The sequence below is a fragment of the Heloderma suspectum genome, chromosome 5, assembly GCF_057233095.1.
Source record: "Heloderma suspectum isolate Gila_16-S chromosome 5, 16-S_ref, whole genome shotgun sequence".
In the NCBI taxonomy this organism is placed as follows: domain Eukaryota; kingdom Metazoa; phylum Chordata; class Lepidosauria; order Squamata; family Helodermatidae; genus Heloderma; species Heloderma suspectum.
Window position 1 is genome coordinate 6,148,982 of NC_139462.1, and position 144,179 is coordinate 6,293,160.

The following is a 144,179-nucleotide window of genomic DNA, read 5'->3' on the forward strand; positions in this document are numbered from 1 at the left end:
TTAGGAATTTGGTGCAAATTTCACATTCAGCCACTGCTCGATTTGTGCAATTTTCCCATTCATGGAGATCAAGAAGCAATCGCGAACCCGAACAGGAATCACGCATAGGATGACTGAAGACGATGTTCCGAGAATCCTAGTGAGCTCAAACGTTGCTTGTTAGCCCATCCCTAGTTTCACTCTTGTTTGGATACTTTGGTGCCTCCATTATGTTTTCTCTGCCTCCGTTTTTTCCTGAGGTGGATCCTTTGGCCAACAGCTGCTACCTCCTTCCCCTGTGAGGTAGAACATTCCAGAACTCCTTCCTTTCAGCTCGTGCTGGCCCTCAATTGGCTGGCTGCCATTGCCAGTCAGCATTCCACACTTGTCATAAACCCAGGAAAGTATGCATTACATATTTGTTATTTCTTACAACTATTTATATGCTGCCTTTCAGGATACAAATCCTACCAAGGTGGCTTACAAGTAACATGAACATAATAAAATCACAATAAACAATATTAACAGTTTTTTAAAATATATATATATAATAAATCAAGACACTTCCCTCAGTGCAGTTGGTGGAAATTGTCCCAGGGGCGGCTCGAGTCCAGCTGGAACAGGAGCAGGTGTCTGGTGTCCTCTTCATCCACCCCCCACCCCGCAGTCCTTCCCAAGTGACCCCGTTGGGGGCAGGCACTGCAGCTGGAGCAGGCCCTGAGGTCTGCTTCTGTTTATGGCCAATCCGTGTTATCACTTGTTTGTTTGTTTGTTTTAAAATAGTTATTACAGTTTTGTTTCTGATGCAGAGACTCAGAATAGCAGCAGCGTGATGCAGCCAGGGCAGCAGGAGGTCTGGGGAGGAGGACTGAATCACGACGTTGCCCATCAGCCTCAATCTCTCTCCCCCCCCCCCCACATTTGGAGTACAGGAGAAAAGACAAGCCACCCAGGTAGTTTCTCTCCCTCCCCACATCTGCAAGGACCTGAATTGCTGTGCCGGTGCTCCACCCAGCATGTTGGTCACGCTACCCAATGTCAGGTTGCTCCAGAACAAACCATCAATGCAGAGGGAGTTTCCCACTTCAGAGAGGAGGGATGGATCCCCTGCTCCCACTGGTTTGCCCTTGGCCCAGGCAGCCACCATCACACTCCCTGACCGACCCACCAGCAACCCTCTCCTTTGCACACGGCTGCGCTGCAGACACTCCTTCCTCTCGGGCTGTGACTCCCCTGACTTGGAGTCTGGAGTACTTTATTGATTTATTGATGTATTACATTTCTTAATCGTCCATCTGGCCGGTCACCCAGCCACTCTGGGTGATGTACAGCAGTACAAACAATCTAAAACTGTAAAATTAAACATTAGAACTTCATATTCTAAAAATACCCTAGCCCACCCTAAACGCCTGCCGGAACAACCATGTTTTCAATGCGTGGCGGAAGCTCATTAAAGAGGGGGCATGGCGGAGTTCCCTAGGGAGGGAGTTCCACAGAGTGGGGCCCACCACAGAGAAGGCCCTCTCCCTCATCCTCACCAGCCCAGCTGTCCTGGCTGATGGGACAGAGAGAAGGCCGTGCAAGGCTGTTCTTGTTGAGAAGCCTGTCTGCTGTTGCTGGAGGCACTTCGCACATGCCCAGCTCTGTCTGCGATGGGTGCATGCCCAGTCCTCCCTCACCGCCAGAGGCAGACGGGGCCCATGCACTCCCCGTCGTCTCCTTCTCAGCAGCAGCCTACAGGCAGGAAATCCAGGAAGTGCCCTCTGCCCAAGCGCCAGACACGGTTCTGCTTGCTCCTCTGGGCCAATCCGGGGCCCTGGCACCTAATGGCGAATGGCGTCTCTGCGGACAATGCCCAGAGCCAATCGCTGTCTTTAGGGTTTGTCAACAACAGTCATGCCTGCGCAGGAGAAGGCAATGGATGAGGCTGGAATGCGGACAGCAGGTCTGAAGGATGATTATTACAGTGGATTCACACAGACGCCATCCCCGACCCTTACTTTATTGCGCTGTCGGCAAGAGAGGATGTGTCTGAGTGTGCTGTCTGAGTGTGTGTGTGTTGGAATCCATTTTTCCCCTATTTATTTATTTATTTATTTATTTATTTCTATACTGCCCAATAGCCGAAGCTCTCTGGGCGGTTCCCATCCCTCCCACTCTTAGTTTATGCATTCTATTCAATGAGGTTGCTGCTGGAGCACACAAGTGTGGGTCCAATAGAGTGATCATGTATTGCTGTCATGGCAGCCTGGCCACTATTTATATCCTAGCATCATTCCAGGGCATTGTGGGAGGAAATGGTGGCCACCACCAAAACCTGGAGGAAAACATTCAGAGGAAATTCTGCAAAGTGACCTTCTTTTTCTAAGGTGATTTGGGGATGTGGGGAGGACTCAGAAATTTTTCTCAGGGAAAAAAAGTACTCTAATAAACTTGGACTCAATGCTAGCAAAAAGAAGAAGGACCTGGAAAGAAATACCTAACAGTGAAGTCTTGCTTCAGCTCAGAATACTAAGAGGTGATGGCCAGATTACCACAATACTGCACTGTTACTCTTGCTCATAGACTAAGCTATTGATGCTACGTTCCTTGTGCTTCCTGCTTCCACCATCCATTACAGCAGGCATTTTACAAATGAAGCAAATGGTCAGTCTCCTAAAGTAATACAGGAGAGGTCTCAGGCCTTGCCCACAGGAAACACACCTGAGAGGGTCTGGAAGCCCATCCCCCAAATCTAGATTGTATTTAGTAGTGAGGGAAAGGCAATCTACACTTTCTCAGAGGCACTGTTCTATTATTAATTCCCTCATCTTGTCACTGCTGATCTGAGCAGGGGCAGTACCAATCGAGGGGCTGGGATTGCAGAACCCTGCCCCCACTTCCACCACCAAGACCCCATGCCTGTAGTTAACGCCACCGCCACCGCCACCACCACCAAGAATGGTTGCAGCACTATTCCCAGTGGCCCATTGCTGGGACCAGGAATACCTGGTCCGGCACAACAGTGTAAGTCTTAGGACTACACATGCACAGAGCTTTTACCCATAGGAGAAAGCCTTTTCAATTCTTCCTGGCAGGGCTCTCCTGAATCAGGGAATGAATATCTGTCTGTCTGTCTGTCTGTCATCTATTTGTGTAGCCCCTTGAGCTTCAAGTGGTCCAGACCCGAGACCCACCTCAGGCTCCCAACCGGCAACATGGGACTCACTTTCAACAATTTTACTTTTGAATTATACTTAATCGTCCTATTAATGCACATTTTAAATCCTAGAATTACTAATCATAAAATGGAGGAAAATACATCGTGTTATCTTGGCGTTACTAACATGTCATATTTGAAAAAGACTTGCTTACAATATCAGCGAGACACCTTGGTACGCTTGCTCTTCTTGGGTGCATTTCCACTGTTTATGCCTTGGTTCAACCCCCTACCCCACCCCATATGGTGGTGCCTTTATGACTGCATTTGGGAGTTCACCTGATGTACTGTAGTAATTAAGAATCACCCATTTCTTGTTGGGAGCTGCACTGTATCTCTGTCTCCAGTTTACCGTGTGCCCTGCTCCTTGCCCTTGCTCTGATCCTGCAACATCAAAAGGGATTGTGAGTATTGGGCCAGAAGTAGCAATAGGTGGAGCAGAGTACCAGTGTTCACCTATAAAGGTGGCTATTGCGCTCCAGACTGCTGACACCAGTGCATGATGGGAGCTTATCTATCAGTACAGGCCCCCATTTGGCACAGCAGATTCTTAATCCTGTGATTCTTCTTTGGACGACACTGTTGAGAAATGGAGGGTGTTTCGCAAGTACAGTTTCCCTGTATTATGGTATGTGGGAGGAACATACATGAAGGGGTGGGATGTGGAGGAGTCATAAGACATGAGCTCCCCATGTCTGGTGCACCCTTCCTCCCTTCCGTACCTGTAGGGCTCCCCTAAAATTGAATCCCCAGTTGCAGCAATGGGGTTGGAATGTGTCTGGATCCCTGAGGTAGAGTACCTGTAAGAATTCTGAGGAAACAGAAGTTAGCAAAATGCTTATCCCATATGTGTTGCTTTCCTTGCCTTTTTATGTCAAGGATATTTTCACCAGATACCCCATCTGTGTGCTTGAAGTTATCTGGACATGAGCACAGACTGATGTAGCCTCATGTAGCATACCTTGATCTGTGATGCATCCCATCTGGGGCTTACATTTCAATTGGTTGTGATAATGGTGGTGCAATTGCAGTGTAGATCAAGGGATGTGTGGATCAGCAAACCCTGAGCTCACTGAAGTACTTCGAGTTCCATCTTGAAGCTCATTCTGCCTCAGGTCCACATTAGATTGCAAATTTTGTTTTCCTTTTTGTATGAAAATCCATCTGTATTTTCATGCCTATTTTTCCAAATGTACGGATCAATTGTTCACATTTTTCCAATCCCTGAGTTCTTCTCCCATTGGTTAAAGCATATTTGTGTGCATTTTTCAAAATTACGATTTTTTTATGCACATTTTTCAAATGTACACATGCTGTCGAATGCAATTTTTTTTTCCGGGGAGGGGGGGTCTGCAAATCACATTGCAAGCTTGGATATGTCCATGTTCAGTCCAGAAGATGTGAATTGGGTAAAATCCTGATGAAAGATGGACTGAAATTAATTTCTCAGACATCCCTATGTAGATCTACAGAGTCGGCTTCCTTCAGGCTCCACTGCAAGAGGATTTGCAGCAATCCTATCCTTGTCCAACATCATGTAATATATAAAAGAACCTTGTTAGATCAGGCTGAAGGTCCATCTGGCCCAGAACAATAGCCAGCCAGATGCTGCCAGGAAGTCTGCAAGCAGGACTTGATGGCACCAGCCTTCCCCAGGAACTAGAACTCAGAGGTGTACTGCAGTGGTCTACAAAGGTTTCATGTAGTCATTACAATTGATACCTTTTGATAGGCCCAGTCTCCACGAATTTATTTGATTCCCTTTTAAAGCTGTCTAAATGTGTGGCTATCACCACGCCTTGGGAAGAAAATTCTATAAATTATTTATGTATCATGTAAAGAAGTACCTTTTTTATCTAGTGTGAAATTAGTGCAAATTAATTGCATTGGATGACCAGTGGACATCAGCCAATGGTTGGTCTAGCATGTTGGTATGGCTGTTTTGCCCTTCCTAAGTAACTATGAAGTTTCCCTTCCTTTTCCCTTCTCTGGAATTTGAAAAATCAGTTAGGTGTCTTTGTGACGGTGATACACAGGAAAGCTGAAGTGAATCCAGTCCTTCTTGGAGGGAAGGTTTCACAATGTGGTGCCAGGAGACCCTTGCTCAACCATGTGGCCTTTAGTGTACAGATAAGCAACCTGTGGCCCATATCTATGTGCAGTCCTTGACCACTCTCCCTGGAGCTCACAGTGCCACACAGAAAGTACCCCCCGCAGCCGATCAGCTATCAGGTGGAGGGCAGGGAACAGATTGTTGGGGGAACAGCAGTCAGAATAACTTGGGCAGGTAGGGAGAGGCTTTAACCTCACCCCCACTCCCAATGATTCCAATGCAGAGATTGTTATTCCTTTACTGCTAAAAGAAGTGAAGTAATCTGGCACAGGATTGTGGGGGGGGCTTTAACCTGCCCCCTCCCCTCCCAGCACTCTTGGTCTGGCCTTCTGAGGGCGGGGGGGGGGGGGGCTTGCCCTTGTTCCCTTCCAGAAATCTGGATCAGGATCACTTTGGTCAGGGTGGGGGAGAGGAAGGCTTTAAACTCCAGCACCCCAGAAATCACTTCCTGTCAGGAATGCCAAGCTGCCTGCTGAGTAGTGAAGCAACAGAGACTCGCCGTGCAATCCACACACTCTTTTATTTGGTTCATAGCACCTCTTCACGCCTGCAGCATCCACAAGGGCTGGGAGCTGTCCTCTGGGCCTGATTAGCTAAACAGGGCTTTGTTAGGGGAGCTACCGAAGCAGGGCAGTCGCCTACAACTAATGGACAGGTTTGCTGCTGTGTTTGACAGGCCTTTTCTGGGCTCCTCCCTTCAGGAAGGATCCTCCTGACCCAGTTCTGATGGGCAGCCAATCTGGCAGAATGCCCCCACCTCTCTCTCTCTCTCTCTCTCTTTATTTATTTATTTATTTATTTTTACTAAATTTATTAATTGCCCATCTGGCCGGTCACCCAGCCACTCTGGGCGATGTACAACAATAAAAACAGTTTATACAACAAAATTCAACATTAAAAACATCACATTTCTAAAATTACCCTAGCCCACCCCAAATGCCTGCCGGAACAACCACGTTTTTAATGCATGACGGAAGCTCATTAAAGAGGGGGCATGGCAGAGTTCCCTATGAAGGGAGTTCCACAGAGTGGGGGCCACCACAGAGAAGGCCCTCTCCCTCGTCCTCGCCAGCCTAGCTGTCCTGGCTGATGGGACAGAGAGAAGGCCATCTGAGTAGGGATGTCAGAGAATTCCGCCACGAATCTCAGGGAGGCCGAATGCCAGCACATTCGGCCCCCTGAAATCGGTGGCGGAACGGTCTGCCACCCCCCTGCCACCCCCCTAGGATGGGACTTACGTTGGGTGGATCTTCCTGGCGGCGGCGGCTCCGGTGGCGGTGCGGCGGTGGTGCGGCGGTGGCGGTGCAGCGGCAGCGGTGCAGCGGCGGCGGCAGCCGGTCTTCCAACCAGCTGCTGCCGCCGCCATTTCCAGTTAAAAAAAAAAACGTGATAGGCTACGTAAAGATTTACGTAGCCTATCACGGCTAGATTTTTAAAAAACACCATGATAGGCTACGTAAATGTTTACATAGCCTATCACGGCTGATTTAAAAGAGAAAAAAAGCGCGTACGCAAATGGCGGTTCCCATGGGCGCCGCCATTTGCGTTCCTTATTTTGGCACATCTTAGTCTACGTAAACATTTACGTAGACTAAGACGGCGAAAATAAGGGGAACGCAAATAGCGTAGACATAGACTAAGACGGCGAAAACAAGGGGAACGCAAATAGCGTAGCGTCTACACTATTTGCGTTCCCCTTATTTTCGCCGTCTTAGTCTACGTAAATGTTTACATAGACTAAGATGTGCCAAAATAAGGAACGCAAATGGTGGCACCCATGGGCGCCGCCATTTGCGTACGCGCATGTTTTTTTTCTTTTAAATCAGCCGTGATAGGCTACGTAAACATTTACGTAGCCTATCACGATTGACTGCAAGGATGCAAATGGCGGCGGCTATGGCTGCCACCATTTGCATCCCTGCTAGCCAGCAACCAGATGTCCAGCCGCTGGCGGAGCCGGCCGGTGGCTCCGCAGAATCCCTGCGGAGCGGAGCCAGCTGGCCAGAATTTTGGGGGAGAGGGACGGAGCGCCTCCCCCCCTGGCCAGAATTTCGGGGGAGGGACGGAGTGCCTCCCCCCCACCTCGAATCAATTTCGCTAAAAGGTAAGTGACTTTCGTACATCCCTACATCCGAGGCTGATCTTGTTGAGCGGCCTGTCTGGTGTTGCTGGAGGCGCTCCTTGAGATAGGCTAGGCCGGAACCGTATAGGGTTTTAATGGTCAAAACCAACACCTTTAATTTGTCCTGGAAAACAACTGGTAGCCAGTGCAGCTCCTTCAGCACTGGAGTGATGTGATCTCACGGGAGGCTGCCTTTAATCAGGTGAGACGCCGTGTTCTGTACCAGCTGCAGCTTCCGAACTGTCTTCAAGGGTAACCCCACATAGAACACATTACAGTAGTCTAAATGAGAGGAGACCAGGGCATGTACTACCGATGGGAGCAGATGGTCGGGAACGTAGGGGCGCAGCCGCCATATCAGATGGAGTTGGTACAGCGCTGTCCGGCTTACAGCTGACACCTGAGCCTCCATGGACAGCTGGAAGTCTAAGATGACCCCCAAGCTACGGACCTGGTCTCTCAAGGGTAGCCGTACCCCATTCAACACCAGGTCAACATCCCCCAACCTCCTCTTGTCTCCCACCAAAAGTACCTCGGTCTTGTCAGGGTTCAGCTTCAGCTTGTTCCTCCCCATCCAGCCACTCACCGTCTCCAGACATTTGGACAGGGATTCTACGGCCAACCTTGGTGAAGATGTGAACAAGAGGTAGAGCTGTGTGTCATCCGCATATTGATGACACCGCACCCCAAACCTCCTGATGATAGCCCCCAGCGGCTTCACATAGATGTTAAATAGCATCGGGGAGAGGAGGGAACCCTGTGGCGCCCCACAAGTGAGCGGCCACGGGTCCAAAACCTCCTCTTCCCATGCTACCCTGTGGTACCTGCCAGAGAGGAAGGACTGGAACCACCGTAATATGGTGTCTCCAATGCCCAACCCCTCCAGGCGGTCCAGGCGGATACCGTGGTCAATGGTATCAAAAGCCGCTGAGAGGTCGAGGAGAACAAGGAAGGAGCATTCACCCCTATCCAGAGCCCTCCTCATATCATCCACCAAGGCAACCAAGGCCATTTCTGTCCCATGCCCAGGCCTGAAGCCCGACTGAAATGGGTCTAGATAATTGGCTTCTTCCAAGTGTGCCTTCAACTGTATCGCCACCACCCGCTCAATCACCTTGCCCAAAAAAGGCAGATTCGAGACTGGGTGAAAGTTGTTCAGAACTTGGGGATCCAAGGAGGGCTTCTTTAAGAGTGATCTTATCACTGCCTCCTTGAGGGCTGATGGCATCACTCCCTTCTCAAGGGAGGCGTTCACCACCGCCTTGATCCCCTCACCCAGCCTCTCTCTGCAGCTCATAATAAGCCAAGATGGGCAAGGATCAAGTAAGCAAGTGGTCGACCTTACAGATGAAAGCACCTTCTCCCCTTCTTCAGAAGGAAGAAGCTGGAACTGATCCCACAAACCAATGTGCCACAGACCACCTCCTGCTCACTAACTGTATCCACAGCGCATGGAGTAACACTCCTAAACTGATCAATTTTATCTGCAAAGTGCCTTGCCAAGGCCCCACAGGAGCCCTTAGAATGCTCCAGCGGTTCTGGAGCAACTGGACCAACCACGCTGCACCTGCTTAATTCAGTGGTGGGCTCCGGCATCTGTCCGGATACATCTCCCCTCCCACCGAAGGCACATCCTCAGTGCAAGGGGATCTTTGCTTGTCTCCTGGGGAATGAGTCCCTTCTAAGGGATCATTTCCCTCTTCTTCAGAATGACACTCTCCTTCCCCGAGACCAGCATTCTCTGGGACAGAGAGGAGCTGTCGCCCTGGAAGTGGAACACCACTAATAGGCCCCTGAAGTTTTAATTCACCAACTTCTCTGCCTCTCTTAGCTTCTCCAGGTCAGCAACCTTGGCTTCAAGGTAATGAACTGGTTCCCAGAGAGCCAGAAGCTGATAACACCAAGCACACACCCATGCCTTCTGTCCTGCTGCAGATAGTTGTAGATGTGACACTCAGTGCAACACACTGAATATCCCCCACACCCCTGCTGGCTTTCTACCTTCGTCACTTTGTTTTGGTTTGTTGGTTTGTTTTTTGTTTTGTTGTGGGGCGGGTGTTTTACCTGGAAAATGTCATTGTTACTAGGGGAAGGTGGAGACTTTGTTTATATTTATTTATTTACAGATACTTACTATGAGTAGAGAGGGAAGAGTTGACCATCCTGATTTCCTCACCCTGTTGCTAAACTCACACAGGTGCTTAACTCGCTTGTTTGCATACGTTTTGTCACTGGGGCTGAGATGCTTAATCAGTGGGGCTCCTTGTGCTGAGAGAGCTGGCTCCCTCACAAGCATGTCTCCTTATATCAATAGGCCCACCTGCTGCTGCAGTGAATCTGATTGGAGGGCCTTATTTGGAAAACCAGGAGGACCTTATTTGGAAGCTGTGTGTGAACTCCTGATGAGCACTAGATTCCAGTGTCTGGGAATGTGGGTCAATTGCCCCCCCCCCCCAAGGCATGGTGATTCCTATTTAGGAAGGAGAACTATAGAGAACAGTGAATGCGAGACCTATTTAGGGGAGATCCTCTATTCAATGGGTTGTTGGAGGAGATGGCAGACAAAAGTTAGGTGATTTGGGAAGTATGTTGCTTGCAAGGACTGAATCTTTTTCCTCTGTGTGTGTGGGGGGGTTGTTTGTTTTTTCTTTTAAAATAAATTATACGTTGAACTCTTAAACTTGCTTTATGTAATGAACTGCTTTTTAAGGCCTAAAACCTGAGCCTAAACTGTGCCCAAACTGAAGCTAGTCTGCATGTTTTTTTCTGTTTATAAGCAGACTTTTCTATTTCTTTTTATGTAGTCCTCTTCTGCTTCCCATTTTTGATCTGGAGCCTGCCTTTGATCTGGATCTGGAACTAACATTGGATCTGGAGCCCACTTTGGATCTGGAGCTCAATTTGATCTCAAACCCACATTGGATCTGGAGCTGATTCCCTTTGCCGCATAGTGGAGCATGTATTTATAATAAATATTACAATAAATATAAAACAATAATCAATTATATTATATATAATAATAAAGTTATAGTAATTATTATAATATAATAATTATAATATTATAATAATCATTATTCAATAGTTATTATATAATAATTATTATATTTTATATATATAATTAAATGGGGGGGCGAGAATGACAGATGTCTAAAAGATGGTGCACATGTTTGTCCCTCTGTTTAACACTAGAACTTGGGCCATTTAATGAAACTGATTGACAGGAGATTCAAGACAGACCAAAGGAAGCTTGTCACACGGTACATATTCATTGCATGGAATTTGCACAGCCACCAGATGAAGCGATGGCCACTAGTTTAGATGGCTTTAAAAGAGGATTAGACAAATTCATGGAAGGGAAGTCTTTTAATGGCTACTCATCGTGATGGTTGTATGCTAAGGGTGTTTTGTTTGTTTGCTTGCTTGCTCCAGAACCTGCTTTTGCATGTTGGATACTGGGTTGTGCTGGTTCAGTGCTTCAGGCTGCTTTCAGCTGCATTTAGATCTGAAGCAGAGCCTCACTTTGGTTCACAAGAAGCCTGCCAAATGTCACACATATCAGTGCAAGAATTTGTTTTGTTGTGCAAAGAGCCTTTAAAGTTTGTGGGCATTTTGTTTAGTTTTGTTGTAAAGGTAAGTTTAAAAGTTAAATAACTTTTTAAGTTTATTTTTGGCAGAATTGGATCACATTTGCAAGCATAGTAGCTCTTTTTGAGAAAACAAGCAAGCTAGAGGTGCAAAGCATTGTGTGCAAGGATCCTTTAAAGGTTCCTTTAAAAAGAAAAGAAAAAAAAGTATGGCATGTCCTATCTTCTCTGTGGTTTTGTGGTCAATCTGCATGAACATGACAAGCATTGTAGAAATGCCTCTAGGCCAGCACCCTGCAAAACGTTGTAAGGGAAGGTGCAGGAGTGAGGGAGCAATGGTGAATGAGAAACACTTTGTTGCTTTTGTTTGCATCCTGGATGAAGTGGATGAATGACACTTTATTGACAAAATAAGACATGCAAATGTACACTACTGCTTTTGCATGCAATATAATACAGCGGAAGGTAGCCTTGAAAGGCTGGGCAGTTTTACATGTGCGCGCATGCGTGCACGCACACACACAGTGCTAGTGTAGTGCTAACTATAAAACCCTGGTCTCATAGCACCAGCTCCCTATCCTTTCAAAGGTCGGGTGAGGGTGGGGCATCTTCTTGCTCTTTGTTTCAGCAGCAGGGAAGTCAGAAGCCCTTCTAGTGGCCTGGATAGGGGGCAATGGGAGCTGGTCCCCTCCATCCTCTGAGGGAGAGATTGTCTTCTCAGTGGCTTACCCCAAGGTTGATGGCACTGCAAGTCCTTCTCTGCTAAATATGTCAGCGTGTGCGATGGAATTGAATACAGTATATTGTTTGCACTACTGAGTTTGAAGGGTATTCTGATTCCTGGGTTCTCAACTACCGAAGTAAGAAATCCATGAACAGACTTGTCTACAGTCAGTGCACCGAGCCATCCTTAGCAGCCCCACCACCACCACAGCGAGCGCTTCACGGGGGACACCATCTTCATTAGACCCAGCTTGCTCCCCCACACACACTGTTGTTGCTCTTCCCCCTTATTCTGGCTTCCCAACAACCCTGCACGGTAGGCTAGAGATAGTGGCTGGCTAGGTGGGAGGGACTACTATGGAAAACCACCTCAGCATTACTGCGTTATCTAAAACAACTCCACACCCCAAAAGGAAACTATTAAAAATGACCATTCCAATACCCATTGAATACCCATCTTTTAATACCCATTGAAATCCTAACTGTCAAGCCTTTCTCCTGCATGGCTGAGAAGGGCGACTCCCCCATCCATCCTGGGAGGCAAAAAGCCCATCAATCAGGTGAGCAAAAGGGAAAAGAATCAGTCAGTGGAGTCAATGGGAGGGGGAGGTTCAAAGTAAATGCATTGAAATTACTGATACTCTAAGTAGATGTATAACGCACTCTTATTCATGCCTACTCAGAAGCGAGCCACAGAGATTTCAATGGCACTTGCTCCCAGGAAAGGAAAGCCTCACAGCCAATGCGTTTACTCAGAAGTAAGCATTGCTGTGTTCAAGGGGATCTCAGAGCCTGTAGTGGAATGGGTGGAATGGGTGGAATGGGAGAGAGGCAGAAACGGCCACTGAAAGCGTGGTCAGTTGCCTCCCCCTCCCCGCAATTTGTTGTCATGACAATGTTAATTCAACACCTCCCAGCAACACCCCCTAGAACATTCCTACACAAAGCAGGACAAAGTGCTAAAGGGGAAATACGCAGGGGGGAAGTGGCAATTTCAATCACAAGCACAGAAAATGCTGGGTTTTCCCTGTTCTCAGACAACATGGGAAGAGGGAAGGAAAGTTGTGAGATAGCAGCAGGAGAATGGTGGCGTCATCTAAAGCTCCCGTGAAAACCAGTGATTAAAGAAGAATGATCCTGCTAAAAAACTCAAGTGTAAAGAGAGCTATAGTGTTCCCGTTCTACCATGAACAGAAAATACCAGCAGAAGCAGCTTGCCTCCCCGAGCTGACAGGTTATCTGGCATTTTAACTGCTCAGTTGGATTGGCGTCTCGTGTCATCTTGTAATCAGAACCATAGAATGGAGTAGATCGTTAAGACACCCTTTTAAGGCAAGCATAGTGTCAGTCAATCCGAATGGGTTGTTCATACGCAGGGAAGCTGGCATCCTGCTCCCACTTAATGCTTAAACATGGACTCTCCTACAAGCACTGCTCTGCCAGTACCATAGGCCACCTGGAGCCTTGGGAGTCCCAGCTCAGTGGCAGTGCAGAAGGGTCCAGGTTCAACCCCTGGCATCCCTGCTCCAAAGGATCTCCATCAGTAAGACTGGGAAAGGCTTTTCTCTGCCTGAGGACCTGGCCAAGCTGTTGCTGGTCAGATTAGTTGGCCAGATAACCAAAGATATATAGGTATAAGGCAGCTTCATGTGGACAACATTCCCTACCCAGCAGTGCCCTCCTTGGATTCCATGGCACCTCAGTCGAATCAGTCTCCCCTCTGCCGTGGCTCCTTCCTCATGGTGTCCCTTCCTTCAACAGCTTCAACCATCTATCCCTTTGCTGGAGAGCATTCCAGAACCTCTGCCATTCTGCTTACGCTGCTCCCAATTGGCTGCTTGCCATGCCCAATCAACATTGCACACATAGCATGAGCCCAGGAGAGTATTCGTTTTGGAAGTATTTTGGGGGTAATTATTCATCATCAATTGATCTGTCCGTAGTGGAAATTACCGGAAGGCTTTTGGGATCGCGAGGAGGCCTTCCTGCTGGACAGGAAACTTTTGAGCAGCCAGCTATGCTCCACTATGTGCTGGGAAAAGAGTCTCAAGGTCAACCACCTGTTTAGGGAGTAGTGAGATGATCACGCTGCTACCCGTATTGGCCACTGGCCACATCTACACTTATCCCTGCAAGGGCAGATAAACATGATCAAGACGGACGTGGAACCAGCACAACAGGCCTGATTAATCCGTGTTGCGAGGAGGACTCAGCAAAATGTGTTCTGGTCTATGGGGCTGAAACAGTGCGCAAGTCCCAAGGGAACTTCTTCAGATGGAACCTCCACGCAGACCGGGGCTCCAGAAAGAGCCATGTGTGGCCGTTGGCAGGTCTCTCCGCTGTCTTTCTCCAGGGGTTTTCAACAACAGAAAGGAGAAGCAGGCCTTACGTTCTTGCTTTGGAAAAGTCTTTGTCTGGCTTTTGATTGGTATTCAATAAAATCTGAAATGCTGACCCACTGGTGGGTTCGTTGCCTGAGTCCAAAAAGACATGCTTAATGATGTGCCTAAGACTGATTGCACAGTTAGTTTGGGGCAACACGGTAGTGCCATTCATTTCAGTGGGAGGGAATTAACCGCACTGCTGAAACAAAGTCAATGGAGAGTGAAGGCGGTTAATGGGTACTGGATCATGCCCTCTCTTCTTGGAAGGTTCCCCACACTGACAAGATAGTTCCGCAACCTTCGTTTTCTTCCAGAATTGAACTTACACAGAAGAGCCAGTGCAGTGATGCTGGAAGAATGAGTGTGAACATCAGCATGATAACCACTCGTTGAATGAGCTTCCTGAGCATCAAGCAGCCTTCGCAGAAGGACACGCATAAATAAAATTATGCTTTAATAGTTTATTCTAATAATAATAATTCAACATCCCACCACCATCTTAATAAATAAGTTTTCATACTCTGTGGGTTCCTGGCACACAGATGCAAGAAATCTTGTGCAGTTCTCAGATGTATCTGTATCAAGAAGGTTTTCATGCTCACAGCAATATGCTGTGTAAAATATTGTGATGACCAAGCTGATGGAGACCATTTTGAATCTGTCTTTGAAGGAGATGATGATGACAATGACTTTTCTGATTAATTAAAACTATTGAGAACATAAGAACATAGGAAGAGCTCTGCTGGATCAGACCAAAGCTCCATCTAGTCCAGCATTCTGTTCACACAGTGGCTAACCAGTTTTATGCTTCAACTTTGCTGTTTTGTAGATTTGTGAATATAGGTATGATATTGACATATTAGCATAGTAACACAAAATATTGTCATGGAATCAAGTTCCCTTTAATTTTCATGATGGATGGATGCGAGTGAAAAAGCTGAAACTTAATCCAGACAAGATGGAGGTACTGTGGGTTGGGAAACCAACAACTTAGGATGGAGGTTTACAAGTGGTCTTAGGTGGGGCTGCACTCCCCCTGAAAGACCAAGTGCGCAGTCTGGGAGGCCTCCTGGACTCTGAGCTAACTGGGGAAGCCCAGGTGGCTGCAGCGTCCAGGAGTGTTTTTTACCTGCTTAGGCTGGTACGCCAGCTGCAGTCCTATCTGGAGAGGATGGACCTTGCCTCAGTTATCCATGCACTAGTCATGTCCAGGCTGGACTACTGTAATGCACTGTAAGTGGGGTTGCCATTGAAGACAGTTCAGAAACTTCAGCTGGTGCAGAATGCAGCTGCCTGAGCATTGGTGGGAGAGAGGCGATTCGATCACTTAATGCCTATACTGCACCAGCTGCACTGGTTACCAGTGTGTTTCCGAGCCCACTTTAAAGTGCTGGCTTGGACCTTTAAAGCCTGAAACAGTTTGGGACCAAGTTACTTGAAGGACCGCCTTTGCCCATATCAGTCTGCCTGCACTTTGAGATCAGCAAGAGGGGTGTTCTCGTTTGCCCACACGTGAGAGCAGTCAGGTGGGTGATCACATGTGAGAGGGCCTTCTCTGCAGTGGCCCCACACCTTTGGAACAAGCTGCTATCTGAGTTCTGCCATGCTCCATCGTTGCAGGCTTTTAAGAAGGCCTTGAAAACATATTTAAAATAATATGTTTTCAAGGCCTTCTTGAAAGCCTGCAATGATGGAGCATGGCGATTCAATCACAGAATTATTTTACCTTGGCCTTCTCTTGATATGACTGCTGTTGTTGCTTTTACTGCTGCTAACACTGTTGCTGGTTTTTTATTGTCAGCTTTTATCGCTATTTTATTGTGTTTATGTTTTTATCATTTTTAATATTTCAATTGTTTCTATGTATTTTATTGCTGTGAGCTGGCTTGGGAGGGCTTCTGACCTGAAAGGCAGCTAAGATTTAAAAAAATAAATGAAAATCTCTCTGACTTCTATTTCACATAGAATGTATTGCACTTGTCAACTTGTTTTGTCACGCTGTGCTCACATTTGAGTATGATGTATTCCTGCCTTTTTACACAATGTTACGTGACATGCTCCAGTGAAACCCATGCACAAACTTGCACATGTTCTGAGACCCACACACCTGCTTATAAGGAATTTTTAGACATTGGCAAGCAGAGCTAAGATGGTGATTCCCTCAGAGACACTGTTGAGGAGAGGGCAATGCCACAATGGCACATTTATTGAGGCTAACAGAGATTCAAATTCACAAGCTGAGTTTGGGGGAATTAGCTGAGCAAATGGATATATTAACCCTTACACCAATTGGGAACATTCCAGCTTCCTTGGGGAAGCTTCCTCAACAGCCGACCGGGTAGGACAGGTCCTCAGCCAGCACCCTGGCCACTAGCATCTCCCGCTCATGGGGTGTATGCACTGACCCCGGCATTCAAGCCCTTGTGCCCACAAGGGCTTAACAGCCAAAGTCCTCAGCAGGGCGGCTGGGGGCCGTGTAGCCCATATACGCAAGATTACGCATAAATGCCTGTAATCTTGCTATATGGGCTATTCCCAGCCCCCTTTTGTATATATACAAATATGTGCATTTTCACAATCACAACAATGCACACATTTGTATATAAATGAAAGGGGGGCATAAATAGCCCATATAGCAAGGCGATCGCAAAAATGTGCATGTTTCACAAGAACCATTTTTTCTTAAAATGGTGCTCGCAGCACTCACTGACCACTCTTGGGTGAGTGTGGGCAGCTCGGCGAGCACAGGTGGGCGATCATGGGTCCAGGGCCTGAGCAAGCGGGGGCAAGGGCTGGGCACGCACCCAGCAAAAACGGGCAGGGGGCGCCCATGCAACCCTAGCAACAAGTGCCTCCCCTGGGTGCCAGCCCTAGCCATACCACTGGTAGTCTGTGCTGCCAGTGCAGCATCTCCCCTGTCCCTCCCCCTTTTCCTAAGTGTTGACCCATGCTAGTAAACATGGAGCATGTGGCAGCAACCAATGAGGGTATGAGGCATGAGCTGGATGCAGACGTTGTGGTGAAGGAGAGGCAGTGTCCTATGCCTGTCCAAGCAATGCCCTCCTTCCCCTGAACCACAATTCTCTCTAGTGGCAATGCAAGATTGCAGATGTGTCCCTCCCAGAAATGATGGAGATGGGTGGGGCTCCCCCATCAGTATTTTAAACTTGCTTTACCTGCTCCCTCACTGCTACCTGTAGCGTGTGTGTGTTTTAATTTCTTTAATTTCTCAAAGGGGAGGTGCCTGGAGGACTTTTCATTGCCTGAACCCATCAGGAGAGCAACTATTATGCTCGCATTTTGGAAACCTTGATCTGTGACATCACAACAGTCCTTCTCATCCCTTGCAACATATACTGTATGTCATCAAGATCAGAAAGACCAGGTAGATATCAGAAATAAGCAAGGAGACAAGTGTTGGTAGATATATGAGATGAATTTATTGCAACATGGGCTATGATGCACCCTTCCTCATCTTATTTCTGTGGCCATCTGTGGTCCTGGAGGTTGTAAAATAAGGTGTCTTTTTCCAGCTTCAAGGAAGGAAGATGGATAAGAAGTTTTTGCATGCTGATTAGAGAGTTGAGCCTTTCTGTGCCCCAGTTCCATAACCCAGATGTCTGGCTGTGGCTTCTGCATTAAAAAGTGGGGGGTTGATCCATTGTTCTTGTTTTTACATGAAGACTGGGAAATCCAGTTCCAACAGTGTTAACGGCTTTAACCTGTCCACCTTTTATCAGGCATCCTCTTACAAATGGTCCTAAATTGTCTGCTGCAACTAATGCCCTCCCAACACTTTCGTGCTGTGTGGCACTGTCTCATTAACTGAACACAGTTTCCACTTGGGTTTCTGGGTGGGTTACTGTCAGCCCAGAATCTGAAACAAAAGCACAGCACTAAATCAATCAATCATAAGTAATCATTTCAGACTGAGCATGTCTATTTTCTTCAGTACCACTAGCATTAAAAAAATGTTCAGTTCATTTTTTTTTCCTCTTGGGCTTACCACCCACACATATTTGCAATAGATTTAATATTTTGACACCTCTTCCCATAAAACTTTGTATGGGTGCAGTTCCTCCGCTCTCCACTTTTTTTGGGGGGGGGGGGTACTGTGACATATTTCTCATTAAAAAACCTAGAAAGGATGAATGTGTCAGTCTGAAAAGAACAACCTTTCAGTCTTAATGTCTGAATCATGCCCAGCATTTGAAGAAGTTGGTTTCTGAGAGGAATCAGGCAGGCAGAGGTATATGCTTCATCTGAATACGGCGGCCCTATTTGCCTTTCATGGATAGGAGTCACCTGTTTTAAAATGATTTATCCAAACCCCTCCCCCTTTTCAAAAGGCATCTAAGCAAGAATGATAGTTGTAGTGCTATGCCAAAGATTTCTTCCTCCTTTTTTGACCATTTCCATTCAATTTGATGGAAAATAAATTGCTTCCAAAAGATCTTTCAAAGGAGAAGAACATTTAGTGAAATGTTCGCGTGTGGTGTGCAGGCTTTTTGCACTTCCCTAGTGGGGAGGTCGTTGAGGAGTTTGTGTGAGTGCCCTGTGGCTGTCTCTCATTATGCAGTCATCTCTCCAGCACTCTTGCTTGGCTTCACGTGCTTCACTGAAAGCCCAGGGGAAGACATCACGAGCAGCTAAGTCATCCCACAGAGCATTTTCAGATCACAAAGCATGGGCAGCCAGGGAGGCTGCAGCGTGATGGAGAGATGTGTGGAATAGGAGAAAAAAGCAGCACAGCACCCTTAGCAACCTCGCAACGATAAGCTCAAAAGCACCACCACAAGAAAGTGTCAAGGGAACAGGACTCCAAAACAGAAGCTTCTTTCCTGGGGGAAGAAAACTTCTGGGAAAGTGGAAGAAAATTTCAGCAGAGCACTAGTACTTGCATCTCCCCTAAACATGGGTTATTGATCCAATGAGTAGGAGAGCCCTCAACGTTGCTTGCATTTTCTTGCTCAACTCTGACTCCAAATCATGTATGAACAAGTTAAATAGCATTGGTCTGAACTTTCAATATAGATTCCAGTGTAGATCCTTGAGAGATCCCCCACCCTCACCTCTGCTCTTTCTTCTAGGGTTGTGCACCCCCCTCTTCTCTTCAGATGCTGATTCAGACCTTCTGAATTGGCCCCGCTTCTGTTCGGACTGATTTGAACCTGATCTGATTCACTTCAGAATTGGAGCCAAAGCAAGAGTGATGTTTTCCCACTGACTTGCATTGGAAAACAGAAATGACCATAACTCTGTCAGTTCTAATACGAAAAATTGGGGGAGCTGGCAGCCCCAGTACAGGTGACTGAACCTGCCAAATGGCCAGCAGTTTCACCCAGTAGTTTTTTGTGTTAGGCACAGATAAAAGGTGCTGTTCTCAGAAACTCTAACCAAAGGTAATAAACTAAAGGGATAATCAGAAAAATTAGGTGTTTAAGTGGTAATTAGGAGGAGGCCACTATCCCTAATGTCTGGTGTAGGTTTTTCTGAAGTAACCCCTCTCCCCTAATACTTTCCTTTTCAGCTTCACAATGGATGACCACAGGCTCTCTTTGGCTGAATGGAGTACAGTGCACATTACTTGTGAAAACAGCAATGGCGGAGGAGGAGGAGGAGAGGCAGCTATGGGAAGGGGCACTGCATGGGCGCTGGCACAAGGCTGGCAGGCAGGGGCTGGTGGAGGAGAGGCAGCAGCAGCAAGGAGGACCCTGGGCAGGCCCTGGGCATGGGGCAAGCAGGTGCACTAGTGGACAGAGGCTGACAAAGAGGCAGGCTGGAGAGGCAGAGAGGCGGAGATAGTCACCCGTGGGTGCAGCAGGGTGCAAATTTGCAATAGTTGTCTGGACTGAAGAGAGGATGGAAACAAACAAAACCAGGCCTGCCAAGCAGGCACACTGATTAAAAATAAGGAGGACAATGAGTTCTGAGTTGCCTGGACTGAAGTAAGGCAACACGCAAGAGCAAAACAAAAGTGGGTACAGAAAGAAAACTCCCTACAAGCAAAAGATTAGGGAGGAGGGAGTAACAGTACATGCCCTGCCTGACTGACTCATCAGGACTTGAAACTGGAAAATGTGCTTTTAGAGAGCAAGGCCAATTGGTGCTGCCTCCTTAAGTGCAGGAGCCAGCTGCTGGTGGAGTAGTGCCCTGGCTCCCCCCCCCCCCGCTCAGAGGCGCCTTGCAGTGGCGGCACACGGCAGTGCTGGGATCCGCTCCCAACTCAAAGTGGCCCCCACAATGCTTCTCTGCCCTTTCTGTGGAGACAGACTGCCTGCCTGGAATCCAGGGGTCACCGTAGGAGTGGGGGGGATGGAAGAGAGGAGCCCGCTGATGGATGACATGTCAGAGGTGTCAGATGTCCTCCTCCATCCCCCCCCGCTTCTATGGTGACCCCTCTGATGCGACCCTCTGGCAAGGGTGCTGCTGCCCGCACCCGCCTCCTCGAACAGGGACCTCCGGGCTCTGCGACTGGCCTCTGCACTCTGCTGCCCTGCCACACCGGGACGCAGCATCCGGCCTGGGGGAGAGCCCGCCTGGCTACCGGGGCTGCTGGTCCCAGCAGCATCTCACCCAGCCCTGCCCCTGCCAAGACCCTGAAGATGCCTCGCATTGGGCTTGCTTTGCCACACAGCGTAGTATTACATCATACATGTTAATGTGCGTAGTGCTTCGCCACACACTGTTTGTTGGACTACAACACAAATGCGCGCACGCAGACACACAAGAGAAAAAGAAAGGCAAATACAGAACTACCTACAAACAAAAGGGGGGGAGTAACAGTACACTATCTATAATCCTAACAGAAGAGAAAAGGGTTTGTTTGTTTTTAATTGGGGATTGAGGGGAAAGATATAGAGTTCAAAAATGGGAAGGGAAGGAATACAAGAATTGAGAAGGGTGGGGGCGGGGGAGCCAAACAACAAGGAAAGGGAAGTACTTGGGGGGGGAGACAAAGAGAGAGAGAGAGAGAGAAAGTGTGTGTGTGTGTGTGTGTGTGTGTGTGTGTGTAAATATATATGTATGTATGTATGTATGTATGTATGTATATGAATGATTCTAGAAAGGAAGGAAAAACTAATAAGACTGGTGGAATTGAGAAGGGCAGGGTGGGGTGGGAGCCAAAGAACAAGGCAAGGAAACTGAAGTATGTATGTATGTATGTATGTATGTGGTTTTTAAAATAAAGCATCTAGAAAAGAAAGGGAAGACTAACAGGAATAGTTGAATTGAGAAGGGCTGAGTGGGAAGGAAGAAGAACAACAAATGTTCTGCCCTCATGTTATTTCCCCCTCCATTCCAAGCCTACTGACCCATATTCATACTTGGAGTGCACAGATACAGTCACATTTGCCAAATCACACCATGTTACAGGCCCAGTACGGCCTGCAGGTCAACAGCTGAGCATTCAGGAATTTGGTAATGGCAGAAATACAAGTCCTGTTTTTCAGTCATTTAGAACTGTATGCACTCCAGATTCAATTCTATATCCAGTGCAGAATTAATGCAAGCACGTCACTTGAGGTGGCCACATTTTAGCCTCTCCCTCCTCCTCCTGGCCCCCTCCCTGATCTTTCGCAAGTTGATACATTTTAGAGACAGGCTGTCTGGGCTTCAGATGGCTTCAGAATAGCTCTGAATCTCTGAGATGGACCGAGGCACTTCGTTGGTGACCCGCTTCACTTCAGACTGACTCGGGGCTGTTCTGATCTGCTTTGGAGCTCAACAAGGGCACTCCCCCCAAAGCAGCCCCCGAAGCAGCCTGATTTGCTTCGGTATTTGGATTCAGCTCCAAAGCAATGCACAGCCCTACTTTCCTCCCTCCATTATGAAATGTCTCTTTTCTTCTATCCTAACTTTGACAAAAGTGGGTGTTTTTGTTTTACTTTTGGAAATCCAAATATATGATGGCTAGCCAATCACCACCTATATACTAGGGATGTTAGAGAAATCTGCTGCGGATTCAAATGAGGCCAGATTCTTTGGAATCTAGCCTCAGGAATCTGCAGTGGATCAGCACCACTTACGTCCGCTCCAGGAGGATTGGAGGTGGAACGGCATTCGGCTGCTTCTTCCACCAGAGCCGTTCGCCTCCTACACGCCATCGCCATTTCTTAAAAAAAAAAAATGGCGATCAGCAGGATATGCCCATAGACTTAAACGCAAAATAGAGCCGTGAATCTTGTGTATAAGCCTATGGACACAAAGACTTATACGCAAGATTCACGGCTCAATTTGCGTATGAGTCTACGGGCACATCCTGCCGATCGCCATTTTTTAAAAAAAGGGGGAAAAAAGAAATGGCAATCGGCACAGAGCAGGCAAACGGCTCTGGCCAGCAAGGTAAGCGGCCCTATAGCTGGTGCGGCTCTGCGGAATCCTCGCAGAGTGGAGCAGCTCCAGAGGATTCTGGGGGAGAGGAACGGATTGCCTCCCCCGCCCCACAGATTCCCCACTGGAATGGACGGTGGGGAAACCGTACACCCCGACTATATACATACTCACTGACATGTTCCAGGTAGGGATCAATGAACTCATTAGAGTCCAGTAGGGATGGCAGAGAATTCCGCCACGGATCTCGGTGAGGCCGAATGCCAGTGCATTTGGCCCCCCGAAATCTGTGGCGGAACGGACTGCCACCCCCCCCCCGCCATCCCTGTGGATCCCCCCCGGGATGAGACTTACCTGGGGTGGATCTTCCAGGCAGCAGCGGCTCTGGCGGCGGCTCTGGCGGCGGCTGGTCTTCCAACCAGCTGCCGCCGCCGCCATTTGCAGTCTTGTTGGGTTTTTTTTTTTTTACAAGACGTGATAGACTACGTAAAGATTTACGTAGCCTATCATGGCTGGGTTAAAAAAAAACGCATACGCAAATGGCGATGGCTATGGCCGCCGCCATTTGCGTTCCTTATTTTTGGCCGTCTTAGTCTACGTAAATATTTACATAGATTATGATGGCAAAAATAAAGGGGAACGCAAATAGTGTAGCGGGCGCTATTTGTGTCCCTTTTTGATTCACTGTTTTAGCCTACGTAAATATTTATGTAAGCTAAAACGGCGAATCAAAAAGGGACGCAAATAGCGCCCGCTACGCTATTTGCGTTCCCCTTTATTTTCGCTGTCATAGTCTATGTAAATACTTATGTAGACTAAGACGGCCAAAAATAAGGAACGCAAATGGCGGCGGCCTTAGCTGCCTCCATTTGCGTACGCGGTTTATTTATTTATTTATTTATTACCCAGAGCCCTCCCCGGCCGGAAATCCGGCTGCAGTTGGCTCTGGCCTGGGCCTGGCCAGCTGCTCCACGGAGCTGCCGCAGAGCACAGCCGGCCGTGGAGGATTCCAGGGGGGAGGAACGGATCGCCTCCCCCCCCGTCGAGGATTCCAGGGGGAGGGACGGAATGCCTCCCCCCCCACACCATCAACATAATCCACAGAAAGGGAAGTGACTTTTGTACATCCCTAGAGTCCGGGCTTGCTCCCCTTTACAAGCCAGGCTGCGTGAGCCCCTGGAGGACTCAGCAGGCTGCTTGGGAGCGCACCACGGCTGCCTGCTCCTGTGTGCAAGCCACCATCTTTTATGCAAGATGGGGCTCTATTTTCATAGATTTATTGTTGCACACAACAGTGGCTGGAAAGGGCCATTTCCACAACATTAGGAGGCCTCTGCTGCTGTAGAACTGGCCCTTTCTGGCCACCCTTGTGCACATCGCCCAGAGTGCCTGGGTGACCAGCCAGATGGGTGATTAATAAATTTAATAATAAATAAATAATAAATAAATAAATAACAATAGATCTACAAAAATACAGAGACCTGTCTTGCGTGAAAAGGGCTCTCTTTTTGTACTGGGAGGGGAGGAATGTTCCTGTCTCCCCATCCCATCCTGGGCCAGCTATGTGGGGTGGCGTGATGGGAGGAGGGTGGCGAGAGGGGCTTCCTTCTTGCCTTCCTCCTCCCGTCAAGCCACTGCCTTTGGGTAGCTGGGATGAGGGGAGGAGAAAGGATCATTCCTGTCTCCCCCTCCCATCCCAGGCCAGCTACACGGGAGCAGCAGCTTGACTAGAGGAGGGTGGCAAGAGGGGTTCCCTCTCTTCTCCCTCCTCTTGTTAAGCCACTGCCTGCATGGCAGCTTGGAGAAAGGACCGCTTCCCCACTCCCCAAGCTGTGTGCCCACAGCAACTCTTAAAAAAATAAAAATAAATCAATCTTGTGCGCAATGGCTGGCTGGAAAGTGCCAGCCATTGTGCATGAGATTTAATTTATGAAAAATAGCAAGTTGCCATTCACGACTTGCCTGCAGGCACTTGCAGGTGGGACTGGTCAGTCCCGGCAGCTCGCGCAGCTTGGTGGGCGGGGGTGAGGGCTCGGCAAGCCGAGTCCAGGCTGCTGAGCAGGGGGGAGTCTGTCGGACTCCACCCCCTGCATGGACACTCACAACATCCCTAGTTCCAATAACTTCAAAAGAGACTTGAGGAAGGACCTCACAGAAGCTGTGTTCATCCTCCCTCAATACACCTCCCTCAATACACCTTGTATACACATTGAATAATGCTTTACAGCAGTAGTCTGGAATAATATTTGGCCCAATGGCCCGATTGTCCCCAGGCTGGGATGTTGGGGGCTGTGTGCCAGTGTCCAGATCCACTGCCCAATGTGGACAGGACCATTGCTGGCATAGACCCACACACACATTTACACACACAGGCACCATTCATACACTGCCCTGCTGGCAGTGGTGCAGGGACAGAGCTCCAGGGATTGTGTCAGTGCCAAAGGCAAGGTCAGTAGGCAGGCCAAAGTCCTGACACAGGGAGCTCCAGAGAAGAGCTAGCATGTCGGGGAAATACAAGTCTTGGAGATGATGCACAGGCATTGTTCCAGAACTCTGTGCCTAGAAGTGAAGGCTTTTAAGCTGGAGCCTTCAGAGACCCACCCAGACCACAGGCAAAGTTCATCAGCATCACCAGAGGAATGGTCTACTTGTGAGCACAGACTTCCTCATGGATATACCTTTACACCTAAGGATGTCTTATTCCTCAGGTGGGCACTTCTATGTCTGGGACTTGATTGAATCTGAACCTTTAAGGTCCTCCATTTCCTGGGATAGGTAGACACTCGGAGTCTCCCTCCAGGTTCGCGATGGGGCTAATTTGGCCTTGAGCAAAAAGCTCGATGGCCATCTCCTCTGAATGCAAATATCCCTTGATCCATGTTAATATGGCACTACAAGAGTAAAATTATTTTGTTGACAATGACATAGAAGTTCTGAAAAGACATGCATAGGAGTGCAGTGTTATTCTATGATATCCCCTCCCTAAATTACAGCATGAGACTTTTAAACCTCTGTGAATGATATTCACTAACACCTCTTTGTGAAACTAAAAGAAAACTCATTTAAAGAAAATTTAGGGAAAAGGGGAGAGTGAAACAAAACTCAGATCAGAAGAAAGAATACTTGTAATATACTGAACTATACAAGCAGGAAGAAGCAGACACACACACAACAGACGATCTATGCTGGTATTTCTTTAAAGCATTTAGGGCGCAATCCTATGGGATGCCCCCCGGTAATCGTGAGCCTCCGAACGCAGAGGCCTACGAGTCTCCCATGCCGGCCAGGAGCTGCCTTGCCCCTCCTGCTCTGCATCTCAGGCAGTTAGATGTGCGGTTTCACCTGTCTAGCAAAGGCTTCAGAGAGGGGGAGGGAAGGAGGCTGGGGTGGCCATAGGATGTCTCGAATGGCTGCCGCCCCAGTCTCCTCCCCTCCCTGCTCCCAGGAATGCCTCCTTTTCCCCATCTCCGCACTCCGTTTTCTGAGCGCAGAGAGATAGTTGGTGTGGTTCTTTCCGCACCAGGTACAAGGGGGAAGGGAGTGGGGGTTCCTGGCTCCCATCTTGGAGTGTGGAGCCTGGAAACTGAACAATCCTATATCCTGCTGAGACGGAAGACTTCTTTGAATGGAGCTTTTATCCTGCTGTTGAGATTACTCACTCCTGTTTGCAGCAGGGCTGTGCATGGACCCCCCGAACTTGACTCAGAAGCCGCTTCGGGGCTTCTGAGGTGGGCCTGATTTGCTTTCGGCTGATTCAGGGCACCCCCGATCCACCTTGGCCCCGAATCTGAAGCAGGATTCGGATGGCCGAATCCTGCTTTGCCCCCCCCCGACCCCCCCGCCGTGCTGCGCAAACCCCCAACTCCTTACCTGGGCCCTCAGGATGTGCACCAGCAGCCATCACGAGGAGGAGTCACCATCGTTGCTGCCGCCGCTGCCGCCACTGCCGCCCCCTCCGCCGCTGCTGCCGCCCTTGTCGCCGCCGCTGCTATTGCTGCCGCCATCGCCCCTGTCGCCCACCACCTCCAGCTCCTGAGCCCTGGACGCGCACTGGCTGCCGTTGCGGGGAGTCACCATTTTTAAAATGGCAGCTTCTTGGAAGTTGGGCGGCAGAGGCAACGATGGCAGCAGCAACAGTGGTGACAGCGGAGGCAGTGGCGGCGGCAATGGCGGTAGCAGTGGCGATGACAGTGACACCTCCTCTGATGGCTCATGTAAGGAGATGGAGGTGCTGGCACAGCTGGGCTGGGGTGCCAAAGCTCCAAAGTGTGCAAAGAGCTCTGGGGAGCCCCCAGCCCACTTCAGGTCATTTCATGCCCCCTCTGCTTCGCCTTGGAAGTGGCCCACCTCGACTTGGGCTTTGGGCCTCTGGCCAGAGTGGAGCACAGCCCTTGTTTGTGGGCCCTTTAGATGACGTTGTGAGCCTCCAGGGGGGTCTCCTGCACTAAATGCCCTTTGTTCCGTTTTTAAATAGATTGCCGATAATGAGCTATCAAATTACCCCAGTTGTGTTCCGCCTGAGTTCCCTCCATGAAAAGAGGAAAAGCCACAGGAAGAGGAGTGAGATCAGATCAATGAAACATGGAAGACTCAGATGAGGGGGAGAAGGGGGGAAAGGGGAGGGGGAAAGGAAGCATGTGTAAAGGGAGTCCATTGTGATCCTGCATTTAAAATGGAAGCAGAAAGCCCCATTTTAAATGTGGGATTTTAGCCTCGTGTAGAGATGTTCACTGTCTAGAAAGTATAGGATTGCTCCCTTACTCACTTTAAAATACCCCAGTCTACTTCTTCTGTCCTTTGCTTGTTCAGTACATAGACATTAACCTTCCCAGCTGGCAATGTTCCAAGCAGATATCGACAGCAGATAAGGCAGCCTTTTTTTTTTAGAAACATTGCATGATGGAAAACAAAATGACTGTTGCAATGAAAACAAGGTCTAGCAGGTTTTTCCCCCTTCCCCCTCAACATTCTAAACAAATAGTGGATAGGTGTTGGGCTGCCTTCTGTGTCTGTGCTGACTTATGGTCAGTTCCACTGGCTCTCTTTACTTGTTAAAAATGTCATTTTAAATTAATTAAAAAACTTATTAAAAAAATACTTTCCCACCAACCCCAGTACAAGAGAAATAGAAACCCATCGATGTTTTATGTGAGAGCAAGTTTTTCAAAAACTCAGACTAAAGCTGGTTGCCAACCTCCTTCTGACTGAAAGTCACTTTTGGCAGAGGGAGGTTTTGTTTTTGTTTTTCATTTTGCTGTCTGTAAACTGTTCTCCCTTGCACTTTAACCAATATTTCTGAAATTTTACTATGTAAAACCAACATGTATTTCTGGCACCCATAAATTATAGAAAGATTGGTGAAACTGTTCTACTGTTACGGAGTTTAGGACACCCCCCTCCCCATTACCATTTTACATGGGGAAATGCTTTTTTTTTTTACTCACTGACCTTAACAAAGGACACACTACTGTGCATCTTTTAATATACAGAGATGTTTTGTTCACAGACTCACCGTTTTGAAGTTGGAATTTGTGTACCATCAGAACATAACCATTCTGAGACACCATACGTGATTCCAGTCCAGTAGGGTACATGAGCAATCCTGAGCTCTTTTTCTAGGAAGTTCTGCAAAAAAACACAAGCAAAAAGTCTTTCCTGGGAATGAGAGGCCAATGTCTTCTCTTGAAGCGTTTCTAGACTATGTACCTTGCCTGGGGAGGCAGGTTCCTTACAGATGCTCATCAAGAGTAAAATTCCAATGAGCTGGGGGAGTCACGAGTTATAATGGCTATATATTACCTCCAGAATGCCAGTTGCTGGGAAACATGAGTGGAAGAGGAGAATTCCACTCAAGTCCTGCTTGTGGACTTCCCATAGGGCATCTGGTTGGGCACTGTGAGAACAAAATGCTGGATTAAATAGGCCTTTGGTCCTTTGATTCGGCTTCAGGGTTCTTCTTATGCCACATCACTGTGACAGGTTCCACCCCAACCTATATGGATTTGTTTTAATGTCTAAAGAGCTTATGCATTCATTATTTAACAATGTTTTAAACCCCTCAGATGCAATTTTTAAATTCATTTGTTAGTTAACAAATCCACCAGAACCCAGAAGGTTCAGAATTGGCATCTATGCATGCATTGTCATTCCTCTCTCTCTCTCTCTCTCTCTCTCTCAGTCTCTGATTTCATTTCTCCTAGCAGCAGCATCCGAGACAGCTGGAGTTTACAGGGAAGTGGGACAGAGAGTGCGGAGGGTAAACTGACAGCATCATTTGTCCAGTCTTCAGCTCAAAACAGATTGAATAAAAGGCATTTCCAACTTCCCAGTCACCTTAGAGCAGCCTTCCCCTACTTGGCACCCTCTGAGAAGTGTTGGACTACACCTCCCATCATCCGCAGCCAGTATGGTCTAGCTTAGGTGGTCAATCAGTTTTGGATTGTGAGCCCACACCATAAAGCCCCATGCACCACAAAACCCCAAATGCAAGCTGAACTGGGGAAATCCAACAAGCCCAGAAAGGGCCTGTGACTGACATCCCTAGTTGGCAGTTCCCAGGGAATTGGGCTGTTTGCCTGTTCTAGATGGGTTGCACTCCCTCTGAAGGAGCAGGTATGTAGTCTGGGTGTAGTTAGTATGCCAGCTATGCCTATTCCTGGATAGTCATAGCCTACCCATGGTGATCCACGCACTGGTAACCTCACAATTAGACTACTGTAATGCACTCTATGTGGGGCTGCCCTCGTGCCTGGTTCAGAAGCTGCAGCTAGTGCAGAATGCAGCAGCCAGGGTGCTCATTGGGACACGCAGGTTTGCTCACATAAGATCTGTGTTAAAAGAATTGCACTGGCTTCCTATTAGCTATCAAGTTGGGATGTCGGAAGAATCCATTTGGGGGATGGAGCTTGGCAAGTTTTCGCCGACTCAGCTGCCCAGGCTCCGGCCTGCTTATCTGTGTGCTGGCCCGATTTGACAGAGGTTGAGTTGAGCCAGCTCATGCACATCCACCATTGCCACATGGTGTGCAAGTCTCCCCTGGGTCCCAGAAGGGAGAAGGAGAGACTTGTGCACAGTGGCCCCACTGCAGCTGGGAGTCTGGGAGTTCCAGCAGGGAGTCCGCAGCTCGGGAAAAATCCATTCAGAGGATCCAAGAGGGACGGATTTCCCTGTGCAGACATCCCTACTATCCAAGCATATTCATGGTTATGTTATTGTCATACAAAGCCCTAAACAACATGGCACCAGAATATCTAGGAGACTGCCTTCCCTTATATACACTCAGGGTAACTGGATTTATCCAGAACCTTTACCATGTCCTCCAAATTTTGCACAGCTTTCTGTCTGTTTAAACAGGGCAAGATATGCCAGTTGTGGCTGCAATTAGCATACCTTGGGCAGACTATGGCCATAATTAGCATATTTTACATCGTATGTAGTCATAAAGTGCTTAGTTATACATAAATTGTGGTCACAATTCATATATAACTAAGCAGCGTACTGCCACAAATAGCATAAAATACACTAATTATGGCCATAATCTGTCCAAGATACACTAACTGCAGCCACAATTGGCATATCTTGCCCTGTTTAAAAGGGAAAAAAGCTGTACGAAATCCAGAGAACATGCTGGCAGGGAGAGCTAGTTTGCAGTGTGCTCCATAGGTTCGAGTCCCAGGAATCTGACCTCATTGGGTCTGTGGCAGATTTCTCCAGCATCCTTAGTGGCCCTGCAATACCTCAACATCAGGCCTTCTTGGTGGTGGCACCCACCCTTTGGAAAACCCTCCCTTATGCAGTTGAGAGGCAGAAAATGTGGCATCCTTCAAGCACCTTCTGAAAATCCCCTTGTTCACCCAGGCTTTCCCTGGCTTGTAAGTAAATTAATCATGCTGATTAATCTTTCTGTTCCTTGTATTGCTCTTATTGTAATTGGAATTGTTTTTAATATTGTATTTTAAATGTGATCTTAATATTGATATGTAAACTGCTTAGGAATTTTATTATATTTAGCAGTATCTAAATATCACAAATTAATGAAAAATAAATAAATAATCTTCCCCTTCATGGATCACTGCCTTGTTGTGGCGAAGGGGCTTGCATGACTCAGTGAAGCCATAAGCTATGCCGTGCAGGGCCACCCAAGATGGACAGGTCATGGTGGAGAGTTCTGACAAAATGTGGTCCACTGGAGAAGGAAATGGCAACCCACTCCAGTATTCTTGCCAAGAAAACCCCATGGAACGTATCACAAGGCTAAAAGAGATGACACCGGAAGATGAGCCCCTCAGGTCGGAAGGTGTCCAATATACTACTGGGGAAGAGCAGAGGGTAGCGCCAGAAAGAGTGAAGCGGCTGGGCCAAAGCCGAAAGGACACTCACCTGTGGATGTGTCTGGTGGTGAAAAGAAAATCCGATGCTGTAAAGAACAATATTGTTTAGGAACCTGGAATGTCAGATCAATGAATCAAGGTAAGTTGGAGGTGGTCAAACATGAGATGGCAAGACTGAACATCGACATCTTGGGAATCAGCGAACTAAAATGGACAGGCATGGGCAAATTTAATTCAGGTGACCATCATATCTACTATTGTGGGCAAGAATCCCACAGAAGAAATGGAGTAGCACTCATAGTCAACAAAAGGGTGGGAAAAGCAGTACTGGGGTACATCCTTAAAAATGATAGAATGATCTCAGTACGAATCCAAGGCAAACCATTCAACATCACAGTAATTCAAGTCTATGCCCCAACCACTGATGCCGAAGAAGCTGAGGTTGATTGGTTCTATGAAGACCTACAACACCTTCTAGAACTAACACCAAAAAAAAGATGTCCTCTTCATCATAGGGGATTGGAATGCTAAAGTAGGAAGTCAAGAAATCACTGGGATAACAGGCAAGCATGGCCTTGGTGTACAAAATGAAGCAGGACAAAGGCTAATTGAGTTTTGCCAAGAGAACACGCTGATCATAGCAAACACGCTTTTCCAACAGCACAAGAGATGACTGTACACATGGACATCACCAGATGGTCGATATCGAAATCAGATTGATTATGTCCTTTGCAGCCAAAGATGGAGAAGCTCCATACAGTCAGTCAAAACAAGACCTGGAGCTGACTGTGGCTCAGATCATGAGCTGCTTCTTGCAAAATTTCGGCTTAAATTGAAGAACGCAGGGAAAACCACTAAACCATTCAGGTACGACCTACATCATATCCCTTATGAATATACAGTGGAGGTGAGGAATAGATTTCAGGGATTAGACCTGATAGACAGAGTGCCTGAGGAACTATGGACGGAGGTCCATAACATTATTCAGGAGGCAGCAACGAAATCCATACCAAAGAAAAAGAAATGCAAGAAAGCCAAGTGGCTGTCTGAGGAGGCTTTACGAGTAGCTGGGGAAAGAAGGGAAGCGAAAAGCAAGGGAAAAAGGGAAGATATATCCAACTGAATGCAGAGTTCCAGAGAATAGCAAGGAGAGACAAGAAGGCCTTCTTAAATGAACAATGCAAAGAAATTGAGGAAAACAACAGAATGGGAAAGACTAGAGATCTCTTCAAGAAAATCGGAGATCTCAAGGGAACGTTTTGTGCAAAGACGGGCATGATAAAGGACAAAGAAGGCAGGGACCTAACAGAAGCAGATGAGAATAAGAAGAGGTGGAAAGAATACACAGAAGAACTATATAGGAAAGATCTGAATGTCCCTGATAGCCATGATAGTGCGGTCACTGAACTTGAGCCGGACATCCTCGAGAGTGAAGTCAAGTGGGCCTTAGGAAGCATTACTAACAACAAAGCTAGCGGAGATGACAATATGCCAGCTGAGCTATTTAAAATCCTAAAAGATGATGCTGTTAAAGTACTGCATTCAATATGCCAACAAATTTGGAACACTCAACAATGGCCGCAAGACTGGAAAAGGTCAGTTTACATTCCAATTCCAAAGAAGGGCAACGCCAAAGAGTGTTCAAACTACCGCACAATTGCGCTCATTTCACATGCCAGCAAGGTGATGCTCAAAATCCTACAAGCTAGGCTTCAGCAGTATGAGAACCAAGAACTACCGGAAGTACAAGCTGGGTTTCGAAGAGGCAGAGGAACTAGAGATCAAATCGCCAACATTCGCTGCATCATGGAGAAAGCAAGAGAATTCCAGAAAAACGTCTATTTCTGCTTCATTGACTACGCTAAAGCCTTTGATTGTGTGGATCACAACAAACTCTGGCAAATTCTTAAAGTGATGGGAGTACCAGACCACCTTACCTGTCTCCTGAGAAACCTGTACGAGGGTCAAGAAGCAACAGTAAGAACCAGACATGGAACAACTGATTGGTTCAAAATTGGGAAAGGAGTATGACAAGGCTGCATATTGTCACCCTGCTTATTTAACTTATATGCAGAGTACATCATGAGAAATGCCGGGTTGGATGAATCAGAGTTTGGAATTAAGCTTGCTGGGAGAATTATCAACAACCTCCGATATGCAGACGATACCACCCTAATGGCAGAAAGTGAAGAGGATCGAAAGAGCCTCTTGTTGATGGTGAAAGAGGAGAGTGCAAAAGCTGGTTTGAAACTCAACATTAACAAAACGAAGATCATGGCATCTGGCCCCATCACGTCCTGGCATATAGAAGGGGAAGAAATGGAAGCAGTGACAGATTTTACTTCCTTGGGCTCCAAGATCACTGCAGACGGTGACTGTAGCCATGAAATTAAAAGACGCTTGCTCCTTGGGAGGAAAGCTATGGCAAACCTAGACAGCATAGTAAGAAGCAGAGACATCACCTTGCCAACAAAGGTCCGTCTAATCAAAGCTATGGTTTTCCCAGTAGTAATGTATGGCTGTGAGAGCTGGACTCTAAGGAAGGCTGAGCGCCGAAGAATTGATGCTTTCGAACTGTGGTGCTGGAGAAGACTCTTACGAGTCCCCTGGACTGCAAGGAGGTCAAATCAGTCCATCGTAAAGGAAATCAACCCTGACTGCTCATTGGAAGGACAGATACTGAAGCTGAAACTCAAATACTTTGGCCACCTAATGCGAAGAGAAAACTCCCTGGAAAAGACCCTGATGCTGGGAAAGACTGAAGGCAAAAGGAGAAGGGGACGGCAGAGGATGAGATGGCTAGGTAGCATCACCGATGCAATGAATATGAACTTGAGCACACTCCGGAAGAGAGCGCAGGACAGGAAGGCTTGGCGTGCTATGGTCCATGGGGTCACGAAGAGTCGGACACGACGGAACGACTGAACAACAAAAGGGGGTTAGTCAAATTCCTGAAGGAAAAGGCTATCAATGGCTACTAGTCTTGATGGCTATGTGCTCCCTCCAGATCCAGAGGCAGTGATGTACACCAGTTGCTGGGAGGGTACTGTTGCACTCATGCCCTGCTTGTGGGTTACCTGTGAGCAGCTGGTCGGCCACTGTGTGAACAGAATGCTGGACTAGATGGACCCTTGGTCTGATCCAGCAAGGCTCTTCTTATGTTCTTATGTTCTAATGTATGTACAAGTCAGTGTGAAAATGTATATATCTTAATTAAGTGATTCAGAGTTCTGACATCTCATTGATTGATGTGTGTAATATGTATTGCATTGCTCTTATTTTATAGTGGGAAATATGTTTTAGGGCAATTGTATTAAAAGAATATCAACTTAATTAACAAAGGGAAAAGAAAACCCCCTCAGCAGAAAGTAGATTGAAATGGCAGTGCAATCAGTGTGGTGTGTGGAGGAAGACAAGAGGCTTTGACAAGCCTTGAAGTGATGTCACCACATGGAGTAGCCAAACTGGAGCATGTGACTAGTGCAGTGGTCCTCCACAGCAAAGCATCTGCAGTTGGTGGGCTGACTAGGGCCCCATCGCACCTCCACAGGAAGAACATTCAGTGTTTTGAGTGTGCGGTAACCATGATCGAGCCACAACAGGTTCATTTCTGTGGGCAGTACTAACAAAGCAGTACTTATTGGTGGAGGAATAGAGCAGCAGTTTCTTTGGCACTTGGGGATCCACTTTGGCAGTGGCACTGATGACAAAAAAGGGGATGGGGAATATTTGATGGAAGGCAAGTCAGTGATGGCCGTTGTTTGGCGCTTGCCAGGGTCTTGTACACCCGAAGTGTCAAGTGGGATGGGAATCAAGGCAGAGGGGCAACCGAGGTCTCCGCCAGGCCCCACTGCCCTGTGTTTCAGGAGAGCTGATTCAGGCAACTGCAGTGCTTGGGTGAGGTTTTCCCTCCTGCCGTTCCTGGTGTGTCAAGCAGGCATGCAGATTGTTCCAACTCTGGGAATGAGTATTTTCTAGGCGATCTGGGTCCAACAGTGGCGTTGCGATCTGTAGTGACCATGGGTCACACCTGCTGGGACAGTGTGGCGCCCACAGCATCAGTGCCCAGAGCCAAGTCTCCTCGTAGACTGGACTGGAACGCACAAGCACTGCTGCACCCACAGCACGGCCCACAGCTGGCTTTGGGTAGAGGCTCAATTGGGAAGGATCATGGGCATCTCAGCTCTCTCAGGGGAACAGAAAGGGCATAAAAGTTTTTGACAACAGTGATAACTAGTGAAGCCAGGACAACTCTGTGGGTCTTTCTGCATCTCTAACGCTTGCAGTCAAGCAGTGCCTGTGCCTTGGAAAGGTCCGTCCAGGTACCCTGGAGCAGGCATGTCTAACCTCAAGCCCACGGGCCAAATCTGACCTATCTGGGATCCCTGTTTGGCTCTCCAAGGTTCCCCAAAGGCTACACCCCTTCCCCTGGCTCCACCCCTTTCCCCACAACTGCTTGGGGTTTTGCTTGCATTTATATAGCTCAAATTTAAGCTAAAATATGCTGATATTAGTATTTGGCCCCACCCCTTTTTGCCTTTGGCCCCACCCACAAGTGGCATGTGGCCCCTGAGAGCCTCCCCAAAACTGAATTTGGCCCTCTGACTGAAAAAGTGTTGACACGCCTGCTCTGGATGAGGATCATGTGGCTTAGGTAATCTACTGTGGTCAAAACAAGAAAACATTTCCCCAACATGGCACCTAAAAGTTTTTCTCAGAGCCAGTGCAAGGATCTTCCAGGAAGGTTCTACATAAGCCTTCCCTAACCTGGTGCCTTCTAGGATGCTTTGAACTTCAAGTCCCATCAGCCTGCGCCAGACCCCTGATAAATCTGACCCCATCCAGCATGCTGTTTCCCACAGTGGCCACCTAGATGCCTCTGGGAAGCTCCTCTCCTTCTGTTCATGAAGGAGAGGAGTAGGAAGCAACAGGTAAGTGACATAGAGCCTGAAAAAAGATACTGTATGTGTAGGCAACCAAAAATGGGCTTGAAAATTATAATTCTGTGAAGGATTACTTCTGCCTTTTATGTACGGCAATGTTCTGCTCACCTCCTCGTCTTCAGATGCAATACAAACCAACTGGGCCTCTTCCCCCAAACACAATTGTTTTGACTCTTCCCAGGGGCGTGCCTTCTTTTCAAATAAATAGATGGCCCCTTTAAAATGTATCCAGTCTAGACGAAGCTTTTTAGCGATGTCCTCTATGACCCAAATCAGGATTGGGCGAGAGACAGAGACAGAGACAGAAAGACAGAGAATAAGAGAAGGATTTAGTAGCAGCTTGAAGGGTGTGTGTGTGTGTGGGGGGTATATCTATGTCTATATATGAAAGATGAAGAACCTTTCCATTTAAGACCAAAGTTAAGGTGATTTCATGTTGACTCAAGTTCCACAAAGCCAGGAAATTGGAAGCTAGGGTTGATGCCTTCACAGTCCTGCTCCATGATCACAAATTGTGCTTGCTTGCAACTTACCTTCCATGCACCCTCATTTTCTTGGTTTTTCAGGTCCAAATCCAGATGGGGAAGATGGAGTGCCTGGGACCAGAAAGATGCCCACATTGTTCTGGCCCTGTACTGCTTTATAAAGCATTCGAGCTCATGGAATCCTCCTGTGTGTTGACCCATGCGTCTATGTTGCACAATCTGTGACATCACACAGCCTAGTTACTGACCATGGGCCCGTCTGTTAAGGCATCAGACTAAGCTTAATGGAAATACATTATTGTAATGTTCTGAAGAACAAAAGTAAATCAGAAACTAAAAACAAAACACAAACATATCATTAACTGAGTAGATGTGTACCAGTGATTATGTGCCTGCCTGTTCAGAAATGCAGCTCCTGGCTTACCTGGGGAGCAAGGTTATGGTGGTGCTTGCTCCCAACCAGGAAGGTGGCCACATTGCTGCAGCTGAGCTGAGTGCTCAGCTGCATGGGAGACCCAGGAGCCACTCAGGGCTACATTGGCTCACTGGCAGACTGGCAGACTGGATGGAAAATTTCCCCCTTCTGGTCCACCAAGAGCCTGTAAGAGCTGGGCTTCCTAAATGGCTTTGATGCTGTCATCATTGACTTCGCCACCAACGCACCCACTCAAAGGCAGCTAATTTCTTGGTAGTGTTTGTTGCCAGTTAATGGGGCTGGAAAGGAATTTTATCTGCACATCAATTGGCACTAAGGTGCAGGGTTTCAACCTTCCCCATTGCAAGAATATTAACCTAGTGATATATGATGGATTTCCATGGCCTGACAAGTATACGTGCAGGGTCAAGCTTTTAATTGTTAATCACAATGACTTATGCACAGGAGGCATTGGGCTGGAACCATTTGTAAGAGGAATGAGATTGGAATCCCATTTACCCCCTTCATTGGGGGGGGGTTCCCTTAAAGAGCCTTGTTGGGGGTGGCATGAAGTCTAAGCTCAGTGTGGGGTTGCAATCCAGCCACATCCCAAAGTGGCAGCAAGTAGAGATGGCACAGATGCCCGACTGGGTCTGGGAGTCTGTCGGGCTCCCCACACCCACACTCCCAGACCACATCCACCAAGCCTCTGGCCTCACTCACCCCCACTCGTACCTTCCCAGTTGTTCCCTGCACTCACCCAGACCTGTCCACAAGCACCCGCATAAACGAAGCTGGAAAAGCTTGATCTATGCAATATTAGAGGCATATGTAAATAGCTTATTTTCTCCTCTAGAACTGTGTACGTCAAGCTTTCCCAGCCCGAATCTGAGCATATTTAAATATGTGCATTTTTAATGACCTCCTTTTTTCTGTAAAAATAAGTTTGGTAAAACGGCGGGCACTAGCGCACAGGATCCAGGGTGCGTGGGGGTGACTTGGCAAACTTGTGGGGTCTCGAGTGCAGGCCCGGGGAGGCTCAGGCCTCTTCAGCAAGCATTTCAGCAAGCGCCCACCAATACTGGGTGGGCCACAGGGGTAGGTTCATCCATCCCTACGAGCAAGGGGACCACTTCATCAGTCTGTGCTGTGCTTTGAGCCCCTGACTCCCCACCCACTCTATTCCAAGCTGAAATCAATAAAGTTGTGGCCAATTATATATATTCCTGCCTGTGCCAAGGAACAAGCCTTAAATCCTGATACCTTCTGGACACCTTTCATGTGGGGGCAAATCTCAGGCCTCATGCCGTGGCCAGGAGTGCTTTTGCTCAGTGTGAACAGGTGCGCACACTGGTTCTATTCCAGGTGTGCTGGGACATGGTTACAATCCTACATGCGTTAATTACATTTGAGTGGACTCCTGCAATGCACTCCCTGTCGGGTTGACCTTGAGGACCCCACAGAAAGCTGAACTGGAACAAAATGCTGCTGCTAACATCATGAGCAGTGCTAAGCGTCGGGATCATGGGACCCCTTTACTGCGTCATCTGCGCTTGCTGTGGCCCTTTTCCAACTCACGGTGCTGGTTGTCACCTGTAATTTACAGCCCTGAACAGCCTGGCACCAGACACTGGGAGGATCACCTCCTCCTCCCATGTGGATCTTGAAGGACAAGCCACTGCCTTCTGCATTTGGTGGCAAGGCAAGCAGCAAGAGTACTCTGGGGCAGCATCCGTACGGGGATCTCCCTGGCCCTTGTGTCCCACCAGTGCTTGAAGACGTTCTCTTTTTCAGCAAGCCCTTGATTTTAGTTTTCAATGCTGTGTTTGCTTGCTTGTTTGTTTTTAGTGTTCCACTTGTCTTATTTTTCTGCATTTATTTCATTTGTCAGGATTGCATTGTTGTTATTTTTTCTGTATGTTTTGTTAGCCTCTTTCAGCACTGCTGATGGAAGGATAAAGTGGAATATAAATTTTACCATAAATGAATGCAAATATGCTGGTTTGAGCCAAACCTGCTTCTCAGAAGCAGCTTGAGCTTCAGCTAGAATCCCAAGAAGTATCATTTCAGGACTCAGGATGGGTTCCCCCTTCCCTCTGACTCTTAAGCATCACAGTCTCTTCACTTACCAAATGCAACATTCAGTTCATTGATTTTTAAGGCCCACGTGGCCAACGTATCTGCTAATTTCTGAGCTTCCATTAGCATTTCTTGATCTGAAAGGTTTGCAACAGATTGTTTCAGTGGGATCTTAAAAAGCTCTCCAAATATATTTTTTAAATCCTAATGCCAACATCCTCTCCCACACTAAAATGAAACAAGAAGGAAAACTCAGACACTGAGCTGTGGAAATAGGAGCACTCTTGGTTCTCAGTGGCTTGGATCTTTGGTGGGGGGGAGGCTTAGGTCCTACCCAGGTGGGTTCCCCAAGTTCATCCCTTCAATTTTTATCAAGAAATAATGTTGCAGCAATGATAAGGTGTGTCTTTCTCCCCTTACACTGGGCTTCTCTACAGCAGGCCTTTTATTCTGCAACTTTTACCGGGGCTTCTGCTTCTGGATTCTTTGTGGGATTAAGATTGGCCCTTTACATGCACTTCCTCTCCCCCCCGCCACCTCGGGGGATTTCATTTCTCTACGACTTATTTATTATTAAATTTATTAATCGCCCAGCCACTCTGGGCGATGTACAGCATACAATAAAACAGTTTAAAACAATAAAATTCTACAATAAAAACATTTTCTAAAATACCCTAACCCACCCCAAATGCCTGCCTGAACAACCACATTTTTAATGCATGGCGGAAGCTCATTAAAGCGGGGGCATGGCGGAGTTCCCTAGGGAGGGAGTTCCACAGAGTGGGGGCCACCACAGAAAAGGCCCTCTCCCTCGTCCCCACCAGTCTAGCTGCCCTGGCTGATGGGACAGAGAGAAGGCCATCTGAGGCTGATCTTGTTAAGCGGCCTGTCTGGTGCTGCTGGAGGCACTCCTTAAGATAGGCTGGGCCGGAACCAAATAGGGTTTTAAAGGTCAAAACCAATACCTTGAATTTGGCCCGGAAAACAACTGGTAACCAGTGCAACTCCTTCAGCACCGGAGTGATGTGATCTCGCTGGCGGCTGCCTTTAATCAGGTGAGCCGCCGCGTTCTGTACCAGCTGCAGCTTCTGAACCATCTTCAAGGGTAACCCCACGTAGAGCGCATTACAGTAGTCTAAACGAGAGGAGACCAGGGCATGTACTACCGATGGGAGCAGATGGTCGGGAAGGAAGGGGCGCAGCCGCCGTATCAGATGGAGTTGATACAGCGCTGTCTGGCTCACAGCTGACACCTGAGCCTCCATGGACAGCTGGGAGTCCAAAATGACCCCCAGGCTGCGGACCTGGTCTTTCAAGGGTAGCCGTACCCCATTCAGCACCAGGTCAACATCCCCCAGCCTCCCCTTGTCTCCCACCAAAAGTACCTCAGTCTTGTCAGGGTTCAGCTTCAGCTTATTCCTCCCCATCCAGCCACTCACCATCTCCAGACATTTGGACAGGGATTCTACGGCCAACCTCGGTGAAGATTTGAACGAGAGGTAGAGCTGCGTGTCATCCGCATATTGATGACACTGCACCCCAAACCTCCTGATGATAGCCCCCAGTGGCTTCACATAGATATTAAATAGCATTGGAGAGAGGATGGAACCCTGTGGCACCCCACAAGTGAGTGGCCATGGACTTCTATATGTTTCATTACACAGCCACTAGATGGTGTTCTGGTATAGCTGCAGTAATAGTTGAACTCTGTAATTACACAGAGGGATTCAAATCACCATTTTTAAATACTGCATTTCCTCCATTACAACTAAAGCTGCAGAAATGGTCACAAAGCATGGGAGAAGCCCTGGAGGTTGATGACATCATGTAAGGGACCCGCAAACGTCCATGAGTAACCAATCTTGATTGCAGGATAAAAGCCTGGTGTAGAGAAGCCTAGCTTTGGCCTCATGAATACCTTACTGAAAGGAGAGTGGTGTGTCTATCTCTGTGAAGAGTACACACTGATATACTGCAAATCCCAAAGGACCCTTGCAATGTACATGCCCAGCATTGCATATTGGCCTTTAAGTAACTAAGCACTTTATGACAGCAAATGGTGTGAAATACACTAATTACAGCCATAATTTGCCCAAGATACTAATTACAGCTCCAATTGGGGTATCTTGCCCTGTTTAAACAGAAAAAAAAGCTGGGAGAATTCTGGAGGACGCTCTGGCATGGAGAGCTGCACACTCCCAGGAATGCAACCTCATTGGGGTCCATGGCAGATTTCTCCATCATACAATGTCAGAGAAATCCGCAACAGAACCAAATGAGTTCAGATTTTCATGAATCTGACCCACAGATTCCACAGAGAACCAGCTTTTCCCCTGTCAGGTGGATTCTGAGAATTTGTGGACTGTTTTTCTAACCTTTGGGAATTTCACGAAAATTTTGTTGTAGGAAAATACTCATTTAAACACACACACACATACACACACACACCCCTGCCAAAATGGTGCATTTCCCTCATAGGCCAAAGCCTGAAAATGTGCAGGGGGGGGGGGATTTGTGCATGTTTTTATTGTGAGTTTTAACAAAACAAACAACCCCCCAAAAAATAACAAAATTAAAAAATTAAAAATATAACAACATATTCTAAAATCATCACTTTCAAATATTACAATATTATTGGCAGAAAAAAATAGAGAGAGAAAGAATAAGTTATACATAAACTTTAAAAGGAGACCAGATATCCAAATATAAGGCTTTTTGCAAGTTGTGCCTATATACCACTCTTTCAAATGTTGCTAGCATTGTTAAGTCCTCAGTCATTGTATTACAGTTGGTGAGCTTTTATCGTTCCAGATGGTCAATATCGAAATCAGATTGATTATGTACTTTGCAATCAAAGATGGAGAAGCTCTATACAGTCAGTGAAAACAAGTCCTGGAGCTGACTGTAGCTCAGATCATGAGCTACTTATTGCAAAATTTCGGCTTAAATTGAAGAACATAGGGAAAACCACTAAACCATTCAGGTATGACCTAAATCATATCCCTTATGAATATACAGTGGAGGTGAGGAATAGATTTCAGGGATTAGACCTGATAGACAGAGCACCTGAGGAACTATGGATGGAGGTCCGTAACATTGTTCAGGAGGCAGCAACGAAATCCATCCCAAAGAAAAAGAAATGCAAGAAAGCAAAGTGGCTGTCTGATGAGGCTTTACAAGTAGCTGAGGAAAGAAGGGAAGCAAAAAGCAAGGGAGAAAGGGGAAGATTTATCCAACTGAATGCAGATTTCCAGAGAATAGCAAGGAGAGACAAGAAGGCCTTCTTAAATGAACAATGCAAAGAAATCGAGGATTCTATTGTTTTAGAATGGGAAAGTCTAGAGATCTTTTCAAGAAAATCGGAGATCTCAAGGGAATGTTTTGTGCAAAGACGGGCATGATAAAGGACAAAGAAGGCAGGGACCTAACAGAAGCAGATGAGATTAAGAAGAGGTGGCAAGAATACACAGAAGAACTATACAGGAAAGATCTTAATGTCCTGGATAGCCATGATAGTGCGGTCACTGAACTTGAGCTGGGCATCCTAGAGAGTGAAGTCAAGTGGGACTTAGGAAGCATTAGTAACAACAAAGCTAGAGGAGATGACACTATTCCAGCTGAGCTATTTAAAGTCCTAAAAGATGATGCTGTTAAAGTGCTGCACTCAACATGCCAACAAATTTGGAACACTCAGCAGCGGCCACAAGACTGGAAAAGGTCAGTTTACATTCCAGTTCCAAAGAACGGCAATGCCAAAGAGTGTTCAAACTACTGTACAATTGCGCTCATTTCGCATGCCAGGAAGGTGATGCTCAAAATCCTACAAGCTAGGCTTCAGCAGTATATGAACTGAGAACTACCAGAAGTACAAGCTGGGTTTCGAAAAGGCAGAGGAACTAGAGATCAACAACATTTGCTGGATCATGGAGAAAGCAAGAGAATTCCAGAAAAACATCTATTTCTGCTTCATTGACTACGCTAAAGCCTTTGATTGTGTGGATCACAACAAACTGTGGCAAATTCTTAAAGAGATGGGAATACCAGACCACCTTACCTGTCTCCTGAGAAACCTGTACGAGGGACAAGAAGCAACAGTAAGAACCGGACATGGAACAACCGAGTGGTTCAAAATTGGAAAAGGAGTACGACAAGGCTGCATATTGTCACCCTGCTTATTTAACTTATATGCAGAGTACATCATGAGAAATGCCAGGTCGGATGAATCACAGGTGGGAATTAAGATTGCCGGGAGAATTATCAACAACCTCAGATACACAGACAATACCACCCTAATGGCAGAAAGCGAAGAGGATCTAAAGAGTCTCTTGTTGAGGGTGAAAGAGGAGAGTGCAAAAGCTGGTTTGAAACTCAACATTAACAAAACGAAGATCATGGCATCTGGCCCCATCACTTCCTGGCATATACGTAGAAGAGGAAGAAATGGAAGCAGTGACAGATTTTATTTTCTTGGGCTCCAAGATCACCGCAGACGGTGACTGTAGCCATGAAATTAAAAGGTGCTTGCTCCTTGGGAGGAAAGCTATGGCCAACCTAGACAGCATAGTAAGAAGCAGAGACATCACCTTGCTGACAAAGGTTCATATAATCAAACCTATGGTTTTCCCAATAGCAATATATGGCTGTGAGAGCTGGACTATAAGGAAGACTGAGTGCCGAAGAATTGATGTCTTCGAACTGTGGTGCTGGAGAAGACTCTTACGAGTGCCCTGGACTGCAAGGAGGTCAAATCAGTCCATCCTAAAGGAAATCAACCCTGACTGCTCATTGGAAGGACAGATACTGAAGCTGAAGCTCCAATATTTTGGCCACCTAATGCGAAGAGAAAACTCCCTGGAAAAGACCCTGATGCTGGGAAAGATTGAAGGCAAAAGGAGAGGGGGACGGCAGAGGATGAGATGGCTAGATAGCATCACCGATGCAATGAATATGAACTTGAGCACACTCCAGGAGAGAGCGCAGGACAGGAAGGCCTGGCATGCTATGGTCCATGGGGTCACGAAGAGTCGGACATGACTTAACAACTGAACAACAACAACATTGTAGTATCAGTCTTTTAGCAGCCAAGAAAGTGCAAATGATCCATTTACACTGACCATGTGTTACATTCCAAAAAGCTAGTAAGTAATTTCAGAGAATATTTACATCAGTAAATACTAGAGCTTTCCAACACAAAATTTATCCATATAATAACTTCCTCCCAAAAGGAAGCAACTACCAGGCATTTCCAAAACCTATGAATAAGGGAAGCGTTAACTGCATTACACCTCCAACAATTAGCCAAGTTTGACAAACCTTTGTTAATGAGATGTTGTGGCATCCAATAGATCCAAAAGAAATGTTTTTTGCTGAATAAGGCGTAACTGAAGATAGATTTATTTATTTATTTATTTTCTTAATCGCCCATCTGGCCGGTCACCCGGCCACTCTGGGCGATGTACAATGGTACAATTTAAAACAGCAAAATTATACATTGATAGATCCATAGAGATATCCAGTACAGACACCAAAACAGAAGTCAATTGATTAGACAAAAGAGGACACTCCAATTCCCTGTTCCATTCCTGCTGTAGACCCCATGTATCATATTTATTCATTGAGAATAAGTATTTATAAACATGAATCATAGGACGATATGTCTGGTCAGCTTCAATAAGTGTTTCCAATAGCAAAGGAGCCTCCAAGGTAGGGATGTACGAAAATCACTTACCTTTTGCAGATTATGTTTATGGTGGGGGGAGGTGTTCCATCCCTCCCCCCAGAATCCTGGATGGGGTGGAGGCGCTCCGTTCCTCCCCCCCGGAATCCTCCTTGGCCGGCTGTGCTCCGCGGCGGCTCTGCAGAGCAGCCGGCCAGGCCCAGCCAGGCCAGAGCCATCCGCAGCCAGATTTCCGGCCGCGGAAGGCTCTGGGGGGAAAAAAACAACAACCGCGTACGCAAATGGTGGTGGCTATGGCCGCCGCCATTTGCGTTCCTTATTTTTGACGTCTTAATGTACGTAAATATTTACGTAGACTAAGACGGCAAAAATAAAGGGAACGCAAATAGCGTAGCGGACGCTATTTGCGTTCCCCTTATTTTCGCTGTCTTAGTCTACGTAATTATTTATGTAGACTAAGACGGCCCAAAATAAGGAACGCAAATGGCGGCGGCCGTAGCCACCACCATTTGCGTAAGCCTTTTTTTTTACCCAGACCTTTTAGGCTACGGAAAAACTTACATAGCCTATCACGTCGGTGTAAAAAAAAAAAAACTGCAAATGGCGGAGGCGGCAGCCGGTCGGAAGACCAGCCGCCGCAGCCACCACCGCCAGAGCCACCGCCGGAGCCGCCGCCGCCCGGAAGATCCACCCCAGGTAAGTCTTGTCCCGGGGGGATCCGCGGGAGGGGCAGGGGGGCAGGCCGTTCCGCCACAGATTTCGGGGGGCCGAATGCACTGTCATTCAGCCTCCCTGAGATCCATGGCGGAATTCTCTGCCATCCCTACTCTGAGGCAGTAGAAGTCAGCAGGACCGAATCTAGATACCAACAAATGTTTCAGTTGCAAATACTGCCATTCCGCTGTAGCAGGCAAATCAAATTGATCTCGCAAAGTTGAAAATAACAAAAACTCATCATCAACACCCACTAATTGATCCAGGGTAAACATAATTTTATGTGTCCAAGTCCACCACAGAAACATTTTCTTTCCAATTCTTAAATCTGGATTTCCCCATACAGTCTATTTAGCTTGGGGAAATGGATCAAACTGTAATTGTTGTGACATTATACGCCACACATCTCTAACTGCCAAGATCGTGGGAGGAGCTCTATCTGCCTTAATATGCCAAGAACCTAATGCCATCCATTTAGAGAGAGGCTCCAGACAGGAAGATTCCAACACTGACCAAGGTGGAAAATCAAATCTGAGTGGAAAAGACCAAAACTGAGCGTAGATCAGCAAATAAGCCCGATGGTATGTAGCAAGATCTGGAAAACCAAATCCACCCTCATTAATTGGAAGTTACATCCTTTTCAAAGCTATTCTTGGTGGAAAGGAGCCCCATAAAAATTTTCAAAACAAAGCATTATGTTTTTGGAAATATTTGCCAGGTGTAAGTATAGGGAAACCTTATATAACATAAATAATTCAAGGTATAGTATTCATCTTAAGTGTATTAACCTTACTCCATAAACTCAACTTTAAAGATGCCCATCTATCTGTATCTTGTGAAATATCATTAATCAACTTATTTAAATTTAACCTAATCATTTGAGGTATATTTCTAGAGATAATTATTCCCAAATAAGTAATAGACTCTGGGCACCACTGAAATTGCCAATTGGCTAATACACTAGAGTATAACCTATCTCCAATCAGCATTATTTCTGACTTTGACCAGTTAACTGAGCAGCCAGACAATTCACCAACAGTATTAATCAATTTCATCAAAGCTGGAACCAACAACTGGAGTTTTGAGATAAACAACAAAAGATCATCAGCATAAAGGCTAATTTTAAATTCTAAGCCAAAATGAACAAATCCATGAATACTACTATTTATTTTGTCTAATAGCACACACCAGGGGTTCCAAGCATAAGCTGAATATCAATGGGGAAAGTGGGCAACCTTGCCTAGTGCCCCGCCCAAGTTTTTAAAAAGCTGAAAATAAACCATTAGTCATTACTCTCGCTCTTGGAGCTGAATATATGATTTTGACCCATTTCAAAAATTCTATAGGAAAACCAACATTAGTCAGTGTGGTAAAAATAAATTTCCAATGAATTTTGTCAAAGGCATTTTCTGCATCCAAGGAAATGATGGCTACCTGGTCAGTTCTTTCAGGGTTTAAAGCAACTAGATCAACAAGTAATCTAAGACTATCAGCCTCCTGTCTATTTTTTTTTAATAAATCCCACCTAGTCCAGTCTAACCAATGTGGCCATAACTTGTTGCAATCTATCTGCCAAGATCGCTGTTAATATTTTGATATCTACGTTAATTAATGATATAGGTCAATAGGGTTAGCACAATAGGTATGATCCTTGCCAGGCTTAGGAATCATGACAATATAAGCATCATTTAATGATGAAGAGATGGAGCCTGCCTCAAAAATATGATTATAGAGGCAGTACAACTTTGGAGCTGAAAAATGGAGAATGTTTTATACCACTCAATTGGGAATCCATCTGGACCAGGTGATTTCCCAGTGTTCATTTTCATAATTGCATTTATAATTTCCTCTAAACACAGAGGAGCTAAAAGGAGCTATTGTTGTGAAGAATCTAAGCATGGAAGATTAATATGAGACAAAAAAGCATCCATATCTTGCTCTGATATCTTGCTACCTACTATACTATAGTATACTATATACTATATACTATATACTATATACTATATACTATAGTATATAGTATACTATATATACTATATACTATATCTACTATATACTATAGTATATAGTATACTATATACTATATACTATAGTAGTACTATACTATAGTAGTACTATAAATATCAGAATAAAACTTTAGAAATTGTGTATACTTTGCCACTCTCATCTTTCACAGCTGAAATGACATTTTGATGTTGATGCTGTTTAAGATGATGTGCAAGGATCTTACTAGGACATTCACCATTTTCCCAATATTTCTGTCATGAACAAGTCAGAGCAAATTATGTCTACTGTGAAAGAATATTATTCAGCTCATGCTTAGTGTTCTGCAGCTCTGTATAAAGTTGTGCAGTGGGGGAAATGGCAAACTGAGTTATAAGAGATTTCAGCTTCTTATTTAAAAGTGGCTGTTGAGCTTTTTAAAGTTTTGTTTTTTTTTTGTAGGAAGCATAAGCAATAATTTGGCCCGTTTATAAAGGCTTTGCTGGCCTCCCACTCATCGAGAAATTTTACCTCTTTGTCATGACTGGAACCTGCATTTATCCAATCAGTGTGGGCGTAATTGAACTCACCCATTATGTGACGCAAAGATGTAATAAACCACACTGTCCCATTCTGGGTTAAGTAAGTATAGTGGCCATTTGTCCTACCCAATGGCCCTCCATTTAAACAGTGTAGCTGGTGTTTATATGCAACAGAATCGAGTATTTGCTCATTTTTATTGAAGTGTCTATCTGGGATTTAGCATTATCTAAGTCAGTAACCTTATTCATTTCTTCATTATTTCCACCAGTCGAGCATTAAAATCCCCACACAACACAAAACATCTGCTCTTGGGAATGCCTCCTCAGTGCATTGTAGCACTTGTTCCAAATCCCACCAGGCATCTTTGGCATGCTGATTTATAGGTTTAGGAGGCATATATACATTCAAACAGATGACAGGGCTGACTCTTGAAACATTCACTAGTACTGTCTGAACATATCCATTATTGGTTAATTTTAAGTCTTTTATATAAAATTGTGTATCTATAGAAAGAAAGACAGCCAGGCCGCCACTTCCGCGCCCAGGCTTACATGTTTTTAGAGCTGGAAGGGCTGCTATTTTAAAGCCTTGCAGGTGAATATCATTAGCATCTATGAGCCAAGTTTCTTGTAAACATAGCAGGTCAAATGATTGCATATAGGGGGTAAATTCAGGGTCAATAAACTTATCCAGCCTGCTGTATTCCAAGAAAGAATATGCAAAAAAGACTCAGGCTGTTTGCTATTAATCTATCTGGGTTGGGAGACTTGCAGTGTCTAAACGAATGCTACCAATAGGCACCTGGGTGGTGTCATATGCTTATACCCATCCACATCAGATATTTGTTGCAAGTTTGGAATTGTGCTACCCAGTTCATGTGGTTCTAAATATCTATAAGACGCCAACCCTCTACAGCTGAGCAGAGCAGAGCGGAGCAAGCTGCTCCAGCTGGTCCAGGGACTACAGAAGCAGGCAAGCTCCCAGAGAGCGAGCGACCGGAGCAAGCGACCAGGGGGAGCAAACAGGAGTTGGCCAGAGGAGTTCAGCAGGGGAGGTCAAGGGGGAGGCCCCTAACATTTTTTTAATTATTTTTATTTTTTATTTTAACTAACTTTTTCCATTTATTTGTCTTGTAACACACACTTTCACACCAGTGGGACTCTGCTTTTAACCTCTACTGAGTAGAGGAGCAGGCACAGGCTAGTCTAGAACAATCACAAAGCTAGACACAAAAAGGGAAAAGAGGCTATGGAAGGACAAGACTCTCCAGTGGTGGTGACCTGCAAGGTGTGTGCAATGTTTGTTTTCTTGCCTGAGAACAACATGGCCTACACCTGCAACAAGTGCAAGTTGATCACGCTGCTGGAGGAAAAAGTAAGTGGACTGGAGTGGCGACTGTCGACCCTCCGGGGAATAAGAGAACACAAAGAGTTCTTGGACAGAATGGGGGAACTACAGCACCAAAGGGCAGACCAGAAGCTTGAAGAGCAACAGCAAGATGAGGCAGTGGGAAATGCTGAGGTGAAGAAAAATGGAGTAGAGGATACTCCTTGGAAAAGGGTGACAGTTAGGAGAAGAAGAACTAGACGCCACTCTACACCAGTGGAAGCAGTGGAGCTGTGGAACCGATTCCAGGTACTTGCGGATGAGACTGGAGGACAGCCTGCAGAGGAAGGATCACAGGGGAACCTGCATGAGAGTGAGCAAGAGGCTGAAGGTCAGTCAAACAGAGGCAATGAAACCCAGGCCTACAAGAAGAAGAAGAGAAGAGTGGTAATAGTGGGAGACTCCTTGCTGCGTGGGATCGAGACCCAAGTATGTCGCGAGACCCATGGACTCACCAGGTATGTTGTCTCCCGGGAGGACAGATTAGAGACGTGACTGAAAGGTTGCCTGCACTCATAAAGCCCACTGACCGGTATCCCTTTCTTCTCATCCATGTGGGAACAAATGATACCGCCAAGCGGAGCTACGAAGAGATCACGTCAGACTTTGAAGCTTTGGGAAGGAAACTCAAGGACTTTGGGGCCCAGATAGTTTTCTCATCCATCCTTCCAGTAGTTAGAAGAGGGATAGAAAGGGAACGAAAAATACTCCGGGTGAATGACTGGCTACGAAGGTGGTGCCAACGAGAGAGATTTGGATTCTGGGACCACGGGCTATACTTCCTGGAAGATGGGCTGTTGGCTAGGGATGGGTTGCACCTCACAAAGGCTGGGAAGAATGTGTTTGGCCACAGCATGAAGAATTTCATCAGGAGGGCTTTAAACTGAATCCTACGGGGAAGGGAGATGTAATGTTGGGGGTAACAATGGACGTAGGCGCATGCACTGCAATGGAGAGAACAGCTCTGATAGCGCCCAATAATAGTCTTCAGACACACATAGGAAGAAAGCCAGACTATGAAGCACATGGTCTTCGATGTCTATATACTAATGCCCAGAGTATGGGAAACAAACAGAACGAACTTGAACTCTTAATACAGGAGGGAAATTATGACCTGATAGGTATAACTGAGACTTGGTGGGATGACTCTCATGACTGGAATACAACAATTGAAGGATATAACTTGTTCAAAAAGAACAGGAGGAACAGAAAAGGAGGTGGGGTTGCACTGTATGTGAAAAATACATATCTCTGCACAGAAATACAGGAGGAGGAGCTTGGTAGCCCCATCGAGAGCATCTGGGTTGAAATAAATGGAGCAAAGAATAAAAGGAACCTGGTGGTCGGAGTCTACTACCAGCCACCCAATCAAGGAGAAGACAAGGATGAAACTTTTGAAAAGCAAATAGCCAATGTTTTAAGGAAGCATGATGTAGTAGTAATGGGGGACTTCAATTTCCCCGATATTTGTTGGGAGACAAATTCTGCAAAACATGGCCCCTCCAGGAAATTCCTGACTTGTGTGGTGGATAACTTCCTCCTACAGAAAGTAGAGGAAGGAACTAGAGGATCGGCTATCCTTGACTTGATCCTAACCAACAGAGATGACTTAGTGGATAAAGTAGCAGTTACAGGAACTCTGGGGGAAAGCGACCACGTTGTACTTGAGTTCTTGGTTCTAAGGGAAGCAAAAGCCGAGTGTAGTCAAACGCATACCCTGGATTTTAGGAAAGCTGATTTTCATAAACTCAGAACAATGATCAGTAAGGTCCCATGGCAAGCGATGCTAGCAAGAAAAGGAGTCCAAGATGGGTGGGAGCTATTAAAAAAGGAAATTCTCAAGGCACAATCACAAGCAATTCCAACAAGAAGAAAAGGTGGAAGACAACAGAAGAAGCCAATGTGGCTTCAAAAAAAGCTTAGGGATGACCTGAAAACAAAAAAGGACACATATAGGAAGTGGAAAGAAGGCCAAGTAACAAAGGAAGAGTACAGGCAGATAGCACAGAATTGCAGGGATGGTGTCAGGAAGGCTAAAGCTGAGAATGAGCTGAGGTTAGCAAGGGATGTTTAAAAACAACAAAAAGGCTTTCTTCAGCTACGTGCATAGTAAAAGGCAGAGGAAAGAAATGGTGGTTCAGCTATTAAATAAGGATGGCAAAATGATAACAGATGACAAAGAAAAGGCAGAGGTGCTCAATTCCTACTTTGGCTCAGTCTTCTCCCAAAAGAGGGTCTATGACCCCCCTGGCAAAGGCAAAGTACAGGCTGAAGGGGCAGGATTGCAGCTTGAGATCGACAGGCATATGGTCAAGGAACACCTCATTACTTTGAATGAGTTCAAATCTCCAGGGCCAGATGAACTGCATCCTAGAGACATAAAGGAACTGGCAGAAGAACTCTCAGAACTTCTGTCTATTCACTTTGAGAAATCATGGAGGACGGGGGAAGTGCCAGATGACTAGAGGAGAGTTAATGTTGTCCCTATCTTCAAAAAGGGTAAAAAGGAGGAACCTGGGAACTACAGACCAGTCAGTCTGACATCAATCCGTGGGAAAATTCTGGAGCAGATGATAAAGCAATCCATCTGGAAGCACCTTGACAACAATGCAGTGATTACTCGAAGCCAACATGGATTTGTCAAAAACAAGTCCTGCCAGACAAATCTGATCTCATTTTTTGATCAAGTAACCTCCCTTGTAGACCGTGGGAATGCTGTAGACATCATATACCTCGACTTCAGCAAAGCTTTAGACAACGTGCCCCATGATATCCTGATGAGCAAACTAGCTCAAAGTGGGCTAGATGAAACAATGATCCGGTGGATCCACAGTTGGCTACAGAATCGGACTCAAAGAGTGCTTCTCAATGGGACCTTCTCAAACTGGGGAGAGGTAACAAGTGGGGTACCGCAGGGCTCAGTCCTGGGCCCAGTGCTCTTCAACATTTTTATTAATGACTTGGAGGAGGAGGTGCAGGGAATGCTGATCAAATTTGCAGATGACACAAAATTGGGAGGGATAGCTAATACTTTGGAAGACAGAAACAAAATTCAAAGTGATCTGGATAGACTGGAGCGCTGGGCAGAAAACAACAGAATGACATTTAATAGGGACAAATGCCAAGTTCTGCACCTAGGAAAAAGAAACCAAATGCACAGTTACAAGGTGGGGGATACGTGGCTCAACAACACTACAAGCGAGAAAGATCTTGGAATTGTTGTCGATCACAAGCTGAATATGAGCCAACCATGTGATGTGGCTGCAAAAAAGGCAAATGCTATTTTGGGCTGCATTCATAGAAGCATCGCTTCCAGATCCCAGGAAGTACTAGTTCCCCTCTACTCAGCACTGGTTAGGCCTCATCTGGAGTACTGTGTCCAGTTCTGGGCACCACACTTTAAGAAGGATGCATTGCAGACAAACTGGAGAGGGTTCAGAGGAGGGCAACAAAGATGATCAGGGGACTGGAAACAAAGCCCTATGAAGAGAGACCGAAAGAACTGGGCATGTTTAGCCTTGAGAAGAGAAGACTGAGGGGAGATAGGATAGCGCTCTTCAAGTACTTGAAAGGCTGTCACAGAGAGGAAGGCCAGGATCTCTTCTTGATCATCCCAGAGTGCAGGACACGGAATAATGGGCTCAAGGTACAGGAAGCCAGATTCCGGCTGAACATCAGGAAAAACTTCCTGACTGTAAGAGCAATACGACAATGGAACCAATTACCTTGGGAGGAGGTGGGCTCTCCCACACTGGAGGCCTTCAAGACGAGGCTGGACAGCCATTTGTCAGGGATGCTCTGACTTGGATTCCTGCATTGAGCAGGGGGTTGGACTCAATGGCCTTGTAGGCCCCTTCCAACCCTACTATACTATTCTATGATTCTATGAACCCCTCGCTGGTAGGTATTGACCTGAGATAAATTCTATTTCTCTCAGAGGGGTCTATATTCTCTGTCCCCTTGAATAGACACTTCCTTTCTGTTATTTGCATAGGGATGCCTTCTTTGGGCAGCTCTACATCCATGGGTTTATCTATTCCAGTTCTACCTTGTATTTTAACTCTAAATTTAGGTGAAGTCACTTTAGAATGAGAAGGTTGATTTACAACTGATCCCCCTGTATTTTGTTGATTAAACATCTATATCTGACTTAGCTTGGTCTGTGACTTTTTTTCAAAATTTTACATTGTTTCTTATCAGGAAGTTTATGGAAGGTGGTTATCAGATCTTCCTTTTCTGGCTCAGTCCAATCCAGATGATCTGAAGCTGGGCTCTTGGAACCTGTTTTACTCCAATCTGATATTACCTGAAGAGGGCCCTTAAAACTTTCCGTCAATACTATTTTGTCTCGTGGGCACTGTGATCGGTTCATCCCACCGAATTAGATCATCACAGCCACCTGAGTTAAAAGTGGGTCTAGTTGAAAGAGGAGAGAATGATTTCCTTCCTATGTCCTCCTTTTTAGATACCAACAGGTAGGGGTGTCAGAGAATTTCTCGCCGAAACTTCGGGGGGGGGGAGTGCCAACATATTCGGCCCCCCGAAGTAGTTTCAGGGAGAAATTCTCCGCACCCCCCCACCCCCCGCACTCCCACCCCGGGATTGGACTTACCTTTCCCGAATGTCGCACCCGTTGGCGGGTCGCAGCGGCGGGTCGGCAGGGCTTCGACAGGGGCGGGGGCGGCAGCCGGTCTTTTGACCGGCTGCTGCCGCCGCCATTCCAAGAAAAGTAAAAAAAAAAAAAACGCCCCCGTGATAGGCTACGTGACGATTAACGTAGCCTATCACGGCTAGATTTGCAAAGTCAGACGTGATAGGCTACGTAAATTGTCACGTAGCCTATCACGGGTGACTTAAAAAAAAAAAGCGCGTACGGCTAATGGCGGCCCCCATAGGGAGCCGCCATTTGCATTCCTTATTTGGTCGCTGTAGTCTACGTAAAGATTACGTAGACTACGGCGAAAATAAGGGCAACGCCCTTATTTACGTAGACTACAGCGTAGACTACGTAGATTACGTAGACTACAAAAGATTTACGTAGACTACAGCGACCAAATAAGGAACACGAATGGCGGCTCCCTATGGGGGCCGCCATTTGCGTACATGCTTTTTTTTTTTTTAAGTCACCCATGATAGGCTACGTGACGATTAACGTAGCCTATCACGGCTGACTTTGCAGATCTAGCCATGATAGGCTACGTTAATCATCACGTAGCCTATCACGGGGGCGTTTGTTGTTTTTTTTACTTTTTATTTCGTGGCCGGGCGAGGCAAGGCGCCTCCTCCCCGGCCTGAATTTCAGCCGGGCGAGGCAAGGCGCCTCCCCCCCGGCCTGAATTTTGGGGGGAGAAGCAAAGTGCCTCCCCCCCACCGCGAAGCAAGCTGCGAGACGAGGTAAGTGACTTTCGAGCACTCCTACCAACAGGGATCTTACTGTTGTGTCTTTAACATGTCAATGAGGGAGCACCACTTTCTGGTCTAGCTGATCTTTCTTCTCCATTAACAGTGCTGGAATTCTTTGGGAGCTAAAAATTAAAATAATTTTTGTAGCATGTCCATTACTGAAAAGCCTCTTAATTGATTTTAAATCTATATTAGCTGAAGCAGGACCCAGTAATAGTTTCAAATATTGTCTGACACAAAACACAGAGCCCCAGTTAGGGTGTGGGCCCTTGTATGGCAGAAGGTGAACGACAATTTCACATGGTCTCAATATCACCTAAGTGGAGGTACCCCAAGTTTTCTGTCAGCCAAAATGTCTCCTTTAAGACATTTAGATTATGTCAAGAATTCAAGAATATTACAAGGGGGCATATTTCACCGGTTAGTGAAAATGCATTGTGATTCCAGAAGTTATGGGTTATGTGTCTTGGGATGGGTGAAAAATTCTCTCTGTTGAAGTTTTATTTTATGGATTTCCCCAGTTTGTTTCTCCTGAGCTTTTCCAAGAGCCAGGAAAAAGGTGAATTCCAAAATCCACATTTTTCTGATCATTCTAATGCAGCCTATCTCGAGAAAAATGCACACAACAATGTGCAAGTTGGGCGAAAGCGTGCACAAAGCAGCACTTCAGAAATGTGAAGTTATTGGGAAAAGGCATACATTCAAAATGCGCATGGAAATGTCTATATTATGAAAAAATATGCACAAAAGTACAGTGGTCTTATGCTTCTTCCAAAAAGAATCACAACCTCCTGTGGAAAAGGGATGGAGGAAGACTGGCCTCGACATGGCAAGCCCGATTTCCCTGCTCATCTGGGGTCCCCGTTTGCACTGCCAGAGGGGTGCCAGCAAGGGAAGAGAAGCAGTCCAGGCTCACAGGGTGATCTGGGCAGCTTCACGAACAAGACTGCAGGCCGTACGCGAGAAGGCTCCCAGACCAAGACCCGCGACAGGCAGCGCACACCGCAAGGAAGCAAACCAGGAAACAGGGACCAGACAATGCTGGGGGCTATTTCCAAAGCCCTCACCTGCATAGCAGGATGCATGGGGTGGTTTGTCCCTCAAGTCCACGGGGGAATAGCAACGCCATGGCCAGCGGCAGTGCAGCCAGCCCTGGAAGAGACCTGCACGGGCCAGGCAGACTGCAGGACCTGGCAGATGGAAGGGGGTGCGCAGGGCCCCTATGCTGACCAGACAGGCTTCAGTAGCGAGTCAAGCTGCCAGGAGAGGGAGCCGCCAGCCAGAGAGGGCCATCCAGGCTGCCTCTGCATCAAAGAATAAACCCACCGCAGTCCTCCTGCTGTGGAGCCTTTCCGTGTTTACAGCAGGCTCCCAGATGGTGGCCACGTGATCTCCGAGAAGGGAAGTTTTCAAGGTTCAAGGTTCCATAGAGATCCATGAAACAGTGCCATCCAGTGGCTCTTTTAAGAGCATAACAATCCAACTTAAAGGAGATAGTTTGTTATTTCATAGAATCATAGAATAGTAGGGTTGGAAGGGGCCTACAAGGCCATCTGGTCCAACCCCCTCCTCAGTGCAGGAATCCAAGTCAGAGCATCCCTGACAAATGGCTGTCCAGCCTCGTCTTGAACGCCTCCAGTGTGTGAGAGCCCACCACCTCCCTAGGTAATGGGTTCCATTGTCGTATTGCTCTAACACAGTCAGGATGTTTTTCCTGATGTTCAGCCAGAATCTGGCTTCCTGTCACTTGAGCCCATTATTCCATGACCTGCACTCTGGGATGATGGAGAAGAGATCCTGGCCTTCCTCTCTGTGACAACCTTCCAAGTACTTGAAGAGCGCTATCCTATCTCCCCTCAGTCTTCTCTTCTCAAGGCTAAACATGCCCAGTTCTTTCAGTCTCTCATCACAGGGCTTTGTTTCCAGGCCCCTGATCTAGGGATGGTGGAGAATTCCGCCACAGATTTCAGTGAGGCCGAATGCACTGGCATTCAGCCCCCCGAAATCAGTGGTGGAACGGCCTGCCACCCTCCCACCCACCCCCCCGCAGATCCCCCCCGGGACGAGACTTAACTGGGGCGGATGTTCTGGACGGCGGCAACTCCAGCAGCGGCTTCGGCAGCGGCAGTGGTGGCTAGTCTTTCGACCAGCTACCGCGGCCGCCATTTGCAGTCTGGTCTTTGACGTGATAGGCTACATAAGTCTTTACGTAGCCTATCACGTCTGGATAAAAAAAAAGGGCGTACGCAAATGGCAGTATCTACGGCGGCCGCCATTTGCATTCCTTTTTTTTCGCCGTAATAGTCTACGTAAATATTTACGTAGACTATTACGGCGAAAAATAAGGAGCGCAAATGGCGGCCGCCATAGCCGCCGCCATTTGCGCACGCCGTGTTGTTGTTTTTTTACCCAGATGTGATAGGCTACATAAAGACTTATGCAGCCTATCATGGCAAAGACCAGACTGCAAATGGCGGCCGTGGTAGCCGGTCAAAAGACCAGCCACCGCTGCCACTGCCACAGCCGCTGCTGGAGTCGCCGCCGTCCAGAACATCCGCCCCAGTTTAGTCTCATTCCAGGGGGGATCCTTATTTTTGGCTGTCTTAGTCTACATAAATATTTACGTAGAGTAAGACGGTGAAAATAAAGGGGAACGCAAATAGCGTCTGCTACGCTATTTGTGTTCCCCTTTCTTGTCTTTGTCTTAGTCTACGTAAATATTTACGAAGACTAACATGGCGAAAAATAAGGAACGCAAATGGCCAATTGCCGCCGCCAATTGCGTACACCGTGTTGTGTTTTTTTTACCCAGACATGATAGGCTACGTAAAGACTTACATAGCCTATCACGGCTCCCTGGCTGGACGCAAATGGCGGCCACTACGGTGGCCGCCATTTGCATCCGCACCAGGTAGTCCGTGGCCGGAAATCCAGCTGCGAACAGCCCTGGCCTGGCCGGCTGCTCCACGGAGCTGCCGCAGAGCAGAGCTGGCCATCGAGGATTCTGGCGGGGAGGACCGGATCACCTCCCCCCCCCGTCGAGGATTCCAGGGGGAGGGACAGAGCGCCTCCCCCACCACCACAAACAGAATCCGCGAAAAGGTAAGTGACTTTCGTACATCCCTACCCTGATCATCTTTGTTGCCCTCCTCTGAACCCTCTCCAGCTTGTCTGCATCCTTCCTCAAATGTGGTGCCCAGAACTGGACACAGTACTCCAGATGATGCCTAACCAGTGCTGAGTAGAGGGGAACTAGTACTTCCCGGGATTTGGAGCTATGCTTCTATGAATGCAGCCCAAAATAGCATTTGCCTTTTTTGCAGCCACATCACAATTGTTGGCTCATCTTCAGCTTGTGATCTACCACAATTCCAAGATCCTTCTTGCTTGTAGTGTTGTTGAGCCACGTATCCCCCATCTTGTAACTGTGCATTTAGTTTCTTTTTCCTAGGGATGTCAGAGAATTCCGCCACGGATCTTGGTGAGGCCGAATGCCAGTGCATTCGGCCCCCCCAAACTCCGTGGCGGAATGGCCTGCCACCCCCCTGCCCGCCCGCAGATCCCCCCCCCCCAGGACGAGACTTACCTGGGGCGGATGTTCTCGACGGCGGCGGCTCCAGCAGCGGCTTCGGTGGCGGCGGCGGCTGGTCTTCCAACCGACTGCCGCCGCTGCCGCCATTTGCAATCTGGTTCCCCCCCCCTTTCGTGATAGGCTACGTAAAGACTTACGTAACCTATCACATCTGGGTTAAAAAAAAATGTGTACGCAAATAGCGGTGGCTACGGCCGCTGCCATTTGCGTTCCTTACTTTTGGCCGTCTTAGTCTACGTAAATATTTATGTAAAGTAAGATGATGAAAATAAAGGGGAACGCAAATAGCGTCCGCTACGCTATTTGCATTCCCCTTTCCTGTCTTAGTCTAAATAAATATTTATGTAGACTAAGACGGCCAAAAATAAGGAACGCAAATGGCGGCGGCCATAGCCACAGCCATTTGCATACTTTCTTTGTTTTTGTTTTAACCCAGATGTGATAGGCTACATAACTCTTTATGTAGCCTATCACGGCTGAATTCAGGGATGCAAACGGCGGTGGCTATGGCCACCGCCATTTGCGTCCCTGCTAGCCAGCGGCCGGATGTCTGGCTGCTGGCAGAGCCGGCCGGCGGCTCTGCGGAATCCCCGCGGAGCGGAGCCAGCCGGCCAGGATTCAGGGGAGGGATGGAGCGCCTCCCCCCCAGTGGAACCCAGCGGAGCCAGGTAAGCAGGGTTTCGTACATCCCTACTTTTTCCTAGGTGCAGAACTTGGCATTTATCCCTATTAAATGTCATTCTGTTGTTTTCTGCCCAGTGCTCCAGTCTATCCAGATCACTTCAAATTTTGTTTCTGTCTTCCAAAGTATTAGCTATCCCACCCAATTTGGTGTCATCTGCAAATTTGATCAGCATTCCCTGCACCTCCTCCTCCAAGTCATTAATACAAATGTTGAAGAGCACTGGGCCCAGGACTGAGCCCTGCGGTACCCCACTCGTTACCTCTCCCCAGTTTGAGAAGGTCCCATTGAGAAGCACTCTTTGAGTCCGATTCTGTAGCCAACTGTGGATCCAGCGGATCGTTGTTTCATCTAGCCCAATTTGAGCTAGTTTGCTCATCAGGATATCATGGGGCACTTTGCTACACTGGCCGCCATTTGCATCCCTGCCTTTTACCATGATAGGCTAAGTAAATATATACGTAGCCTATCATGGCCTCCACATTTGCAGCCAGTGCAGCCCAGCAGCGGACAGAAGTCCGGCTGTGGCTGGGGAGGATTCCAGGGGGAGGGATGGAGTTCCTCCCCCCCACCGCGGATGCCCTGGATCGGAGAGGTAAGTACATTTCGTACATCCCTATTTATTGGGCACTATTAGAGCTGTTCTCTCCGTTGCGGTGCATGAGCCATCGTCTATTGTTACCCCCAACTTTACGGCTCCCTCCCCTGTAGGATTCAGTTTAAAGCCCTCCTGATGAAGTTCTTCATGCTGTGGCCAAACACATTCTTCCCAGCCTTTGTGAGGTGCAGCCCGTCCCTTGCCAACAGCCCATCTTCCAGGAAGTATAGCCCATGGTCCCAGAATCCAAATCTCTTGCGCCGGCACCACCTTCGTAGCCAGTCATTCACCCGGAGTATTTTCCTTTCCCTTTCTATCCTAACTACTGGAAGGATGGATGAGAAAACTATCTGGGCCCCAAAGTTCTTGAGTTTCCTTCCCAAAGCTTCAAAGTCTGACCTGATTTCTTCGTAGCTCCGCTTGGCGGTATCATTTGTTCCCACATGGATGAGAAGAAAGGGATACCGGTCAGTGGGCTTTATGAGTGCAGGCAACCTTTCAGTCACATCTCTAATCCGTCCTCCCAGGAGACAACATACCTGGCGAGTCCACGGGTCTTCACGACATACTTGGGTCTCGATCTCACGCACCAAGGAGTCTCATTCTACTACTACTCTTCTCTCCTTGTTGTTGTAGGCCTGGGTTTCATCGCCTCTGTTTGACTGACCTTCAGCCTCTTGCTCACTCTCATGCGGTGTCCCGTGTAATTCTTCCTCTGCAGGCTGTCCCCCAGTCTCATCCTCAAGTACCTGGAATCAGTTCCACAGCTCCACTGCTTCCACTGGTGCAGAGTGGCGTCTAGTTCTTCTTCTCCTAACTGTCACCCTTTTCCAAGGAGTATCCTCTACTCCATTTTTCTTCACCTCAGCATTTCCCATTTCTGCCTCAGCTTGCTGTTGCTCTTCAAGCTTCTGGACTGCCCTTTGGTGCTGTAGTTCCCCAATTCTGTCCAAGAACTCTTCGTGTTCTCTTATTCCGCGGAAGGTCGACAGTCGCCACTCCAGTCCACTTACTTTTTCTTCCAGCAGCATGATCAACTTGCACTTGTTGCAGGTGTAGGCCATGTTGTTCTCAGGCAAGAAAACAAATATTGCACACACCTTGCAGGTCACCACCACTGGAGAGTCTTGTCCTTCCATAGTAGGGATGTCAGAGAATTCCGCGATGGATCTCGGTGAGGCCAAATGCCAATGCATTCAGCCCCCCAAAATCCATCGTGGAACGAAGTCCCCGCCTCCCCCACCCCACGAAAGGCACACGAAACAGAGCACTTACCTGCTCCCATCCGCGCTGCTTTTCGAATGGCGGCCGTCTTGCAGCCGTCATTCGCTTCCTCCTCTCAATAGCCATGATAGGCTACGTAAATACTTACGTAGCTTATTACGGCTAATGCAGGGACACCATTTGCGTCCCTGCAGAGGCCGTGATAGGCTACGTAAGTATTTATGTAGCCTATCACGGCAGGGGGGGGAACCCCAGCGTACACAAATGGTGGCGGCTACCACCATTTGCGTACGCTGGGTTTTTTTCCCCCCCTGCCATGTGTCAGGGTGGACACTGAGCCCATAGAATCCCAGAGTAGTTCTGATTCGGAGGAAGAGCAGTCGCTCCTGGGAGAGGAGCACGCCCCTTTTTCCCTGGACCCGCAGCTGACAGTTTCCTCCCACCCACATTCCTAGATTAGAAAGCAGTCCAGGGAGTGACCCAGCACCGATAGCAGACTGGTTGGATGCGCGGCACAGATGCAGAGAGCGGCGCCAAATGGAGAGCGCGGAAAGGAGGCGTAGTGCCCAGTTGGCACTCAAAGAACGGTTGTGCCCAGAGGATCCAAGGGAAAAGGGGAGGGATTCTCCCTAGACCTTATATTCAGGGGTCTGCCAGTAATTGCTTTCAAACGGGGACCAACTGTTCTAACTTAGGGCATAGGGATGCTGCTGCTCAGATCTAGTTGCTACCTGTAGAGCTGTTAAGTTGTAAAAGAAGAATAAAGCTTTGAAAAGAGTCCCTTTGTCTGTGTCTGGACTTGGCTACTGGATTAGAATGAGAGTCCTCCAAGGAGCCCTTGACACCGTGATAGGCTACGTAAAAACATACGTAGCCTATCATGGCAGGGGGAAAAAAAACCCAGCATACGCAAATGGCGGCAGTTACCACGTAAAAAAATATTTACGTAGCTTATCACGGCTCAATACGGGGATGCAAATGGCGGCAGCTAAGACAGCCGCCATTTGCGTCCCTGCAGGGCTGCCCAGCGTATGCTGGGGGTTTTCTTTCTGCTGTGATAGGCTACATAAATATTTACGTAGCCTATCATGGCTCAATACAGGGATGCAAATGGCAGCAGCTATGACAGCCACCATTTGCGTCCCTGCAGGGCTGCCCAGCGGTCGGATGTCCAGCTGCAGGCGGCCGGAGCTGGCCGGTGGCTCCGCGGCTTGGCTGTGGAGCGGAGCCGGCCAGGCAGGATTCCGGGGGGAGGGACGGAGCGTCTCCCCCCACCACGGATGCCCCTGCACGGAGCCAGGTAAGGGATTCGTACATCCCTATTCCATAGCCTCTATTCTCTTTTTGTGTCTAGCTTTCTGATGGTTCTAGACTAGCCTGTTTCTGATCCTCTACTCAACAGAGGTTAAAAGCAGAGTCCCACTGGTGAGGAAGTGTGTGTTACAAGAAAAATAATTTTAAAAAAAATGTTAGGGGCCTCCCCCTTGACCTCCCCTGGCCAACTTCTGTTTGCTCCCCCTGTTTGCTCGCTCCTGGTCAGTCAGCAGAACATGGCCCAAAGTCCCCGTCCCCTAGCTGGCAATAGCACTGCCATAGATTATGATGAGGCATTTAGGAAAAGAGCACCCCACGGCCCTATAGCACAGTGGTGCTTCCTGAACAGCAGTGTAAGATAATTCCGGGGGTGGGGGGTGAAATCTCAATGGATTTTACCAGTTTTGCACTGGAGTATTTCATTCTGCTCCCTGCTTTTGGCTTTGACTCAGATTGTAGTGTGTCAATTTTTTAATTGCCACTGGCAATTTGCACAAATGGGATCGTGATTTTTTCCCCCAGGTTTTTAAATTAGCACAAATGGGATAGGGCTTTTGGGGGTCATTATATTTGCATAAACAGGGTGGGGTTTTGGGGAGGGGAGTCTTTAATTTGTGCAGATGGGGTCAAATTTTATTTTTTAATATTTCTTTCATGGTGATCTTTTGCAAGTCTGCCTATCCATTATGTGTTCCTGTTAGGGGTGTACGAAACCCCGCATACCTGACTCCACCGGGTTCTGCAGGTGGGGAGAGGTGATCCATTCCTCCCCCCCCGGAATCCTGCCCAGCTGGCTCCACTCCGTGGCCAGGCCGTGGAGCTGCCAGCCGGGCCAACCCGCAGCAAGGCCTCCAGCTGCTACTGGGCTGGTGTGGTTGCAAATGGTGTCCTATGCAGGGGATGCCATTTGCGTCCCTACGCCGGCCCATGATAGGCTATATAAATATTTACATAGCCCATCACGGAAAAAAAAAAAGGGAACGCAAATGGCAGCGGCTACGGCGGCCGCCATTTGCGTACCCTTTTTTAGCTGTGATTATTTAATATATGTAATATTTTTTACTGTGATTATTTAAAATATTTAAATATTTATGTAGCCTATCAAGGTGAAAAAGGGAACGCAAATGGCGGCTGCCATAGCCTCCACCATTTGCGTTCCCTTTTTTTGCTGTGATAGGCTATGTAAATATTTACGTAGCCTATCACAGCCTCTGCAGGGGCGCAAATGGCGTCCCTGCGTTAGCCATGATAGGCTATGTATTTATGTAGCCTATCACAGCCATTCGAAAGACACACGAATGGCAGCTGCAGACACGGCCGCCATTCAAGGTGCACTGGAACGGCCGACCAAGGTAGGCTCTGTTCCGGGCCCATTTTGCCGGGGGGGGGGCAGGGGGCTTCGTTCCACCATGGATTTTGGGGGCCCAAATGCACTGGCATTCGGCCTCACCAAGATCCATGGTGGAATTCTCTGCCATGCCTAGTTCCCATTGTAAAAATCCTTAGTTTCATCCTCTCCACCCACAACCTCACTTAGCCCAGGAGAGCCTGTGCGTGTCCAAGAATTGTCAGTGCACCCTCCACTTCCGGCTTGCCTTCCTAGCAGACGCCTTTTTGTTTAAGGCTGCCTCGTCGTGTCATAAACCCACCCATGCCCAGAGTGCCTCCTCAGAGCAATGAGTGGGATCGTTAAACATACACAAACATCATGGCAAAGCAATAATGGGGGGGGGGGATTGTGCAAGTTTCAAGCAGAGCAGTAAAATGGCGGTGAAAGGGGGACTGAATATCCCCCCCCCCTGGCAGTGTTATCTTCTGGCCAATGAGCCGTGAATTGACACTGGGCACAGTCCTCCCCCCTTTCAACACTTCCTTGATTGTGGTTTGGACTCGATGGACTTATAGACCCCTTCCAATCCAGTCTATGATTCCTGAGGAAGTTGTCAAAGAGGAGATATTTCCCACCTAGGGATGTTGGAGAATTCTGCCACGGACTTCAGTGAGGCTGGATTCTTTAGAGTCCAGCCCCCCGGAGTCTGTGGTGGAACAGACTACCCCCCCCGCCACCCCCTGGAATCCCTCCACCCAGAACGGATCTGGCAGTGGCTCCAGCGGTGGCTCTGGGTAGTCTTCTGGTGCTGCCGGGCTGCAGCCGCAAATGGCGGCCACTACACCAGCTGCCATTTGCATCCCTTCCAAGCCATGATAGGCTACGTAAATACTTACGTAGCCTATCACAGCCTAATGCAAGGATGCAAATGGCAGCCGCTACAACGGCTGCCATTTGTGGCCGCAGCAGCCTGGCAGCAGCTGGAAGTCCGGCTGCAGCTGGCCCCGGCCGGTGGTTCCACAGCCTTGCCACAGAGCGGAGCCGGCCGGGGAGGATTCCGGGGGGGAGGACCGAATCACCTCCCCTCCATCAAGGATTCTGGGGGGAGGACTGCATCGCCTCCCCGCCCCTGCGGACCCCAGCAGAACAAGGTAAGTGGGGTTTCGTACACCCCTATTCCCACTCCCCATCACATCTGCTTTTTGGTAAGGATGGACAAAAGTCGCTTACCTGGTCCCGCAGTTTGCTTCACGGTGGTGGGGAGGCACTTCGGTTCTCCCCCCGAAATTCTTGGCGGGGGGGAGGCAGCCTGCCCCTCCTGGCCAAAATTCAGGCCGGGGGGGGAGGCGCCCCATCCCTCACCGCCGAAATTCTGGCCAGGGGGGAGCACCCCGTCTCCCCGGCCACGAAATAAAAAAGTAATGGGGGGGGAAACATGTGATAGGCTACGTAAATCGTTACGTAGCCTATCACGTGTTTGTTTGTTTTTTAAACTTTATGGGGAAATGGCAGCGGCGGCAGCAGCCGGTCAGAAGACCGGCCGCCGCCCCCACCCCCACCGAAAAGCCGCCGAAACGCCGCCGGGATCCGCCACCGAGAGGGACATTCAACAAAGGTAAGTCCCATCCCAGGGGGGGGGCGGGGGGGCAGAGAATTTCTCCACCAATTTCGGGGGGCCGAATGCGTTGGCATTCGGCCTCCCGGAGATTCGTGGAGAAATTCTCCGCCATCCCTACTTTTTGGAGCAATTATTGCTGGGGTTACTTTAGCTTCCATTCTCCTTCATCCCTTTTCAGACTCGGGATGATTTTCCCCCTTCTTCTAGGAATCAGGAAGAAAGCACACCACTGTCTCCTGAATGCATTCACACTTTAAAAAAAAAAATCACAGGTGCTAGGAAAGAAAGCAGGACAGAGTTGACAAGAACACTGAAGCCTGCTTGAAGTGCTTGAAACAAAATGTCAGCATCTTTATAAAACTGTTGTGACATTTTGTTTTAAGCGCTTCGGAGCAAGCTTCAGTGCTGCATCCTGTCTTCCCTTCTAGGAGCTGCCATTCACCCCCTTGGAAGCCCTGAGTGAGACATTGTGGCTAGTCATTGTCGGCCCCCACATCAAAGATAAACTGGAGTGTACAGACGGGGCTGGGCACCAGCAGGAGAGAGACAAGCTGGGCAGTTTGCTGAGAGCATAACCTTGGGAAATGCCAGAGGCAGGCCCACTGCAAATTCCATCATGATTGCCAGTGCCACATCTGTTTGGGCCCATATCCCAGGCTCTCCTGGGCCAAGGGCGGAGAGGCCAGGGTTCCCTTTGTGGCAACCACCCAGCCAATCCATCAGCCAGTAAGTGGGAAAGGAATGCAGCTGGGACCCTGCCCCCTCTCCAGCGCCCTCTCCAAATACCTTAATGGGGGAGGGAGGGGAATGCCTGGAGTTAGCTCATACGTGCCCCAAGCTAACCAGAAAATCTCTGTCCACTTCTGGAGTGCTACCTGAGCAAGGAGTGCAGTACTCATGGGAAGGTTTTACCCAAGTGTTCCAGATCCCCTTCACAGTGGACCCAGCTAGGTCAGACTCAACCAACCTGAAGTCAGTTCGCAGCAGGCCAGACGTAGCAGAAGCCAAGATTGCCGAGGAACACACAGCAGGAAGAGTGGAAGGCCCCTTCACCACCACCCCTCCATTCCCAACCTCCTGCTGATTCCCCTGAGTGTAGTGCCAAAGAAAGCATGAGGTGAGATGAGTCCTACTACCTACCATGGTGCATCGTACCATGGTGCGATATGCCTTCTTTGACCTGATCAGTCAACCTAATCAGGGCTTGTGGCACAGGGGCCTTATGGCAAAATGTGACATTCCATCAGTGTTTAGGTTGCTGCCAGGGGATTTCATCTTGTTGGGATTTAAATTCAATAACATCTGGTATGTGGACAAGGTGATGCCAAAGGGATGTTTGATTGCTTGTGCTGCGTTTGAAACATTTAGCACAGTCTTAGAATGGGCCAGCAACACAAGAGTCAGCCAGCCACGTATCACCCATTACGGGGAAGACTTTTTGTTCACTGCCCCACCAGGTTTCATAGACTGCGAGGGATTCCTGCAGGCATTCCACACGTTGGTGCATCAGCTGGGCATCTCACTGGCAATGAGAAGACTGAGGGCCCCACCACAAGGCTTGGATTTGGAGGCAGGTGCACCCTGCCTGCCTGAGGATTAATTGGCCATGCTGAGGTCCCTCATCCGGGGATTCTCCAAGGCACCCAACGCACCTTGAGAGAGCTGCAGGTACTTCTTGGCCACTTCAGGTTCGCTTGCAGGGTGATCTCCCAGCCAGGCATTTTGTTCCCGGCTCACAAGGGCCATAGCCAGAGTCCCTTCTCCCCACCAGCATGCCAGGTCATGCCAGGTAAGAATGAAGACATGCAGGTTTGGCTTTCCTGCCTAGATGGATCAAATGGGGGTTTCTTCTGGTAAGAATGCTTGGCTGAAACAGCTGACCTTCAGGTTCAGTCTGATGAATCAGGTAGCCTGGGCTTCAGGGTCTATTATAATCTGATGCATCAGGTAGCCTGGGCTTCAGGGTCTATTATCATGGTAGCTATTGTGCTAGAAAGTGGCTCAAGCAGTGGGCAAGCCTAGGGACCACTAGGGACCTAACATTCCTGGAGTTATTTCCCATCGTAGTGGCCGCATGTATACAGAGGACTGGGTGTGCAGGACCAAGGGAAGGGTGGCTACACAGAGGCTACACAAAATTGGTGGCTACACAAACTTCCAAACTTTTGTTGCATGAATGAATTTCAAAGTGCCTTGACTTTTCTCTTCAACAGATTAAAAATAAACACCTAGAATTGTCCATGCGGTAGACCTGATTTCCACCTCTGGTGTATTCCTTTTCTGCAGCAACAACTCTGGAAATCAATCTCTCCTGAGTCTCACAGGAAAGCCAAGAACATTAGTGAATTCAAAACAAAGTGGGGAAACAATTTTTAAAAATCTTATGGTTTTTTTAGTTTTGCTTTATCAGGTCTAAACTATATGTCTCTTCAGCAAACACAGATTTCCAGCTCTGTTTCTGATTAATATTGTAAATTAGCTTGGAGGAGAGGGTTTTTAGAGATGGGTGCGTAACTCTTTCTCCGCCCATTGCTATTCCACTGCAACCCACCCTCCAAGAGCTTTCATTCCAGTGAAGCTACATGAGACAAGAAATATGTTCTGCTGCAGTGAAATGACCCTAGATGGGGTGAGTGGAAGAAGTGGTCCTGAGCATAGTGACTGTAACCCATTGCTTACCATTCAAGCTTTCTAGCAGTGGTTCCCTTTTGACTACAAACTCCTTAATCTTCAGAACTGCTCTCTCCATCAGGGTTGATTTTTCATATGCTCTGTTATCTAAAAGACAGGTAGAAAAAAAGAAAAGAAATGGCGGTCTGCTGCACTAGTCCAATGCGTGGCTTTATTCCCACCCCCACCCAAGTAGTGCTGGGCATGATTTTGAATCAAGGCTCCGCATGTCTTGAATGCCATGGCTCAGCCTCGATATGACAGTGCCTTACTCTTACTTATTTAGGGTGCTTCATATTCAGGGCCCATTCTATGCAGAGATGCTTTCTGAGGTGATTCAGTTTAAACCCGGCTTTTCACCAACCAAACCATCAAGATACCATCAAGAAGTATCTTGCAAAGGGAAGAATTGGGAAGGCAGCTGGTGGAGGGGAAGGAGTAAGTGCGACTGAAAACAATGTAATTTACTTCTGAGTAGACATGTTTACCTGGCACTTCCGCTGAGCAGAGCCATGTGAGATGTATGTTATTCACAACTCCGTAAGTGTGATGAAGGGAATTAGCAGCTTGTTTGTTTTTTAATGTCATTTCAAAAGCAATTCCCAGTTCCCACACCTCTCTCCTGAGTCCTGTGCTAAGTAAGTGCAATTGAAGACAAGGTGATTTACTTCCAAGTAGACATGTCTTATGGAGGCTATCCATGCTGAGCAGAGTGAGGTGTGTGTGTTAGTCAAAGCAACACACCTCTGCAAGTATGATACAGTGAGTGGCTGGAAAAGCAATTCCCAGTTCCCCACCCCTCTCTCCCATGCTGAATAAGTGTAGCTGAAGACAATGTGGTTTACTTCTGAATAGTGGAGGTGGGTTCCGCAAGGAAGGGCTTAACTTCTCTCCTCCTTCTCTGGAGGCAATTTCCCTTTCCTCCGTTCCTCCTCCAAGCACCACTCCCCCAGAGAGTGCTGAATTGCAAGTTTAGGACATGTTGTTGTTGTTCAGTCGTTCAGTCGTGTCCGACTCTTCGTGACCCCATGGACCATAGCACGCCAGGCCTTCCTGTCCTGCGCTCTCTCCCGGAGCGTGCTCAAGTTCATATTCATTGCATCTGTGATGCTATCTAGCCATCTCATCCTCTGCCGTCCCCTTCTCCTTTTGCCTTCAGTCTTTCCCAGCATCAGGGTCTTTTCCAGAGAGTTTTCTCTTCGCATTAGGTGGCCAAAATATTGGAGCTTCAGCTTCAGTATCTGTCCTTCCAATGAGCACTCAGGGTTGATTTCCTTTAGGATGGACTGATTTGACCTCCTTGCAGTCCAGGGGACTCGTAAGAGTCTTCTCCAGCACCACAGTTCGAAAGCATCAATTCTTCGGCGCTCAGCCTTCCTTATAGTCCAGCTCTCACAGCCGTACATTACTACTGGGAAAACCATAGCTTTGATTAGACGGACCTTTGTCGGCAAGGTGATGTGTCTGCTTCTTACTATGCTGTCTAGGTTGGCCATAGCTTTCCTCCCAAGGAGCAAGCGTCTTTTAATTTCATGGCTACAGTCACCGTCTGCGGTGATCTTGGAGCCCAAGAAAGTAAAATGCTGAGTCCCAAAATGCAGGGAAGCCACCATGAAGAGAAAATCCATCACAAAAAACGACATCACAAAAATGCATTTTTTTTGCAGAAGAAAACCGGGGGGGGGGGGTCTCCACGGGCAATTTGCTGTGACCTGGCTGCATTCAGAGGTTGTTTGGGGGACATGTGGGCTGCCATCCCACAGCCACCCTGGAGTTTTGGCAGGAAAAAACCCACAGATTTCCTGAGACTCCTTAAAATCCGATTATTTTCCTTATGTCGGGTTCTCCATGCTATAGTTATTGTGTGACCCAACACCCACATTTCCACTGGGTATGCTACCCCTGCTTGGGGCTGTGTCTTTCACCTGGCCTCACTTCACCTCACGGACGCTGGTCAACGGGTGTTTCCCCAATGTATCCGCCATTTTGCGGCTGGCCGTCAGAGTCCTGAGCTACCTCGTGGCATTTACTTCACCCCGCCTACCGCTAAACTCTGGTGGCCCTCCCCGCAAAGTCTAGGTGTGCTCCGGGAGGCCTCTAACTTTTTTTTTTTAAGTAAAGCATTAAAGCAAAATAACAGTTTTGTCCAGCAATAGCTATACCCCCCTATCTCACTATGGTACAATAGTGGGATAGGGGGTAGTTCTTGCTAATGTGGTTTTAGAGGGAAAGAAATAAAACAAAATTGGTGGAATCAGGCATACATCTGGGAAGCAGGTGTCTCCGCAGAAGTAACTCCTATTGCGGCTTGTTCCCTAAATATCGTTGCAGCGTTTCTTTACTGTTTGCTTTGCTGCTGTAAGGAGGTAATTAATGCAGGGGGGGAGAATGATTTTTGTGAGACCATAGCAGAGGAGGAAACCTCCCGGGGTTTCATTGATTAACAAAGGATCTGCAGCTTCCAGGAGCTTCAAAGGAAGGAAAAAGGAAGTAGCACTTGGATGGTGGGGGGGGAGCCTCTCTTATTGGCTGAGCAGCCCCTGCCAGTCTGATGATGTTCACTCCAATCCACCTACCCCACCCAGATGTATGTTCCTGTGAAACAACTTAGAATGGTGCGGTGCACTTGTTCACGGAGCCCTGCACGAACCAAAGCCGGTGCCTTGAAAAGTCTGGGTAAGCCACCATTCACTTCTCCTTCTGTTGTCATGAAGACACCGCCCAGGATTGATACTAATTAGGGGTAACATCATGTGTTGTCCCCATGTGTGAGGTGCAGTAACACTGCAGTAAATTCCCCATGTAGATTGGGTCCAGCTCTTCAGTCCAAAAGGACATCAAAAGCGATAGCTTACAAAATATATAAAAATATGAAATAAAACAATATCAAAACATAGAACAGCAGAGAAGGCAGTATTCCATGATTAGAATAGCCTTAAAAGTAAATCCAGAAGGCCTGTGAGGCAAATGAAAAGGACTTCATCTGGCACCAAATTGTAATCAGACAATCAGACAAACCAGGGGTGGGCAACTTCTGTCCCTCCAGATTTGGCCTACAACTCCCAACAATCCTAGCCTGCACAGCCAATGTTGAGGGATGATGGGAGTTGTAGACCAAAAAATATCTGGAAGGCCACAAGTTGCCCACTCCTGCTCTAGTATTCAGCATCCTCCCCCATTCATGTGGAGCTACTGGGGAAGACTTCCCGGGGGGGGGGGGGGCTTCCTAGAAGACATGAGCTCCCTTTTTTGGTTCACGTTTTGCCTCTTTGCACACTCACTGAGGCAATGTTTAGAAACCAGAAATTGGTAGCAGAAAAAGGTGGCCTGGCAGTGATTACGTCTAGGTGGCTGCCCAGAACAGCACACTGTAGCTGGTGGCAGCATTTCTGTGGCTCCAGCAGGTACCAGGAGCGCCTTCTTCCCTGGAGATCAAATCTACAAGAACCAGGCTACCTAGGTAAGATCTGGACGAAGAGGCTGGGGGAAATATTTTCTCTCTGTTTAAAACAGTGTCTCCCCACACACACACACACATAAACACATGAGAAGGAGTGGAGAACGGTCAGAAAGAGCAGTTTGCTGGACTCAAGGATGGTGACAAAAAGGGGAGGCCCTTCACCCTTAGTTTGGGCAATTCTCACAACTCAGACTATGGAGCGTTCCAGAATTTATTTATTCTTTTACTGCACTAAACAGGTACCTGATTCTCATTTGTTGAATGTGGTTTAGATGTCTTTCCCTACATCTCTTGTGGGGCTGTCACACTTCCTAGCGCTTAAACTGCGGTGTTCTATACCCAGTGCATTCTGCAAATGCTAGAAACCTCTGAGCCAAGATGGGGTAAAATATTGCCTCCAGAATTAGGTGGAGGATCAAGTTTGTCCTATCTGAAATGTGGTTGCACAGGCATCATGGGCACCTTTTGGATAATGCCTGTGACCTCCCAAGTGACCTGGGATGCCACACCTGCCTTCCGTTATGGCTCTCCAATTATAGCTGGCAAAAGGCACTTCTGGGAGCTGCCATCACCTGGGCAGAAAGGAGCAGGGCAGAGTCCAGAAGCACTTCCAGACCTGTATTTTCTAGCACAGGTAAAGCCACTGTGCCCCCTTCAGCTAAGGTGTGCTATAGAGGGAGACCATATAGAACAAGTGTCTGACACTTTAAGGGCTTCTTTGCTTTCGACAAAGTGCCCCATTATAACCTGATGAGCAAACTAGCTCAAAATGGGCTAGATGAGACAACGATCCGGTGGATCCACAGTTGGCTACAGAATCGGACTCAAAGAGTGCTTATCAATGGGATCTTCTCAAACTGGGGAGAGGTAATGAGCGGGGTACCGCAGGGCTCAGTCCTGGGCCCAGTGCTCTTCAACATTTGTATTAATGACTTGGAGGAGGAGGTGCAGGGAATGCTCATCAAATTTGCAGATGACACAAAATTAGGCGGGATAGCTAATACTTTGGAAGACAGAAACAAAATTCAAAGTGATCTAGATAGACTGGAGTGCTGGGCAGAAAACAACAGAACGACATTTAATAGGGATAAATTCCAAGTTCTGCACCTAGGAAAAAGAAACCAAATGCACAGTTACAAGATGGGGGATACGTGGCTCAACAACACTACAAACGAGAAAGATCTTGGAATTGTTGTCGATCACAAGCTGAAGACGAGCCAACCATGTGATGTGGCTGCAAAAAAGGCAAATGCTATTTTGGGCTGCATTAATAGAAGCATAGCTTCCAAATCCTGGGAAGTACTAGTTCCCCTTTACTCAGCACTGGTGAGGCCTCATCTGGAGTACTGTGTCCAGTTCTGGGCACCACACTTTAAGAAGGATGCATTGCAGACAAACTGGAGAGGGTTCAGAGGAGGGCAACAAAGATGATCAGGGGACTGAAAACAAAGCCCTATGAAGAGAGATGGAAAGAACTGGGCATGTTTAGCCTTGAGAAGAGAAGACTGAGGGGAGATAGGATAGCGCTCTTCAAGTACTTGAAAGGCTATCACAGAGAGGAAGGCCAGGATCTCTTCTCGATCATCCCAGAATGCAGGACACGGAATAATGGGCTCAAGTTCCAGGAAGCCAGATTCCGGCTGAACATCAGGAAAACCTTCCTGACTGTTAGAGCAATACGACAATGGAACCAATTACCTAGGGCAGTGGTGGGCTGTACCACACTGGAGGCGTTCAAGACGAGGCTGGACAGCCATCTGTCAGGGATGTTCTGACTTGGATTCCTGCATTGAGCAGGGGGTTGGACTCAATGGTTTTACAGGGCCCTTCCAACCCTACTATTCTATGATTCTATGATTCTTATCCTGCTATTGAGATTGCTCACTCACGAAAGTTTGTGGGCCCTTTAGATGATGCATTAACCTCCAGGGTGTCTACTGCACTAAATGACTTTTATTCTATTGTTAAAAAATTGGAGATAATGAGCTATTATATTACCCCACTTGAGTTCCCTCCGTGAAAAAGGAAAAGTTGCAATAAGAGGAGCTAGACCAATGAAACATATGGAATATTCAGATACGGAGGAAAACGGTGGGGGGGAGGAGAGAAGCACGTGTAGAGGGAGTCCATTGTGATCCTGCTTATTCCTGCAGGATTAAGCTGAAGCTGAACCCTGACAAGACCGAGGTACTTTTGGTGGGAGACAAGAGGAGGCTGGGGGATGTTGACCTGGTGTTGAATGGGGTACGGCTACCCTTGAAAGACCAGGTCTGCAGCCTGGTGGTCATTTTAGACTCCAGCTGTCCATGGAGGCTCAGGTGTCAGCTGTGAGCCGGACAGCGCTGTACCAACTCCATCTGATACGGCAGCTGTGCCCCTACCTTCCCTACCATCTGCTCCCATTGGTAGTACATGCCCTGGTCTCCTCTCGTCTAGACTACTGTAATGTGCTCTAAGTGGGGTTACCCTTGAAGATGGTTTGGACGCTGCAGCTGGTACAGAACGCGGCTGCTCGACTGATTGAAGGCAGCTGCCAGCATGATCACATCACTCCTGTGCTGAAGGAGTTGCACTGGTTACCAGTTGTTTTCCGGGCCAAATTAAAGGTGTTGGTTTTGACCTTTAAAACCCTATTTGGTTCCAGCCCAGCCTATCTCAAGGAGCGCCTCCAGCAACACCAGGCAGACAGCTCAACAAGATCAGCCTCGGATGGCCTTCTCTCTGTCCCATCAGCCAGGACAGCTAGGCTGGTGAGGACAAGGGAGAGGGCCTTCTCTGTGGTGGCCCCCATTCTGTGGAACTCCCTCCCCAGGGAACTCCGCCATGCCCCCTCTTTAATGAGCTTCCGCCATGCATTAAAACTGTGGTTGTTCAGGCAGGCATTTGGGGTGGGCTAGGGTCTTTTTAGAAATATGTTTTCATGTAGAATTTTATTGTTTTAAAACTGTTGTATTGCTGTACATCGCCCAGAGTGGCCAGGTGACTGGCCAGATGGGCAATTAATAAATTCAATAAATAAATAAACAATAAATAAATTTAAAATGGAAGCAGAAAGCCCCTTTTTAAATTAGGGATTTTATGCTGGTGTAGAGGTGCTCTAAGCGGAGGAAGGTCTCACCCAGAAAATGGAAAGGAATAGGAGTTGCAGTCTAGAGCTTAGCATAGGCTGGATCATCCCCTCATTTATTTATTCTTATTTTTTCCCCTGTTCTTCAGATTGAAGTAAAGCCAGGCAGGATAATTTTGTGGGCTTTTCTTTGCTAGACGCGTTGAACTTACATAGAACAGTGACCACAATTATAAGGAGGAACAGGAGTATGCACAGCGCTATGCCAATAGCCATCGCAGTGGCGGTTCGCATGAACTCTTGTAGCTGAACGAGAAATGTCTTTCCTTGAGGGAGGAGAAGAAAGAAAAACCTGCTTAAGCCACTGAGAGCCAAATCACACTCATAACTACCTCATAGATGTACTTCTAGAAATATGCTTTCAAAGAGCGAGCAAGTCCATAAATCATGACTGGTTATCTGACTTAAAACAACTCCATTAAATAATATACTGCGATATTCAAAATATCAGAGAACAGATGTTATCTTTCCATCAATAAACTAAAAATAAGACTCAAAGTTGGAAGCAAAATATTATATTTTCAACACTGTACAAATGATTTCCATTTATCTATTAAAAGTTCTGATTTGTGATGCTTTTCTCTAATGTGTAGATAATTTTCCTGTTTTTCCATTGCAGTATAGCCTCACATTTCCCCAGTCCATTTCCTTATATTTGGTATTTTGAGTAGCTTCCAGTATTTGCCACATAATAACCAAGCAGAATAAAATCTCTAATCTGAACATATTCAAACTATTGGGGTTTCTCACTGTTTCATTTCCTTTTGATATCATCACATGATATAATTCTATTGTTGTTGTTTATTCAGTCAGTCGCTTCCGACTCTTCGTTTCTTCATGGACCAGCCCACGCCAGAGCTTCCTGTCGGCCGTCGCCACCCCCAGCTCCCCCAAGGTCAAGTCCGTCACCTCCAGGATATCATCCATCCACCTTGCCCTTGGTCGGCCCCTCTTCCTTTTGCCTTCCACTTTCCCTAGCTTCAGCATCTTCTCCAGGGTATCCTGTCTTCTCATTATGCGGCCAAAGTACTTCAGTTTTGCCTTTAATATCATTCCCTCAAGTGAGCAGTCTGGCTTGATTTCCTGGAGGATGGACTGGTTGAATCTTCTTGCAGTCCAAGGCACTCTCAGAATTTTCCTCCAGCACCACAGTTCAAAAGCATCTGTCTTCCTTCGCTCAGCCTTCCTTATGCTCCAGCTCTCGCAGCCATAGGTTACTACGGGGAATACCATTGCTTGAACTATGCGGACCTTTATTGTCAGTGTGATGTCTCTGCTCTTCACTATTTCATCAAGATTTGTCATTGCTGTCCTCCCAAGAAGTAAACGTCTTCTGATTTCCTGGCTGCAGTCAGAGTCTGCGGTAATCTTTGCGCCTAGAAAGACAAAGTCTGTCACTGCCTCCACGTTTTCTCCCTCTATTTGCCAGTTATCAATCAAGCTGGTTGCCATAATCTTGGTTTTTTTGAGGTTTAACTGCAACCCAGCGTTTGCACTTTCTTCTTTCACCTTCATCATAATTCTATACTCACTGTTAAATCACTGACAATACAAACTCATGTATTTCTGCTCAGAAATAATTCTGACGCAGTTTTATGGGTCTTGCTCCCACTGGGAAGGAGCACAGCCTTAACTCTGCTGTTATACTGGCTGGTTTTTCATTATCGAACATCTGTCTATCTATCTTAGTGCTGTGCATAAATCCTTTTTTTTTTCAGTCTATTTTTGCAACCATTGAGTGGGGGGAGGACTGAAAGAAATCACATATGAAAATTGTGGGAAAATGTGAGAATCTTTGGAGAAATTTTTGGGTGTGGGGCTGTGACACTTATGTTACCACTAGGAGCTGGCTGAGATGTCTGAATGAGTTTCTCTCCCTTTCACATTCCACCGTACACCCTGTGCTTGCAAAGGCTCTTCTCTCCCTGCTTTGGAGGAGAATGGCTGCCTGCAACCACCTCGCTGTTTGGATGGGGAGAGTATTTTGCAAGCTCAAGTCATGTTGGCTCTAGGTAGCCAGTGTCGCTCACCTTGTTCTCCCTACTTTGGCAGGGAGGCTGCTCCTGCTAGCCTCCTGAACAGGGAGTGCGCTCTAAGTAGTTTGCAACTTTGGGTACTTGGGAGGAGGGGAGTGCTGTGTGGGTGGGTGTGAGAGAGAGTCTTTGCATGAGGTTCTTGAAATGAGGCATAACGCTTTAAAAAAAACAAAACCCTCTCCATCATACCCTCTATTAGCAGCCCTGCCTGACAGGCAAAAATAGTGGAAATGGGAACTGGCAGATTTCCAATGCTGTAAACAAGAGTTTTCTGACATTGCAAGCAGGAAAGGGAGATTTCTAAAGTTTTAAGAATGTCAGGGTTCCCCTTATGACCTGGACCTCCTGAGCAACTCCTTAAGGCTCTCTTGCCTCCTTAAGAGTCCCACCTTCCTTCTTTCAGACTTCCCCTTCCCAATAACATGAGGTTTAACTGAAAGTACTGCTTCAAACCTGAAGAAATGAAACTTAACTGGGGGAAAGAAACCAAAACTTAAATGGGGAAATGGAACTACTCCTCTCTGAGATATCCCCCCCTAACAGAAAAACCCAGGCCTCTAAGCATGACCTTTTTTCCCTTTGCCTCTGTAGGCCTCAAACCTTCACAACTTCCCCTTCTTTTAAAGTGGAACATTTTTCTTAACCAAGGAGAATTGTGAAACGTCCAAGGTAACAGTACAGAAGGCAAATAAGAACACAATCCTATGGCCGCTAGTCAGTGGCTAGACAGCCATAGGATTGGAGCCTGTGCTCTGAGGTTGGTTCCCTGAAAACTGACCTCTACCCCCTCCCGCGCTGCCTTGTAGGCAGCATAGAATGGCCCCGTGCACCGTGCTCAGAAGAGGAGCATGGAGCAGCAAAAACAGGGCATTCCTGGTAGGGATGTATGAATCCCTTACTTGGCTCCGCGCAGGGACATCCGCAGTGGGGGGAGGCACTCTGTCCCTCCCCCTGGAATCCTCCCTGGCCAGCTTTGCTCCATGGCTGGGGCCATCCGCAGGCGGAGTTCCGGCCACGGCCGGGCTGCTGCGGCCGCAAATGGTGGCCGTCGTAGCGGCCGCCATTTGCATCCTTGCAAGCAGCCGTGATAGGCTACGTAAGTATTTACGTAGCTTATCACAGTAAAGGAAGCCACGCAAATGGCGTAGTGGCTGCCAATTGCGCGGCTGCCTTTACCGTGATAGGCTACGTAAATACTTACGTAGCCTATCACGGCTGCAAGTCGCAAATGGCGGCCACAGCAGCCCGGCTGTGGCCGGCCAGGAGACCAGCCACCACCGCCGGAGCCGCTGCCGCCGCATCCGCCCCAGGTAAGTTCCATCGCAGGGGGATTTCATGGGGGGGCGGGAGGCTGTTCTGCCACAGATGCCCCACGGGAAAGGGGTGGACTTTCGCCTCCTAGCCATTAAGTTCAGAGGCTTCCCGCCCTTTCCCTCCAAATGGAGACCAACTGATTCACTAAGGCTAGAAACCCCTGTTAGGCAGCTCTCTTAAGTTTCCCTCATTAAGCTCAGGCAATTAGCATCTGTAAGCATCATTAGGTTGAATGGAAATAAAGCCTTAGAAAAGAGCCCTATCATCTGCGTGTTGATTCTGACTACTTGAGGATTTCAGAAGACAGCAAGGGTGCTCCTAACAACATTCTTTCTGGATAGTGGAGAAGTTTCTTTCTCTTGGCAAGAGTTCCCTACTCAGGTAGGCTATGAGATGTTCGACAAAGTCACGTTCCTGTAGCAACACAGCATCCATGGCTACAATAAAGGTTTTTTTTGAAGTCAAATGCCTTTAAAACAGGGCTTGAAAATAAAATGACTTTCAGTTCGTCAAAAGCTTCCTGATATTCAGCAGTCCACATAATCTTATCAGGTTTACATTTCTTCATAAATGAACACATCCAGAACAGAACAGAATGGCCCAGAATGGACACTTCCAAACAAGCAAAATCAACCAAACTCACTAGTCACACATAACTCCATGGGAGGGATGAAACAAACCACAAAACGTCCACAGAAACCATGTTCCAATACCAGTTCCAGGCCAAAAACAGGACGTGTTTTTGGCCTGGACGGAACGCAAAACCGGACGGAACAGCAACTTCTGAGTGAGCCAAATGGTTGGCTTGGCTCACTCAGAAGATGCCATACCAGCCTATTTTCTGGAATGTGGACTATGGCCCAGAACAGCTGCTGAAACATAGTTTCTGTGGTTTTTGCGCTTATTATATCAATCCCATCTAGTCCGGTGTAACTGGTGAGTTTGGTTGATTTGGCTCACTCAGAAGTTGTTCCATTCTGTTTGCACAATACAGACTATGGTCCAGAAGGGTTATTGAAACATGGTTTCTGCAGATATTTTGGAACTTCTTACATCAGGCCTTTCTAGTCTGGTGTGACTAGTGAGTTTGGTTGATTTGGCTTACTCAGAAGTTGCTGTTCCAGCCTGTTTTGTGCAATACGGAATATGGCTTGGCTGGAACATAAACATAAACATGTTTTATGTGGAAGTTTAGGAGCTTATTATATCTGTCCCATCTAGTAGCATGTGACTGGTGAGTGTGGTTGATTTGGCTCACTTGGAAGTTGCTGTTCCAGGCCATTTTTCTTCAATATGGACTATGGCCCAGAACAGGTATTGGAACGTGGTTTCTGTGGACATTTTGTGACGTGTTGCATCCATCCCATGGAGTTACGTGTGACTGGTGAGTTCAGTTGATTTTGCTTGTTTGGAAGTGTCCATTCCAGGCCATTCTGTTCTGTTCCGGATGTTTTCTAGGCATTATGGGGCTAATAATAATATAATATTGCAAGGATTTTAGTCCTAAAATATTGTTCTCAAATGTTTCTAACACATGCCACTATTTCTGGCATGCTTTTTTTAATATAAATGGGCTGTTCCAGCCCATTCTGTTCTGGCCTGTTCTGTTCCACCTTTTACATCGTCCCCTCCATTTTTTCCTCAGAAAAAGGCACCTCTTCAGGGAAAGCAATTCTTTTTAAAGGTTCCAAACACGGATCACTGAGGACTTCCTGCTTGAACTCCTCCATTACTCCTGAGTCAGAAACCTGGATCTCTAGGAACTTCTGATTTGCAGAACTACTTGCCTCAGTTCCTTGACTGGGGTTAGAGTCTGGAGATCCCTTAGGGGCTTGTTCTGCCTCCTCCAGGACTGTTTTTGCTTCTTCTTGGGGAGGTCCTGGGGTTTGGTTTAATCCCTCAGGGATCAATCAAGGTTGCATTTCTGGTTCTTTTCCTTTTTGCAGAATAAATTTTTCCTGGCCCTCTCCTGAAGCTCCCCCTGCCTTTTTCTCCCTCTTGACTGCAAGTAGTCACTATACATATTTGAGCATCTGGACCCATTACATCTTTTCCTACAATGACAGGGGCAGATTAGGCTTGAGGCATCACACCAACCTCATATAACTACCGCCATTCCCTCCATTCTATGGACAACCTTGCCACAGGGACATAAAAAGATGGGCCCTTTACTCCCTGAGTGTCCATGTACCTTCCTGGTACTAGATCTTCAGGTGACACCAAGTCAGCTTGGATTAAAAACAATCTGCTCCCAAATCCAGCATGGCGATAATGGTCTTATCCTTAACCCAAGCAGGCTTTTTAAACTTATTATTAACCTCTTTGCAGTTAGCGATGACAAACCCACAATTACAGGACTCTTTCACACTTGCTACAACTTGGGGCTTGTGTTGTTCCTGTTTGGGAACACCCATTTTAGCAGGGGGGTTGTAACCTGGGGCAATTGCTTTTTATATGGCCAGACTGGCCACGTGAACAGCAGGCTCTATCCTTGAAGTAAGAAGAATCATTTGGAGGTTTTTTTAGACCCCCTTTTGACTGGGGTTTCTCCCTTCCCCCCTTTTTTTTCAGACTTTAATCTTGGGCATCAGTCTCGAACCTTGGGTTGTATTTTCAGGATCTTTATCCTTAACCTTCACCTTTATTTCCCTGGGAAACCAAAAACAAAACTGATTCAGAGCCATTCATTCTAGCACTTTTCCCCTTATATCAGCCCCAGCTCCCTCCACCCATTTCAGTAGCAGGTTTTTTAACTTTGTTCCAAATTCCACCATAGATTTACCAGGCTGAGGAGCTAACATTCTGAACTTTTTTTTTCTAAAGTGTTCAGGAACCAACCTGAACCTTTTAAACACAGTTTCTTTACACTAAGCATAGGTAACAGCCCCACCCTCTGGCATGCTATTATAGATTTCTGCCAGCTCCCCTTTTATTAAATTAGGCACAAACTGCGTATATTCCCCGCCCGTAGTTCTCAATTCTGTGCTGCCTGTTCAAAGGTGGTCAGGAACACCTGTGGGTCTCCCACTGGGGTGTAATCCTTGGGGGTGACCTTGGCTGGGTGCTCCTGTCTCAGCTGTGCCATCTTTTCCTCATGTCTGCGTTGCTCCTATTGAGATGTGTGTTGTTCCTCTAGCATCTTTTCCTCATATCTGCATTGTTCCTCTTGTCTTTGCATTGTTCCTCTTGCATCTTTTCTACATTGTTCCTCTTGGGCTTTCCCTTGCTCAGCCCGCAGCCGTATCCAACTTGTTCTCCTTATCCTTCTGCTTGGCCAATACCTGCAGTTCCCTTTCTTTGAGCTCCCATTCTTTTGTTTGGGGCTCAGCAGGACTTATGGGCCTCCTTACATCAGTTGCTGCATGTATGATCAGCATTATTTTAAGCTCTTCCACAGTTTTTTCTTCCCATTGAAAATTGTCCTTTTTGCATTGCTCAATCAGGGCAGTTTTGTTCATAGACAGATGCTGGGTCATCTTGCTAGCCTATCAGTTCCCTAATCTTGGGATCCAAAAATAAAATATACTGCCTTTGTCAGCTCTATTGGTAAAACTAAATATTTTGGAGTGCCAAATTTCACCTTTGTAGGAATCCCAGAACTGCCACTGTAAATCAAGTTTCCCTTTATGGCCTGGACCCTCTGAACAACTCCTTAGGGATCTCATGCCTCCTTAAGGGTCCCACCTTCCTTCTTTTACCTTCCTCTTTCTAGTAATGTGCGGTTTAGGCTGTAGATGTGGGGTGATTGACACTCTAGACATAGGGTTTAACCACAACAGTTTACAGGTAAATTAAAGCCAGCAAATCATAACAAAAGGTCTTTACACAATAGAGCTGAGTTACACAAAAGGCAATAAGAGAAAATAACAGTTACAAAAAGCAAGTTGTTTGTTTATTTTCTACCATAGCTGTACTTAGATTCCTTCTTCCTGCTCCCTCTTCAGTCTCTGGTCTCTCTACCTCTCTCTTACTGCTCTCTTGCTCTCTTTATATACCCTCCTCCCTCAAAACCAAAAGTACTGTTTCAAACCTGAAGAAATGAAACTTAACTGGGGAAATAAAACTGAAACTCAACTGTAGAAATGAAACTACTCCTCTCAGAAATACTCCCTTCTAACAGAAAAACCCAGGCCTCTAAGCTTGACCTTTTCCCCCTTTGCCTCTGCAGGCCTCAAACCGTCACGAAAAGCTTGCAACCAGTCTGATTGTAAACAAGGCCCATCCCTGCAAAGAGCTTTAAAACTAGTCCCATGTCTGCTTGCAGAAACTCAGTTCTTGGAATGGCCATGTGACCTTGGTCATTCCAGGAATTGCTGCTGAGCTAAAAGCCAATTGTGAAGAGTCTCATCGTGCTATGAGTGCAGGGGAGACATTTTAAAAGTAAAAAAGATAGGTAGGAAGTCTCCTGAGCCACCTCGTACACTGGAGAAGGTGGACAAAACCCCTGCTTCCCCATCCCCATTTGAACATTCTTTGAATTTCTCCCCCTCCCTGTGAAAGAGGCAGAAAGAACAATGCCTCTTTTGCAGAGGGTAAAAAAAAAAAATCATGGAAGTAGTGGGCAGTACGGCACAGCCCTAACCTGTCTCTCTGTCTATTTATCTATATGACGTGCAACGGATTTGGCCGAAGCCTGAGCTCAGTCAGGCCCCTTTGGACCATTTCTGGAGCTTCTTGGGGTGAGGTGGGCTTCCCCACATTGTGGCCAGAAACAAAGCTGAACCCAGAAGCTTTATTCTGGAAGCGGGCTTTGGAAAGGAAAACGGTGGGCCAGACAGAGTGTGGGTTCCGGGTGGTTTGTTATCCACCCCAGCCACCTACACACACCCATTCAGACACCACGTCAAGCCCCACCCCACAATGGTAATTAGGTAAATCAGTTGGCATGCAGCCAGCATCCATGGCGGCGATTAATAAGCCACTGTGGCTTATTAACCACCCTCATGTCTTGCGAACCCAGTCAGTGTGCCTCCACAAATAGTGCCCTTTCCTGCCCTTTCCTTTCTCCTCACACTGCTGTGGGTGCAGGGGGAGGGAGGGGTTTGATAGATGAATAGGCCCACCTTGTAATCATAGGGTACATTTTACCAGGGCCTATCCAGTCATTGTGCGATGGAGGAGAGCGGGGATGGGACCGTGAGATGGGCATTCTTCCAGTGCCACCAGGCTTCACAATGAAAAAAGACTTAACGCCCTCGCCAAAGGGTGGGCAATGAGAATTGGGTGGGGCAGGGCAAATGACCACCCAGCCCACCATGGGCCAAATGAAGCAAAACTACGACATGCCCCTGACATCATGTCATGCCCAGCGAGAGCACCAAGGAGTTCTTCTCTCCGCAATGCTTCTGCCCAGAACAGCCTTCGCTGCATTTTCCTTTGGAACTCAGCAGGAGTGGCAGTTCCCCTTGTCTACCAGCAAGCTAACCTGGGTGAGCACAGCCTGAATCCTCCTTCGTGGAGTGGAGGGGGAAAGCCAGCAGTGGCTGAGAGGAAGGACTTCCAGGTATTCTCCTCGAAGAGCCCAGGGCTTTCCCCCCTCCACTCCACGAAGGAGGATTCAGGCTGTGCTCACCCAGGTTAGCTTGCTGGTAGACAAGGGGAACCACCACTCCTGCTGAGCTCCCCTCACCCCCCCCCCCATAAGCTTTTCATTATCTATGGCAGCATCTCTACATGAGCAAGCAACAGCCAACTCCCTAAGCCAGTCAGGCTGGAGTCTCTGTTGCCAGCTGCCAGGGCCTAGAGCTAGATTCTTGCTCAACTAAGTGGATGTAGGAAGCCAGGCTGAGAGCTTTGCATGCTGGGGACACTCACCTGCCATCATTCCCTGCCTAAGGTTCCCTATTCATGTGGGTGGGGAGTTATAATCTTATGAAGCTTTTGACCGTCCTGGCAGAGCTGAGTCTGGATCAGGAGAGGCCACAACCTGTGGCCTGGGATAATCAACGAGCTGAGTGGGTTTCACATAATCAGTGTCACAGGCAGCAGTAGAGGACGGACTGCAAACCTGGACCAGTGGCGTTTTGTTGGGCTTAGTGAAGCTCTTGGGCTCAGATAGTATTGCAGGCTTTTCTTTCCCCTCCCTGACTGGTTCTCTTCCTGTCTTTCCATCAACATTCTCTTACTGAGCATTCCTCCTCTATGCCATGAACCACTTCTGCAGGTGCAGTATACAGACCCTCAGCTGGGCGCGGAGGTGCTTCTGGTTTGGGTTTAGGGGCCATTTTGGAACTGGAGCCGATTCCCTTTCTCACATACTGTTGCCCTGTAAGATAACAACATATATTTACAATAAACATTACGATCAATATAAAACAATAATCAATAATATTTCACCTACATTAAGTAAGATATGTACATAATGAAATACTTTCTAAACATTATAAAAATATCCAGAGGTGGATCATAGGAGATTCCTAATAATGGATGATTTGATCATTATGAATAGAGAAAGATCAGCTCGACATGGGTGCACAGTATTATTTATTTCATTTCATCTCTATATAGCCCAATAGCCACAGCTCTCTGGGCAGTTCACAACAACTCACAAACAGCAGCAACAACCCACAACATTATACAACATTACATGACACAACATTATAATAAAACATAGTCTAAAAATGTTAAAGTGCAAAATTTAAAACAATTAAAATTTAAACAGCTAAAAACTGTTTCAGTAAACAATTTCAATAATAGACCTGTTCAAGACAGCTGACATAAAGGCCCCATCATATGCCATTAAATGCCTGGGAGCAGAGGGCAATCTTAACCTGAAAAGATGACAGTGTGGCTCCAGGTGGGTCTCAGTGGGGAGCATGTTGGGGGGCCACCACTGAGAAGGCCCTCTCCCTGGTTGCCACCTTGCAAGCCTCCCTCAGATGAGGCACTCCAAGGAAGGCCCCAGATGCTGATTGTAGGTTCTTTTGGGAAGAAGTGCTCTGTCAGGTATTGCAGTCCTGAGCTGTGTAAGGCTTTATAGGTTAAAACCAGCATCATGAATTGGGCTCAGAAACACACAAGCAGCCAATGGAAGTGGGCCAGAACTGGTCTTTCATGCCTTCTGGTCCCAGTTATTAATCTGGCTGCCACATTTTACACAAACTGCAGCTCCTGAACAGTCTTTAAGGGCAGCCACATCTAGAGTGCATTGCAGTAATCTAATTTGGAGATTACCAGAAGATAGATTACTGAAAAAATATTATCCCTGTCCAGATAGGGGCATAGCTGGGCCACCAGGAAAAGCTGGTAGAACCGTAGAAGGCACTCCGTGCCACTGAGGCCACCTGAGCCTCAAGTGATAGAGATGGCTGTCATGCCCTATTTGGAAGAGGATTCATCTGAAGAAGAAAAGGATGGGGAAAGCCAGAACAATGGGGGCCCAGCCAGAGCTAGGCAGGGAACAGGAGGCCTTGGCTGACAGCTCTCCCCTGGAACCATTACAGGAGCAACCTGGTACCTCCTGGGCAGTTACTGAACTCCCCCAAACACAGGAAGCAGAGCCTGAGATAATTCATCCCTCATTTGATTCAACAGCATAGAATCAAATGTGAGCAGCAAAATAACAAAAGGAAGCCACAGCATGGGCCTCCCTTAAAAGCAACATGCTGACCTAATTAGCTAGCTGTGCTGATTAAGCGAAGAAGATCTAAAGAGCCTCTTGTTGAGGGTGAAAGTGGAGAGTGCACAAGCTGGTCTGAAACTCAACATTAAAAAAATGAAGATCATGGCATCTGGCCCCATCACTTCCTGGCATATAGAAGGGGAAGAAATGGAAGCAGTGACAGATTTTATTTTCTTGGGCTCCAAGATCACTGCAGATGGTGACTGTAGCCATGAAATTAAAAAGACGCTTGCTCCTTGGGAGGAATGTTATGGCAAACCTAGACAGCATAGTAAGAAGCAGAGACATCACCTTGCCGACAAAGGTCTGTCTAATCAAAGCTATAATTTTCCCAGTAGTAACGTATGGCTGTGAGAGCTGGACTCTAAGGAAGGCTGAGCGCCGAAGAATCGATGCTTTCGAACTGTGGTGCTGGAGAAGACTCTTACGAGTCCCCTGGACTGCAAGGAGGTCAAATCAGTCATTCCTAAAGGAAATCAACCCTGAGTGCTCATTGGAAGGACAGATACTGAAGCTGAAGTTCAAATATTTTGACCACCTAATTCGAAGAGAAAAGTCCCTGGAAAAGACCCTGATGCTGGGAAAGATTGAAGGCAAAAGGAGAAGGGGACGGCAGAGGATGAGATGGCTAGATAGCATCACCGATGCAATGAATATGAACCTGAGCACACTCCGGGAGACAGCGGAGGACAGGAGGGCCTGGCGTGCTGTGGTCCATGGGGTCATGAAGAGTCGGACACGACTGAACGACTGAACAATAAATCAGCACAGCTAAGGCTAGCTCTCAGTACTTCACCTAGAGATACCAGAACTTGGAGATTCCTAGATGCTCAGCTATCCACCTGGACCACCTATGGCTGGCCTTGACACTCAATAAAACAGAGTGCTGTGGACTGACTTCTAGACCACTTTGACCTCGCTAGGGATGTCGCAGGAGCCCATTTTGGTCCACAAATTTGACGGACTGCTGGTGCCTGCACCTGCTGAACTGTGCCCACTGAACTCCCCTCTGCTCACCAGCCCTCTGGGCTGCAGTCGAGCACCCCCTCCATGCTCGATGAGCAGCCCACAACTTACCCAGGCCTGTTCGTCTCTGTGCTGATCGCCATGTGTTTTTTTAAAATGGGGCACATAGACTTTTTTGTGAATAGCTCTGTGGGCAAGTGCTGCCAATCTCCATTTTCTAAAAAACATGGCAATCGGCACAGAGACAAACAGGCTCGGGTAAGTTGTGGGCTGCTCATAAAGCACACAGGGGGCGCAGACTTCCGGTTGGAACCAATGTCGCCCTCGCAGCATCCTGCGGAGCCTCTGCGGGACGCTATCTCAAACAGCTTTTTAAAAGGTTGAAAAACCTTTTCATCTCCCCCCTGGAATTAAGGGGGGGGCAAGGCAGCATCTGGATAACATCTTGGAGAAGAGTACTCCCTATGAGGCAGCGGGGGGGTGGATTCCAGGATTATCTTCCCAGAGCTTAACCATTGCAAAAAGCTGTGATGGGACTCCTGTTTCATAGGAGAAAACAGGGCTGACGTGTTCCATTGTAATATATGGATTAAGAAATATCAACAACACCTGAGGGATGGTTTAAGAAATATCAACAATATTTGAGAATATTTGAGGACCTGCAAGATCTGTTTGAAGAGAAACATGGCTACAGCGAGGAGAAGGAAGGGAATTACATCACCGCCCACTCCTCCTGTACATCCTTTGCCAAAAGCTCCGAGAACAGAAGATATAGGGGAATTATTTACTTTGATAAAAACTTTATCTTTGCAATTTGCGGAGCAAGCCAAGAGGTTGGATTTAATCCAAAATTCCATCACTGCCCTGCAAGGAGCTGTGGATTTAATTAACGCTTCCTGGCAAAAAATGGAGACGAAGGTTAACGAGCTACAAGATAGGCTGACAACAAATGAAACTTCTATGATGCAAGATTTTTTCAAAAATGTCTCTGCCAGAATTTCCCAACTGGAGGCCTTCACGCACAGATCCAATGTACGTATTATCGGGATTAAAAATCTGCCTAGTGATGGAAATTTGCCTACCTTTGTGGACAAGCTTGTGCATGAGATACTCCCTGTGCCATCTAATATTTACTTGCTATCGAGCAGGCATTTCATGTGCCAAATGCTAATGGGACTGACTATACGATTATAGTCCAATTTGCAAGAGTCTCCACAAAGAACTATATCCTGCTTTTGGCAAGAGAGGGTAGAAGTCTTTTTTGGAAACAAGGTAAAGTTGTTATTTCCAGATTACATCAAAGAGGTGGAGAATTAAAGAAGGCAATTCACCAAGGCGAAAAATATGGCAAAACAAATGAACTTACAATATTACTTAAAATATCCTGCTACATTTTACATTGTTTCTGAAGGTCAGATGAAGAAGTTTCTAAATCATGAAATGGCGGAGGCATGGCTGAACATAAAAATGTGTGAGATTTCTGTTCCAGCCCCATGAACTGGAATTTTTAAACAAGCTTTGTTAACTGTTTATGTTTAGTCTACATGATTCAGGCTAGGTCAGAAGATATCTGATTATACATATATTCATTTATTTTCTTTCACTTTTCTTTTTTATTTTTCTTAATTTTTTTGTTTTCCAAAATAGATATGATATGCTGTATTTAAATAGTATAAAATATATCACTGATTGTATAAGGTTGCTTTTAAGCTTTATTATTATATAACATTATAATTTTATCCTTTTTTTAAATCACTATTATTATCATCATCATCATCATTACTATAAGACTAACTAAGATTTTTGGTTGGTTGAATTGTTAAGCTTTATTATTACTATAATATTTTAACTTAAGGGCAATATATGGTTACTGGGAATGAATTGTAGGCCTGCTTCCTTGTTATAAGATTGATGATATGATATTGAAATGTAAGTTTGATTATTAAACTGTAATATTCTTAATGTTATAGGTATAGTTTTTAAAATAGAATGGGATCTGAAGCCCGTGGGTATTGGAGTTTAAATTTAACTCTTTAAAAAAGGCGGGGAGGGAGAAGAAGAAAAAAATATTTTCTTTTCTCTCTTTTCCTCTCTTTTTCTTTTCGTTATTGTTGTGTCCTTATAAGAATATTGCATTGCTGGGAAATTGTAGTTATTGATCAGGTTGTTGGTATTGTTTATTTCATTTATAAAGACAAAATAAATAAAAAGTATTTTCAAAAAAGCACGGAGGGGGCACTTGACTGCAGCCCGGAGTGCCAGCGAGCAGGGGAAAAGCTCAGGGACACCCAGAGAACACGAACTGGGATGTGTTCTCATATCCCTAGACCTCTCCTGTTCCTGCTACACTTACTTGGAATTCTTGTGCATGACCCTGGACTGAACTGGTTGCTCTCTCTCTGTCACTCCTGGGACTATCCAAGCCCTGCCCAAGGCACTTGCCGGCATTAAAGCAGGACAATGACTCCAGGAGAACCCCCAAGCTACAAACCTGCTCCTTCAAAGGGAGTGCAATTCCATCCAGAACAGGCTAAGCACTCTCCATGTGGTCAGAAGAACCACCCACAAACATCATCTCAGACTTGTCTGGATTGAGCTTCAGTTTATTAGCCCTCATCCAGTACACTGTCACAGCCAGACACTGATTTAGGACATAAGAAGAGCCCTGCTGGATGAGACTAAAGTTCAGCATTCTGTTCACACAGTGGCCATCCAGCTGTTGACCAGGAACCCACGAGCAGCACACAAGTGCAACAGCACTCTCTCACCCATGTTCCCCTGCAACTGGAATGGATTACACCAGAGCAACTGGTGTATACAGGCATACTGCATTTTATATGGGAGGTAGCACATAGCCATCAGGACTAGTAGCCATTGATAGTCTTCTCCAGGAATTTGTCTAAGCCCCTTTTAAAGCCATCCAAATTGGTGGCCATCACTATGTCTTGTAGTAACGAATTCCATAGTATAACTATGTGCTGTATGTAGAAGTACTTCTTTTTATCTGTCCTGAATCTCCCATCAATCTGCTTCATGGGATGACCCCATTGGATTCTAGTATTATGAGAGAGGGAGAAAAATGTCTCCCTATCCACATTCTCCACACCATGCAGAATTTTGTACCCCTCTATCATGTCTCCCCTTGCACTCCTTTTTTTTCAAACCTAAACAATCCCAGCTGTTGTAACCTTCCCTCATAGGAGAATGGTCTTTTTAGCATCTTAACCTCTCCTCCCTGTAGGGCACCATCTCTTTGACCACACTTAGCAGACACAGCTTTCTTACCTAGTTCTTCCATCTTTTCCATGATGGTGGCTATTTCCCCACTTCCATTTCCTTTCTCTGATAAGAACTCATAGAGTCACCACATGAAATCCAGTGGATGCACCAGGGCTCTGGGGGAATCCACAGGGCCCCAAGTGGCCTGGATTTCCCTGTGATGGACCCCCCCTTGACTGGACTTTGGGAAGTTCACCCATCCCTACTGACAGAGGTAATCATATACGGTGACCAAGGCTGTTTCCATGCCAAAACCTGCCTTAACCCCAACTGAAATGGATCCAGATAATCAGTCTCATCCAAGAGTGTCTGAAGCTGGTTGGCCACCACCCTCTCAAATAAAGGAACATTTGCCCCCATCCTAAAGCTGTTAAGATCTTCCAGAGAGGACTTCTTCAGGAGGAGTCTCTCCACTGCCACTTTCAGTCAGTTCAGGACCACTCCCTTTCACAAGGAGGCATTAATTACCTCCTTGGCCCAGCTGGCTGTTCCCTTCCTGCTGTGTGTGTGTATACACACACACACACACACCAAAATGGGCAATGGTTCAGTATGGAAGTGGTCACACAAACCTGTCTAAGAACCTTGTCAAGGTCCTTGAGCTGTACCAACTGATATTCATCCAAGAAAACTGGACCAGGCTGTGCTCTGGACACCTCACCTGATTCACCTATTGTGTGTAGACCACATGTCTGCCTGTTGCATGAACTCACTAACTCATTTGTGGACTTGCCTTCCTCTCTGTGCTGAGGAAGGTGAAAACTCTGTTTGTGTAGGTAGCACAGCAGAAGGTTGCCTAATGTGAAGGCTGCAGCAATCACCAATCATCTATTTAAGCTGGTAGACAGTGCTGGGGAGCAATCAGGGGTAGGGAAAATGCACATGCCAGACACATCTGGAGAGTGTCACTCATAGCCCTACGCAGGCCACACAAAATTGAAAGAATTGAAGGAACGTGGGGACATGCACAGGCCACCGATGTTTACCAGGTGGGCCTGAAGAGAGACTGTAATTGCATTTGGCTAAATGCAGATGCAGTCCTCTGCATGATCCGGATCCCTGCACAATCAGGGATCCAAGTAACTTAAAGGATAGTAACTTCATTCAGCCAACTGTGGTTGCAATCCCTCTTCAGTTTTTCCTGCTCAATATGGGGGGGGGGGCTGTGTGTATCCCTATGTTGTCTCCATGGTTTCAGTTTTGTCACACAGATGGTAGCAAGTGCATTCAGCCGATTGCAGTTGCAGTCCCTCTTCAGATCTTCCTGATCAATATGGGGAGGTCAGAGGTGGAAGTGGTGGGGCCAACACAGACATTCCTGTGTCCCCACCACACTTTCAACTTACTTATTATTTTTACTTTTTTGTAGACGTATTTGTCTGCTAATACTGGAAGCCTTTGAGCCAAGCTTGAGGGAGGGTGTGTGTGCTTGGTTCTAAATGAAAATAGATATCATGGGCATAATGGAAACCTGATGGAATGGGGAGAATCAGTGGGATGTGGTTACCCCTGGATACAAACTCTATAGGGACATATGAAGCTGCCTTATACCACATCTGACTAATGGTCAGTGTAGCTCAGTATTGCCCATACCTTGGTTCCCCAGAATTTCAGGTGGGGTCCTCATTCTGTCATACTCATAGATGCTGGGGATCAAACCTGGGTTCTTTGGCATGCAAAGTGTGTGCTCCACCCCTGAGAGGGAACTCCACAGAAAGGGCAGGGAAGGACGTATTGGGCATGGTGTTGCACTCTACGTCCAAGACGCCATAGAGTTCTAGTCATCAAGACAAGAGCAACAGGCTCCTCCTACACAGAGTCATGCTGGGTGCAGGAATATCCCACACAAACAGTACTACCCCGCACAAGATGCTGAGAGTGGTCTTGAGCCTGAGAGAGAAATCAGGGAGACACCCAAAGGAGAACGTGGTGTGATCATGGGCGACTTCCATTTCCCTCACAGTGACTGGGTAAATGCAAGTCAGGTCACAAGAAAGATAAAACAAAATTGATAGATACCTTAAATCATTGTGTTTTAGGACAGCTGGTCTTCAAAATGACCAGATTATCATATATGGCGTTCTGTACCTGATGTGAGGTGTAAGCCAAATGACAAGAGCCACCAAAGTGCTAACATCTATATATGTAATGGAAAATTATTAAGAAACACATGTGACTTCAAAAGAGAAAACTTCTCAAAAATGAGGGGACTACTAAAAATTTGAAAGGGAATGTCAAGAGGTTCACATATCCCCAGAACATTTGGAGGTTATTTACAACCACAACAATAGAAGCACAGCCAGAATGTATGTCTGCACATTAACAAATTAGGAAAGGTATTATTAAGCCCATGAGGATACCCAGTATACTTAGCAAATATAGTCAAGGAAGCCTTATGATACCTCACCCTGTGGGAGAGAGAGGTTTATTACTGATATGACCAGCCCACTACCACTCCCTGAGGAATTTCCTTCCTTTACCCTGTGTCCTCAAGTACACCAGAGAACTTGGCTGTTGCTGTGAAATCTCTCAACCTTGCAAATAAAAACATGGGAATTCCATTTGTCCAACCACACTGGGTAAACAGCGACATATTTCTTTATTTTGTAATAACGGTAATAACTCCATATCATTCTGCACCAAGTCAACCAAGCCAAGAAGGAATCAAAACAAAATAGGCAAAATGCTACCCTCTAATTTATCACCCCTATTTTCCCCTCTCCTAAACTAAGGGTGCAATCCTATGTAGATAGTTGCCAGCCTCCAGACTCAGAGGCTGATGACTATCCAATGACTATCCATTTCTGTTAGATGGGCGGTTTCGCCTGTCAAGCAGCACTTTGGAAGAGGATGAAAGGAGGCTGGGGTGAGGATAGGATTAAGTGTAGAGCAGCTTTCCTGGTCTCCTCCCCTCCCCACCCCTGGGAACACCCCTTTCCCTCATCTTCACACTCCATTTACTGAGCATGGAGAGGTAGCTGGCATGGTTCTCTCCACGCTGGCTATGAGGGGGATGAAGAGAGGAGCACAGTTTCCTGGCTATGTAGCCAGGAACCTGACCAATCCTTTGGTCCCCCAGATGCTGTCTAGGGGGCATAAGATCGCTCTCTCCAAGTCACAGACTTCAGAGTCAATTACTTACACACACACACACACACACACGGAGCATATATTTCCTCACTTTTCTAGAATGTCTCCCTTTCTCTTCAACCAACAGCTTCCAACAGTTCCCTCCCAACTGTTCAACTGCTCTGACAACCCCTTGGCCATTTCAGAAAAGAAACCCAATCATACTGAAGTTCTATCGTCTCCATGGCCAATCAAAACAGCATGTTTGCTTCCCTTATTATTTCTGAATACTCAAGATTTAACTTGTAATACATTTCATCCAATAGCCATGTCTATAAGAGCCTCGGAGACTAGGACCTGACCAGGAGTTGCATTGTGTGATATTCATACATGCTTAGCCACCACTTCCTTCATTTTCCCTGTACTCCCAAGAACTACCACTTGGGGCCAACCAATGAAACTCATTGGTGGGGGATTCATGATGAACAAAAATAAGGTCGTCACACAGTACATGGTATGGAATTTGCTGCTAAAGCTGAAATGATGGCCACTAGTTTAGAAGGTTTTAAAAGGGGACTATTTGTTTATTTATTGCAGTTCTATACAGCCTTTCTGGAACTAACTGCAGTGGTTTACAGTCATTCAAAAAACCAGAATGAGAAACAAGTAGAAGCATAATGAAACATTAAAAACAACCTTAAAACCATAACAATTTTTAAAACCAGACTAAAGAGATGCATCTTGACCGCCTTCCTGACTGAAGAGAGAGTAGGTCCAGTCGTAATTCCAGAAGGAGTGCATTGCAGAGTTAGAAAGCAACACAGGAGAACGCTCTTTCCCGTGTGCTCACATGCAAGCCTGTCTTGCTGATATTAGTAACTGAGTGGGTCCATACTGAGACAGGGGGTCGCTCAGATAGCCAGGCCCTAAGTTGTTTAGTGCTTTGAAGTGGTGCTGTGCTGAACATTTCTCCAAACCATTTTTCAACCACTCTTTTTCAATATGATAGAAAAGAAATTGCCTTCAAAAAGACGTTTAAAGGAGAAGAAAATTTTGGAGAAATTCTCATGGGTTGGTTTTATGGTTCTTCTGTTTATCTTACTTATGAGCAGTGGAGGCTGGTGGCTCCAATGTTACTGGGGCTGTAAATCCATTGTGGGTTTCAGTCAGAATGAGCCAGAACTAGGGATGGATGGATCACCCTGCACCTGCCACTCACAGCGCTCGCTGAGCCCCCAGCACCAGGCGAGTGGCATAGGGTGAGCTGCTGGGCAGTTCGTGGGATGCTTGGCAGCAGCACACAGATGTCCGCTCCCTCATCGAGCGCCATTTGCCACTCAAATGGCTGCTCATTCTTTTCCATATGTATCCCATCTATGCAAATGGGGGCCTTAAAGGGGCAATGTCTGCAACATTACAGGCATTTATGTTGCCTGTTTCAGAGAACAACCCATCATGGGTTGGCGTGTTGTGCAAACCCAGTCAATGTATATACCACTTCCCATATTAAAAGGTATGTATAAACAGTTTACAGAAACAGATTAAAGGAGCAGTCATATGCATGTTTACACAGAAAACAGGGGCTGGCTGGGGAACACTCAGAGTTGTAGGCCTTTTTCTGTCTAAACATGCATAGGACTGCACACAAAAATACATAATTACACATACAGAAAACCTCAAAAACTTTAAATGTTTAAAACTAAAATATTTAACATATTTAAAGCAGGTGTGGGCAACTTGTGATACTCCAGATGGTTTGGCCTACAGCTCGCATCAGTTCTAGCTAGGACAGCCAATGGTGAGGGATGATGGGAGTTGTAGGCCAAAACCTCTGAAGGGCTGCAAGTTGCCCACCCCTAATTTAAAACAAAACTAAAACACAACAGTTGATAATTGCCCACAATACTACAGAGTAGATAAGGGTGTGGTGTAAGCTCTCTTTAAGATTAACTTTTCCCAGTACAGTTGCTATTTAACTGACCAAATGTTTTCGGTTAGCCTGTTCCGAGCATAGAGGTTATGCTGATGCTTAGTTTATATTTGGATATAGAATAAACCTTTTGTCTGCTATATGGGAGCCTTCATTTATATGTGAACTTATTCCACAGAACCCTTGAAGGACAAGCCATTACATGGTGTCAGAAGTTGGTGTGGATTTTGTTTGTTTCTCCTCTGCAGTTGGGTGTTCGTTTTAATTGAAGATATGGACTTGTTCCGGCCTCCACCTTCACTTGCTTTGCAAGGTAATTTGGCTGAGAACTGGAAGCACTTGGAACAAGCTTTTAAATTATATTTCACTGCAGCAAGACTTGATAATCTTTCCAAGAAATGGCAAGTAACTATCCTGCTTCACTGTGTGAGTGAAGAAGCTTTAACGGTATATAATGCTGTTGTTTTTCCTGAGGAATGGCCAAAAGATAGGGCAGAAGTTTATGAACAATTTAGAATATACTGCACTCCCCTTAAGAACCTGGGGGGCATCTCCACAACAACAGAAGGCGAAACGAACAGTGGCTTACCCGGATTATGCAAAGAACTGGCTTTGGTCCGCGCAGGGCTCCACAAATGAGTTTACCATACCATTCTAAGTTGTTTCACAGGAACATACTTCTGGGTGGGGTAGGGGGTTTGGAGTGACCATCATAAGACTGGCAGGGGCTGCTCAACCAATAAGAGAGGCTCCCCCCTACTCAACAAAGCAAACATTACTGAAATGCAGCTGCAGATCCTTTGTTAGTCAATAAAATCCTGGGAGGTTTCCTCCTGTGCTATGGTCTCACAAAAATCATTCTCTCTCTCTCTCTCTCTCCCTCCCTCCCTCCCTCCCCTACCCCCTCATTAATTACTTCCTTATAGCAACAAAGCAAACAGTAAAGAGCCACTGCTTTGATATTTATGGAACAAGCCTCATTGACCACAATGGGTGTTATTTCTGAGGAGACACCTGTTTCCCCAACCTATGCCCAATTCCGCCATTTTTTTTTTCTATTTCTTTCCCTCTAAAACAGCATTCGGAAACATTACCTCCTATCTCATTACCTCACATTTGCCCAGCAATACCTATACCCTCATCTCATTATCTCACTTTTGCATGATAGTGAGATAGTTAGATAGGGGGTGTAGGTATTTCTGGACAAATGTGTGATAGTGAGAGAGGGGGTATAGGTATTGCCTGACAAAAGCTCTATTTCACTTTAATACTTTACTTACAAAAAACAAAAGTTAGAGGTGGCCCGGAGCACATCTACACTTTGCGGGGATGGCCACCAGAGTTTAGCGGTAGGCAGGGTGAAGTAAATGCCGTAAGGTAGCTCAGAACTCTGACGGCCAGCCATGAAATGGTGGAAACTTTGGGGAAACACAGTTGGGGAAAACATTGGGGAAACACCCCTTGACTGGGATCAGTGAAGTCATGGCCAGGTGAAAGACTCACCCCTAGGCAGGGAAATCATCATGCTGGAATAAATGTGGAGGGTGGTGCACACCACAACAGAAGTGCAGACAAGCCAAAGTAATGAAAACAATTGGGTGGGAAAGTAGTCTCAGAAGAACTGGTTTTCTGATGCAAAACTCTGGGGTGGCTATGAGATGGCCATGACATCATGTGCCCCAAATGACCTCCAAACTCAGCAACCTTGCAGTAAATCACTCATGGAGACACACCACACACCCCTGGTGTTTGAATTATATTCCTTTTGGAGTTATTCACAGAGACAAGGAGAAACCATTGAACAATTTGTTACTGAACTTAACTTAAAGCTAGCAGCTGTGAATTTGTGAGTGCCGTTAATGATATGGTGAGAGATAAGACTGTGTTCAGTGGGAAAGAGGAGAGATTAAAGGAAAGACTTTTGAAGGAAACTGATCTTACTCTCAAGAAAGCTGTTGAAATATGCTGGGTGGCTGAAGTAACAAGAACTCAGCTGCAGACTATGGCACTTCCCTCCAAGGAGCTATGTGATGTATATGTGACTGACAAGAATTGTGAAGAGATTCCAATTCAAGTTCTTGGAGCCAAAAAGTCACAATTTGAATGTGGATACAACCAGACTAGAGATAACAACTGTCCGTATTGTGGTTTTGTACCCAAGCCTCAAAAATGTCCAGCATTTGGAAAGACTTGTAATAAATGTGGCATGAAAATCATTATGCCAGATTATGTAAAGCAACATCATTAACTCTTGATTGTTGTTGTTGTTCAGTCGTTAAGTCATGTCCGACTTTTCGTGACCCCATGGACCATAGCATGCCAGGACAGGATAAAGGACAGCAAATGTCAGACTCATGAGTTGGATGTAAGCAGTTTGTTGATAGGGAAATTATCTCAAGAGACTAATGGTTTAGGTACAAACCAAAGTGCTGGATGGTATGTTGATATAATTATACGAGGATTTTCAGTAAAGTTTAAATTAGATATAGGAGCTGGGGCAAATGTATTGACATTCAATATATTTTGTGGGTTACCAGGCAAGAAAGTACTAACCAAAAGTGATGTAACTCTTGTGGGTTATGGTGGAACACGCATACAGCCCAAGGGAACTATTGTTCTTGAATGTCACACTCCAAAGGGAGTAGCCAGATTATTGTTTTATGTAACAGATTGCTCAGCAATTCCATTATTTGGCAGGTCAGCCTGCGAGACTTTGGATTTGGTCCGCAGGGCTGATGCTGTTGTTGTTGTTCAGTTGTTCAGTGGTGTCCGACTCTTCGTGACCCCATGGACCATAGCACGCCAGGCCTTCCTGTCCTGCGCTCTCTATACAGCTGAACCTTTGACACAGGAATGGCTGCTTGCTATGTACTCTGATGTTTTTGAAGGTTTGGGTGAATCTGAAGGTTCTCACCACATACATATTGATCCAACAGTTGTTCCTGTTATTCATGGATGTCAGAAGGTGCCTGTGGCAGAACTGCACCATAGCTTTATTTGTTTAAATATTGCATTAAAGGTTTATAGCTTCTCCATATATTGTTGGTTGCCTGGTAGGTGTGTGAGAATGTATGGAATGGTGCAAATGGCTGAGTGCCTGGGGCCGTGTGATTGGTCAGTGAGAATGCTGATGGGGGGGGGAGTTAGAGTGTGCTAGAGTGAGTTGAGAGAGGGTAGAAGAGAGATGAGGAGGGAGAGAGGGATTTGATGTCTCATAAAACATCTCCTGGGGATAGGGAGAGGTGGTTAGTGGCTTTAGGCCTTCGTTTAGCCTAGGTTAGGTTAAGAGAAATCTTTTAAAGTTCAATCTGCATAATAATCTAAATAACTTATTTTGATTCTTTTACATTGAGTCTATAGTGAAGTCTTCATCACGCTACTTATACGTAACCCAGGGAGAAGTTTAAAAAGGGCACAACTCTCTCTCACAGGTATACTCTTGGAAAGCAAAGGAGTATAAGAAAGTTGGTAAAAGGCAGAAACCTGAGGTGGGTGGGAATAATCTGCCTAGGTGGAAGCAAAGATGACCCCTCCCCCCATCTCGAGGGACCGTAGGCTGGGTGGTTGAGACCACAAAGGCCAGGAAACCACCAACTGATAGGTGGCTGGGAGGGGGCAGAGGGCACCTCCCAGTGATGTGAGGCCCTCTGCCATTATGCAAGAAAACTGGGAAGCGGTGTTACAGGAGCAGCAAACCTCTGTGGCTCAGTATATGCTAAATTTGCAGGTAAAGTTAAAAGAGACCATAGACTCCTTCACATGGAGCTTTTATCCTGCTATTGAGATTGCTCACTCATGGGAGTTTGTGGGCCCTTTAGGTGACGTTGTGAACCTCCAGGGCGCCTCCCGCACTAAATGCCCATTGTTCCATTTTTAAATAGATCGCAGATAAGTAGCTATTAAATTACCCCATTGTGTTCCGCTTGAGTTCCCTCCATGAAAAGAGGAAAAGTGGCAAGAAGAGGAGCGGGATCAATGAAGGATATGGAAGACTCAGATGAGGGGGAGAAGGTGGGGGAAAGGGGAGGGGGGGAAGGAAGCACATGGAAAGGGAGTCAATTGTAATCCTGCATTTAAAACTGAAGCAGAAAGCCCAATTTTAAATGCAGGGATTTAGGCTGCTGTAGAGATGCTCCATGAATATGGCTCAAGAAAATCTAGCTAAAGCCCAGTGTAAACAGAAACTTTTTGATAAGACCAGAAAGCTAGGGCTAAAATTTTTGAAATAGGTGACAGAGTAATGGTCTTTTTACCTAGACCTACCAACAAACTAGAAGCCACTTGGGAAGGTTTCTGGGTAGTAAGAGATAAAAGAGACCCCCTGACATATACTATGAGCAAAACTGGAGGAGATATGGGTCAGATAGTGGGTCAGATAGTGACAGCTCAGGGAGTTCATCCTGATGATGATAAAGTTAAGGCCATTTGAGAAAGGACACCTCCGCAAGACAGACAAGGTATACTCCGATTTTTAGGGTCCGTAAATATCTGTCAAAGTATATTCCACAGGAGGTAGAATTGACCTCACCCTGCCTTAAGCAGTGGTGTAGTGGAAGCAGGGGTCACAGGAATGCAGCCCCGGCACTTTTTCATTAACAGGGCCTCTGATGTCATCTGCCACCCCCTCAGAATTCCCTGGTCCCCCTGAGCTTAGCTGTGATCCTCATTGTAGCTGTCAGGGGAATGAATTTTCCAAGCAACAATATATTCTTCCACATCGGAATGCAAAGTCTTTGGGATGGCTTGGTCTGGAATGGGCAATTAAGACCTATTCGCTTTACCAAAGACGTGCTCCTGGTGGAGATGAAAATGCCAAGAACTGGTTTGCTGATATGGATCGACACAGCTGCCTGAAATTTTTGGACTGCCCTTGGAGACTGTCACAATGAGCTCCTGCATTTCCAAAGTTACCACTACACCATTCTGTGTGTGTGTGTGTCTGTGCGCGCATGCAGTTCAATCCAGCTGGGTGTGTGGACGTTTCTGTTGGACGGGGAGGGGGGAGATATAATGAAGGAACTTAGGGAAGGCTAATGGGTAATGTCGAGACACTAAGGGAGTGTGCAAGGGGGCTGTCTAAATGAGAAGGGACCTGTCCATGAGGGCTGAGTCGAGAGGATGAAGCTTCCATAGAGTATCATATTTTGAAAACCTAAAATGTTTGTGTTTGAGTGAGTGGGTGAGTGAGTGGGTGGGTGGGTGAAAAAGATTTTAACACCCCTGCATTTTTTTCTCAGACGTCCAGTTGAAATACCACTGCCTTACTCTCAGCTGGACTGTTTTTGGATCCCAGTTGAAGGCTATATATCTTACAAAGTTGTATAATCTTAGAAGGGTGCGTGGCTGTGAGGGGCCATGGCTGTGACTGTCATGAAGGGACCCTGCACTTCTGAATTTGCCATGACACTGCTGCCCTTAAGACATTTGCTAAGAAAGAATGTAGTGTTTCAGTGGATGCCAGGGCATCAGAAAGCTTTTGAAATGATTAAACCGCAATTGTGTCAGGCACCTGTACTCCAATATTTTGATGTTACCAAACCAGTTGTTGTGCAAGCTGATGCATCAGAAGATGCTTGGGAGCATGTTTGCTTCAGGAGAATAAATGGGTGTGGTAGTGTGTCATCTGAACCTGGACCAGTTTAAGCAAGGCAGGTTGTTTTCCCAAATAACCCACCCTCAACCCATAGTCTGTTGTAGGTCTTGTTTACTCCATGATGGGTTGGTGCATCTTCTGAATCTGGACATGGAAATCCATCATGGGTAAAGGCATTGGGCAGTGAGCTGCTTGTCGAGAGTGGCAGAAGCCCCTCCCACTCTTCCAGAGCATGGTTACAATCGCTTTTCAGGATTGCACCCCATCCACTGCCGGTGCCCCTTTCCCCTTACCAGCAACAACCCCTCTGAAGTGCCCAAATGGGGGGACTTTATATGAAAATTGGACACTATCAACTCAGGGTGGAGTGGCCTCAAAAGAGGGCAACCCCCAGGGGTTGGGGCAAGACTTTAAATCCTAGAGGTCAAAGTGTTGAAGATCAACCCATACGCTGAGCAACCCCAGGGATTTAAAGTGTCGCCCCGACTCTTGGGGATCCCCTCCTTCTAATGGACCCCTCCCTGAGTCTGGCTATGGAGATGACCAGTAGGCCATGGGGTCCACGGTCCAGTCCTCCACAGGCTATGCCAGGTAACACTGCACAGACATTGCAGCGTCATCTGGCAGATGGGTTGGGTGCCTCTCCCCTAAACCACTGCCTGCACTGCCTTGGCCCAGAACCCGTGGTCTGTGGTCCTGTTGGGAGTGCTGCTGCTAGAAGGGATGATGCCCTGTCCCCCCTCCTCCTCTGCTTCTGGCACCTGCCCCAGCCTCTTTGCCCATGTCTCCCTCACTTACCCCACCAGGACTTCTTGCCACCTGGGAGTTCTCCCCACAACAGCTGTCTTTGAGGCAGGGATCACACATGGTGGCCAACATGTACGTCCTCTCCCAGCAAAGGGGCTCCACCTGCCATACTAGGCCATCCTTCAGCCTTGTCACCACTTACTGCATGACTGGCAGGAAGCACCTGCCTGTAACAGGACCCCTGGGATACAGAAACTCAACTGGCTTCTGGAGATGCTTGGCCACAGAGATCACCTGGCTGAGGGCAGTGCTGGTCCTCAAGGTCTCAGTGGCCTCAAGGAATGGCTTGAGGACCACCACAAGCTGGGACATGGCATCCCACTGCTGCCTGCCCAGGGGTGCCTGGATGCCAATGTCCCTGACCCTTGGCACCTCATGGACAGCACGCTGTTGCTCCACCATATGCTCCAGCATGAGGTAGGAGGAGTTCCAGTGTGTTGCCACATCCTGCACCAGCCTATGCTGTGGGAGCCCCAACTCCTCTTGTTTCTCCAACAGCATCCCTATGCCCCTGATGCTATGGTGAAAGTGCCCAGCGACCTTCCTGCAGCTCTCCAACAAATTACAGATGCCAGACAGGGGGTGAGATACACCTTGGTGCTGCCCATTCCAAGGGCATCCCACATGGTCAGGTTGAAGATGTGCATGATGCAGCGGATGCCTTCAAATCTGCCGTTGTGCACAGCCTTCACTATGTTGGCTCCCCCGTCTGTGGCCATATAACCGTGGGTGAGCTGGTGCCTGGCCAGCCACCCCTCCACCATGAGGTGCATGGCCTCTGCGATCTCCGCTGCCATGTGGGACTGGTCCATGACTTGTACATGGAGGAGGGCCCAGCAATAACCATCCTTCCCAGTCCCAGAAATGGTGGCCACTACCTTTCCCGTAGCTGCCCATCAGTGAGCTATCAGGGACAAGCAAGTGTGGACTCCGCCCTCGCTGGGCCAAATGTCCGAGGTGAAGTGCACCATCTGCAACTCTGCTGGGGCAGATGGTCCAGCACCGTCTCCCTGCACGCCTGGTACAGGGAGGGCACCCCCTGCCTGCTAAGGGTGGCGCGGCATGGCAGCCTGTAGCAGGGCACCACAAGGGCCATCAGCCTCTTGAGCCCCGCATTTTCAGCTAGGCTGAATGGCTGGCCGTCCAACGCCACCATCTCACTGATGCAGTTGGTGATCTGGTTGGGCATTGGAAACCTCCACCTGGTGGACCTGTCCTTACCCCACCCCATCTCCTCCATGGTGGCCTGTCCAAGCCTCTTGGGAGTGGGAGACAGAGAGCATGCAGGAGGCCCAGCACCTTGAACCTTCTGCTTGCCCCTGCTGCTGCCTGGCTCCTGGGACATGAAAGCCTCTTCCCTGAGCAAGACTGATTGGTGCGGCCTCCTTGGTGCCCTGGCTTTTCCCCCCTGCTCAGGGACGCCTTGCAGTGGTGGCAGATGGCAGTGCTGGGATCCGCTCCCACCTCAAAGTGGTCCTGCACGATGCTGCCCTGACATTTCTGTGGAGACAGAGACCGCCTGCCTTGAGTCTCGGGGGTCCCCACATGAACAGGGCGAACAATGGAAGAGGGGTCGGGTGCTGGAGACTGAGCCTCTGCCCACTGCTCGTCCTCCCCCACACCCTGGAGGATCCTTTCCTCTTGGCCCTCCACCACGCTGAGAACATCTGACACCCCTGATGTGATGTCCATCCGCGGGCTCCCCTTTTCCGCTGCTTAAGAAGGAGAAGCTGCTCCTTTTGCAAGACTGCTGCTGCTGCTGCCTGTACCATCCTCCCCAAACAGGGACCTCCGGGCACTGCAACTGGCCTCCACACTCTGCTGCCCTAGCCAGGATGAACTATCTGGATTGGGGGTGAGCCAGCCTGGCTACCAGTGCTGCTGGTCCCACCAGCATCTCGCCAACCTCTGCCCCTGCCAAGACCCCGGAGACGCCTCATATTGGGCTTGCTTTGCCCCGCAGTACACAAATTCTGTAGTGCTTTGCCCATGACATATTACATATTGTATAATGTATAATTGTGTAGGGCTTTGCCCACTGTATATTGTATAGACTCATATGTAGTGTTTTGCCCCACAGCATTTGGCCACAGTGTGTGTGCGTGCACACCCGCGCATGCATGCACGCACACACACGTGCGCACGCACGCACACACATGTGCGCACGCACACATACACACACGCAAAAGAAAAGGAGATACAGAAAGAGAACTTAGCTACAAGCTAAAGGGGGCGAGGGAGTATGCTATAAAGCCTAACGGAAGAGAAAGTGTTTTGTTTTGTGTGTGTTTTAGAAAGACAAAAGTTGAAAAGGGAAGGGAAGGAATGCAGAAACTGAAAAGGGTGGAGGGGGGGACAAGGCAAGGCAAGTACTTTTTATGTTTTTTGGGGGGTGTTTTAGCAAAGAATCTAGAAAGGGAAGACTAATAGGAATAGTTGAATTGAGAAGGGGTGGGTGGGAAGGAAGAAGTATGGCAAGCGAAGCTGCAGCAGAATATGCACATCACAGATCTCTGTCCTCCTAGCTAGCAACAACCAAATCTCAGTGAAATGAAAGCAGGCAGAGCTCCTGTTATATACAGAACCCCACCACCACCGCTGTCACTGACTGGAGACTGCTGGGTTAAGTTCAGCTCTAATCTGGCAACTGGAGTTGCCGTTTGCCAAGGCTCACCCCCCTCCCTGATCTGACACAAGTTGATACATTTTACAGACAGGCTGTCTCGGCTTCAGAATAGCTCTGGGTCTCCGAGGCACACCAAGGTGCTTCTGGGGCAACCCACTTCACTTTGAAACACCTCAGGGCTATTCGGACCCACTTCGGAGCTCAACAGTGCCCCCCCCGAAGCCCCCCAATTTGCTTTGGGGTTCATATTCGGCTCCATAGCAGTGCACAGCCCTACTGTAAAACCTATACAACTGAAATTTGACAGGCATATGAAAGGGACCCAAGGGGTGTGCACATCAGGGTTACTGGATTATAAAAACATATTTAAGTTCATGAAAGGGGAGAGCAATCCCACAGCATCTGGGTGGCCCTAGGATAGTTCGCATTCCTGGATCTGAGCTCCCTGCTCTCTCCCTCTCACAATCACAAGCACTGCACCGGCTGCTTCCTTAAGCTCACCAAAGTGACCTGGGAGAGGATGGGGAAAGTTGTGGTTCTGTGGGTGGGGAGGGGACTGAGAAAGTGGGGATACATGCTATCCCCAGCTGCCCCCAGCCTCTGTCCATCGCCCTCTGCAGAGCCTGTCAGGATTGAGCCCAGGCTGTCTGGTTTGGTTTCAGACTCTGATTCGGATTTAGAGTTGGAGTTAGAAGAAGCCCAGCAGAGATCGGGAGCAGGAGGGGAAATTCTTCAAGACTCTTCAGGGGCCAGTGGAGAACCTTCTCAGGCACTTATGGAGGAGGAGGGCCAGGGCCAGAGAACAACACCTTGAACCTGAGAGCTGTCGGAGGGGGAAGGGGCTTCAGGATTGACAGATGCCGGAGTTTGCCACTGAGTTAAATGGGAGGAGGTGGGAGGTGTCCTGTCAGATTGGCTGCCCATCAGAAATTGGGCTGGGAGGATCCTCAGAAAAAAGCCAGCCAAGCACAGCGGGAAACCTGTCCCTAGCTGAAGAGGCAACTCCCTTTCTTTCAGTACCTTTCTAAATCCAAGTGCTATTTAGCTAATTAAGCCCCAAGGACAGCTACCTTGCAGTCGCTTTAGCTGTGAAGAAGCACTGAATAAAGAATCTGTGGATTGCACAGAGACTCTCGGTCACCTCACTTCCCAGCGGGAGGGCTTGGAATCCATGACAGAGCCCTAGTTAGACGGGCAAAAATACCCATCTACCAAAAACGCAGAGTGGGGGAAGCACAAAGGTGAAGATCACCTCCGTGCTCCTCCCGCTCCGCATAGCATGCCCATCAGCCTCTGGGTTTGGTGGACGATGGGCATCGGGGTGGGATCGCGCCCTTAAATGTCTTCATATGTTTGAAGCCTGGAATACCCTCTTCAGTCACTAGGTGGCAAATGTCCCTAACCAGCACATAGCTTTCCAGTTGACAAAGTGAGAAGCGGGGGGCGGGGGGGGTAGTTGTCCTAAGGACAGAGTTATAGGCTTGACAAGACCAGAGGCACGGGGAGAAACTGCTGGTTTGCCGCAGCTGTGCACGGCTAGTCAGCTGAAGAAATGAAACTGGGAGGAAGCAGAGGGATCGCAGAATACTCTTGTCATATACTTCACACACTGGATGCTGGCAAAGTGGGGAAGGAGCCCAAACTGGGAGTAGAGAAGCTCAGGCTTCATTCTCTGCCCTGTTCCTCTCTCATACTTACAGGGCTAGAGGGAGGGGGGATGCGAAGGTAGAGGGGCAGAAGTGAAGGTTCTCCCAAGAAGTAACTATGGGTAGAGACACTGTGTCCCTGTACTACCACGAAGAGAAAATAACAGCAAAAGCAACTTACCTCCCCAAGCTGATGAGTTATCTTGCCTTTTAACTTCTCAGTCAGATTGGTGTCTCATGTCTTCCTATATCAGGAACCATAGAATAGTTAACACAACGTTGTTAGGCAAATATAGTGTCAATCAGTCAGAATAGGTTTTTCATATCTTCTTCTGTTTCTTCCTCATGGTGTTCATCCCTTTAGCAGCTTCAACCACCAATCTCTTTGCTGTAGAACATTCTAGAACTTCTGCCATTATGCTGCTCCCAGTTGGCTGGTTGCCATGCCTAATCAGGATTCCGTACGTAGCATAGGGATGTCAGAGAATTCCGCGATGGATCTCAGTGAGGCCGAATGCCAGTGCATTCGGCCCCCCGAAATCCATCGTGGAACGAAGCCCCCGCCCCCCTAACCCACAAAAGGCGCGCAGGACAAAGTCCCCGCTGCCCCCACCCCACGAAGGCGCACGAAACAGAGCACTTACCTGCTCCCATCCGCGCTGCTTTGCGAATGGCGGCCGTCCTGGCCACCATTCGCTTCCTCCTCTTCAAGCCGTGATAGGCTACGTAAATACTTACGTAGCCTATCACGGCTAACACAGGGACGCCATTTGCGTCCCTGCAGAGGCTGTGATAGGCTACGTAAGTATTTACGTAGCCTATCACGGCGGGGGGGGGGACCCAGCGTACGCAAATGGCAGCAGCTACCACCATTTGCATACGCTGGGGTTTTTTTTCCCCTGCCGTGATCAGCTACGTAAGAATTTACGTAGCCTATCACAGCAGGGGGGGGGGAATTTTCCCCCTGCCGTGATAGGCTACATAAATACTTAAGTAGCCGATCACGGCAGGGGGGAAAAAACCCAGTGTACGCAAATGGCGGTAGCCGCTGCCATTTGCATACGCTGGGGTTCCCCCCCCCCCCCGCCGTGAAAGGCTACATAAATATTTACATAGCCTATCACAGCTCAATACAGGGACGCAAATGGCAGCGGCTACAACAGCCACCATTTACATCCCTGCAGCCGGATGTTCGGCTGCGGGTGGACGGAGCCAGCCGGCAGCTCTGCGGCTTGGCCGCGGAGCGGAGCCGGCCGGGCAGGATTCCGGGGGGAGGGACAGAGTGCCTCCACCCCCGTCGAGGATTCCAGGGGGAGGGACAGAGCGCCTCCCCCCCACCACGGATGCCCCTCAGCGGAGCAAGGTAAGGGATTCATACATCCCTAACGTAGCAGAAGCCCAGGAAAGTATTTATTTTAGATGGATTTTTCATGTATGTATGTATGCATGGTTCTAGGTGATAGATTAGATTAGATTTAGAAAGCAGCAACAGTGAGAAGCAGACCAACACTTAAAGGTCTGGGAACAAGGATTGAATAGCAACTGCACTCCTTTGATACCCCTCTGGCTGACCCAGCCAGAGGAGAGGCGAGGTGCCAAACTAAACGTTAACTGAAATCTCCCTCTCACTTCAGCAGATTCCCACACACTGCTCATGTGGAAGTGGGACTGGATTTTCTTCTGGTTTGGGGGACAAGGTGAAATTTCACAGAATCGATCAGGGATGCAGCTATCCTCTTAACTTACTGAACATAATAAGGTTTGTTCCTCCCCTTTTCTTAGGGATGTCAGAGAAACCCACAATGGAACTAAATTAGTTTGGATTTTCATGAATCCAACCCACAGATTCTGCAGTGGACCAGCTTTTACCCTGTCGGTGGATCCCACAGACTTGTGGACCATTCTAATCTTCCTAAACTTTGTGCACATTTTGTTGTAGAAAAATAAGTCATTTTTTTAAAGGCCAAAAATGTGCATTTGCCCCCACAGCTAAAGCATGAAAATGTGCATTTTGGGGGGATTTGCACATTTTCACATGTGCAATATTGTACAGCACAAATGCAAATTCGTGCAACTATGGAAACAAAAAAAAACCAATTCCATCAATGGGTAGGTGATGGAATGAAAGGTGCCTGACAATCCATGAATCACAGGCAGAATGGATTTTACACAATCCATACATCCCTACTTTTTCTTCTCTTAAAGGGAAGTATTACAGTTCTCTGTAGCTTCCTGGCCATGCCACATCTCACCTCCCCCCACACATTTTGTGTCCCTAAGAGGAGGAAAACCATATAGCAAGTGAGGATTACATGAGAAATGCAGGGAGTTGCACGTTAGGAAGAGGACTGTGCAGGCTATTCCATAAAGTTATGTTGGGTTATGACATACCCAAAACTGTTTGTGCAGTTAGTTTGGGGTGACACCATAGTGCCATTAATTTCAATGGGGGAGAATTAATTCCATGCTTAATACAGCCATTGAAATAAAGTCAGTGGAGAGCGAATCGGCTTAATGGATCATGCCCTCTCTTTTTGAAAAGTTCTCCACACTGACAAGGAACTTCTGACAGCTTCTCTTTCTCACAGGGTTGAACTTTACACAGAACAGCCAATGCAGCAGCACGGGAAAGCATAAATATGCACTGCACATTAACATGATATTCACTCTTCTTGAATGAGTTTCCTGAGCATCAAGCAGACTTTTGTCAAGGGCTCCTTGGAGGCCTCTCTCAGTCTAATCCAGTAGCCAAGTCCAGACACAGACAAAGGGATTCCTTTCAAAGCTTTATTCTTCTTTTACAACTTAACAACTCTACAGGTAGCAACTAGATCTGAGCAGCAGAGTACCTATGCCCTAAGTTGAAACAGTTGGTCCCCATTTGAAAGGGAATTACTGGCAGACCCCTGACCTTAAAGACTAGGGAGAGTCCCTCCCCTTTTCCCTTGGATCTTCGGGGCGCAGCCGTTGTTTGCGCGCCAACCGGGCACTGCGTCTCCTTTCCGCGCCCTCCATCTGGCACCGCTCTCTGTGTCTGCGTCGCGCATCCACCAAGTCTGCTATCTCTGCTCGGTCACTCCCTGGACTGCTTTCTAATCTAGGAATGCTGGTGGGAGGAATCTCCGTCAGCTGTGGGCCCTGGTAAAGAGGAGCGCGCTCCTCTCCCAGGAGCAACTGCTCTTCCTCAGAATCAGAACTACTCTGGGATTCTATGGGCTCAGTGTCCACCCTGACATCATCCCCGCTCCCATGAGGTCCTCCCTCCTGCTCCTCCCCTGGGGCCCCGGGCTTGTGGGGGTACAGCTGGTGGAAGCACCTCAGCAGCAACGGAGCATGCACATTTTCTGCGGGTTCCCAGGATCGCTCATCAGGCCCATACCCCTTCCAGTCCACCAGATATTGCAAGCGGCCACGAGAAAGGCGGGAGTCCAGAATCTCCGCGATCTCAAACTCCTCCTCCCCCTCCACCAGCACTGGTGGTGGGGGGGAGCCGACTGAGCGATGAGGGTCGCCAGAAACCGGGGGGACAGCAAGGACCGATGAAAAACAGGATGGATCTTCATGGAGGGGGGGAGAGCCAGACGAAAAGCAACAGGGTTAATCTGGGCCGTAACCTGGAAAGGCCCCGTGCGGCGAGGCACAAGCTTCCTTGCGGGCAAGTGAGAGGGGAGGTATTGGGTGGACAACCAAACCCAGTCCCCCGGTTGCAGAGACGGACCTGGCTGGCGCCGCCGGTCTGCAGAGGCCTTGTAGGCTGTCTTGGCTTGCTCGAGGGAGTCCCGTAAGAGGTGGTGTACCGCTCGCAACTCCTCTAAAAAGTCCTGGGCCGCTGGCACCGAAGAGGGAGCTAGGGTGGACGGGTAGGCCTTGGGGTGGTAACCAAAATTGGCAAAAAATGGAGTTTGGCAGGTGGAAGCATGGCAGGCATTGTTATAAGCAAATTCTGCGAGAGGCAGCAAGGAAAACCAGTCATCTTGCTGGTAATTGACTTAACAGCGCAGATATTGCTCCAGAGTCGCATTGGTGCGCTCGGTCTGACCGTCCGTCTGTGGATGGTGGGCGGAGGAAAGACGGAGCGTCACATGGAGCAACGCCAGTAGCTCCCTCCAGAAATGGGCAGTGAATTGGGCCCCCCTATCGGAAATGAGACCCTCGGGCCATCCGTGGAGGTGGAAAACATGCGCCACGAACAGCTCTGCCGTCTCCCTGGCTGTGGGCAACCCAGAGCAGGGGATGAAATGGGCCATCTTAGAAAACAAATCCACGACCACCAGAATAGTGGTCTTACCGTGTGAGGGAGGCAAGTCAGTGATGAAGTCAAGGGAGAGCAGTTTCCAAGGTCCTGAGGGGGTAGGCAGGGGGTGAAGCAAGCCTGTGGGCTTGCCTGAGGGGGCCTTCGCCCGCTGGCAGGTTGGGCAGGAGGCAACATAGGACTTGACGTCCTGACACACACGAGGCCACCAAAAATCCCTCGTCACTCCATGCAGGGTCTTGGCAACGCCAAAATGCCCAGCTGTGGGGGAGTCGTGGCACTGATGGAGGACCCTCTCGCGGAGGGGTCTAGAAGGCACATAGACCCGGCCGGAATGGTAAAGCAGGCCACCTCGCAAAGAGAAGGGGGTAGAGTGGGGGGGGGCAGAGGCTAGCCCCAATTCCTCCACCTTTGTGTGAACAAAAGCATCCTGAGCCTGTGCAGAGAGAAGGAGCTCCTCCCAAGAATGAGGTACCGCAGCTGCCGCGAGGCCTTGAGGAGGAAGCCGGTCAGCCTCCTTCTTGTCAAACACATCCTGAAAAGCTGCATACTTCTCTGGGGGGATGATGGTAGCTGAGGGACTGCCAGAAGCAGAGAAGGAGGGGGGGGAAGGGTTAATGCCTGGGCCGGGATTGGCACCTCCTCCGTGAGGCAATGCTCCCGGCAGTAGGGAGATTCAAACTCCACTTGCCGAAGCCCCCAAGAAATCTGAGGGTTGTGCTTAGAGAGCCAGGAAAAACCCAGCACGACTGGGTATAAGGGAACCTGGACTAAGTGAAATTGAATCTGCTCAACATGGGACTGGGTGCGCAGAGTGAGCGGAACTGTAATACGGGTCACCTCGCCCGAAGAGAGAGGACGCCCATCAATGGTCTGCACTGCGAAGGGGGCAGGAAGGGGCAGGGTAGGAATCCTGTGGAAGAGGGCGAAGGTCTCATCCATGAAACTAGTCGTAGCCCCCGAGTCCACTAAAGCTAGGGCCTGCACCCCACCCCGCTGTGAGGAGTGGAGGTGAACATGCAAAAGCAGATGGGAGGGTGGGGGGGTTGGGGAAGGCACCCATCCGGTGGGGAGCTGACCCCCACACTGGAGGCCCCCAACAAGCTTGGGGGGCAGTCTAGTCAAGCCTGGGGATGAGGAGGAGGAGGAGGGGGAAGGAGAGGAGGAGGAGGCAGCGGAGCCGTGGATTTAACTCGGCAGGTCTTGGCGAAATGCCCCAGGTTTCCACATCAAAAACATCGGCGCTCAGCTCGCCGGCACTCAAGTTCCTCTGGCGGCAGTGAGGCTCGGGTAGCCCCCAGCTGCATCGGGGTCTCCTCCACCCCCAGCGCTGGAGTAGGGGGTGGGGGAGGAGGCAGGAAACGTGGGGGAATGGGAGGAGGGAAATCCCGGCCCCCGGCGCCCCGCCAGGTCTGCCGGCGCCCCTCCAGCCGACTATCTATCTGAAGGCAGGTCTGGATGAGCTCCTCCAAAGTAGGCGGGCTGGGCGTGCGCGCCAACTCATCTAAGATCTCGTCATTCAAACCATCCAAAAACTGAGCCAGTAGCGCAGCATCATTCCATTGTAAATCCTGCATCAGCAAGTGAAAGGCTGTCGTGTAGCTGGAAACTGAGTCCCTGCCCTGCCGGAGGCGGCGAATCTCCCGAGAAGCCATCTGCGTGCGTAGGGGGTCACCGAAAAAACGTGCCATGGCTGTCATGAAACCTTGATAGTCCCCAAGCAGGGGGTCATTAGCGAGCGGGAGTCCCGAAGCCCATTTAGCTGCCATGCCTGACAGTAGGTTAATGATGAAACCCACACGAACCTGTTCCGTTTGGAAATCCTCAGGTCTAAGACGCATGTACAGCTCTGATTGGGCCCTGAAAATCTGAAAAAGTCCTTTCTCACCAGAAAACTTCTCTGGCAATGCCACCGGGCACTTGCGGCGTGGGGGAATCGGAGGTGGGGGGGTAGAAACGCTGCCTATAGATTCTGCACAGCAGCCATCAGTTGAGCCATCTGATCACAGAGCATCTGGTTCTCTTGCGCCAGAGCTTGCACCGCTGGGTTCTCGGCACCCTCCATAAGGCAATAGGAGAAGAGAGAGAGAGAGGAGAGAAAAAAAAAGAGGAACGGGGACCAAGCTGTCAAGGGCTCCTTGGAGGCCTCTCTCAGTCTAATCCAGTAGCCAAGTCCAGACACAGACAAAGGGATTCCTTTCAAAGCTTTATTCTTCTTTTACAACTTAACAACTCTACAGGTAGCAAATAGATCTGAGCAGCAGAGTACCTATGCCCTAAGTTGGAACAGTTGGTCCCCGTTTGAAAGGGAATTACTGGCAGACCCCTGAACTTAAGGACTAGGGAGAGTCTCTCCCCTTTTCCCTTGGATCTTCGGGGCGCAGCAGTTGTTTGCGCGCCAACCGGGCACTGCGCCTCCTTTCTGCGCCCTCCATCTGGCACCGCTCTCTGCGTCTGCGTCGCGCATCCACCAAGTCTGCTATCTCTGCTCGGTCACTCCCTGGACTGCTTTCTAATCTAGGAATGCTGGTGGGAGGAATCTCCGTCAGCTGTGGGCCCTGGTAAAGAGGAACACGCTCCTCTCCCAGGAGCAACTGCTCTTCCTCAGAATCAGAACTACTCTGGGATTCTATGGGCTCAGTGTCCACCCTGACAACTTTCTAGAAAGATAATTGTAAAGAAAATTATGCGTTAACCATTAGATCCTACCCTCCCACCATCATCATGGTAAATATGTTTTCACACTCTGTGGTTCCTGACACATTGGTGCAAGAAGTCTTGTGCAGTTGTCACATGTATCTGTGTAAAGAATGGTTTCTTTCTGTGTGCAAGGAGCCCCAGTGATGAAGCATCAGCACACAAGCAAATTAAGCACCTGTGCGAGCATAGCAACTGTGCAAGCACAGCATAGACTGCCCTGTGTGAGGAAGCCAAGGCAGGTGATTCTTCTCTCCCTACTCACAGTAAATAACTGTAAATAAATAACTATAAATAAATTCCCCATCTTCTCCTAATAACAACTAAGTTTTCCAGGTAAACCACACCCAAATTTTAAAAAGCAGTTATAAAGGTAAAAAGCCAGCAGGGGTGTGGGGCTACCCAGTGTATTGCGCAGAGTTCCACATGTACAACTGTCTGCCTGTTGGACAGAAGTCATGGGTGTGTACCTGGTGTTATGAGCTTCTGGCTCTCAGGGAACAAATGTGTTCCCTTGAAGCCAAGATTGCTGACCTGGAGAAACTAACAGAGGCAGAGAGATTGGTGAATGAGACCTTTAGGAACCAAACAGCACTGTCCCACTCCCAGGGTGACACCTCCTTTGTGGTCATGGAAAATGCAGGTCTCAGGAAAGGAGGGCATCATTCTGAAGAACAGGGAAATGATCCCATAGAAAGGCCCATTCCTCAGAAGATGAGCCAATCTCCTCTTGCATCGAAGATGTGCCTCCAGGGGGAAGGGGCTTGTGGTTGTGGGAGATTTGATCATTAGAGACATAGACAGCTAGGTTTGTGATGGGCATGTAGACCGCATGGTGAATTGCCTGCCTGGTGCAAAGGTTGTGGATATCACGTGTTGTCTAGATAGCCTAGTAGATAGTGCTGGGATGGAATCAGTGGTCATGGTCCATGTTGATACCAGTGATGTGGGGAAATGTAGTTGTGATGTCCTGGAAGCCAAATTTAGGTTGCTAGGTAGGAGGTTAAAATCCAGGACCAGCAAGGTGGCTTTCTCTGAAATGCTACCTGTTCCTTGCACAGGGCCAGCTAGACAGGCGAAGCTGAGAAGTCTCAATGAGTGAATGAGATGGTGGTGCAGAGAGAAGGAGATCAAATTTGATAGGCACTGGGAAACATTTTGGGACAAGCTGGGCCTGTACAAGAGGGACAGTCTGCACTTGACCCAAAATGGATCCAGACTGCTGGCGCTAAGCATAAAAAGGGTGGCAGAGCAGCTTTTAAGCTAAACCCTGGGGGAAAGCCAACAAGAGCTGGGAAGCATCCAGGTTGGGTTAAATCTTCCCAATGAAGATGAAAATGTTTTTGATTGCACAAATGTAGAAGGGGAGGAAATCAGCCAGGAGTACATGGTGGAACATAGTAGCCAATGAAAGGGGCCAACGTGCCATAGCAAAAGATGCACGTGCCAGAGGGTCACTGTGTATAGGTGTTCTGATGCAAATGCTAGAAGCCTCCAAGCCAAAATCGGAGAGTTGGAGTGCTTGGTTTTAGAAGAGAACCTAGATGCAGTGGGCATTACAGAAACCTGGTGGAGCAGAGAGAACCAGTGGGATACGGTCATCTCTGGATATAAACTCTAGAGGAAGGACAGGGAAGGACGTACTGGGGGAGGTGTTGCCCTGTATGTCAAAGAGGGCATAGTGTCGAGCAGACTAGAACACCTAAAAGGGGTAGGCTCTTCCACAGAAGTGCTGTGGGTGACAATACCTGGCTCCAAAACTAATTTAGTGTTAGGAACATGCTATCAACCCATACCAAAATGCTCAGGGCGACCTTGAGATGGAAAATGAAATCAGGGAGACCTGCACCCTAGAACAGTTGGTTATGGAACCAACCAGAGGGGAAGCAACTGTGGATTTCATTCTAAGTGGTGTCGCCCAGGACCCAGTATGAGATGTATATGTTGTTGAACCAATTGGAAACAATGACCACAGTGCTATCAGATTTAATATATATTTAAGTGGAAAATTGCCCAGGAAGTCCAACACAGTCACATTTGACTTCAAAAGATGATACTTCTCTAAAATGAGGGAAATGGTGAAAAGGAAGTTGAAAGGGGGAGTCAAGGGTGTTAAAAAAATCCCTTCAAAATGCAAGAAAGCAAAGTGGCTGTCTGATGAGGCTTTACAAGTAGCTGAGGAAAGAAGGGAAGCAAAAAGCAAGGGAGAAAGGGGAAGATATATCCAACTGAATGAGAGTTCCAGAGAGGAGAGACAAGAAGGCCTTCTTAAATAAACAATGCAAAGAAATCGAGGAAAACAATAGAATGGGAAAGACTAGAGATCTCTTCAAGAAAATCGGAGATATCAAGGGAACATTTTGTGCAAAGACGGGCATGATAAAGGACAAAGAAGGCAGGGACCTAACAGAAGCAGATGAGATTAAGAAGTGATGGAAAGAATACACAGAAGAACTATACAGAAAAGATCTTAATGTCCCAGATAGCCATGATAGTGTGGTCACTGAACTTGAGCCAGACATCCTAGAGAGTGAAGTCAAGTGGGCCTTAGGAAGCATTACTAACAACAAAGCTAGCAGAGATGACAGCATTCCAGCTGAGCTATTTAAGATCCTAAAAGATGATACTGTTAAAGTGCTGCATTCAATATGCCAACAAATTTGGAAAACTCAACAATGACCACAAGACTGGAAAAGGTCAGTTTACATTCCAATTCCAAAGAAGGGCAATGCCAAAGAGTGTTCAAACTACCGTACAGTTGCGCTCATTTCTCATGCCAGCAAGTTTATGCTCAAAATCCTACAAGCTAGGCTTCAGCAGCATGTGAACCAAGAACTACCGGAAGTACAAGCTGGGTTTCGAAGAGGCAGAGGAACTAGAGATCAAATCACCAACTTTCTCTGGATCATGGAGAAAGCAAGAGAATTCCAGAAAAACATCTATTTCTGCTTCATTGACTACGCTAAGGCCTTTGATTGTGTGGATCACAACAAACTGTGGCAAATTCTTAAAGAGATGGGAGTACCAGAACACCTTACCCGTCTCCTGAGAAACCTGTACGAGGGTCAACAAGCAACAGTAAGAACCAGACATGGAACAACCGATTGGTTCAAAATTGGGAAAGGAGTACGACAAGGCTGTATATTGTCGCCCTGCTTATTTAACTTATATGCAGAGCACATCATGAGAAACGCCAGGAGAATTATCACAACCTCAGATACGCAGACAATACCACCCTAATGGCAGAAAGTGAAGAGGATCGAAAGAGCCTTTTGTTGAGGGTGAAAGAGGAGAGTGCAAAACCTGGTTTGAAACTCAACATTAACAAAACGAAGATCATGGCATCTGGCCCCATCACTTCCTGGCATATAGAAGGGGAAGAAATGGAAGCAGTGACAAATTTTACTTTCTTGGGCTCCAAGATCACCGCAGACGGTGACTGTAGCCATGAAATTAAAAGACGCTTGCTCCTTGGGAGGAAAGCTATGGCAAACCTAGTCAGCATAGTAAGAAGCAGAGACATCACCTTGCTGACAAAGGTTCGTATAATCAAAGCTATGTTTTTCCCAGTAGCAACGTATGGCTGTGAGAGCTGGACTCTAAGGAAGGCTGAGCGCCGAAGAATCGATGCTTTTGAACTGTGGTGCTGGAGAAGACTCTTACAAGTCCCCTGGACTGCAAGAAGGTCAAATCAGTCCATCCTAAAGGAAATCAATCCTGACTGCTCATTGGAAGGACAGATACTGAAGCTGAAACTCAAATATTTTGGCCACTTAATGCGAAGAGAAAAGTCACTGGAAAAGACCCTGATGCTGGGAAAGATTGAAGGCAAAAGGAGAAGGGGACGGCAGAGGATGAGATGGCTAGATAGCATCACCGATGCAATGAATATGAACTTGAGCACATTCTGGGAGAGAGCGCAGGACAGGAAGGCCTGGCATGCTATGGTCCATGGGCTCACGAAGAGTCGGATACGACTGAACGACTGAACAACAACTCAAAACCACAATCATAGAAGCTCAGCTAAAATGTATACCACAGGTTAGGAAAGGGAGTACTAAGTCCAAGAGGTCACCAGCATGGTCAACGAGCAGTGTCAAGGAAGCTATTAGAGAAAAGAGAGCTTCCTTCCTAGGGTCTTGCCCTAGTGAAGAAAACAAAAGGGAGCACAAGCTTGCAGAAAGGAGATGAAAAGAAGTTTTGAAGAGCATAACACAAACAATATCAAGGCCAACAATAAATAATCTGTTAAATATATCAGAAGCAGGAAACCAGGCAGTTGGACCATTGGATGACAATGGAGTTAAAGGAGTACTAAAGGAAGACAAGGCGATGCAGAGAAGATGAATGAATTCTTCTCATCGGTCTTCCCTGCAGAAGATATAGGACAGATACCTGTGTCTGCACTGATGTTTTCAGGAAAGGAGACTGAAGAACTGAGGCAAATAATGGTGACAAAAGATGAAATTCTAAACCTTATTGACAAATTGAAAGTAAATGAATCATCAGGCCCAGATGGTATCCATCTTAGAGTTCCTAAAAACTGAGACATGAAATTACTGATCTTCTAACCGAAATATGCAACATGTCCCTTAGATCAGATTCTATACAGAGGGCTAGAAGATGGCCAGTGTAACACCAATTTTTAAAAAGGGATCCAAGGGGAATCTGGGAAATTATAGGCCAGTTACCTTAACTTCAGTTCCGGGTAAATTGATTGAAAGCATCATTAAAGGTAAAATTAGTATGGTTGGCTATGTGGTGATATAGAAATGTAATAAATAAATAAATAAATTATTTTGTGGTCGGTTACTTTTAGGCAATTAATACAGTATGCTTTTGCATCCTTTACATACCTCAGGAATAGGGGTGTACAGATTCTGTTCCAGTGGGGAATCCATGGAGGGGGGAGACAATCCGTTCCTCCCCCTCCCCGAATCCTCCAGAGCGGCTCCACTCCACGAGGATTCTGGGGGGGGGAGAATAAACTGGCTTGTGAGCCGCTTACCTTCCCTCCTGCTGGCCAGATCCATTCGCCTCCTCCCTACAGATCGCCATGTCTTTCTTTTAAAAAAAAAGCGATCGGCAGGATGTGCCATAGACTTATACGCAAAATAGAGCCATGAATCTTGCATATAAGCCTATGGACACATAGACTTAGACGCAAGATTCGTGGCTCTAGTTGCGTCTAAGTCCATGGGCACATCCTGCCGATGGCCATTAAAAAAAAAAAAAAGACTTGGCTATTGGCAGGGAGGATGCGAATGGCTCTGGCTTGCAAGAAGCAGCCTAGTGCCATTCTGCCTCCAGTTCTCCTGGAGTGGAGGTAAGTGGTCCCGATCCGCTGCAGATAGGGATGTCACTGAATTCTGCCATGGACTCCAGTGAGGCCGGATTCTTTGGAATCCCCCGGAATCCGTGGCAGAACGGCCTTCCCCCCCGCCACCCCCGCGGAATCCCCCCACGATGGAGCCTTCCTGGCGGTGGATGCAGCTCTGGCGATGACTCTGGCGGATGCGGTGGTGGTGGCAGCTCCTCTGGCTGGTATCCTGGCTGCTGCTGGGCTGCTGCGGCCGCAAATGGCGGCAGTTGTAGCGGCCGCCATTGCATAGCTGCTTTAGCGTGATAGGCTATGTAAATACTTATGTAGCCTATCACGGCAAAAAGCAGGGGCGCAAATGGCAGCCGCTACACCATTTGAGCCCCTGTTCTTTGTCGTGATAGGCTACGTAAGTATTTTCGTAGCCTATCAAGAAAAAGGCAACCACACAAATGGTGTAGCAGCCGCCATTTGTGGCCGCTGCAGCCCAGCAGCATCCAGAATTCCGGCTGCCGCCAGCCCCGGCTGGCAGCTCCGCAGAGTCACCACGGAGCAGAGCCAGCCAGGGAGGATTCCGGGGGGGGGGGCAGAGTGCCTCCCCCCCCACCACAGATGGCCCCAGCGGAACCAGGTAAGTGTTTCGTACACCCCTAGCTGCAGATTCCTGAGGCCTTGGAATCTTCTTTGGAATCCGGCCTCATTTGAATCTGCAGGGGATTTCTCTGACACCCCTACTCAGGAATAGGAGGGAATGCTGGATTTCCCTTCCCCCTTGATGTATCCAGTAACCAGCTGCAACAGACAAAATAGGTAAGTTGTATGTGACCTCATGGTAAACCAAAATGTTATCAGGTTGAATTAGCGTGCCCAGTTTAATGAACATTTTGAAGGAGTCTGTAACTTTTTGTCTTTGTCTTTGTTTTGCAGGTCCTATTTTGATAACTACCCTTACAGTATTTAGTTTTTTCAGCTACAGTTATGGTAAAATTCTTCTCCCACTGAGAAAGGCCTCATTGGTTGAAACGCGCTGGGATAGGTTTAATTATATTTGTACCGTCTGTTATTATTGTATTAGAAACCAGCAACTTCACCATGTTTGTGGACTGTCTAGTTTCTGTTATGAGATGATTTTATATGTTATATTATATTTTTAAATAAATACTTTTTATACTTTGCTTTAAATATTAATCATTTTATTAATTTTTATTGAAGTTTATTGTTATGGTAGCTCCATTTTTATCCTTTCTTATTTGCAGGATTTTTAAAACCCATTTAACTTCTCTCTTGCCTCCCAGACTTTTCCCTGTGATTGATGCTCTGTGCAACTGACCCTTAGATTCCTTCTTGACTCTGCTTCTGGCATGTGTAACATATCTGACTGGCTAAATGTGTTTGGACTTCTGCCTGTTATCTCGACCACTCCTGTCCTGCCTTCACTCATCTGATTAAATGATTATGCTTCAACCTTTGCCTGGTATCTTGACCACTCCTGCATTAGACTGAACCCTATTGGACTGAAAGCTGTGTGCTTGAACATTTGCTGGGTTCATCACCTTGCTTCTTGTTTAGCCCTGCAACCAGAATCTGCTGCAGTCAACGCAGGGCATTCATTGTAGAGTGTCTCTTTACCCCTATCCTAACTTTGTCAAAAGTGGGTGTTGTTTTGTTTTGATTTTGGAAATATCTCTCTCTCTCTCTCTCTCTCTCTCTCTCTCTATATATATATATATATATACACACACACACACATATATATATATATATATATATATATATATATATATATATTGCATAGCCAATCACCACCTATGTACATGCTTGGTGACATGTTCCAATAACTTCAAAAGAGACTTGAGGAAGGACTTCACAGAAGCCACTTTAGAAAATAAGAGCCATGCTGAATCAGACCAAAGGTCTATCTAGTCCAGCATTCTGTTCACACAGTGTCCAATCAGTCAATCAGATGCCCATGGGAAACCCACAAGCAGGACATGAGTGCAACAGCACCCTCCCACCCATGTTCCCCTGCAACTGGTATACATAGGCAAACTACCTCTGATACTGGAGGTAGCATAGAGCCATCAGGACTAGTAGCCATTAAGAGCCTCCTCCAGGAATTTGTTCCAGAGCTCTGTACCTAGAATGGAAGGCTTTTAAGATGGAGCTTTCAAAGCCCTACCCAGAGCACAGCTACAGGCCATCAGTGTCACCAGAGGAATGGTCCACTTGTGAGCACAGCCTTTCTCATGGACATACTTTTACACTTAAGGATGTCTTATTCCTCAGGTGGGCACTTCTATGTCTGGGACTGGATTGAATCTGAACCTTTAAGGTCCTCCATTTTCTGTTGCTAGGTAGCCACTTGGTGTCTCCCTCTGGGTTTGAGAAGGTGCTAATTCTGCTTTGAGGGAAATGCATGATGGCCATCTCCTCTGAGGGTAAAATGTCCCCTGATTTGTTTTAATCTGGTACTAAAAGAGTAAAATCAACCCTGAGTGCTCATTGGAAGGACAGATACTGAAGCTGAAGCTCAAATATTTTGGCCACCTAATGCGAAGAGAAAACTCTCTGGAAAAGACCCTGATGCTGGGAAAGACTGAAGGCAAAAGGAGAAGGGGACGGCAGAGGATGAGATGGCTAGATAGCATCACCAATGCAATGAATATGAACTTGAGCACGCTCCGGGAGAGAGCGCAGGACAGGAAGGCCTGGCGTGCTATGGTCCATGGGGTCACGAAGAGTCGGACACGACTGAACAACAACAACAAAAGAGTAAAATAATTTTGATGACAAAAGACTGAAGACAAAACAAGGTTACTTCAAACTGAAGATGACTAATTTGATCTGTAATGGTTTAATGGTATGAATGAGGAGACCAGACCCCCTAAAAGACCCAGATTGATATTTAAGAAGACCCCATACGTTTATTCCAAACCCCTGACCCATGAGCAAAAAGACCCTGAAATTGTGATTCTTTGCTAATTAATGTGATTGCATTTTTATACCTCTAACTAAGACTTTATAGGACTGGCTATGAAAGGGGGGGGGAGTACAGCTGCCTTTGCAAATGGTTTCTTGCAGAGCAAGGTCATGACTGACTGCTGACAGAAATGCTGATGGAGAGAAAGAACAGAAGAACTGAGCATGCTCAGATGCCATCTCGAAGGAATGAATCACTATTACATCTCATGTTTTGTGCCTGAAAGGAGTGTCCTTACTAGGGATTTTTTAGTTTGGGAAGTTCCATTTAAGCCTGGTGGGATAAGGAGTCTGAAAAACGATTGCTGGTTAGGTAGTAAGGATGGTATTGTTAATAAGTTCTACTTATGTCATAAATGAATGAAGGTTACATGAAATATTTGGGGAACTGAAAACAGTTCAGGTTTAAGCTAGCCCAAAGACAATAGAGGTTGAGGAAGGGAATGCAGATGTGACTTAAAAGCTAGGGAACAGGACAGAACTTTAGAGAGCTATGAGTGGTTGAGACTGGGCCTTAAGTTGAGATTTGGCTTATTTGGGGTTGATTGGACACACCTCCACATTGACTGAAGCTTTGTCTCTTAAAAGGGCCTGTTCTGTTTAAGCAGCCTCAGTCTGCATGATGCAAGGGTGTTTGTTGCATGCTCTTGTGGTTGGAGTCCTCAGAGTTCACAGATGGTAATGTGATCTTCTCTGGAGGTAGGGTCAGGTCCCTGGGGTCTTCATAGAGAAGTGAGTCCTAGGTGTGGCAGTCCCTTTTGTGATCCCTTTCTGTAACTGAATCCTCTCCCTGAATCATTTCAGATGGAGATTCTTCTTTGGAGTATGAGGTGTCAGGATCCTCTGAGCAGGAAGGGTTGGGGTCTGGGTCCATAATACCATAGACCTCTCAAGGACAGTCCCACTGTCGGCCTCCAAACCTGGTTTTTCAGGATAGCATTGGTGAAAATGGTGCCTCAGTCTAGGGTCGGAGATGTTAAATGCTGATTCCTACAATCATTCCTTCAATCCACACCCCTTTCTATCAATCAGATATTAGAGTTTTTCCAGGTGGAACCATGAACCAAAATGTCCTGGACCTCATATTCTTCCCCCCATCCACTTGGATATGAGATTGTGGAGGATGCTGTCAGTAAGTGATGTGTCTGAATCAATCAGTGAGTGATGGAACACAGGATGAATCTTCATTGTTCAGGACAGGGTAAGATAACAAGCTACAGGTTTGATGATCTGGGTCACCAGAAAGGAACCCAGGTAGCGACAGCCTAACTTATGGGATGGGCTAGCAGTTCAAAGGTGTTTTATTTATAGCCATACCTGGTCACCAATTTGCAGAGTTTTCCCAGGTTTGGGAGAGGGGGTCAACCTGAGGTTTTTAAGCCTTTTTGATCTGATCCAGAGATTCTCAGAAGTCAGTCTACGTAAAATCCAAAATCTGGCTATGAACTGGTTTCCCCAGTCATTGATAATGTCATTGGAGAAGCTGTGGTATCAAAAGACATGATGGAGAAATAAGGTGACTGTTTCTTGTGCTGTGTGGACCTCCATACAAGAAACAAAATGTGCCAACTTGGTAAATGCATCTATGACAACAAGAATTTGTGTCTTTCTTGGATGGGATAAATCTGTAATTTAATCCATAGTCAACATGAGATGGCAAGATTGAACATCGACATCTTGGGAATCAGCGAACTAAAATGGACAGGCATGGGTGAATTTAATTCAGGTGACCATCATATCTACTATTGTGGGCAAGAATCCCTTAGAAGAAATGAAGTAGCACTCATAGTCAACAAAAGGGTGGGAAAAGCAGTACTGGGGTACAATCTTAAAAATGATAGAATGATCTCAGTACGAATCCAAGGCAAACCTTTCAACATCACAGTAATTCAAGTCTATGCCCCAACCACTGAGGCCGAAGAAGCTGAGGTTGATCGGTTCTATGAAGACCTACAACACCTTCTAGAACTAACACCAAAACAAGATGTCCTCTTCATCATAGGAGATTGGAATGCTAAAGTAGGGAGTCAAGAAATCACCGGGATAACAGGCAGGCATGGCCTTGGTGCACAAAATGAAGCAGGACAAAAGCTAATAGAGTTCTGCCAGTAGAACATGCTGATCATAGCAAACACTCTTTTCCAACAGCACAAGAGGCGACTCTACACATGGACGTCACCAGATGGTCAATATCGAAATCAGATTGATTATGTCCTTTGCAGCCAAAGATGGAGAAGCTCCATACAGTCAGTAAAAACAAGACCTGGAGCTGACTGTGGCTCAGATCATGAGCTCCTTCTTGCAAAATTTCGTCTTAAATTGAAGAACGTCGGGAAAACCACTAAACCGTTCAGGTATGACCTAAATCATATCCCTGGTGAATATACAGTGGAGGTGAGGAATAGATTTCAGGGATTAGACCTGATAGACAGAGTGCCTGAGGAACTATGGACGGAGGTCCATAACATTGTTCAGGAGGCAGCAACGAAATCCATCCCAAAGAAAAAGAAATGCAAGAAAGCCAAGTGGCTGTCTGATGAGGCTTTACAAGTAGCTCACGAAAGAAGGGAAGCGAAAAGCAAGGGAGAAAGGGGAAGATATACCCAACTGAACGCAGAGTTCCAGAGAATAGCAAGGAGAGACCAGAAGGCCTTCTTAAATGAACAATGCAAAGAAATCGAGGAAAACAACAGAATGGGAAAGACTAGAGATCTCTTCAAGAAAATTGGAGATCTCAAGGGAACGTTTTGTGCAAAGACGGGCATGATAAAGGACCAAGAAGGCAGGGACCTAACAGAAGCAGATGAGATTAAGAAGAGGTGGCAAGAATACACAGAAGAACTATACAGGAAAGATCTGAATGTCCCTGATAGCCATGATAGTGCGGTCATTGAACTTGAGCCGGACATCCTAGAGAGTGAAGTCAAGTGGGCCTTAGGAAGCATTAGTAACAACAAAGCTAGCGGAGATGACAGTATTCCAGCCGAACTATTTAAAATCCTAAAAGATGATGCTGTTAAAGTGCTGCATTCAATATGTCAACAAATCTGGAACACTCAACAGTGGCCACAAGACTGGAAAAGGTCAGTTTACATTCCAATTCCAAAGAAGGGCAACGCCAAAGAGTGTTCAAACTACCGCACAATTGCGCTCATTTCACATGCCAGCAAGGTGATGCTCAAAATCCTACAAGCTAGGCTTCAGCAGTATGCGAACCGAGAACTACCGGAAGTACAAGCTGGGTTTAGAAGAGGCAGAGGAACTAGAGATCAAATCGCCAACATTCGCTGCATCATGGAGAAAGCAAGAGAATTCCAGAAAAACGTCTATTTCTGCTTCATTGACTACGCTAAAGCCTTTGGTTGTGTGGATCACAACAAACTGTGGCAAATTCTTAAAGTGATGGGAGTACCAGACCACCTTACCTGTCTCCTGAGAAACCTGTACGAGGGTCAAGAAGCAACAGTAAGAACCAGACATGGAACAACCGATTGGTTCAAAATTGGGAAAGGAGTACAACAAGGCTGCATATTGTCACCCTGCTTATTTAACTTATATGCAGAGTACATCATGAGAAATGCCAGGTTGGATGAATCAGAGGTCGGAATTAAGATTGCTGGGAGAATTATCAACAACCTCCGATATGCAGACGATACCACCCTAATGGCAGAAAGCGAAGAGGATCTCAAGAGCCTCTTGTTGAGGGTGAAAGAGGAGAGTGCAAAAGCTGGTTTGAAACTCAACATTAAAAAAACGAAGATCATGGCATCTGGCCCCATCACTTCCTGGCATATAGAAGGGGAAGAAATGGAAGCAGTGACAGATTTTACTTTCTTGGGCTCCAAGATCACCGCAGACGGTGACTGTAGCCATGAAATTAAAAGACGCTTGCTCCTTGGGAGGAAAGCTATGGCCAATCTAGACAGCATAGTAAGAAGCAGAGACATCACCTTGCCGACAAAGGTCCGTCTAATCAAAGCGATGGTTTTCCCAGTAGTAATGTATGGCTGTGAGAGCTGGACTATAAGGAAGGCTGAGCGCCAAAGAATTGATGCTTTCGAACTGTGGTGCTGGAGAAGACTCTTACGAGTCCCCTGGACTGCAAGGAGGTCAAATCAGTCCATCCTAAAGGAAATCAACCCTGAGTGCTCATTGGAAGGACAGATACTGAAGCTGAAGCTCCAATATTTTGGCCACCTAATGCGAAGAGAAAACTCTCTGGAAAAGACCCTGATGCTGGGAAAGACTGAAGGCAAAAGGAGAAGGGGACAGCAGGGGATGAGATGGCTAGATAGCATCACGGATGCAATGAATATGAACTTGAGCACGCTCCGGGAGAGAGCGCAGGACAGGAAGGCCTGGCGTGCTATGGTCCATGGGGTCACGAAGAGTCGGACACGACTGAACGACTGAACAACAACAACAACATGATTCTTCAGGGTCTGGTGGGTATAGGTAATGGAAGTAACAGGATTTGGGTTTTCCAGTGCAGCCTTTAACCCACAAACAGGTTTCACAAGAAGACAAATAGGAGCATATGTTTTTTCACATTCAAAGCCACCAGAAATCCCTGGATACTTGGTATAATGTTTTGTATAACCTGAACTGACCATCTGGAGGGGCTTCCTGGCACAGTCATATTATTTAAAAGCAAGCTACACCAGCTGGCATATAGATGTAGAACTGTTGGTACAGGAGACCCTCAGCCTGGAAATTACCATCAGGATGTGGCTCTGAATCTTCTTGAAGGTCCTTTATTTGAGCTTGTATGTATGTCTCTTTCTGTTGCTGATTATGACAAAGTGTCAGTGGGTCCTGATGAAGTGTAGTTGTGGTAAAGTTCTCAGGTCTCAGCAGTTATGTTGGGGAGACTTTTTTTGAGGTGTGCAGGTATTCTGCTTTCTGGGAAAGGGCATCAGACCACTGATTCTGGGTATGGAGAACATAAATTATCTTGAAATTGAAGCATGTAAAGAACAGCGACCAGCATATCTGCTTCTGATTTAGTTTCTCAGCAGTCTGGAAATACTCCATATTGTGTTGCTTCATGTGAAAAGAGATAGGATCTTGACAAATATTTGCCCCAGAAACTTTTGCATCACTGAAGACTTTTGCACCAACCTGCATAATAGCCTACCTTGCAAATATTTATCCAAAACAGAGTTACTTGATCTTCTACATATTTTGCATAACTTCTCTCATAAGTTTATACTTTTCACAGAAAAAAATGATATATTAAAAAGCCTTATTGTAGGAAGGGTCAATCAATCTGATGCAAATAACTGCATTCTAACGGAAACATTTGTGCTTACACGCAATTACTTTTCACTGACCCAAGAACTTGGAATGGGGAAGATGAAAATTTCCCAGCTGAACTCAGGAATTGAGTCAAATGTGTTTCAAAAATGAAATCTGAGAAAAGGAAAAATAAGCACTAAACAATGTACATGTTCAGGTTATGATGAAAATAAGTGAACATAAAATATTGTAGGAAGAAAATACAACTAAGAAACATTTAAGATACGGAATAGAAAACAGAATGCAGGTGGCCTTCTGCTTAAGAAACTTATGTAAATGTAGCTCAGAAAAGCTGACAAGTAATGAAATAAATAAAATCATAGCTGAGAACCCGGGTGGCTGAGGTGTCCAGGAGTGCTTTTTACCAGCTTAGGGTCGCAGCTGGCATACCAGCCTATCTGGAGAGGATGGACCTTGCCTCAGTTATCCATGCACTAGTGACATCCAGGCTGGACTACTGCAATGCGCTTTACATGGGGCTGCCCTAGAAGATGGTTCAGAAACTCCAGCTTGTGCAGAATGCGGCCACCTGAGTATTGGTGGAGGTGAGGCGATTCGATCACATAATGCCTATGCTGCACCAGCTGCACTGGTTACCGTTGTGTTTCCAAGCCCAATTCAAAGTGCTGGTTTTGACCTTTAAAGTCTTAAATGGTTTTGGACCAAGTTACTTGAAGGACTGCCTTCATCCATATCAGCCTGCCTGGATATTATCCAAATATCAAAACAGTCTTATAGCAAAGGAATTGTTGTTGTTTAGTCGTTCAGTCATGTCCGACTCTTCGTGACCCCATGGACAATAGCACACCAGGCCTTCCTGTCCTGCCCTCTCTCCCGGAGTGTGCTCAAGTTCATATTCATTGCATCCGTGATGCTATCTAGCCATCTCATCCTCTGTCATCCCCTTCTCCTTTTGCCTTCAGTCTTTCCCAGCATCAGGGTCTTTTCCAGTTACTTTTCTCTTCGCATCAGGTGGCCAAAATATTTGAGCTTCAGCTTCAGCATCTGTCCTTCCAATGAGCACTCAGGGTTGATTTCCTTTAGGATGGACTGATTTGACCTCCTTGCAGTCCAGGGGACTCGTAAGAGTCTTCTCCAGCACCACAGTTCGAAAGCATCAATTCTTTGGCGCTCAGCCTTCCTTATAGTCCAGCTCCCACAGCCATACATTACTACTGGGAAAACCATAGCTTTGATTAGATGGACCTTTGTCGGCAAGGTGATGTCTCTGCTTCTTACTATGCTGTCTAGGTTGGCCATAGCTTTCCTCCCAAGGAGCAAGCGTCTTTTAATTTCATGGCTACAGTCACCGTCTGCGGTGATCTTGGAGCCCAAGAAAGTAAAATTTGTCACTGCTTCCATTTCTTCCCCTTCTATATGCCAGGAAGTGATGGGGCCAGATGCCATGATCTTCATTTTTTTAATGTTGAGTTTCAAACCAGCTTTTGCACTCTCCTCTTTCACCCTCAACAAGAGGCTCTTGAGATCCTCTTTGCTTTCTGCCATTAGGGTGGTATCATCTGCGTATCTGAGGTTGTTGATAATTCTCCTGGCAATCTTAATTCCGACCTCTGATTCATCCGACCTGACATTTCTCATGATGTACTCTGCATATAAGTAAAATAAGCAGGGTGACAATATGCAGCCTTGCCGTACTCCTTTTCCAATTTTGAACCAATCGGTTGTTCCATGTCCGGTTCTTACTGTTGCTTCTTGTCCCTCATACAGGTTTCTCAGGAGACAGGTAAGGTGGTCTGGTACTCCCATCACTTTAAGAATTTGCCACAGTTTGTTATGATCCACACTATCAAATGCTTTAGCATAGTCAATGAAGCAAAAATAGACGTTTTTCTGGAATTCTCTTGCTTTCTCCATTGTCCAGCGAACATTGGCGATTTGATCTCTAGTTCCTCTGCCTCTTGTACTTCCAGTAGTTTGTACTTCCCAGCTTGTACTTCCGGTAGTTCTCGGTTCGCATACTGCTGAAGCCTAGCTTGTAGGATTTTGAGCATCACCTTGCTGGCATGTGAAATGAGCGCAACTGTGCGGTAGTTTGAACACTCTTTGGCATTGCCCTTCTTTGGAATTGGAATGTAAACTGACCTTTTCCAGTCTTGCGGCCATTGTTGAGTGTTCCAAATTTGTTGGCATATTGAATGCAGCACTTTAACAGCATCATCTTTTAGGATTTTAAATAGCTCAGCTGGAATACTGTCATCTCTGCTAGCTTTGTTGTTAGTAATGCTTCCTAAGGCCCACTTGACTTCACTCTTGAGGATGTCCGGCTCAAGTTCAGTGGCCGCACTATCATGGCTATCCGGGACATTAAGATCTTTCCTGTATAGTTCTTCTGTGTATTCTTGCCACCTCTTCTTAATCTCATCTGCTTCTGTTAGGTCCCTGCCTTCTTTGTCCTTTATCATGCCCGTCTTTGCACAAAACGTTCCCTTGAGATCTCCAATTTTCTTGAAGAGATCTCTAGTCTTTCCCATTCTGTTGTTTTCCTCGATTTCTTTGCATTGTTCATTTAAGAAGGCCTTCTTGTCTCTCCTTGCTATTCTCTGGAACTCTGCATTCAGTTGGATATATCTTCCCCTTTCTCCCTTGCTTTTTGCTTCCCTTCTTTCCTCAGCTACTTGTAAAGCCTCCTCAGACAGCCACTTTGCTTTCTTGCATTTCTTTTTCTTTGGGATGGATTTTGTTGCTGCCTCCTGAACAATGTTACGGACCTCCATCCATAGTTCCTCAGGCACTCTGTCTATCAGGTCTAATCCCTGAAATCTATTCCTCACCTCCACTGTATATTCATAAGGGATATGATTTAGGTCATACCTGAGTGGTTTAGTGGTCCCTACGTTCTTCAATTTAAGCTGAAATTTTGCAAGAAGCAGCTCATGATCTGAGCCACAGTCAGCTCCAGGTCTTGTTTTTACTGACTGTATAGAGCTTCTCCATCTTTGACTGCAAAGGACATAATCAATCTGATTTCGATATTGACCATCTGGTGATGTCCATGTGTAGAGTCACCTCTTGTGCTGTTGGAAAAGAGTGTTTGCTATGATCAGCGTGTTCTACTGGCAAAACTCTATTAGCTTTTGTCCTGCTTCATTTTGTGCACCAAGGCCATGCCTGCCTGTTATCCCGGTGATTTCTTGACTCCCTACTTTAGCATTCCAATCTCCTATGATGAAGAGGACATCTTGTTTTGGTGTTAGTTCTAGAAGGTGTTGTAGGCCTTCATAGAACCGATCAACCTCAGCTTCTTCGGCCTCAGTGGTTGGGGCATAGACTTGAATTACTGTGATGTTGAATGGTTTGCCTTGGATTCGTACTGACATCATTCTATCATTTTTAAGATTGTACCCCAGTACTGCTTTTCCCACCCTTTTGTTGACTATGAGTGCTACTCCATTTCTTCTAAGGGATTCTTGCCCACAGTAGTAGATATGATGGTCACCTGAATTAAATTCGCCCATGCCTGTCCATTTTAGTTCGCTGATTCCCAAGATGTCGATGTTCAATCTTGCCATTTCATGTTTGACCACCTCTAGCTTACCTTGATTCATTGATCTGACATTCCAGGTTCCTAAACAATATTGTTCTTTACAGCATCGGATTTTCTTTTCACCACCAGACACATCCACAGGTGAGTGTCCTTTCGGCTTTGGCCCAGCCGCTTCACTCTTTCTGGCGCTACTTGGAAATACCCTCTGCTCTTCCCCAGTAGTATATTGGACACCTTCCGACCTGAGGGTCTCATTTTCCGGCGTCATATCTTTTAGCCTTGTGATACATTCCATGAGGTTTTCTTGGCAAGGATACTGGAGTGGGTTGCCATTTCCTTCTCCAGTGGACCACATTTTGTCAGAACTCTCTGCCATGACCTGTCCATCTTGGGTTGCCCTGCACATCATAGCTTATGGCTTCACTGAGTTACGCAAGCCCCTTTGCCACAACAAGGCAGTGATCCATGAAGGGGAGCAAAGGAATAGGAGCAAACAATCCATTTCCATTACCCATATGTTACCATTCAGTTAATGCATATTAATAAACATTAAAAGTTTAGCCAACAAGAAGTAGTAATAATAATAATCCCATAATGATATTATTATTATATTAATAATATTAATAATATTATTAATAATAATAATAGGGGGAAGTTTAAGAAAAAGATAAAAAATAAAAAACAAAAGCAAAAGCAAATCATTTGTATATTTTAAGTAATATCATCTCTAAAAATATATTTATATGTGTACACACACATACACACACAAATAGGCATTCTATTACAATATAACACAAAAAAGGAGAAAGAAAAGAAAAATATGCAAACATTTTTTCTGGCATACTGCCTAGACATCTTATCAGATATAGTCCAAACAACACTTCAAAAGAACAGTAAAGATGGCTAAGTTCCAGCTCCGGAGGCGGAGAGAGTTGGTTCCCTTACTTTAATTTTAATACCAATTAAAAATGATTCTGCAGCATCAGGATCCAAAAATCTCTTCATCTAGCCTTCAAAAAGAATGCAAAATGTAGCTGGATATTTAATATGATATTGCAGATTAATTTGCTTTGCCAAACTTCTCACTTTGGTGAATTGCCTTCTTCTGTCAGCAATTTCTTTAGTATAATCAGGAAAGAGCATAATCTTGTCATTTGCTGATCCCCACCGAAGCTCACCTCGTTCTCTTGCCAGATGCATAAGATAATTTTTTGTGGAGACTCGTGAAAATTGAACAATAACAGTCCCAGAGGTCCCTTTAGTGCAACACATTGAACCAGGAACATGATATGCATGCTCAATATCAAGTAAAAATTCAGATGGTAAAGCAAATAGCTCATGCAAAAGTTTATCCATAAATTCAGCCAAACCTACAGTCAGGGCCAGAAATATTGGAACAAGGATAACTGTTTTGGCAGTTGGCTTCTGTACACCACCACATTGAATTTGAAAGGAAACACACCCAGATGGGAGCGAAGTCAGGACTCTCAGCTGTAATGGAGCCAGTGTAGTGTAGTGGTGAGAGTGACGGACTGGGAGCCGGGAGATCCGGGTTCTAGTCCCCACTTGGCCATGGAAGCTTACTGGGTGACTTTGGGCCAGTCACAGACTCTCAGCCCAACCTACCTCACAGGGTTGTTGTTGTGAGGATACAATGGTGAGGAGGAGGATAATGTAAGCCGCCTTGAGTTCCTTGCAAGAGGGAGAAAGGCGGGGTATAAATGCAATAAATAAAATAAATAAATAAATAATTCAAGGGGGTTGACAAAAGTGGGGCACTAACCATTCAGGAAGGACAGCCAGTGGCATACACACACACCCATCGTTGGTGGCTCATAAGTAATGGAACAAACCAACATCATTTCAAACTTAAGGATCGCCTTTAATACCTGGATGAAAATCCTTTGTAGTCAATGACTGCCTGAAGTCTGGAACCCATGGACGTGACCAAATGCGGAGTTTCCTCCCTCGAGATGCTTTGCCAGGCCTTTACTGCAGCTGCCTTCAGCTGCTGCTTGTTTGTGGGCCTGTCTGCCTTCAGTCTTCAGTAAGTGAAAAGCATGCTCTCTTGGGTTGAGATCAGGTGACAGACTTGGCCATTGAAGAACATCCCACTTCTTTGCCTGGAGAAACTCTTGGGTAGCTTTTGCTGTATGTTTTGGGTCATTATCCATCTGCAATATGAAGTGGCGTCCTATCAGTTTGGCAGCATTTGGCTGAATCTGAGCAGAAAGTATAGCCCTATACACTTCAGAATTTGTTCTGCTGCTTTTATCAGCAGTCAGGTCATCAATAAACACCAGTGACCCAGTTCCATTGGCAGCCATACATTCCAAGGCATTGTGGGAGGAAATGGTGGCCACCACCAAAACCTGGAGGGAAATATACAGAGGAAATTCAGCAAAGTGACCTCTTTCTCAGGAAAAAAAGTCTTCTAATAAATTTGGACTTGGCTCAAGCAGAAAGCAGAGGGACCTTCGGTGAGCCAAGCCAGCCAATCAATTTCTTGGAAAAGAGAGAAAGATGTGAGTGAGTGTGTACCTTTGTCTGTTATTTTTCTGTTTGCTTTGAGGAGCCAGACCAATCCAGCACAGTACAGTTATGTGGACTTGTTTTAATTGGGGTAATAGGGGGAAATAATAAACTGGCTTATACTGCATTTGTAAGTATGGAAAACAACATGGGCTGGCTTATAATGTATTTGCACAATGTTATGTAACAACAATGTATATAATGTATTTGCACAATGTTTTGCATTGCACAGTGTTGCAATACATGTTGCAATACATGCAATACAATGTTGCAATACATGCAATACATTGCAATACATGTTTTGTATTGCACAATGTACAATGTTTGCACAATGTATGGCACAATGTATTGCACAATGTTTGCACAATGTATATAATGTATTTGCACAATGTATATAATGTATTTGCACAATGTTATGTAACAACAAAAACCTGTGCTGGCTGCCGGCCAGCTCTTATATCTTTAATGTTGGCCCCACCTCCTGTGACAGCCTTGGCTTCACCTCTGCTGACCTGCTTTCCGTCCATCGCTCAGATCAGCTGCTAGCTGCCACTGAATCTGAGATCTGAATTTGCGCTTCTGCCACCCACTGAGTCAGGACCAGGTAAGGCCTGACCAGTGATGGGGATCACACACTTGGGACTGGAACTGGGGCAAATTTAACGGTGTATTGATAGAAACCCAAAATTACAGAAACATCAAAGAAATAGCAGCATGGACTTACATCTGTAATAATAAAATAGGATGAGTGTTTGTATTGCTTGAGACCAAAGGCCTACCTACTCCAGCATTCTGTTTCCACATTAGCCAGCCAGATGGGACGCCCACACATAGGACATAAATGCCTTAGCACCCTCCCACTCATTTCTCCCAGGCAGGCTGCCTCTGATACCAGAGGTAATGTATAGCCTAGCACCCCTTGACAGCCTTATCCTCCATGAATTTGTCTAATCCTCTTTGAAAGCCATTCAAGTGTGGCCATAAATGCATCTTGTAGGAGTGGATTCTATAATTTAACTATGCACTGTGTGAAGGAGTACTTCTTTTATCTGTCCAAAATCTCCTACCATTCAGGTTTATGGGATGATCTTTGGTTCTTTTATTATGGGAGGGAGAAAAACCTCTATCCACTTTCTTGACCCCGTACATAATTTTGTATACAATAGAGGTGTACAAAATTATGCATAGTGTAATAAGATCACTACAGTTAAAAAAAAATTAATGTTTTTTCTAAGCTAAACATTCCCAGACACATTAACCTAGGGGAGTTGCTCCAGACTGTTGATCATTTTGGCTGCCCTTTTCCGCATCTTCCCAAATTCTACAATATCCTTTTTGAGGTGCAGTAACTGAAACTGTACCCAGTATTCCATGTGTGGTCACACCCAGCCACCCCCCAAATCGCCAACTTGGTCATTCATCACCAGTTCAGATCCTATCAGCTTATACTTGAAGTTGGGATTTTTTGCCCCAGTATGCTTCACTTACTTATGTTGAGCCACATTTGCCCTTTTGATGCTCATTCTGCCACTTTGGAGATATATTTTTAGAGCTCCTTGCAATCCCTTCTTGTTTTAAGTACCCTAAATAAATTGGTGTCATCATCAAACTGGGCCACTTCACTGCTCATTCCTGATTCCAGACTATTTATGAACATGTTGAAAAACATTGTTCCAAATACAGACCCCTCCATTGGAAGAATTTACCATCTATTCCTACTCCCTGCTTTCTATTCTTGAACCAGCTATGAGTCCATAAGCAGGCCTGTCTTTATTCCATGACTGCTAAGTTTTCTCAGGAGTTGGACTTGATCAAAAGCCTTTTGGACGTCTCAGTAAACAATGTCTACTGAATCACCCCTGTCTCCATGTCTATTGACCCTCTGAAAGAACCCTAAAAGATGTAGCAGGACAAGAAATAACTTTGCGGAAGCCACCTTGATTCTTTTTTGGCATGGCCTGCCCTGGCAGCTCATCTACTGCCAGCCCTTGTTGGCATCCCCTGCTGCCCCTTTTGCTAGGTTGCTCACTCCATCTGCTAGTTTGCTGACCAAGTGTTCTGTTTCTCCTTCTTAATCCGTAGCGCAAATCCCAATGAATTTCTTCACCGAACCTTCTCCTAAATCTCTGTAGGCTAGTGATGGTACCAAAGTTCAGAAATACTGAGCTCAGAATACAAATCATTTGGCTCACACTTCCCAGATGTATTCCAGTGGGAGAAATTTCCCTCCTAAAAAGTTCTTCTGCTTGTAATGTAACATTGAGAAGAGTGTTCCACCCGAGTGGTGTATATTCCTTAGACTAGATGCTCAAAATGACCACTGCTGTATTGGTGTGTGTTCGCTTGATGGCTGAAAGCGACATGCCCTTCTTCTTTTTAACCATAGCCATAGCCATATTTTCTCAATCCAATACTTCTCTCACCTTTTTCCAAATGTATAATCAGTTATAGCTGTTAAACAACTTCTGTGGCTTCTTTCCCTGTATTCCAGTAATTATTCTTTTGTTTCCAATACTGAATAAAAGTGTTATCACTCTAAAGAATCTTTTTTTTGTAAATTGACCCTCCCATTTTGTTTTATGAGATCTTTTGCATTAATACTCTATGCCAACTATTATTTTCCCATCCCCTTTTTGCTATTAGAATCTGAGCTGAGACCAATACGTTTGCATTCATCTGTTCATTCCTCGATGCTACCAATCCATGTAACTTAACAAAAAATAAAACCATTGGATCCAAAGGTTTTATTATACAAAGGTAATGTATATAATGTATACCCTGTATTTTTTCTAAACTAATTACATGAATCCAAAAAAGAAACATCTCATATTTTTGCAGGTCCATATATGACTCCAATTTTGCAAAATCCTGGTGGCACCTCCAGCATAATACATCAGAGAAGTGAAAAATTCCCGCCTGTCTCCAAAGAGCAGAGAATGCAAATGGATCAGCAAAGCATATCATGAGTTTGGCCTTCAGGAAGAACAAACTGGAGAGTGAGTCATGAATAACTAACCAATATAAACTTTCTCTGAAAAGGTGAATTGTTTTTAAAAAAATCCACCAAATTGGGACAATCACCAATCATATATAAAGAATTACAGAAATGCAGATGTCACAATTCACTCCCTCTTCCTGTACCGATCCATCCAGCAGATCTTGCTGGGCAGGACTCATGACCTGCCGGGAACTGACATTGTCACTTGTCTGCATCAGACTCTGCCCACACTTTGTGTATAGTGGAAGGGGCACACTGCAGAGACAAGAATCTCGTCCTGGCAGGCCACAGGTGAGTGTCTGTGCTGCTGATGCACTATTTACCAGCCCTTGGTGCAAAAGGAGCTGCTGACTCATTTCCAACATCTTCTTCCACCATTAGGTTCCATTGTGAATCCAGCTGTGTTTCTCCCAGAAAGGAACTGGGAGGGGCTGTGGCTTAGTGGTGGAACATGTGGTTTGCACACAGAAGGTCCCGAGTTCAATCCCCACCCTCTCTTGCTGAAACGTTTCATCCCAGAAACCCTGGAGAGCCACTGCTGCCAGTCAGTGTCAACACTACTGGGCTAGATGGACCGAGTGCTGACTCAGTATGAAGCATCTACCTGTGTTCCTTTGCAAAGTGTGTACCCGTGAACCATTGGAGAACTCTCAGGTGTGTGTGTGTGTGAGAGTGTGTGTGTGTGTGTGTGTGTGTGTGTGTGTTGGGGGTGGAGGAGTCCTCTGGGAAGAAATGAGCATTGTCTGCAAATGCTTGTAAATGATGGCCCCATTCCAAACCAAAACAGGTGGAGTTCAATCACTTCAAACAGACCTTCCAGGCTGGTATCAGCACCCAGTATCCTCAGGCAGCTCCTGGAGCCTGAGCACCCAGCAGGTGCTGTGAGAGGCATCATGTTGCAGGCGAGGTGTCAAATTCAAATGGCACCTAGACTGGCATTGCTCAGAGCACTGCTGCAGCCACTATCTGGAATCTTCTGGGCACCACACTTCAAGAAGGATGCAGACAAGCTGGAGAGGGTTCAGAGGAGGGCAACAGAGATGATCAGGGGACTGGAAACAAAGCCCTGTGAGGAGAGACTGAAAGAACTGGGCATGTTTAGCCTTGAGAAGAGAAGACTGAGGGGAGATGTGATAGCGCTCTTCAAGTACTTGAAAGGCTGTCACAGTGAGGAAGGCCAGGATCTCTTCTCCATCATCCCAGAGCGCAGGACACGGAATAATGGGCTCAAGTTCCAGGAAGCCAGATTCCGGCTGAACATCAGGAAAACCTTCCTGACTGTTAGAGCAATACCACAATGGAACCCATGACCTAGGGAGGTGGTGGGCTCTCCCACACTGCAGGCATTCAAGACAAGGCTGGACAGCCATCTGCCAGGGATGCTCTGACTTGGATTCCTGCATTGAGCAGGGGGTTGGACTTGATGGTCTTATAGGCCCTTTCCAACCCTAGTATTCTATGACTATTCTATGAACAAGACTGCCTGCCAGGAACCACCGACAGAGAAAGGAGCCCACCAGAAATCACTTCACCCTGGACCCCTCAAACCTGGAGCTTGGCCTGTTGACCTTACCTGCTCCTCCACCATGTAAAGCATGCACACACACGCACACGCACACACACCTTAATTTCTCCAAGGAGAGGGGCCAGGCGGGGCCAGGCCTGTCTGGAAAGTGTGCCAATGACTCTGGGAGCCATTCAACTTACATGTGTGGACAGAAAGTGTGAATGTGGCACTCTACAAATTCTCAGAGACATTTCCCCTTAGTACTGCTTCACATAATCAAGAAGAGAGAGAGATGTTTCCCTCCCCAGTGGCTCCAGCCCACCAGGTGCCCAGAGGTTGGCCGAAAGGCTTTTATGGCCGGAGCCCATCAGGGGAGAGACTATCAAGCTTGCATTTGGAAAACCCTGATCTGGGAGATCACAGTAGTTCTTTTTTTCACGCCTCATAATGTAGACACTGTCAAGATCAGAAAGACAGGCTGGAAGCAGAAAGCAAGGACACAAGCATTGGTGCATGTATTGATTAGTTTCTAAATTCTTCCTTGCTGACATTCAGGTGGCATCGGGCTGTTTCTACACAGAGATCTGGGTCGGTTCATCTTCAGGCATCTACTCATACCATTCTTTGTTAGGCTCCTTCTTACAAATGTACAGTCTTGTACTGTCGCATTTACCATCATGCCAACAGTTTTTATAGCAGTCTGTAAATAAGAAAATGCATTGTTCATCTTTTCCACCATCTGGCTGCTTCTTACTCTCATGCCAATATCTGAAAAAAAAAAGGGGGGGGGGAAGAGGTGCTACACCAATCACTCCATACTAGATGGCTACTTCCTTCAGAACCTTTTAGAATTAAATGCATGTTCATTTTGTTTCTCTCTCTCAGTTGCAACCCCTTCCACATAAACCACTGCATCTATCCTTCCAAAATTCTGCAGTTTTCTTACTTCAGTCCACCTCTGTGCTGTCTGTCATTTTTAGAAGAATTGCCGGAATTGCTATATTCAGCACAGTACTGAAGAAACCTATATGGAATTGTTCTTTCAAGTCTCTTGGGTAGAGGTGAGCACTGACCTCTACTTAAGGTAGGTAGAAACTACCAAGTTTCAACTTGCCACTTTGGAAAATGGCCTAGTTTGGCTTGGATTGATTTGGAGGCCATCCAGTTTGACTTGGGCACTGAACCTGAGTCAAGAGTCAGAAATGCAGACTTTGTCCCTCCCATTGACTATTATGGGAAATGTTTGAATGGCTATAGCATTTTGTCTGTTTTTCATTAGTGAATAAAATTTTCAGGAATAATCCCCTCAAGAGGTGATTATGCCTGCCCTCTTAGCAGCTAAAAGACTGATACTACAATACTGGAATGATAAAAGCTCACCACCTATAATGCAATGGATTGAAGACTTAACAACACTAAGAACATTTGAGAGACTGGTATATAGACATCACTTGCAAATATACTTGGATATCTGGTCTGCTTTTATTGAAGTTTATGTGCAATTTATTCTAATTAGACCATTTATGCCTGTAATTTTGCATAAATGGGGCTATGTACAGCTGCCATTTTATGTAAATGGTGACTTACGTAAAAGGTGAAATCACCATTTTTTACGCAAAATGGCTGCTTGTGGACAAGCAGGGATCCCTGTGCTTGCCCGACTCAGTGCGTGCTGAGTTAGGCAAGCATGGCGTTCTGCAGACTGGCATCTGGGGGATGAGGCAGTGAGGCACAATTACAAACCATTCCAACAAGAAGAAAAGGCGGAAGACAATGGAAGAAGCCAATGTGGCTTCACAAAAAGCTTAGAGATTACCAGAAAACAAAAAAGGATGCATATAGGAAGTGGAAGGAAGGCCAAGCAACAACGGAAGAGTACAGGCAGGTAGCACAGAATTGCAGGGATGGTGTCAGGAAGGCTAAAGCTGAGAACGAGCTGAGGTTAGTTAGGGATGCTAAAAGGAACAAAAAGGCTTTCTTCAGATAGGTGCATACTAAGAGAGAGAGGAAAGAAATGGTGGTTCAATTATTCCATGAGGATGGCAAAATGATAACAGATGACAAAGAAAAGGCAGAAGTGCTCAATTCCTACTTTGGCTCAGTCTTCTCCCCAAAGAGGGTCTATGAGCCCCCTGGCAAAGGCGAAGTACAGGCTGAAGGGGCAAGATTGCAGCTTGAGATCAATAGGTGTATGGTCAAGGAACACGTCATTATGAGTTCACATCTCCAGGGCCAGATGAACTGCATCCTAGAGTAAGAAAGGAACTGGCAGAAGAACTCTCAGAATCACTGTCTATTATCTTTGAGAAATCATGGAGGACGGGTGAAGTGCCAGATGATTGGAGGAGGGCTAATGTGGTCCCTATCTTCAAAAAGGGCAAAAAGGAGGAACCTGGGAACTACAGACCAGCCAGCCTGACATCAGTCTCTGAGAAAATTCTCCAGAGTATAAAGCAATCCATCTGTAAGCACTTTGAAAACAATGCAGTGCTTACTCGAAGCCAACATGGATTTGTCAAGAACAAATCCTGCCAGATGAAACTGATCTCATTTTTTGATGAGGTAACCTCCCTTGTTGAGGGAGTTCCCTTTGTTGAGGGGGAGCTGGAGGTGGTGATGGCCAACAGGAAGCTCTGGTGGGGGCTGGTCCATGAAGTCACGAAGAGTCGGAAGCGACTGACTGAATAAACAACAAAACCTCCCTTGTGGACTGTGGGAATGCTGTAGACATCATATACCTCAACTTGGGCAAAGCTTTCAACAAAGTGCCCCATGATATCCTGTTGAGCAAACTAGCTCAAAGTGGGATAGATGAAACAACTATCAGGTGGATCCACAGTTGGCTACAGAATCGGACTCAAAGAGTGTTTATCAATGGTATCTTCTCAAAATGGGGAGAGGTAACAAGTGGGGTACCTTGAAAAGAGAAGACTGAGGGGAGATATGATAGTGCTGTTCAAGTTCTTGAAAAGCTGTCACACAGAGGAAGGCCAGGTTCTCTTCTCGATCATCCCAGAGTGCAGGGCATTGAATATTGGGCTCAAGCTACAGGAAGCCAGATTCTGGCTGAACATCAGGAAAAGCTTCCTGACTGTTAGAGCAATATGACACTTCAACCAATTACCAAGGGAGGTAGTGGGCTCTCCCACACTGGAGACATTCAAGATGAAGCTGGACAGCTACCTGTCAGGGATGCTTTGACTCGGATTCCTGCAGTGATCAGGGGGTTGGACTCTATGGTCTTATAGGACCCATCCAACCCTACTATTTCATAATTCTATGAGTTCAGTGCCATATAACATAAGAGGAAGAACTGTAGCCAAAAGACTTCAAGGACTGGGGTAACTAATTGCCCACCCAAAGTGATATGCTTTCAAACATGCTTTCAAACATGCTTTGATCTTTCCTTTACAGACCAAATGTGAAGATGGCAACATTAGCATTCTATTATAAAAATTTAGAAGCCAGACTTGTATTCTACCCAAACAGAAGGTCAACCCACTTCTGCACAGACATAAGCAGCAGGGGAGCCAACTGATAAAGCCAGAACTTTAATTAAAAAGGAATTTTGGACCTTCCCCAGCTCCTGAACTAATGTTTGGTTACATTCCCAAAGTTCTGCACCATAAAGCATAGGAGAAAGAACTGTAGCCAAAAGACTTCAAGGACTGGGGTAACTAATTGCCCACCCTTTGTGTAAAAGAACTTCAAGATGGCTCCTACAACACATCTTACTTTAATAAGAATAGCATCCCACTGGGCTTTCCAATGGGAATGAGCTGGATTGGAAGAAGTACAATCAAGGCCCCCCTCTGAGTCTACGAAAAATACGGCCATTGTCCCTAAGCTGCTCTAGATTTTGTAAAGTGCCCACTGCTGTATTAACATAAATCCAGAATTAGGAGATCCAAGTCTATTCGATGCAGCATATTGCAGAGCAGTCTGATTACTAGTAGTTGGCAAATTCAGAAGTTTCCTAACCCAGTCCATCCCAGTTGAGTGGGAGCTTGTAGGGGGATTAAGCTGTGTGGGTAGGGATGTGCGAAAGTCACTTACCTTTTTACAAAATTGATTCGAGGTGGGGGGGAGGTGCTCCGTCCCTCCCCCCGAAATTCTGGCCGGGGGGGAGGCGCTCCGTCCCTCCTCCCTGAAATTCTGGCCAGGAGGGGAGGCGCTCCGTCCCTCCCCCCCGAAATTCTGGCCGGGGGGGAGGCGCTCTGTCCCTCCCCCCCCCAAATTCTGGCCGGCCGGGTCCGCAAATGGCGGCGGCCGTAGCCGCCGCCATTTGCGTCCCTGCAGTCAGCTGTGATAGGCTACATAAATGTTTACGTAGCCTATCACAGCTGATTTAAAAGAAGGGAAAAAAACGCGTGTACGCAAATGGTGGCACGCATGGGCGCCACCATTTGCGTTCCTTATTTTGACACGTCTTAGTCTACGTAAACATTTACGTAGACTAAGACGGCAAAAATAAGGGGAACGCAAATAGCGTAGCATCTATGCTATTTGTGTTCCCCTTATTTTCGCCGTCCTAGTCTACATAAATGTTTACGTAGACTAAGACGTGTCAAAATAAGGAACGCAAATGGCGGCGCCCATGGGTGCCGCCATTTGCGTATGCGCATTTTTTTTCTTTTAAATCAGCCATGATAGGCTACATAAACATTTACGTAGCCTATCACAGTATTTTTTAAAAATGTAGCCATGATAGGCTACGTAAATCTTTATGTAGCCTATCACATTTTTTTGTTTTTTTAATGGAAATGGCGGCAGCGGCAGCCGGTCAGAAGACTGACCGCCGCCGCTGAACCGCCGCCGAACCGCCGCCGAACCACTGCCGGAGCCGCCTCCACCAGGAAGATTCACCCAAGGTAATTCCCGTCCCGGGGGAGCGGGGGGGCAGAAAGTTTCGCCACCGATTTCGGGGGGCCGAATGTGCTGGCATTCGGCCTCCCCGAGATTCGTGGCGAAATTCTCTGACATCCCTATGTGTGGGCAGGAAGTTTCAATCTACTTCCTGTCTCCTAGCTGAGCAGAGCAGAGGAAGCTGCTCCAGCTGGTCTAGGGGCTATACAAGGAACCAAGCTCCCAGTGAGCAAGCAATCAGAGCAAACAAACAGGGAGAGCAAACAGGAGTTGGCCAGGGGAGTTTGGCAGGGAAGGTCAAATGTTAGAGGCCCCTAACATTTTTTTTTTCATTTTTTAAAAAAATCTTTTTCTTGTAACACACACTTCCATACCAGCGGGACTGTGTTTTTAACCTCCAATGAATAGAGGACAAAGCACAGGCTATTCCAGTACAATCAGAAAGCTAGAAACATAAAGGGAGTAGGGACAATGGAAGGAAAAGACTCTCCAGTGGTGGTGACCTGCAAGGTGTGCAATATTCACTTTCTTGTCTGAGATCAATGTGGCCTACACGTGCAACAAGTGCAAGCTGATCACGCTGTTGGAAGAAAAAGTAAGAAGACTGGAGCGGCGAGTGTCGACCCTCCAGGGAATAAGAGAACATGAAGAGTTCTTGGATAGAACAGTGGAACTATAGCAGCAAAGTGAAGAACAGAAGCTAGAAGAGCAATAGCAAGCTGAGGCAGAAGAGAAAAATGCTGAGGTGAGGAAAAATGAAGTAGAGGATACTCCTTAGAAAAGGGTGACAGTTAGGAGCAGAAGAACTAGAAGCCGCTCTACGCCAGTCACCAGTGGAAGCAGTGGAGCTATGTAACCGTTTCCAAGTCCTTGAGGGTGAGACTGGAGGACAGCCTGCAGAGGAAGAATCACAGGGGACCCCACAGGAGAACGAGCAAGAGGCTGAAGGTCAGTCAAGAAGAGGCGATGAAACCAAGGCCTACAAGAAGAGAAGAGTAGTAGTAGTGGGAGACTACTTGCTGCATGGGATCAAAACCCAAGTATTTTTATTTTTTATTTATTTATTATTAAATTTATTAATCGCCCATCTGGCTGGTCACCCAGCCACGCTGGGCGATGTACAACATACAATAAAACAGTTTAAAACAATAAAATTCTACAATAAAAACATTTCCCAAAAAACCCTAACCCACCCCAAATGCCTGCCTGAACAACCACGTTTTTAATGCATGACAGAAGCTCATTAAAGAGGGGGCATGACGGAGTTCCCTAGGGAGGGAGTTCCACAGAGTGGGGGCCACCACAGAAAAGGCCCTCTCCCTCGTCCCCACCAGTCTAGCTGTCCTGGATGATGGGACAGACAGAAGGCCATCCGAGGCTGATCTTGTTAAGCGGCCTGTCTGGTGCTGCTGGAGGCGCTCCTTAAGATAGGCTGGGCCGGAACCATATAGGGTTTTAAAGGTCAAAACCAACACCTTGAATTTGGCCCGGAAAACAACTGGTAACCAGTGCAACTCCTTTAGCACTGGAGTGATGTGATCTCGCCGGCGGCTGCCTTTAATCAGGACAGCCACCGCGTTCTGTACCAGCTGCAGTTTCCGAACCGTCTTCAAGGGTAACCCCACGTAGAGCGCATTACAGTAGTCTAAACGAGAGGAGACCAGGGCATGTACTACCGATGGGAGCAGATGGTCGGGAAGGAAGGGGCGCAGCCGCCGTATCAGATGGAGTTGATACAGCGCTGTCTGGCTCACAGCTGACACCTGAGCCTCCATGGACAGCTGGGAGTCCAAAATGACCCCCAGGCTGCGGACCTGGGCTTTCAAGGGTAGCCGTACCCCATTCAACACCAGGTCAACATCCCCCAGCCTCCTCTTGTCTCCCACCAAAAGTACCTCGGTCTTGTCAGGGTTCAGCTTCAGCTTATTCCTCCCCATCCAGCCACTCACCGTCTCCAGACATTTGGACAGGGATTCTACGGCCAACCTTAGTGAAGATTTGAATGAGAGGTAGAGCTGCGTGTCATCCGCATATTGATGACACTGCACCCCAAACCTCCTGATGATAGCCCCCAGCGGCTTCACATTGATGTTAAATAGCATCGGGGAGAGGATGGAACCCTGTGGCACCCCACAAGTAAGTGGCCATGGGTCCGAAACCTCCTCTCCCAGTGCTACCCTCTGGTACCTGCCGGAGAGGAAGGACCGGAACCACTGCAATACGGTGTCCCCAATGCCTAACCCCTCCAGGCGGTCCAGGAGGATACCGTGGTCAACGGTATCAAAAGCCGCTGAGAGGTCGAGGAGAACAAGGAAGGAGCATTCACCCCTATCCAGAGCCCTCCTCATATCATCTACCAAGGCGACCAAGGCCATTTCTGTCCCATGCCCAGGCCTGAAGCCCGACTGAAATGGGTCTAGATAATCAGTTTCTTCCAAGTGTGCCTTCAACTGCACCGCCACCACCCGCTCAATCACCTTGCCCAAAAATGGCAGATTTGAGACTGGGCGAAAGTTGTTCAGAACTTGGGGATCCAAGGAGGGCTTCTTTAAGAGCGGTCTTATCACTGCCTCCTTGAGGGCTGATGGCATCACTCCCTCCTCAAGGGAGGCGTTCACCACTGCCCTGATCCCCTCGCCCAGTCTCTCTCTGCAGCCCATAATGAGCCAAGATGGGCAAGGATCAAGTAAGCAGGTGGTCGGCCGTACAGATGAAAGCACCATGTCCACTTCATCAGGAGGAAGAAGCTGGAACCGATCCCACAAAACCGGTTTGCCACAGGCCGCCTCTTGCTCACTAACTGTCAATGGTATCAATGGGATCTTCTCAAACTGGGAACTTATTAATTTATTACGTAAGAACATAAGAAAACCCCTGCTGGATCAGACAAAGTGTCCATCTAGCCCAGCATTCTGTTCACACAGTGGCCAACCAGCTGCCCACAGGAACTCACAAGCAGGATATGAGTGCAACAGTACCCTCCCACCCATGTTCCCCAGCAACTGGTGTACATAGGTATACTGCATCTGATACTTGAGGTAACACATAGCCATCAAGACAAGGGGCCATTGATAGCCTTCTCCTCCCCTTACCCACAATTTATAAAAATATACTTACATGGCAAAAAAAGAACATACAAAGGTTTGAAAGGAAAAAAATATGGTCAAAAGCTATGGAATGAATAACATATTTAAACTGAAATAAAATAAATAATACAAGGTGCGTGTTAACCCACATTATATTGAATATATTTCTATCCCCACCCCACCCCAAAAAATCTCAACACACACACACAGAGAAAGGTTAGTGGGAACTGCAGGTTTTTAT

At 46.9% G+C, this 144,179-nt stretch overlaps 1 protein-coding gene across 8 annotated transcripts; it reads right to left on the minus strand.

The window, feature by feature from the left end:
- Positions 1-17,523: 17,523 nt before the first annotated feature.
- Positions 17,524-105,779, minus strand: LOC146343540 (C-type lectin domain family 4 member K-like). 8 transcript variants are annotated; one of them, XM_084860173.1, is made up of 9 exons: positions 105,543-105,618; positions 105,080-105,143; positions 83,540-83,626; positions 74,164-74,277; positions 67,434-67,532; positions 38,741-38,827; positions 35,820-35,971; positions 27,951-28,063; positions 17,524-17,981 (listed from the first exon to the last, which is right to left on the minus strand). In XM_084860173.1, exons 3-9 carry the CDS (start codon positions 83,583-83,585, stop codon positions 17,822-17,824), a joined length of 771 nt encoding a protein of 256 aa, XP_084716299.1. In that variant the 5' UTR covers positions 83,586-83,626; positions 105,080-105,143; positions 105,543-105,618; the 3' UTR covers positions 17,524-17,821. The 8 variants fall into 8 exon arrangements, with proteins under 8 accessions (XP_084716299.1, XP_084716301.1, XP_084716305.1 ...); XM_084860175.1 differs by having other exon boundaries at positions 17,524-17,737; positions 105,543-105,604; XM_084860179.1 differs by lacking the exon at positions 74,164-74,277 and having other exon boundaries at positions 105,543-105,779.
- Positions 105,780-144,179: the final 38,400 nt, after the last annotated feature.

Excerpts from the sequence above, each read along its gene's own strand:
- LOC146343540 (XM_084860173.1), bottom strand. The coding sequence starts at position 83,585 with ATGGCCCCTAAACCCAAACCAGAAGCACCTCCGCGCCCAGCTGAGG. Across the intron at positions 74,278-83,539 it reads ACCTCCGCGCCCAGCTGAGG|GAAAGACATTTCTCGTTCAG; the intron begins GTCTGTATACTG and ends TCCTCCCTCAAG. Across the intron at positions 35,972-38,740 it reads TGAACTGAATGTTGCATTTG|AGGACATCGCTAAAAAGCTT; the intron begins GTAAGTGAAGAG and ends TTTGGGTCATAG.